Below are 122,955 nucleotides of genomic sequence, written 5' to 3' on the forward strand. Positions count from 1 at the left end.
CTTCTCTTGTCCAATCGGAATCTCCCCAAGAGCAACTTGTGTCCATTTCCCCTTGTCCTCTCCATGTGCCTCCTTGCAAAAAGGGAGTCTCCATCTTCTTTGTAGCTACCCCTTAAGTACTGGTACATGGTGATGAGATCCCCGCTGAGCCTCCTTTTCTCAGGGCTGAACAAACCCAGCTCTCCCAGCCTATCCTCACATGGCAGCTTCCCAGTCCTTTGGTCATCTTGGTGGCCCTTCTCTGCACCCCGTCCAGCCTGTCCACATCCTTTTTCTATAGTGGGGACCAGAACTGTACCCAGTACTCCAGGTGTAGCCTGACAAGCGCTGAGTAGAGAGGGATAAAGACTTTTTTTTCTCTGCTGGTGATGCCCTTTTTGATGCAACCCAGCATCCTGTCGGCCTTCTTGGCCACAGCAGCACACTGTTCGCTCATGTTGAGCTTCCTGTCCACCAGGACCCCCAGGTCCCTTTCCACAGAGCTGCTCTCCAGCCAGGTGGATCCCAGTCTGTGCTGTACTCCTGGATTCTGTTTTCCCAGGTGCGTGACCTTACACTTCTCCTTGTTGAACTTCATGAGGTTCTTGCTGGCCCACTCTTCCAGCCTATCCAGATCTCCCTGCAGAGCAGCTCTCCCTTCTGGAGTGTCTACTTCCCCACTCAACTTGGTGTCACCAGCAAACTTCATCAGGCTACACTTGATCCTGTTTTATCCAGATCACTTATAAAGATGTTGAATAACACTGGGCCCAATATTGATCCCTGGGGGACTCCACTAGTGACAGGTTGCCAGTTTGAGAAAGAGCTATTTACCACCACCCTTTGGGGGCAGCCTGTCAGCCAGTTCCCCACCCACTGCACAGACCACTTGTCTAGGCCGTAACGCATTAATTTCTCCAGGAGGAGACTGTGGGGGACCATATCAAAGGCCTCGGAGAAGTCTAGGCAGACAATGTCCAGTGCCCGCCCCTTGTCAACCAGGCAAGTCACTTTGTCATAGAAGGCCACCAGGTTTGTCAAGCACGATCTGCCTTTATGAAGCCATGTTGGCTTTTCCCAATCATGTGCTTCAATTGACTTGTGATGGCCCCCAGGAGGATTCGTTCCATAACTTTCCCAGGGATTGAAGTAAGGCTGATGGGCTTATAGTTACCTGGATCCTCTCTCAAGCCCTTCTTGTAGATAGGGGTAACATTTGCCTTCCTCCATTCCTCTGGGACACCCCCCGTTCTCCATGACTTCTCGAAGATTATGGAGAGTGGCCTTGCAATGACATCAGTCATCTCTCTCAACTCCCTCGGGTGGATGTTGTCAGGGCCCATTGATTTGTGGGGTCAAGCTCCTGTAGTAATTCGTATACTAACTCTTCCTTTACTGATGGTGGGTCGGTGTTTGGTTCAATTGGCAATTTTGTTCCCAAAGCCTGGGACCCTACAGTGCTGGTAAAGACAGAGGTGAAGAAGTTGTTGAGGACCTCTGCTTTTTCTGCATCATTGGTGATTGATTCTCTTTTTCCATTTAACAGTGGGCCTATGTTTTCCTTCTTTTTCTGTTTATGGTTGACATGTCTGAAGACCCCTTTCTTATTATTTTTTATGTCTACAGCCAGTTTCAATTCAAACTGGGCTTTCGCTTTTCTAACTGCGTCTCTGCACTCTCTGGCTATGCCCTTGTAGTTCTCGGCAGATAATCCTCCACTTCTCCGTTTCTGGTGTGCTTCCCTTTTGGATTTGAGTAGACCCAGAAGGTCATGGTTGAGCCATGGGGGCCTCTTGCTCCGCTTACTTCCCTTTCCTTTGTATGGGATAAATTGGCTTTGTGCTTCCGTCCTGGGGACAGCAGCTGGAATGAAGAGGTCCCGAGGCCAATGGGGTAGGAATGACACTTATGTCTCTGCAGGCATTTCTCAGCTCCATGGGCAAGCAAACAACCCTGAAACCTCTTTTGCTTGAGCTAAATCAATCTTGAAATTGTTGAAAGCCAGCTAAGGTATCAGTCCTCAAATAAAACCACAACCCTAGACTGCAGTAAAAATATATCCTTAACAGATGTATCCACCGTCCTTTTTGTCTCTTGCCCTTTCCATGCACCCCACATAGTTCTTTGTGCTTTCGTGCTTTGGTGTCAGAGGCAGTGACAGGGAGCACACAAGTAACACCCACTATTGCACGAGGAATTTATCAGAGAGGTCCCAAAGCAAAAAACTTTTTACATGCCTTAAAGTGACAGCAAGATAAATAATGACAATGTGATAAACAAAAGTATTCAGATTTTAAATATAATGCTAAAATGGAGAGCTCAGTGACAGAGCTTTATCCTAGAATAATATTGTCCACATTGTATAATACAGTTTCTCTATTTTCATGTAATCTGATAAACACAGTTTCTGTTATCCAAAGCACGAATGTTTGTCAATATCAACTTTAAGTAATAAGAGGCTGATTTGGTTGCAGGGATAAAAAATGACTCATCCGACTGCACATAAAACACTGCATTCTTGTAAATGTATCCTGTGTATCTGCATACTTAAACAAGCCTAAGATATGATGATGCTTTATTGTTTCCAAGTAGAAACAGTATCCAGATCTCTGTGTGGGTGGATAAGCAGTGGGTGGATATAATAAAAACCTCTATGATGTATTGTACATATCCCTCTGTTGTTTTCAAATATGGTTCTGAATTATTAATACCTAAAAATGGAATTGTCCAGTTCTGCCCTTATGCATCATTGTTTACTTCAATAAACCTAAATTTAGGAGGAAATGCTGAATATTTAATTGTGCAGTATAAGTAAAGAAGACTCCCAACCATTCTGGAAAGGCCCTGTTTCAGAGATGGCAACAGTCTTGGAGTGAAGTGCTTAATTTTATTTTTTATTGCTATAATCTGCTGCTAAAGTCTTCTGATTCATGACTCAGCCACTTGATATGATGTGATGAACACCTCACTTTCACAAACCAGGGGGAGAAAATAGAGGGGTCTCTGACTTCATCCTTCATATCTAGGGTATCATTTACCAAGCAGATGCGAACAAATACCCATCTGCATCAGGCATCCTAATTTAACTTTGGCTTACTTTTTCCTTTGGGAGCCACTAGTGGAAGATGCTGAGTCTTCTGTTCATTGTTTCCTTGGCTGGTTTTTGCAAACCAGGCCTCAGTGCCTGCCCCACCTGTGTTTTTCCGTTTGGGTGCTGCCTGGAAGGAAAGTGTGTCCCTGTCCATGGGGGGAGTCCCCATGCATTTTTGCCTGGCACCCTGGATGGTGGAGGCACGGCTGCCCGTGCTGGGGAGGCACTCTCAGAGCCAGCAATGAAGTGCCTGAGGTGGTTTGTGGAGCAGGATCTGCCCAGCTTGTATTGGCAGGTACTGATAGGAGATGCACTGACAGAGGCGATGTTGATCTACTTCAGTTTTTGTCTGTAATTCTTACACAAGCTTTTTCCCCTTTGTTTTAGCACTGGCACATATCTAGTGTCTCTCCATCACTGTCTTTGATCTACACCTGAGTGTTTTGCAGTTATGAAAAGTCTGTGGTTAAGGCATAATTGGGCTGTTTCCTTACCCTAGATCTCCAGGAAGTCCATGGCCTCTTCAAAATTCCAAGTGGAATTAATAAGACTAGATAACTCAAGGAAAACATACAAACAGGGCACATCTTCCTGTGGGCCAGCATGCAAATATACAGCTGTATGCAGCCAGGCTGTGCTGGGGGCAATCAGATTTGTTAAAATCACAGAAGCATCCTGGAAGAGTTGCTAAGCACCTCCATCAAGCTCAGCTCTCCCTGCCTCACGGTAGCCCTGCCCATCCCTAGTGCAAGGGTGTTCTGGGCTAGTGGGAGCCTGCACGGCCCCTGTCTGGCCCCACATGCACCCCTAAAAACATCAGGATCTCTCTCCACTTGCTCACACAGGAACCAGTGCCGTGCCTGCCCCTTCAGTGCACACAGCCTAAACCCACCTCTGCACACTCAGGGCCTCTCCCCCTGTACACACACATGCCTGCAGGGACAGTGGTGCCTGATCCCACACAATCATGGCCACCCATTTAAATAAAACAGGAAGCTGAAGTCGGCCTCAGACACCAGCATGTCACTGCCCAGTCTGGAATACTAAACAAAGTTCATATTTTGTGGGTTTGAGGAGATTCATGTAAGAAAGGGCTTCGCCGCTTGTCTGCTCCCTATTCTGTATACACCCTCATCTACCCCACTGACTTTAGCCCTTCTTTATTCACTACCATACAGCTTTTCTTCACTAGCAATGGAGAGGTAGAACCAGAGGAAACTGCACATTTATTAGGCTTTTTAAGAAACTACCTGTGTGTCACTGTATGAGTCAGCTGGCTGGCTCTGGCTGCAACCTCCCCTTCCCGAAATCCATCAGCCACGGGGCAGTGCGCAGTTTGGCAGCACGTTTGTGTGGGGCTTGTGAGCGTGGCTTGGGGTTTCAGGGAGGTAGTGTCAGAAAAAGGATTCTACAGAAGGATAGATAAGCAGATACAAAGGCATGCTGCATGTTTTTTACACACCAGATTGTATCTTAATTCTTATCAAGGCTGAGTATCCAGGCAATTGTGAAACTTCCCCAAGCTAACAGAGCTTTCTGCATATCACTTCTCTCCAGAACTTCAGAGATGTACAGATGCCACCTTTTGATTTTCATTCACTTGTTCAAAACACTGTATACAAAATGGCCTACCTAAAAGTAGAAGTATTTCTTAAGCATAAAGAAGGTTTTTTTCACCTATAGCATATTTCTCATTACACTTACACCCACTTTATATGTCCTTCCAGTGTAATGCAAATTATGAATCCTGTAATTTCACACTTCCATTTGTAGATAGCAATAAGAAATTTCAACATTATAGTTAGTGCACACTGTCTGGGTCATACCTGCAGCTTCATCTCCAGTGAAGATAAAAGTGCTGCACGTACATATTGTATCACAGAATCATATGCAGACAACATAACTTCCAGAGGGAGCGGATTGAAAGCAGTGCCCAAGTCAGGAGTTATGAAAAGGTCTCTGAGTGTGATCACAAAGCTAGAGATTGACAGAGAAAAAAACTGTAAATGAATAGGGAATGTTATTAATACCAGAAGATACGGAAACTACTATATGATTTGAAAGGCACTTTCTAGGACCTGTTCAATTCTTATTCTATAAAAAGGAAGGGAGCAGGGAGTGCTTACTAGCCTGGTAACAAGGCATATTATTGTGCTGAAGAAGTGTGAAGCAACAATAAATGAAACTTGTTTGAATTATTCTTTCAGAGCCCACTGAGGAACGAGCAGTCACAAGGGTGATACAAAGTATGGTAAAGATAATTGACAGCAGCATATAGCAATTACAGATCACACAACTATTGTTTAAAATGAAGGGCTTTAAAGTCTATACTTAGAGGTGCTGCACTTAGCGCTGCATGACTGCTTGTGAAGTAGATAAGTTGCCTAGTCTACAAATGGCTTGGATGCTCTCCACTCATTTATAATACACAGTTCTGGCCTCATACAGGTTAATTACAATGTCTGAGGGCAGTTAGGAAACACTTCTTTTAAAATATTAGTAATCTTTTCTCACTCTCATGTAGCTTACGCCTCAAATGCAAACCTGCCTTGTCCGTTAGGAACTCATTCAAACGATACTGAAGTCAAAAGTCTGCTTACCAGTGGAGCTAGCTGATAACTTTGTGACCACTGGCAGTATCCCAGCTGATGATGGTTGTCAAAGGCCTAGACTTTTCAACAATAATTCCAGGTTTTTTATTCTTCAAAAGCAGGTGGGAGGGATAGCATAGTCTCTCATGCATCTCTGTAAGACATAAAGGCTGCAGTTAACAGCTCCATTCCTGAGATAAAGGGACTATTTCCACTGTGAGGATAAAGCCCACCTGTTAATATCATTTTCAGGACAGAGCCTGAGGCTACAGAACGAACTCTTGCAGCCACCAAGAACCACCTCAAATACTACCATCCCCCACCTTTTAAAAAAGACATTCCTCTTAAGCCTTTCTCGGGGGTGGGGGGGAAGTACATTTACATAGATTTATACATACAAGCATATGTGTGTTTGGTTTTTTAATATATATATACACAAAAACGAGTCCCTATCAAAGGAAAAACAAAACCCTATTAAAACAAAGCATCACTCCAATTTTCCCTGAGAGAGTGATGAGGCTGAGCTGTTAGTGGCAAACAGCAGATCCATCATCTCAAGCTTGTGCTTGGATACTACTATGAATAAAGTAAAATTAAAAGCCACATCAAGCATAATGGAGCACTTGCTCTCCATGTGCCAGAACCACTGGCTGTGGAGAAGAGCACACCCTTGCAAGAATGAAGAGGTTGGTACATCTCTGAGCTAGACTTCCAGGCTGCCTGCAGGCTTCAGGTAACAACGCGCTGGGGTGATGATTATGAGGTGCTTAACTCTGTCCCAAACCTGCAGGTTTTTTGCAGCACCCCAACTGAGGAGGAAGCAAGAGGACCACAAGATATTACCCACTAATACAGAGCCCACTCATTTCCCTCATCTTCAGAGTACAGACAAGCAGCTTCTCTCTGTGTCTCTAATCAGGTCCTGCATCTGCCCTTCCCCCAGCAAGAACCTGATCGCTTTGTAAATGTCACATTCACATCCAGCCTTCAAACCCAGCTCTACTTTAACTCATGCCAACACAACTGTGCTGCCCAGGCAACAGTACCGCTGCCCCAGCTCTTGTAGTGTTTTGGCTGCCTGGAAGACAGGGTGGTTTTGTGTGGAAGTAGCACTAGGTGGCATCTCATAAAATCAGAGAATCATTACGGTTGGAAGACATCTAAGATCATCAAGGCCAACCATCAACTCAACAACACCATGCCTCCTAAAACATGTCCCAAAGTGCCGAAGTGCATTCTGGGGGATAATTAGCAGGTCTCCATGCTAAAGTTTGCTGGTGAGGCTGTGCATGTTTTCAGGGGGCTGTGCAGACTATGTGGTGCAGGCTAAGGGGCAGAGATGGGGTAACCTGTGTGGTGCAAATGGGTTGGTGCAAAATAATGAATTTGGGGCACAAAGACTCGTGGCCTGGCTAGCTGCTTCAGCCCCTCTCTTTCAGCTTGACTGAGCTGAGGATGGTCAGGCTTAACCGAAATCTTCTCAAGCACCTCACGACACCATGGCAAGTCTCACCCACATGCCATTCAGGAGAAGGGATGCAGAAAACCTTGGTCTCAATCTATAAGGTCTGTTAAGCAGATTGTGAGTGCCCCTCTCTACAGAGCAGACCAGGGTAAAAGTGCTGTGTTGTCCTTCCCCAGATGAATCACAAGGTTTATTTTAATAGAAGGCATCGCAAATTATCAAATGAAATTACTAAATTCTTACCACATTATTTTAATGAAATCAAAGCTCAGAAGGATGCAGGAACTTTTCCTAGCTAAACAAGAAGTAGTGCAACACCCCTGGAACCTTGGTGGAAAATGAGGCAAAAACCAGCCTTTTCAGGACATTGGTGAGTATGTTCATGTACTCCCTTACCTACAACTGTACTGTATATAATAAAGGCTTTACATTCAGAAAATCTCTCTCCTCTCTTTGCATAACCAAAATAAATCAAATCAGTTTAAAATAAAATAGAATTAAAGCCAGATTGCATTTAGCTGGGATAAAGCCATGGGCTTGGAGGGGGAGCAGAGTCACACAAGTATGGTGGTCTGGTTGGGAGAACTGGTCCCAATGTGCAGGGGAAGGCAGAGGAAAAGGGGTGCAAGGGCTCTGTCCTGTTGGAGAGATAAGGTGTGCAGCTAGGGAAGGGGAAAAGAGCACAACGATTGTTCAATATGCAGACTTGGGGTGTGAGGAATGCAACTTTATTTCTAGTTTAAATTAAAACTACATCTTGAAGTGCAGGGCCAGGCTATTGCAACTGATCAGGCTTTATTTACAGTGTCCTGATCTGAAACTGGGATATCATAGGGGAATAATTGCAACAGCTGCACTGAGGATTTCCTTCAGGATGTGAAAGGTACCCACTTAGAGAAAAAGTCATGCCATTGAATTGTTGAACGTGGAAGTTTTTTAAGCAGGTGCTTATTGTCTAGTAAGTGCAAAATCCTGTAACTGGAAAAAAATCAGAAATAAACAAAAACCCAATATGCTATTTCTCAAATTCTAAAGCTGAAGGATTGTGCGGGTGTTTACCTGGTGTCTCTGAGTTTGGAAAGGCAACCTGAATTAGCGTGGCTGGCTGGATGTTGAAAGGCTGGCTAGTTGGGCCGCTGCAGGGTGGCAGTTGGGCAATCTATTGCAAGGATTTGGCAGCTTTGTTACAGGAGGAAATTATACTGGATATTTATGCAGGCTATTGCTAAGCTGTTTAAAGTAATACACAGATTAATAAATAATTGAAATAGATTAAAGGAATAAAAGGATAAATTGATTGTAATCAAGTAACAAATTATGCCAAATATGGCAGGATCCCAAACTCCATTAAGAATAGGTGTGTGACTAAGTGGCATCTTGACCAAATGCAATAACAGCCTACAAATAGGTGTGTTATTTTCACTGAACAGCCTACAGATACTTAAGCAATACTCAAACACATAATACATCTGCCATTCCTTTCTGTGTCAGACCACTGGAGAGCCAAAGGACAAATACCCAGAACCTCATGGGAGGCCATGGTAGACCTAGGCATCATGGAGTCAAATACCAAATTTTAAAAACTCTTCACTTTGAGACAATATTCCATTTCAGGACATGCTGAATAGCAAGTAACACCAGTGAAATGATCCTCAGGCTTGAAATTTCAGCAACAGCTCATGAAGAGTGAGTAAGCAAGGCTGAAATGCCCTATTACTATCATAGCTGACAAAACACCAGTAAAGTCTTTCCCTCTTTGTCATGCACGCTGTAACTAAAACATGAACTGGCTAATGGTACATTTATTGAAAAAATATTACCTTAGTATATGGAGGATGCCCACTCATAAAAATGGTATTTCTACTAAGGAGAGGAGAGTTTTGCTGCAGGAGCTGGGAGAATCTTCTACAAAGAGTGGAAATTACCTTAATATATTTCACCTATTTTCTTCTTGAAAATAGGAGCTGAGTAACAGTTGTATAAATAAAATGTTATTATAATATAGCTAAAATACTTATATCACCATTAAGTTACATGATTCTCCTGCCCCCCTTTGCGGAGAAAAGAGAGAGCAAACACATTCTTGCCTCCTCTGGATTAAAAAAGTTGCTGGCAGAAATTAAATAGCTAAGGAATGAGAAGAGAGTTTTTTGGGTTTTTTTTTACAACATTAAAAAAAGCACATAAGCTTTACTGAGAGCTGCTCAAAGATACCATAAAACCCTATAGCACATACCATTATCACTTTAATCTACCACTCAAGTAAACTGTCAGTCCCACACACTGTCCAAACTTTCCATACCATCTGGCAGGAAGTTTACACAGAACCCGAGAAAATTCCTCTGATTCCAGTCTGGATGAACCTATCAGTGTGATTTGTGAGGTTGATCTAACTAAGCAATACATTTGGATACTTGTCTCACGCAGCCAAATTTCTTGGCCCTTGGAGAAGACACTCAGGTTTTACTGAGAGACTGGAAAACAAAAAATATGCATCCAAGTATTTCTTCATGTACTAGGAACCTGAACACTTGTAGACTATGTATCTGCAGAGAGCAAGAGGTTGAAGTGTGGCCCTGCTGGGAGAGATCCAGCAAGATCTCTTCTTCAAGACTTCCTTAGATTAGAAGAACAAATAAATTCAGTAGTCTTATCAAAATGAGCTATTGCACTGTATGCAGGCTTTGTAATCAAGCAATAATAATGTTCTACAATCAAGTAGCTCCATAATATCCTATAGCAACACCTCAGTAACTCTTCTGGATATGTCTGACTTCCAGGCAGGAATATGAGTTACCAGCCACACACATCTCACTCAGAGATCTAACTTACTAGACTGGTGATACGGCCTCAGGATTAGTCCTTTGGCTAATTAGTCCTGTAGCTGTCGGAGATGTAAAAATATGGCCAGGCTTTCAGCTCCAGAAGTGCCAAGCATATATGCACTACACAGTAACCTGACCATGCAGGGAAAGCCTTTTAAAATGGCTTCATGATACAAATCAAATACACGGTGATTGTGAATTGCACTGCTTCTAATCACAGTTTCCAAATTTCACATATAAATAACTTCTGTGCAATATTAGCAACAAGAAAACTTCCTGACTCAAAAGTATACTGCATAATGGACATAAACTGCGTTCATTCACAACCCCTTATACTGACTGAAGCACTATGTGGTTAAGCAGGAATATAGTAACATGATAAAATATATATACAAAAAGTCAGTATTGCTCAAGCCCAAGTGTTCCCTTTTTCTCTCTCTAAAAGAAACACAAGGGACAAACTGGTTTGGTCAAACCATGAACCTGCTGGAATCTTTACCTCCTGCCAGAACTGAGCTTCAAGTGAGTTGCTTCTGAAGGTCTGAAATAAATGATTTTTCACTGTTAGTTTCCAGATAAGTCCAGGTAAGAAGTGCAGAAACACCAGTAAAACAGTTGTTATCACGATATTTCCAGGCCACATTTGAATCAAGAAAATTGTAACTCTCATTTTAACAGTATTTTTCAAGAATATTACCAGCCAGTTCTGGAAATTCATAATATGCCATAGCTCAGATATGTACTCAAGCTGTGGATTCTCATTAAATAATAGTGCAGGTGAAAGTGGTGGGGAAAACTAGAAACTTACACTCCCTGAAAAAAGTCTATATCATACATAGGACCTTTTTGGTTAATGCAACCAGTGCATCTTCATTGCATGGTTCCTCTGGGCAATTTGTATCTGAAGCCTAACCAAAGTCCAGATATCCCCCCATTACAATTTATAGACTGTGGCAGTATTTACATTATAGGTGACTGAGACACATTAGCTGCGGGTTTTTATGGTGACCCCCTCTGTGGTATTTGCTTAGCCAAGTTTGTCTCCTGTGAGGAAACATATGCATCCTCCAAGACACATATGGGAAAACACCAGGAAGAACACTGGAGTATTATCTGCATTCAAGTCATTTTGCCTCAAGCTTCACTACAAAATGTGTGATTTGCAGCCCAATTTAAAGAAAATCCCACTCTCCTGTTTGTCTGAGTTAAGTTAACAGCCCTCCTGCTTTGAAGTCCAGAAAGACTTTTTAATGAGGATAGAAGTAAAATGCTTGGAATAAAACTCATCTAAGAGCTCCAGTTAACAGGTCAGTTACAACACACCTAAAACCCATTTCTCCACCATTAGCAAAGCAGGAACATCACTAAACCATACCACTGATTTCACCTGGAAAGATTTGTGTGTGTGACCTACAATGCAATAGCGACAGCATTTCTAACATGACAGTGGCCAGAAATACAAGGGAACTGCTAGAATTGTACAGTCAGAGTACTTGAAAAAAAAACCACAAATGCAAATACAGTAACCTAAGGCAAACACAGGCAGCTGAACATGCAAAAGAGGAATTGGATTGTACCAAGTGAATACAATAATATTTTTAATTGCATCATTTAATTATTCAATGCAATGACCTCAAAGTGTGTTATTAGGATGAATTAATTTTTCTATTGCAGCTCTCCTTTTGTAGATATCTATTAGTAATTCCAATTTGCAAATAAGATATCAGATTATGAATCTGACCCAAAGCCTACTAAAAAAGCGAGTCTCTTCTCAGAGCTGGGAGGGCAAGCTATCTGATCTGCTCTGCAAGACAGTGAGAGGATCTACTGATCTTGTTTGTACACCTTCAGACTGAGAAAAAAATTTAATTTTGTCCTTCCAGCTCTCATGGGTTCATTTTTTATGCCTACAACAGGAAAATACATCAGGTCCTACTTCTCTGACAAAATAATAGCTAGGCAAACCAATGTGGCAAGGCCATAAGCTATCATTTTTATTTTTAAAAATTACAGTAAGACCAAAGAACGGTCTTTGGCTATTTTTTAACATCGTGACCCAGAATTAAAACAATCCTTTACATGAATTTTATTGTCTTTCCACCTAATCATGGCTGCACTCACTTAGGACAGCAGAAGAGCATGAAAGCAGCAACTCAGGCTGCTGAACTGAACTGCACATTTTCACCATTCTAGCTGATTTATTAAACCAGCCAATGCATTCTCAGCATTAAGAGACAAAGCTTCATCCAAGAAATGGCTTTTGAAAAATCACTGGAAGTGCTATCAGCTGTAACACAATGGGTTAAAATTATCAATAATGGTTGCTAGACTGATTTCTACTGTTTAACAACCCCAGGGAAAAAAAAAGAAGAGAACAGAAGCATCTGGGAAGAAAATGGAAGCAGATTTGAGTTCCAAGTAAGTTTTGTATTTTGTAATGGAGGTTAAAAGGAAGCCTTAAAAAGAACAGAGTGAAGATGGCTGCTGTCTTCCACTGCAGATCAAGCTGTCTAGTCAGCTCATTACTTCTACTGTTGCCATTAAGTTAAACATTATCATCATTGTATTTCTGTTTTCCCATAGAATCAATAAAGATGCAAAGAGTCAGCTGCCCTTGCAAGCATTCCTCAAGCCCTCTGAAGTTTTGAAACTGCCAAAAAGAAATATGTGCTTAAAAGATCAAAACCATTCATTTAAGATCAGCGTGCTAAATTCAGAGTGTATAAAGGAAGAATTCAATATAAAACTCCTCCCAGTGAACAACTAATTGGCTTAATTTTGCCCTTTATATGAAAAATCAGAAGGAATCACTAACAGAAAAGGGAGTGTCAGTGGTCACATCCAGATGATTCACTAATTCAGCAGCATCTGCAGAGCCTGCTATTATTTTGTAACAAGTTACAAAATCTTAGTATCATAGAACCATAGAAAGTCCTCAGTTGGAAGGGACCCACAGGATCATCAAATCCAACTCCTGTCCCTGCACAGGACAGTCCCAGAATTCACACCATATCTCTGAGCGCACTGTCCAAGTGCTTCTTGAATATCATCAGGCTTGGTGCCATGACTGCCTCCCTGGGGAGCCTGTTCCAGTGCTCCACCACCCTCTGGGTGAAGAACTTTTCCCTAATACCCAGCCTAAACCTCCCCTGGCACATCTTCCTGCCATTCCCCCAGGTCCTGTCATTGGTCACCAGAGAGCAGAGATCAGCACCTGCCCCTCCTCCTCCCCTTGTGAGGATGCTGTAGACCACGATGAGGCCTCCCCTCAGTCTCCTCTTCTCCAGGCTGAACAAACCAAGTGACTTTAGCCGCTCCTCATATGGTTTCTGTTCTAAACCCTTTACCAACTTCGTGGCCCTTCTCTGGACCCTCTCTAGTAGCTTTATATCCTTAATGCCTTAATGTACTGTGGCGCCCAAAACTGCACACGGTACTCAAGGTGAGGCCACACCAGCACAGAGTAGAGCAGGGCAATCACCTCCCTCAAACTGCTGCAATGCAGTGCCTGATGCACCCCAGGGCACGGTTGGCCCTCTTGGCTGCCAGGGCACACTGTTGGCTCGCATTCAACTTGCCGTTGACCAGAACCCCCAGGTCCCTCTCTGCGGAGCTGCTCTCCAGCCTCTCATTCCCCAGTCTGCATGTATGCCCAGGATCGCCGTGCCCCAGGTGTAAAATCTGGCACTTGCCCTTGCTAAATTTCATACGATTGGTGATTGCCCAGCTCTCTACTTTAGATCTCTGGATCTCTCTGCAGGGCCTCTCTGCCCTTGAGAGTGTCAACAGCCCCTCCCAATTTCAAGTCATCAGCAAACTTAATTATTATTCCTTCAAGTCCTGCATCCAAATGATTTATAAAGATGTTAAAGAGTACTGGCCCCAAGATGGATCCCTGCGGAGCCCCACTAGTGACTGGCCGTCAGCCCGATGTAACCCCATTTACTACAAGCCTTTGAGCCCAACCATCAGCCAATTGTTCACCCACTGCATTATGTGTTTATCCAGCTGTGTGCTGGGCATTTTGTCCAGGAGGATACTGTGAGAGACGGTACCAAAACCTTTACTGAAACCCTCAAAGATCACATCGACTGGCTTCCCTTGGTCAACGAGGTAGGTAACCTTGTCATAGAAAGAAATTAAATCTGTTAATGTTTGACATTATTGATCAACATAAAGGCTGCCACCAGCTTCCACTGACTCGCTGTTCATGAGCTTATTACCCAACTGATTCTTATCAACATACCATACTGCAGAAGAACGCATGGCTGAAATAGCGACGAGTCAATTTTTCAGCTAGATATTTTCCTTCTGGGAAACGATCCTTTGTAGTTTTACACATAATATCAAAGCTTCATGTATTTCAAAAAAAATCCAGGTGTAAAGGATTTAGGCTGTCTGTTGTGTATTTTCAGTCAGTACATGAAATAGCTTTCTGCATTTTCAATATGCATTAGGAAATTTTTTTTGTTGACTGGTGGACGCACATTATACAAATCTTCTCTTAGCTAACACCTTGGAGCACAAGTTGTTCTGCTCCACTACAAATATAGGCAGAGACAGTGTCTTCAAAGGTTAAAATATGCTGACTGTAAAAAAAATGCATAATATTGACCTATCTTCATTCTCTCAACCATTCCCCTATCAATGGTGCTGTTTACCAGCAAAATGACTTTTTCTACTCCTAGCTTAACCTGGGGTCTGGCTGTTAAATTAGGTTTTTACTGTTTGTAAATCAGTGGTAACTTATGTCTACAGAACTGGCTGAAATTCCAAATACAAATCTACGTCTCTCCTATCGCCTTTCCCAGAGGAGTATTTGAATAATTTTTAAAAAAAATAAAATCACCTCTCAGGCTACAGTTTTACAGCCTTCATGCCCAAAGAAGCAGCTATTGCACTGACCGCAAGGATGCTGAAAGAGCATTTGGTGGATTCCAAGTTGAAAAGAAAGTGTTCTTCCAAGACCCAGCTAAGAAACATGGTAAGAGTGGTACTATTCTGTCAGCAGAATTAGGATATCTTTGCTTAGCTTTACCCTACCTCTGTTTTTTCCCTGCTCACATCCATTCATGATTTTGATTTTGATCACTCCAGCAGTGCCTATATCTTAGCAGCAGTGAGGACGATCATTATGCGACCTCTCCTCTCCCAGTGAATTTTACCTTATGCCAGGTAATAAACACAATTAATGAATTCACTTTACAGAAATGGCTCCCCCCTTCTCACCCCTGCCCGTCCTGGTTCTTTACAAAGATGTTTTTTTAAAAAAGATTTAACTCAGTACCAGATCCACAGTGCTTTTTCTATCAGAGTATCTGTGCTCATACCACGTGGTGCCTGGCTAATGCTGTGCAGTCAATTATGCAGTATCTGGGCAGAGAAGCAATCGCGACACGTATGAACGTAATGTAAAAGTAATCACTTGATGTCTCTTTCTTGGCCCGATCCTTACCACTGCTGCTAGTGGAAAAGGGTCTCTAAAAAAACAATCTCATGCCTTTTTTTCGTTCTCTCTCTCCTTCCCTGTTTTAGTAAAATACTTGTTTTGCATTAAGCTCAGTCAGGCATATAGAAAGGAAGGGGGGGTGTTAATATTTCACTTTATGAACTAGTAGAGCTCTCACTTTTTGTACACTGATATTTAATATAGCAGTAGAAAGACAAGCACAATTATACATGCTCACACACATTGCCAAGCCTGGGTTTGGCTATTTTTCTCTTCTTAAAGAGTGCAAGGAAAACTGTTTACCATACTTGGACTAAAACCATCTCAAGCTGTGAACGGTTGCACCTTTTTAACTTGAATCACCGTGGGATGTACATATAATCAATGCAATATGAAACATTTTCACGATTGCATTATAATTTTCATTTAGGAGTTTGAAAAATTATTCCTCCTGCTGTTTTCATAACACTGGTACCATAGCATTACACGGTTTTGCTTTGGAGGGATGGGAAATATTAGAAAATGACAAAACACAAAAGCAGAGTTATACACCTGTAATTCTTCCGCTCCCACTGCTAACATTTACCACCCTACCCTCCGTAATTTCTGCTGAATGCCTCGGCTTTTACTCTCACGGTCAGAAACCTGAATCTTCAAGCTGCAAAGAAAAGACAAGGTTATCACTTCAATTCATTCGTGGGCAAATTGCTCAAACTCAGCTGTCAATCAAAGGTCCACTCCAGCATCCGAGCTGATTTGTACCTATCATGGGCGTTTACTTGACAGAGCTCTCACAGGCAAGCTGGAGCAGAGAAAATGTGTTTAATGACAGCATCATGCCAATGACACATTTTCTGCAGATAACATTTGCATTGTGTGTTTACTGTTTGCAGAACATCTGGAAGACATCAAAGGGAAAGGAAGACATATTTCTTTCTCTTAGCAGATATTCCAATAAAAAAGAAAGCACGAGTCCATAGGAAAGCGCTTCAGATGGGGAAGCCTGTGTCTCACTTTGCTTTTTCTTCCTGCTCCCTTTCTACCTTCTCCATTTCTTTCCATCCTACTCCATTACGTTTCTGTCCCCTGCTTTTTTTATCCCTGTTCTCCTCTTACTTTGGAAGAAACATCTCTAAAGGAAGAGAAAAGCAGATGCACTCATATCTCACTCCCATAGTTTCAGTGGTTTATGAATTTTGAACACGAACAGAGATTGAAACTAATCAACAGATGGTTGGAAACATGAATATTCATGAATTCTGAATCCCCATGTTACTCTGCCAGGTATTGTTTAGATGTAAAGAATACGCGTGTTGTCTAATCACCACCTTTGGCAAAGAAAGCTGGCAGTCTCTTTAACTGTCCCATGTCTTTTGAAGCACACATTTTGGACAATAAACTGTAGTACATCTGTGTATCCTTTGAAAAGGGAAAAGAACTAAAACTTGACAAATATCTTTATGAATCTCTAATGCCCTCTGCTTGAAAATCAAACCGTCTCAAAATTTCACTTTGATGATAGGCAGGAATAAAATATCTTAAGTATTACTATAACTAAATATTAATTTTGATTTGCAACTCCACAACCTGAAGAAAATCTAAGGCACTCACAACAATAAGCCAGTAAAGAAATGTGAAATTATGTATTTATTTACATTTAGGCAGACATTAACATCTAGCAGCAACCTATTTTATATAAGTAATAAGCTGCTGCCACCTTCTGAAAAAAGCTCAGCATGACTACGAATGTCATCTTTCTCACAAGGCCAAAGTAACATGAGATACACGTTCTGAGCCAAGAAAATTAGGCAACAAAGCAAGTTCTGCTCCAGCATCAATACAAAATAATCTGTGGCACACACATGTTCTTGCTCAAGAAGCTACTCTCACAGTGCCCTCAACACTCCTAAGCACAAATGTAAGCATGTCATCCATATCCCAACTCGGGAAAACGCTTTGACATCTACTGACCATCAAACAGGCAAAAGTGCCACTGAAGCAAACCAACAGAGCAGTACCTTTCTTTAGCCATACCATTCTTTACCTCTTCAGTGCCCACCTGCTTGAGGAAGAGTCTACTCTCCTTGGGACACCTTCCAACCACAGCTTCCTTGTTATAAAGCAACAGAAAGCCAACATTTCTCTCAGTGGTTTCTGCAAGAACAACCTGCCACCACCGCCGACAACCAGGGGCCATCTCCCTGGGAGAACTGGATACACCAAGGGTGGTGGCACGAGCGACCCTCTATGCCCTGTAAATGGTCCCCACTAATCCACAGCAGCTGCGTGCTGATCCAGAGCTGGGCGCTTCTGCTCAAGCAGAGGAGCCCCAGATCTTTGGTGACTATGAGGAAGTGATGACCTGGTGCATTTGCTCCCTCTGCCAACTCCAGCCGCCACAGCGGTGGTATGAGCTTTATTTATGGCTTACGTCCTGGCAGCACAAGCAGTATCGGCAGGTACAACGGCAGAGCAGAAGCAAACCAGTATCACTGCTGGCAAATCAGTGCTTCACATACCTCTGTTATGAACAGATTGATCAACTCTCCAAATATTTCCTGAAAAATAAAATCATGGCATGTTAGCCTGATTCTCAAGGCAAATGAAGATGATATCATCTTGCTGTCTAGCTGCTCCGTATTTCTATAACCTTTGATTGGATTGACCAGCTTCAACTGAATTCGATAGGAAATTGAAAGTCTCAAAAATATAATTTCTAGAGATTTAGGGAACCCATAGAGCACATAGCCAGAGAAAAGCAACCTTCAAGCAGGCCAGCCTGCTTCAAAGAATCACTGGAGTCCTGTGATTTGGGGGAGGAGGAGGAAGAAAATCATAATCCGAATCGTAAGCTGCATGTGCATTTCCTGGGCAACACCTCGGTACCCATGACGGCAGAATATTAAAACAGACTTGTCTTAGAAGCAATTCTGAGTTATGCTGGGAACATGACCTAAAACAACCCCAAAATATGAAGGGTATTGAAAATACTGTGCCATAATGATCATTTTTTGATGCAGCTGTTACGACTTTTCCAGTAAAAAATGCATACACCACCCCTCTGCGCGCAGGGCAAAGCCCATCACCACCGCTATATATTTACTAGCATGTTTATGTTTCTTACTGCTGGCAGATAGTTCTCAGTGTGACACTCGAGTGCTTTGAGGGTCCATTCATCTGTCAAAAAACAAAAAAAAGCAGCTGTTTTGAGGGTTGCTGATTTTCATGGAGGACTTGCTGCTGTTAGCTTGTGTCACAGCATCAGCCAGGCCTTCATTTCCTAATAAAATTAAATCAAAAGTTATGACAGATCTAAAAGCGACGACTTTTAATTTGAAGTGCTTCTCTAACACTCACTTAGCTTTTACTTCAAAAACTTGCACGAGCAGCTCTTTACCACCATCTTGGGTGGCTAAGATCCCATCGGGGGTTTCTCCCTAAAGCTGAGTTAAGTCACAACTTTGCTCATCACATTGTTTAATATTGGGCTTTTTTTTTTTTTCTTTCCTTGATTTCTGAGCAGAAACGCGGCACCTGGGACGGAGCCCTCCGCAATTTTTTTTTTTGTTCTGTTTTCTTTCCTCGTGGTCCCGCCGCCACCAGCGGCCTCAGTGCCCGCCTACCCCAATCATTTGCAGGCGTTACCTCGCTGCGCGGAGCCCCTGCCAAATATTTACGCCGTGCGGTTGCGCAAGTGGCAAACGACGTGCACAGAAGCTTCCGTGACGCGTTTGCCCAGGGAGCAACGTGCGTTAAGGCACGTTTTTAGAGAAACCCGCGTCTTTAAGGCTCTGGGAAGAGCCGGCCCGGAGGCGGTGAGGTGGGGGGGGCAGGCGAGGCAGGCCGCCGGCTCACCACGCGCCCGGGGGCGGGGCCGGGGTGGGGCCGCGGGTGGGGCGGGGTGGCCCCGCCCGGCGGAGCTGTTCGCGGCGGCGGGTGCTGAGCGCCGCCGCGCCGCCTCGTGCAGCCGGGCGGGGCCGGCGCCTCCCCGCGCCGCGCTCGCGGGTGCCGGCGGGGGGAGCAGGTCCCGCCGCCGCTCCCGCCGCCACCTGGGGCCATGGCGGCGCTGGTGCTTGTGCTGGTGGCGGCGCTGGGCGGGCGGGCCGTGCTGCCGGGCGGGCGGTGCGCGGCGCCGCTGGCCGACCTGCGCTCGCAGATCTCGGGCGTCGAGTCGCTGCTGGAGGAATTTCGGCGGCAGTTGCAGCAGGAGGAGCCGGGACCGCCGCCGGCGGCGGCGGCTGCGACGGGCGGCGGCGGGGAGCGGTGCGGCGGCAGCGGCAGCTTCTCGGCCAGGCCCGACTCCATCATCCGCACCAAGGACTCCATCGCGGCCGGCGCCACCTTCCTGCGGGCCCCCGCCGCCGTGGCCGGCTGGCGGCAGTGCCTGGACGTCTGCTGCGCCGAGCCGCACTGCACGCTGGCCGTGGTGCAGGGGCCCGCCCGGCCGCGGGGGGCGGCGGCGGCGGCAGAGCTGGGCTGCTACCTCTTCAACTGCACGCACCGCGGCCGCCCCGTCTGCCGCTTCGCCCCGCACCGCGGCTACAGCACCTATAGCCGCCGGCCTGCCGGCCTCCCCGCCCCGCCGCCGGGTAAGGGCCGCCGGGGGCGGTGGGGCGCGAGGGCCTGGCCCAAGATGGCTTCGGGTGGGGGCCGGGCCCGGGGGGCGCCGGTCCCGCGGCGAGAGGGAAATGGCGGCGGGCGGCCCTCGGGGCCGGGGGGGGGGTCAGGCAGGGCGGGCGGCAGGGCCACGGCGCCGCCATTTGCCGCCCCGCGCCGCGGGGCGCTGGCGGGGAGGGCGAGCCGTGAGGCGCCTGCCGCGAGGCCACGGAGCGCCGGGCGGTGCCGTGCCTTTCGGCGGGCCCCGCGGAGACGGGAGGAGCGGCCCAGCCGTGCCCCACGGTGGGAGGGTACCTGTGCAGAAACCTCGGGAGCGACCGGGCTGGGAGGCCGGTGGCTGGGGTCCGGCCGGCGGGGTGAGCGCGGTGACGGGCCCCGCACCCCCGGGGGGACCGGGTGGGTCCCAGCCCCACGGCTCGGGCGCCCCGGGGAGCGGCGGGTGCTGGGCGCCTCGGAAGGTGTGAACCGGCGGTGCCGGCTGCGCCAGAACCGGGCGCCGTGGCTTGAGAGGGGTTTACGCAGCATCCCATCAGGAGCGTACCCTTTTTCTTGAGGGTGCTGTGGAAAAGTCATCACCTAAGGGGGCTTCTCATTCACTTAATTCAGAATTTTTCCTGCCTAAGAACTTCAGATCTGGGCTCAGGAAGAGAAGGATGTCTCACAGGTAGTCCAGAGGCAGCGCGGAGACTCCGTACAACCGCCTCTGGTGTCTGGGCCACACCAAAAGCAGCAGGTTGTTCAGCCCTGAAACGTATTTAAGAGCAACGTAATCCAGAGCAAGCAGCTGTAGATGAAAACAAGTCTGAATTTCTAAAATTGGAGTCTGTTTCCTAGCACCTGATCCAAAGAACTCACTTGCAGTCCCCCACCTCCTGTTGTTAATCGGTTCCATCTTGATTCATTTTGTCTTAATTTCATTACCTTCCATTGACAGTACTTTCCTAAATGTCCTCTTATTCATCTTCTTCAGCGGTACGTCTCAAGTAAATTAGTCACTGCGCAACACCGAAGAAAGCCCAGCGGTGGTGTGAATGAAAACTGTGTGCCCAGGTGGCGCCTGCTGTTACTTCTCCCTTGGCAGGGGAGACCTCAGGCTTGAGGTCTGCCCAGTCCTATCTGTTTCATGAGAATGCCAAGGGGAATCCCGTGGAGATAAGAGAGAGCAGGGGCTCAATTTTTAGAGGAGTTACATTGCCTAAATATTTTTTGCAAAGTGCATGGTCAGGTAAACTAGGGAGGAACTTGTGGCAGTAAAGATGATTTTAAGATGCCAGAAAAACCCAAGGTAAGATTTTGACCTTTTTATTGGGGGAAGTATTAGATCCACAGTACTATTTGTGTAGCAACTTTTGGATAATTATGTTTTACAACCCTGTATGCACTTGCAAGATAGAAGGCGTAAGACTAGGTTTTGCATCGAAGTCAAAGAGAATTGGGCTTCTTTGAAAACCTTTGAGAATACCTTCAAATGTCCTTCATCATTTTGAACTGCCTTAATTCCATTAAAACCTGGCCCTAATGTAGAGTGACTCAGTTATGGCATGATATAAATAATTCTACTGTTCAAATTATACTCTGCCTATTAGAAATCTTGAGTTCCTTGAATTCTTGAATGCCTTGCCTTTTAGGCAGCTTTCATGACTATCAGCTCTGGGCTTGCAAGGCAATTTCAGTTCCTAAACTGCAAATTGCTCTGTGTCCTGTTGGGTTAATTTAGAAGTCTGCCTTGTGGGTGATGGTGGTATCAGAAACGGGATTACAGCTTCTTAATGCAATTACACTGGAGCTGAAGCAGAGCCACAAAGGAGGATGAACTCTTATTCAAACGTCTGTCAGCCATGACATAGACCAGAAGGGAAAAATTAAGATTGAATTATTTTGCTCTCTGATGTTATGTTACCACTGCATTCTTCAATTATATTGAGAAATTAGTCTGGACAACAATGCATCACAGGGTGATGAAAATGCAACTCCTTTCCCTTATGTCACCCCATGACTGAATTTAGGAAATATAGGAAAGAGCTTTGCATTTCAAGGTTTTCAGTCACAAGGGGATCACGTTTTACCTGTTCTTTTTTGATTGTTTGTTTGTTTGTTTCAGAGTACTGTGGTGTTGAGTCTTCTACCAGTTTCTTTTTTATAATCCCAAACCAACATTTATCCATAACCATGGTGTATTCATAATTCCTGAATATTTCTGAGCATTAGTATACAGTGATCTCTAGGGTGTTGCGGTTTAATTTACGTTAAAAATCTTCAGTAAACCAAAACCAATTGCATATTTAATTCAGAGAGCAGTTAATGACAGATGCGTACGCTTCAGATCAAGCGTATCTCTGTGTACTCCCAGAACAGCCAGCAGTGGGATGAATTTCTGGACTGAACGTTCCAGTGTAAATACAAGCCCTTCACTTTACACCCAATTTGTGCTGGCTTAGCTGTGTATTTACCTTGAAATTCCAGACAGTTTGTGCTGGGTTAACAATGAAACCCCATATGCCTGTACTGAAAGAAGTTGTTAATCCTTTTTACCTTTGCTAGGTAAATGTTTAAATTTTTGACCTAGAAGGAAAGAGGACTTGAGTGCCTCACCAGAAATGTCTGACTTTCCTTCTGTAATACTCGCTACTGGTGAGCAATGGAGGATTCAACACAAAGGTAAACTGATATCAAAGAAATTCAGGAATCAGTAGTAAAAAAGCCTTTTATAACAAAGCCTTCATTCAGACAACTGGCTGGCAGCTTCATTATTGGCAGGCCAAGTCTGTATAAAGGATGGAGGAAGCAGAACAAATTAAATCTGCTGTGTTCCCCCCCCCAAGAAGAAAGATTTGCTTGTAAAGTTGCAGCCCCTTTTCTGAGCAGCAGCCAGCTCCAGCATCTCAGAGCATTCATCTGGCCCATATCAGTTTCACAGGGCTTATTTACGCTCAGTCTAAATAGTCTTTAGAAAAGGAAGTTAAAAGATGCCTTTTGAGCTTGATTTTTCTGCTAACCTGTGGGTAACAGTCATTTACTCCAATGAGCAGTGGTTGTAAGTGGCTCCTGATCATGCCTCTTTGCTTTTCTATGCTGACTTCTGAGAAGCATGTATTCCCCAGATTTGGAGGTATTTTACTCTCTAAGCATACTGCTGTGGAAAAGAGTCTTTAGCTCAATAGGCTGTCTCCTCCCATGCCAGATGTCTGTCTCTGGCCAGTTTTTTCTTCACTAGGGCAAGAGGCAAGCTGATTTTGCCACTGATTTACCTTTCTGAGCATGTTCCGGTGTCTTACAAGCAAAGGCATGGCGCCTCTGTCCTTTGGGACCAGAGGCCTGAGTGGGGTCCCTCACTCACCTCTAGCAAAGAGCTGACATGAATTTCTGTGACCTGCCCCAACGTGAAGTGGTCCTGCCATTGCAATCCAGGCTGCTGGAGTATAAAGTTAGTCTGGGAAGGGAAGATCCTTATTGCTTAGGGCCCAGGGAAAGTGGAGCTTGTCTCTGCTCCTACAGGGCATTGACTGAGTCAGTTAAACCAGACAGGTTACAGGAAACTACTTTCCAAGGTAGAAGTGGAAGAATGAGCTGTGCTGTTTCAGACCCAGGTCGGTCTCTTTTTGACAGTGATCAGTAAAGTAAATCATTGTGTGAAGACTACATAACTCATATATACCAAATAAAAGCTGCCCTGGCACCATAATGATGGTGTTTATTAACAATGAGGTTGGGGGTTTTTTTACACCTAAATGTTGCTTTTATACATAGTTGGTTTTGAGAACTGAGCGTATTCAAATTAGGCAAAGCTTCCTGTGCCAGCGGCATGAGTAAGAACTGCTTCACGCTTTCTATTACTAGACCCTCTTTTCAGTTATTTGTATGTTTTCCTAAATTAAGGCATTTGCCCTGAAATTTTCTATGCCTTACCTACTTCTGAGAAAAACAAGAAATAAAAGGTTTGCTGTTAAGTCAGCGATAAAAAATTGTCCCACTGCTCCAATGAGCTCTGTGTCTTCAAGCAAGTTCTTGAAACTGGAGAGGAGCATGTGCAGGGGAGAATCCCAATGCTGGTGGGGAAGCGCCTTTTCTTTCCTTGTGCAGCTCTGCCCACACTGAGTGAAGTTACAGACTTGTGTTCAGTAGATGCTTTTCTGAGCTTAACATCAATATCCTTTACAGGATATCATTTGCAGAGTCAAGAGCAGAAAGCACCTTGGCTCTTCAGAGTGCCGGGAACATCCCATGCCCAGAGAAGGCATGAAACTGGGGCAGGGAACTGCAGAAAGATACAATCTTATGACTAAAGTTGTCATGCTCAGTTGTAGAACCAGATTTTATCTGTCTGTCTTCCCTGCACTGCCTGAATGTTGCAGAGCAAATGACTTAAACTGCTTCTCACCAGCCATGTCACTTAACGTGCAGGAGTTTTGTTAGCCTAACCTGAAAAACTTATGGTCGGATTGGAAAAAGTACTTAGTACTCACAATTTCAATCAAAAGGAATTGGACTTTGAATATAGCAAAGTGCTACAAATCCTAAATAACCTGAAAATCAAGCTTTGAATGTCTTAAATTGGGCACTTCAAATTGGTGATCATTGATTAATCATTGTGTTATTGTGCACTGCTTCACCAGGATACCAGCTCAGGTTAAATGTCTTTCACTCCTGTAATGATGTATTATAAAAAAAAGAGACTAAAAGAGTATTAAGTTATGCAGAGTGCTATGAAAGGTGTGCAGTAACTTCCATCTGAACATGTATGTAATTCATATTTCAATCAATTTTCCTTAGTTCAGATTAAAAAACCACACTGATTCTAACAATCCTGTTGTATTAGTGGAACATCCATGTACATAGAGAGGTTTTCTATAGCATGTGCTTCTAATGTAGCTGTGATTTCCTGAAGACATCACTGAATATGGAACAGTTAGCTAAAATTTAAGTAGATACTACTCCGCCTAACAAAATGTGCCCTAATCAACATGTCCTGTCTTACAGGAAGTTGCACAGTGGTGAATCAATACCTTAACCAATAAAAAATATGCTTTATATAATTAATCACTAGCTTCCCCTGATAACTGAGCTTCTCTTTTTTTATTGAAGAAGAAGAAGAATACGATGAGCCTCCACAGTGCAAGGCAGGACAAGATATTGTCCTGCAGTCACCTGTCGACTGGGTGCTTTTGGATGGCCGAGAAAGCTCAGATGACCGTGGAATTGTTCAGTACGAGTGGACACTGCTGCAAGGTGACTCATCGGTTGAAATGAAGGTACACATGCAACCTTGCACATGGCCAGTCATTTGCAGATCGTTGTGTCCATTATAGCACAGGTTTAAATATAGAGCTAAAAATATTAAATGTATTCAAATGGATATGGCTACCAGGCACCAAAATTAGGATGACTGTACAACTTGAGCATTTATTTCATAGAACCATAGAGCAGCCCACATTGAAAGGGATCTCAGAAGATCATCTGGTCCAACCTTTTTTGGGTCAGGGAGCCTAGATGAGATTATCTAGTGCCCTGTCCAGTCATGTTTTGAAAACCTCATTGATGGGGACTCTACCATGTCCCTGGGGAGGTTGTTCTAATGATTATTTCTAGTGTTTTCTGCAGCTGATCTGTATCCAGGATGAGACAGTAACAAACAAGTAAATGCTAATACTCTACTGTATTTCAGCTGTGCTCTCTTTCACCATTGTTTGTGCTGACTGCACTTGGGTTTTGGCTTCTCTGATCCAGGTTAGAGACACCTTAGTAATTCAGTTACTAAAAATATTTTCACCAACAGTCAATGCAAAGAAATATGTGACGTAGACCTTGTAAAAAATCTTGAGATGCTGTTTTATTGCACCTGTACAATTTCTGTGCATCTGTGCAATTTGTTTTCAACTTAACTGTCAAGAGAGGGATTCTCCATCCTACCCTGCTTTGTGAATGCTCTAGGAGCCGCAGAAAAAGAAAGGAAAAACGTCTCAAACCCATAGAGTCTACTCACAATCTATTTACAGCCCACAATACTCAGGGCTCAGCAGAGACACCGCCTAGAGCAGGAGGGACATGTTAAAGGGGAGAATGTGTGGACCATAGACCTTGCTGTTGCTGAGATGCTGCCAATGAACAGGAAGAGTTTAAACAGGAGAGGATGAGCAAATAGAACAGTCCAAAACCCAGGAGGTCATGTGTACCAGTGCCACCATGAGCAGTACCTGACAGTTGCTGCTTATGTGTGCTCAGCTCAGTAACATCAAAGACAAGTTGGACAGACTACCAATATCAGCAGTTACTCAGGATTTGCAATGGTGGAGCAAATAGTTTTGCCTAACATAAAATGCTAGCTAAATGCATTGAAACCTAAAATCATCATCCATGGAAAAACTCAATGGAGAATAGGTTATTCCTTAGTCTCCTGGAAGCCAGTGTAGGTAACTGGAAATCACCATGGCATAGTTAGGAAACATGCTGCTGGATGAACCCTAAGAAGGCACTTGAGTTTCTCTGGTGAGTAGTTACTGAAATTCATGCACAAGTAATTTTTTATAATCATATTGCTTGCAGAAAACACAGCAGGGTTATTCAGAAGTATTAGTTAAGCCAGCGCTACATAATTCTGCAAGTTTTATCTTCTACTGCAAGATCCACATCTGTGGAAGGGCGACTGCAGTCAGGCTATATTGAGGCTGTATTGCAATTTGAAACTATGTCAAAGACCACTGTGAGTTTGTTTATCTTTATTTATTATTTAATTGGCTTGAAAATTAAAACGGCAAAAGGCATTCATAAGGAGTGCAAATAGCATAACACATAGAGAAGACCTGAATGAAGCTTTCAGAATAGTTGCTAGATATTATCTGGATAAAACAAACATTTTATTATCAAGAGTTGTTAATCTGTCCCTTTGCAGGATTATTTTTTGTAAATAGCAATCAAATACTCTTTGTATTTGTCTGTGATGCAGTAGTACAGAGTAACACGAAAATCAGAAGTTAAAAAATTTAAAGTTCATGTTTTTACTTTTACTCAGAGTCACTCCATAAAATAGAGACCAATCTTATATTTATTTAAAACTGCAAAATTAACATTAATCTTGGTGATTTCTTTATATTTGATAAACGAAAACAATATTGACACAGGTTTATGTTTAGATGCTTTTCTATTGTGTTCAGATGGGCAGGTTTTATCTCACAGATGAGTAGCCTGATGATTATCCATGATCATGTAACTTTTAGAGTTGAATTAATAATTGTGATTATTCGTGCAATCTTCAGTTGCTACTTTTAGTGCTTTAGTTGCTATCCTGAAATTACTGGATTTCATGTCATCTACTCCTAGAAACCTATATCTCAATCCATAGCTACGAGGGAGAATGGTGCTGTGTTTACATAAGATAAAAGGCAGCTGCTGCACTGCATTTATGTACCAAAGAATAAACAGAGGGCGCAGGAGGGGGAAGGACTGCTATAAAGAGATCGTATCATATTGAAGAAGCCAGTGGAAATTTTTTTCTATTGTGACTGATTATTGCTTCTTACATAATTTGCTTCTCAGATTGCTACTCACATGCTGTAGTTGCGCAGCTCTGTGACACTTGTGGGCAATTCTTGGGCTTTTAAAATGCTGATTATCTGGAAATTTCCTGTCTAGTTTGAGCCAAAGTCTGTAAGAAAGCAGGTTACAGTCGGGCATTCTTCAGGGCGGGACAGAGATAAAAAGGAAAGCACAGAGGTTTCCAGGAGGAGTGGCAGCATACTCACAAGTCAGCAGTGTTTCTCTGGCTCTGCACTGAGACAAGAGTTGTATTCCATGGCTCATGAGTTTTAAATACGGTATTTGCTCTCCCAGCAGCCAGGTGAAAAGCAGCAGGTGTTTTTAGAGCATATTTATTTCTGTAGTACAATAAAAGGCCTTTGATATGGTCCCCCACAGTCTCCTCCTGGAGAAATTAATGCGTTACGGCCTAGACAAGTGGTCTGTGCAGTGGGTGGGGAACTGGCTGACAGGCTGCCCCCAAAGGGTGGTGGTAAATAGCTCTTTCTCAAACTGGCAACCTGTCACTAGTGGAGTCCCCCAGGGATCAATATTGGGCCCAGTGTTATTCAACATCTTTATAAGTGATCTGGATAAAACAGGATCAAGTGTAGCCTGATGAAGTTTGCTGGTGACACCAAGTTGAGTGGGGAAGTAGACACTCCAGAAGGGAGAGCTGCTCTGCAGGGAGATCTGGATAGGCTGGAAGAGTGGGCCAGCAAGAACCTCATGAAGTTCAACAAGGAGAAGTGTAAGGTCACGCACCTGGGAAAACAGAATCCAGGAGTGCAGCACAGACTGGGATCCACCTGGCTGGAGAGCAGCTCTGTGGAAAGGGACCTGGGGGTCCTGGTGGACAGGAAGCTCAACATGAGCGAACAGTGTGCTGCTGTGGCCAAGAAGGCTGACAGGATGCTGGGTTGCATCAAAAAGGGCATCACCAGCAGAGAAAAAAAAGTCTTTATCCCTCTCTACTCAGCGCTTGTCAGGCTACACCTGGAGTACTGGGTACAGTTCTGGTCCCCACTATAGAAAAAGGATGTGGACAGGCTGGAAGGGGTGCAGAGAAGGGCCACCAAGATGACCAAAGGACTGGGAAGCTGCCATGTGAGGATAGGCTGGGAGAGCTGGGTTTGTTCAGCCCTGAGAAAAGGAGGCTCAGCGGGGATCTCATCACCATGTACCAGTACTTAAGGGGTAGCTACAAAGAAGATGGAGACTCCCTTTTTGCAAGGACGCACATGGAGAGGACAAGGGGAAATGGACACAAGTTGCTCTTGGGGAGATTCCGATTGGACAAGAGAAGGAAATTTTTCACACTGAGGACAGTCACCCATTGGAATAATCTCCCCAGGGAAGTGGTTGACTCAGGCACATTGGACACTTTCAGGAGTCATCTGGACAGGGTGCTGGGCCATCTTGTCTATGCTGCGCTCTTCCTAGAAGGGTTGGACTAGATGATCCCTGAGGTCCCTTCCAACCTGGGATTCTGTGATTCTCTGTAAGAATTCTAAGGTGTCATATACTCCATCAGGAGGTAATCAACAGTGAGATCAGAAAACTGAGTGCATTTGGATGAATAGAAGAGGGAAGAAATTTCAGTTAGGATTAGTTCAGATTCTGATTCAGTTAGTGCAGATGGGAAAAATGAATTTATCAATACACCCTGCTATAAAGCTAGGCCTAGGAGTCTACTATTTTATTTATCAAAAATTACTCTTCTCTTTTAGGCATGAAAACCAGCTTTAAATAAGCAAAAACAAAGGTCTATTTAATCTTGGTTTTAATATTAAAGATAGTAACAGAGGATGTTGATGTACCTTTGAAAAGCCCTGTGTGCTTCATTTGTAAAAATACACTACATGCCTAATAAACCCGCAGAGCTTCTTTGTAGTTACTGAAGTATGTGTTACTGAATTCTCAGACAGCTAGAGTTATTTGTGACTAGTAATTGTCACAAGGTTCAAAGAAGTTCAGCATTTGATACAAATACCATACCCATGTTATACAAACTTATTTTTAAATGACCATTGTACTGGTAATACCAGTTTGGCACCTGTTCTAAATTATGACAAAATAAGTTATTTTACTATTTTTTGAATTATCTAATCCAATTTAAATTGTTTTTATATATATGTGTCTCTCACATGACTTTCTGAACCCTAATGTTTAGGTCACTCACTATGGATGAACTTATTTGCAGTTCAGAGCGAGGCACGGAAATTCAGTGTGAGGCATGGAAAAATTCAGTCTGGCAATTTGTAAAAGTTGCAGATGACTACATTAAATGGCATAGTGGATGGAGGTGGGCAGTCTTATTAATAAAGCAATGCTATCCATCACCTTTTCATAAATCAATGTGTAGCAAAAGTAACTTCTGTGAACACATGTATGTTGTCTAAAGACTAACTCAATAGAGTGCAAAATATTTCACTGCCTACCCTCTAAAATTACATTTCTAACTACCAAAAAATTCAGCTAAATTTATGGTTCCGTTTATTCTCCAGTGCTAAGATCCACAGCTCCAGGTAATTGAGTGTACCATGAAAAACAGTACGTCAATAACAAGCATGTTTATTTTTACAAAGGAATGCAAAGAAAAGACCAAAACACTACAGGTCGATACACCCACTTGATTGGGCTGGCTAGACTTAAGAGAATTATTTAACCTGTGTGAAAACAGAAATGAGCTCCCTATTCCTAAAAGTTTATGGACAGATCTTATACTGCTGGTTTTTTTTTTCACTGTGTTTCTGTTTCTTTAATCAGGTACCACAGCCAGGAACACTGAAACTATCTCACGTCCAGGAAGGCGGGTATATTTTCCAGCTAACTGTGACAGACACTGCAGGTCAGCAGAGCTCTGACAACATCTCTGTGACCATTCTGCCCATGGTTCATTCTGCAGTAGGTGAGAAAATTACTGGAGCCGTTGTCTGTGTGAAACCAGTGGTATGATATTCAGAGCAAGGGACTTGATGGTGGCAGATATCTTATTCACCATTTCTAGTGTATTGTTTTGCCCTTATTCATTACGTAATGACACCTCTTTCAATTTTGAATTGCTGTTTCAAACTGAGGATGTAAGCAAGCACCGCTTCTTTGTTAAAGCAATGATATTTTCAAGCATTGAAACGTTCAGCCTTGTATTGCTAATAAGCATGCAAAAATGAAATACTGCTGTATGTATCAGGCACGTCGTAACAGTTCATTGTATAGTCTGACAGTGTGTGGAACACGACAAGGCTTGTGCTATAGTGAAGACACAGTTAAAAGCAGTTAATAGTAGGTGTGACACCCAAACCAGTAATGATAATATTGGCCTGCATCTGTAATCTAAATGATGGGATGGTTTCTTGTTTTCATGCATTTAAGCTTTTCTGTGTAATGGTTGTTACCGAAGGTTTATGTTACCGGGGAAACTGAAACTGGAATTGACCCATCATTTTAAAACTTTGAGCTCAAGAAATGTAAAAAGCATAGAAGGTAGAAAGTAAGTTAGATTTCAGAGGCTGTCAATTCTGCACCTTTTAGGATAATAATTTCTAATTACATTGTAATAAGAAAGTTGCTAACAGAGATCTGCTGCTCTGGCACAAAGTAAAGGTTAAACTAGCGTCATGACTATGTTCAGCTGAACCAGTAAAAACTTTGCCCTGCACCAGAGCAATATCTCTATGTGAGAGGGTAGTCCCAGTGACATAAAATAGTATTACAAAAAACCCATCAGGAGTCTGTTTAATAATGCCTGTATTCCAGTAATGGATGATAGAGCTGTATTCATTAACGTTTAGTTCAGCTAAAGCAGCCAGAGAGGTTTGCTGATTTATTTATTTGCTGCTGTGGGTATCTGTGGTACCTTTTGGGTGGAGCATGTAGAGGATTTGCTGCCTTCTTTCTTCTTCCAATACCCCAAGTCCATTTGCAGTTCAAGTGCTACTGCTATAGTTAAACCAGTCCATGGTGCTTTAACACATGCAAGATCGGTGCTATTATTAGTGCTGAAGTTTAGGAGATGCATTTTCTAAGTATGATTTTAGGGATTTTAAATAGGCGTCTGTGTTCCTGCCGTACTTTCCTTAGCATTGCACAGCTTTTGTGTGCATAGCAGGAAAACAGCTGAAGGCTATGACTTCCTTATGCAAATTGATTTGCTGTTACAACATTAATCAAACACTGAATTTGATAGTGCTTTACAAAGCAATGAACTACACTGCTGTTGGAAAGACAAAAGCACAGATGTAAACACTTGGTAATTACAAGGTCAGAATGGGTTTCAGAGAGGCTTTGAGTATGCAGAATGAAACATCCAGGGATTCTCTCCATTTCCAGGGGAATCGAAATATTAAAGCAGGCAGCAATCGGTTCTTTCTCGTGACGGTCACTCGTGAGACCTTGTGCTTAGTCCCATTCTAGTACGTGCTGTATTGGCTTTACATTGCTGATGTAAACAAATGACGAGCATTCTTTTAGTATTTTAATTAGGTTGCAGAAAACATGCCATAAAATACCCCTTATAGTCCATATGTGTGCCTGTAAAATACCATATTGTCAGAAATACGGAATGGGTATGTAGTGGGAATTACATGTTGGAGAGATGCAGTTACAGCCAGAGATTTCATTTATTTATTTTCAAGACTGTCGAGGGTCATTTAAGCCTGGGAAGATCTCCTTTCAGCTTAGGCCAGCAGAGTTTAAAGTGCTGTAGGGGTGCTGCACAAGGTGTAAGGTGCTAGAGCCTCCAGGTTGAGCATTCCTGTGGTAAAGAGATTGCTAGGGCAGTGATGAGGGTACCAGGAACAGCTATTAGCTATATTAGCTTCTGTGTCAGTATAACGTCATATAGCTGAGCCTGGCCTTTCTTGAACTTTATGCCTTGTTTGTGGTCCTTCTTGACATAGCATGGTTTTGCTTTTTCCTTGGTGCTGCAGATTTTAGTCATTGACTCAGTATTTACTGCTTGGATTTCTCTTTCGGTAATTTGGGAACTGTTTCTCAACAGCCTGTGTCGGGGTTTGTTCTCGCTACCAGTTTATCTGCGACGACGGCTGCTGCATTGACATCACATTTGCTTGTGATGGTGTGAGGCAGTGCCCTGATGGATCAGATGAAACTTTCTGCCAGAACTGTAAGTGCACCAGGCCACAGTGTAGACTGTGAAAGTAACCACAGCCTGAATGACCAAAGGGAAACGATGCCCCTTCTGTGGCCTCTCTCCCCATGAGCAGGCAGGGAGCCTTTCACTGGAAACTGCACACGGGAAGGTTTAATGCCTGCATTGAGCAGATGCTTAGAAATTAATTCCATTTTCTTCAAAGCATATCAAAACTCGGAGGTCCCCAAATAACAGATTTTGTGTTAAGAGTTCTCAACATCTGAAAGATCAGTTCTTTGCTTGCATGATGGTTCTGGAAGCAAGGATCCTGGTCTTGATCTGAAAGGGTGTCTCAGAGGTATGCTTCAGAGTGCAGTTACGTACATTGCAAGAATCTGAAACACTGGAAATACAAGTACTTAGGGGAACCAGTTGATTCACCATTGCTCTGGTAGCTTTCATTAGTCATCCTCAATATGTGCCCATGCTCAGCTAAGTGAACAAAAATCATCAGTGGGTGAATTGGCATGATGGCTAACCACTTTCATTGATATTCCAGTTGCTGGATTTCACTTCAGGGCTCATGTGTATACTCTTGCTTAAGGGCTGACTGTGGGCAATTGTTAACTTGCTATGTATCTGGAACTCACATTTCATCATATGTCCGAACCTGATGAACTTGTTCAGCCTGCCTCAAGGCCCATATCGCAGGGTCTTCCCTCAGACAACTCTAATTCCCTTCAATTGTATACAAAATTATGATTTTTGTTTCTGTTAACACAGTCAACCCCGGCCGGAAGGCAATCACTCACGCAGCTCTTGGCACTACCCAGCAAAGGACTGTAGGACTGACGGAAAACACAGAGGAAAACTTCTCTGCAGAAAACACCCTGAAAGCCACTGCCAGAAATCAACCGCTTCTTTCAGTGGATGCAGACATGTCTAACCAATCGCTTTCTCAGGGACTAAAGAAACAAATCAGTGGATTTGTGCCAGGTAAGAATTGAAATAAACCAGTTTCAGTAAATCTTTCTCTCTCGAGGAAGAAAATGTCTTGCACCTTAAATTTAATTAAATTGTCTTTTGGTGCCTGGCTAAGAATAAAAATTTGCAAATGTACAAAATGCAAAAGAAGCTTGTAATAATAAAGTTACAACTAGGTATTGCTTTATAAAGTCAAGCCTGGTTCTTACTAGGTGCAAAAAGAAAGTTAAAACGTAGAGATGCTAGGAGAAGAATACAGTCCTAAGGAACAAATAGTACAGTGAGCTAAATACAAATTCTGCCACAGGGTCAGCTGTGTAAGCTGATGTGTACAGCTCTTTAAATCTGTAGGGGAGTACCTTCAGGAGAATATACCAAAGCACTGTTCAACTTGGGTGAGAGTAATTGCATCTCTCCTGGTGCTAACTGATTACTTTTTTTTTCCCCTGAAGTAATATCTTGGTTATGATGGGCACTTTTTTTATTGAAGTGTGTCTCCAGGGCAGGAGAAATCTTTTATCACTATAGAGAAGGCTCAATCTTTGGTAACAAGCAACCCCAGGTCCCCAGTAGTATTCTCCGTAGTGGCTGCAAGCCTGTTGTGAGTCAGTGTGTAGTGATATTACAGGCAGAGTCACCAACCCTTGCCTTGATAAAACTCCAGAAGCTACAGTGAAACTGGTACATCTTTTAAGGCTCTTGCTGGTGAATTAAAATGATCTGAAATGGCAATTGAATGAAAGCAAAGCTGCGTGCACAGAGCCTAAAATGAGTGTGAGACATCCCGCTTTTATTTCTTCAGAGTTCAGTCTGATTCTTACTGCCCAAGATGCAGCTAGTTATAAATAGCTTTATTTTCTTGTTACAACAGAGCAGTGCTCGGTGCCCTCTGCTGCTGACCCTTGTAAAGGGCACTTCCCTGGCTGGTACTTTGATGTTTCTTCAGACGCTTGTGCTTCATCTGTGGTAACCACAAAGGGAGTGAAAACAACATTCTGCAAGAATTTGACTGGCTCAGTGAATGTGTAGGAACCGATAGCAAAATACTCTCTCAAATGTTTCCCTGTTTTCTGGCAGTAAAATGACCTTGGTGCTCCTTATTGGAATTACTTAAAATTCTGAAGTCTGCCCCAAACCTTTCTTGCTCACATAGTCCTGAGTGACACCTGATATGGGGCTACCCAAACTAAACATCAAATTGCTGAAGGGCATTGCAGGCTCCAGTGGAAAGTCAGCTACTAAGTAGGTCTCAAAAGCCATTGGGCTTCTGAATTCAGAAGCAAAACCAGAACTGAGGTCGCCAACTTTGGCAATCTATGATCAGAGGGTATAATTGGAAGCGCATATAAAAGCGTGGCACTTTTACGTAGTAATTTTCTGTTTCCATGTTGCAAAGTGACTTACTTGCACTGTTTTTGCTCTCGAGGTAGTCTGTTGCACAGCAGGACACGATAAAAGAAAAAAATCATTACAAAACTAAAAAAAATATGATGGGGCTTCAGTGATTAGTGTATTACCAGAATCTGTTGTAATCCTTTTAATTTTAAACAGGCAAGATTTGCAGCTGACCACGTCTCATTTTAATTCTTGTGGTTTTAGTGTTGCTCTTTTGACAAGCTCAGTCAGAATTTAATTTCAGTTAAATGATACTTAAGGATTTCCATGTAGAATAAAAGGACCCAGTCCTTACTGACCCAGGAGCCCAATACTTGTAAACAAAAAAGCAGCAAACAGCTCAGTGAGTTTTTTTTAATTGCCTATGGATCAGTTCCAAAGAGGGTGCATGTGGCAGGACATGAAGAAGTGCTAGGTACTTGGGTCCAAAGGGTTACTGCCAAAGTCTGCTGTGAGTCGCTGTCTTCTCATGCAGATGCTTAAACTCCATAGGAGTCATATGCTATATGTTAATGATTCCCAGAGGTCCAGAGAGGTTCAAGTCCTGCGCCACTGGCAAGCGCCCCAGTCTTTATGGAGTTGAGGAGACAGGCATCTAACCTAGTCCTAAAAATCCACCCAGATCTGTTAATTAGATTTCTCTCCATCACTGCCATCTCAAGGAGGTTACAGGCCAAATCTAATAATTAGGTGCTACAAAAATGACAGACACTGAAACACTGGAGCAGCTCCATGAAACCCATCTGGAAAAGTGTTCAGGAGGACAGTAATTGCTAGATGCATTTTTGAGGAGAGGTAAGCAGCACTGAACAGAAATCATACCAACGGCCTCAAAAGTTCAGCAATTCCACTGGCAGAAATCATGTTCTGGGATGGACTGTCTCCTGAGACAGTGCTGGTCCCGCTGCAGGTGCTGAGGCAGAACCTGTGCCTCCACCTCACACTGCAAAGGTCTCTGTTGAACAAAGACAATAATGTTTCTTGTTAGCCTAGAGTTGACTTTGCAAGCATCCAGGCTCCTGAGATACTATTATAAATAAATTTCAAAAATAAGCTTTAATGATTTTTAACATCAACATGGTGAAAAGCTGTCTACTTAAGCTACATATTAAGGGATATGGCTTTACAGTGGCAGCACAGGTTCCAGCTTTTCACTTGAGAGTAAGCCATTGTCGTGGTTTAGCCCCAGTCAGCAACTAAGCACCACACAGCTGCTTGCTCACTCCCCGCCGGTGGGATGGGGGGAGAATCAGAAGAGTAAAATGAGGAAACTCATGGGTTGAGATAAAGACAGTTTAAAAGGGAAAGCAAAAGCTGCACGCGGAAGCAAAGCAAAACGAGGAATTCATTCACTACTTCCCATCGGCAGGCAGGTGTTCAGCCATCTCCAGGAAAGCAGGGCTCCATCATGTATAACAGTTACTTGGGGAGACAAACACCATCACTCCAAATGTCCCCCCCTTCCTTCTCCTTCCCCCAGCTTTATATGCTGAGCATGATGTCATATGGTGTGGAATATCCTGTTGGTCAGTTGGGGTCAGCTGTCCCGGCTGTGCTCCCTCCCAGCTTCTTGTGCACCCGGCGGAGCATGGGGAGCTGAAAAAGTCCTTGACCAATGTTAAGTGCTACTTAGCAACAACTAAAACATCTCCACATTATCACCACTGTTTCCAGCACAAATCCAACACACAGCCCCATACTAGCTACTATGAAGAAATTTAACTCTATCCTAGCTGAAACCAGGACAGCCATTCAGGGCTACATTTGTCTTATTTCTTAGTTGGCATTTGCAGATCCCCATGGAAAAAAAAGCCAGGAAGGAAGATGTGATGGTCTTAGATCCAGTGACTGCAAGCAGAGCAAGAGAAGGTGTTAATATTAAGCGTAGTTTACCTACTGGAGATAGCATGTGGCACATTCTAGGTGGCTGCTAGACACGATGCTTGATGTAGGAGCTTTCAGCTGACTTTTAAAGAACAGTTGTTTTTCTCAAGAAGATGCAGGACTGGAGAGTAGCTTTGTTTTCTTTTTCACATTTGTTTTTATTACAGTGGTGGTCACAGTACCAATAGAGGCAGGTCCCTTCTGCTACTTACCTCCCCATAAGTAGCTTTCATCTCTGAGAATCCAATAAAGATGTCCGAAAAAGGGATCTCCTTGTCAAGGACCACCATATTTATCTTTTCTCCATTTTAAAAGAAGCTGGGCTAAGCTGTAATGTTTTGGGCTGTGGGATAGTTCCTCACAGCAGGAATATGAGCTTTCTGCCTATGAGGGTAATATTAGGGGAAGTTTGTCCCAGAATCCATTTTCTCCTCATAGTTTCTCTGTTCCCAATTTCCCTTAACCTGCTTTCTTTACTCTAGTAGCCCCTCATGTTTGGCTCTGACTTGATATAAGCTTTTTAAGGATTTACACTTAAGTATGAAAGTGTGAAAATACGCAAGTCCAAGGTAAGGACTGTTTAAAACTTCCACCTGACCTGGCAGGGGATCTATTCACAGTCAAGAAGGGAGAAGAAGGGAAAAAAAAAAAAAAAAACAAAACAAACCCAAAAGGCAGTCTTTGTTGACAATGGGTGAGTCTTGTTCTGCCCTCCTGCCTTTCCAGTGGGATTCCTCTACAGCAGGGCAACTCCAGGGGACACCAAGCCCAACTTAAAGACAACCTCCTCAGACACTCAAGGCATAGGGTCTTCTGCAACAGACTTATGGTTTACTTTCGCCCAAGCTGGAAGGATAAACATTTTCTTCTGTAGCTGGGAGTGGATGCAGGAAGAGGCATTTGATGTCAATAAAGGAGTTCTTTCCCTTTGCAGACATACCTCCATAGTGAAGTAACCCAGACTCATCTCCTTCCAAGGCCAGCGTAGCGTTTCTGCATGGCTGCCTCCAAAGTGCCCCAGCATTCTTTTCCAGAGAAGTGCTCAAGCCCAGCTGCATATTCTGGCACTGCTACACTTGTAAATCTATATAGTAAAAATACAGTTGCAGCAAAGCACACTGGAGTGAGCAGTGGGCTGGTTTCTAAACAGCCATAGCCAGTCCAGCAAACACGGTCATGCAGACAGGTTGAATTCACAAGCAGCCTGAAGATTTGCACTCCCCAGCATAGCCAACTCAAGTGTATAAATCACCATAACAGCTTTGCATTCCCCTGGCACGGGGTCTCTGCCTCTCCCCAGGCTGCCCGCACCAGCTGTCGTGCAGTACTGCTCAGGGCTGGGATTACAACATTTGACTGAGTGCCCAAGCCTTAGTCATGTTTTTGCTGCGGGGGCATCGACAGCAGTAGCCATAACCTAGATCTCTAATTAGGGTAACTGGAAAGGGCTATAAATTGCAGTTTCCTGGGCACAGGCTAGAAAAACAAAGAGAAAGTGAAAACAAAAAAAATCCGCATAACATGCTTTATGTCAGGCTCCTAAACATGTTTGGGGAAATCTGTTTTCTAGTTGATAACAGATAACATGTTGAGCAGTATTGACTCTGATAGCCCCTGCTGTAAGAACAGCCACAAGTCTTAGCAAAACCCTACAAGCTTTATTGAAGGATTCTGTTATTCTTCTACCCTTCCAAAATTTTCCCACTGAACTTCTCTCCTAAAATATTTGCCAAATGTCTTTACAAGAAGTTGACTTAAATACTCCCTTTACCCAAATGGCAGGGAAACAAATTTATAAACCAGGCGTTCAGATCTAGCTTTGCCATACAGGCTGGAGCAGCTCTAGGAAGAGCTGACGCCTTTTGGGTATTTCCAAAATAAAGACAAATACTCATATGATTTTATTTAGGGAAGACAGAAGCAGAAAACAGCTGCTGGTTTTGTTCTGTTACATTCAGGTTATTTTGCACAGCTCTGATGCTGTACAGACACCTTAAAGCCAGTACAGTTTACGCTTAGGATTTCCTTGAGTCCCCTTTACACACCAGCACAACTTAAAGTGCCTGAATGAGAAGGGGGGCTGCGGCTTGCTCCTAAGGAATTTCCCAGCAGCTAAAGTTAGTGTTTGGGCACCCCTACCCATAATGGCAGGGCAATGAAGTCAGAGCCTGGGAGGCTGTGTTGTGCCTCGGAGCAGGGACATTAGTACTAACCTCATGGCAACATGGATGAAACAATTTAGGCTTTAATTAATGGTTGTGTGTATTTGCTGCTGCCACTGACAGGGACATGTTCTGCAGTGCTTCGGAGCTGGTGGTGGTGGGAGGGAGCGGTGCATGTTCCAAGCTAATTGACTTAAACACTTCCTTAACGCCCACCACGATATGTAATTCCAACGTTTCACATGCATATTTTACTGATTTTGTAGCATAGTATGCTTCCACTGGCATCGTCACTGTTCCGAGGGCTGCCAGCAAATATATCACAGCACAGTCAAAGTGCCCTTCAATATTTATCAGCGGAAAACAAATACAGTCATTACATTTAAAAACATAGGCACATTTCTGATTTTTGCAAGGGCGTGTTGGTGGATTAAGCTGTTAATCTTGCACGAAAGGTCCCCATAGCTATTGGTGTAGGACTTCAGTGGCAGGGTAGGAGGAGGGGGACCCAACTGAGTTACGCTTTGCTCCTGTGAAGCAAAACTGCAGCCACCCGCAGTCCCAGGATGAACTCTCCTTGGCTGCAAACTACGTGTTCTCCCTTCTTGTGTAATTGCAGTGCTCTGCTCTATCTTCAGTACACAAAGCTGAAGTGACTCCAAGTCTTCCTCTTTGAAATGTTTTCTCCACGTATTTTTACGTCTTCCAGGTACATAAGTTGTGCATCTGTTTGTGTAACCAACCTATGCGTTTCCCGCTTTACAGGTTCCAAGGGTGGAGATCAACATAACTTGAAATGGCCTCGTTTTCACCTATATATCACTGCTTTAGTAGTGTTTTAGCTCAGATTGGCTTATACCCCTATTATGGAAGTTTGTAAAAGATAATTTATATCCATCTTTTTTTTCAGTGGAAAATGACCCACTTGGGTTTGGTTGAGATGCACTGTGGTTTGCAATGCAAAATTTAACTTACATTTTAGCTTTAGCTTCACATTATTTTAAAAATTCAGGTTAAACAATAGGATTCAGAAGCTCTTAAACTGTTTTTAATAAACTTAAGCACTTTCACATTATTTAGTTTTAGTGTCCTGTGGATAAGCCTTCTGGAGCCCCTGAACTGCAATATTCATTTATCTTGCTTCAATTTCTGCAGATAACAGTTCCTCAGGGAAAAGAACAGATGACAAAAATGGGAATGGCATAATTGTGCCCAAGACAGATCAGCTTGGAGGTGGTCGTCCAGTCCCAGAAACAGGTAAGACCAACCATGTTAATTCATTTTGAATTATGTTAGTTTTTCAGTCAGGTGTTATAGATCCAGATACTATAGTCAATAATTGAATAATGTACATCCATATCCTGAACTCTTCCTAACATGTATGATCATACAATTTAGTTTCTCAGCATAGGTTGCTCCAAATATTAGCACCTAAGTGATAGACTAGCTGTATTTTTAAAGAAAAATTTGAGGTTTTCTCTACCGATTTCTCACTGTATTAAATAAAGTAATTTCTCTAAACCTTGTTGTAGGTGCTGTGTTACCCCTAGCCTTAGGCTTGGCCATCACTGCTTTACTGCTGCTTATGGTTGCTTGCAGACTACGTTTAGTAAGACAGAAGCTTAAAAAAGCTCGACCCATTACATCTGAAGAGTCCGATTACCTCATCAATGGGATGTACCTCTGAAAATTGGATTTAGGTCGGTTGTTTTCTCCCCTTTCTCCTGTGTCCATGAACCTCTGCCTCTATAAAAGGACCAAAACCTTTAGTTAAGTTTCAAGCGTAGAGGAAGCCTACGAGATGAGGAACATGTTCTTCCCCTTTGGTGATAAAATAAAAAAGTGGGTAGACGCCTGTTCCCAGAAAATAAGAAGCATTCAGGCTCCAGAGAGTAGCTCCAGTTGGCTCCTGCACAGAAGACATGGGAGGTGGGAAAACCCCAAACTGGATGCAGGGTGCCCTTGCCCTCCCCGCAGCAGTCAGGGTCCCATCCATGGCAGAGTGTGCCGCGCCGGCCAAGGCATAGGGGGAAGCCTGTGCCACCCTGCTCTTCCCAGTGCTGCCAGCGCCGAGTTACACAATACAAGCTCTGGGGACGGGGATGCTCCAGACCAACGCGTTACTTCACTGTCCAGCAGAGACTGATTTGTGTACTTTCCACCTGATGCACTGGGAGTATTGTCATTAAAGAATTTGTCTTGCTTTGTTAATTGAAAGCAATCGCTATCTAAGCACCAGCTTTTGTAATGGAATTTGGGATTTAAGGAACAAAGCATCATTTTTTCATTCGTAGTTTAAACCTCTGTGCCGCTAACAGAGAGTCATGCTTACTAAATGCTAAAATGGAAAAATACCAGTCCTCAGCAGATGAGTTTGGACTACCAGTGCTCGACATCAGTGACGTGCAATCCCAGGGCTGTGACTCTCCCCAGAGCTCAGGGCTTGCTCAGCCGTTTCCACCCGTAGCTCGACACCCTCCACGGGGTGAGGGAGCAGCACGCAGCAGCTTTTACCTGGGATGCCGGAGTGTAGGATTCCTGCTGGTTATCCCGTAGCTCCCTGCAAAGCTTGAAAGCTTCGGCAACCTGCCCTCATCCCAGCAAAATTCTCATAGAATTAGAGCAAGTAATTGATACGTGTGAGTGAACTTCAGATGTGTTAACAGTAAAATGTGTACAGTACATGTTATATATACATATACACACACCGTGCTGTCTGTCTTGTTTGACTGTCCAAGGATGTCACGTTTGTCATGGGTCCCAGTAAAAAGAGGCAAACGAGGCATGCATCTTTTTGTATGTTGTCTTTTGTACTTCAGTAACTTCAAGTCAGCGGGAATATTGCCATGGTATACAAATAGTTCTTCAAGTTGCTCGGTCTTGATTACTTTATGTAAAATAGCTCTAATAAACCTATTTTATTCTTACATTTCTTGCATTGCCCTTATTTTCAGCTACCAGCTAAATTTTGTGCTACAAGAGCAGACAGAAGTACATTTCTCCTCTCTCTGAAACAGCCTAAAAAGAAGCTGGAACGTGTATGGCAGGGGGAGTTGTTGAGGTATTTTGTTGTAGGGAGACTGGTAAGAACAGGGTGTCTACCTCCACAACCGCTCTCAAGCAGTACGCGAGCTGAGCAGAACTGGTCGCAGAGCTGGTGGTGCCGACCGCTCGGGGAATCCGGTTGCCAGTGCTCCTTGCTCAGAGCCCTCCTGCCACGTCAGGCAAAGTCTGGCTGTTCGTACTTCAGCATTACATTGGGTCCGGGATACCATCTGCTGATGCTGCCCACTTCTAACTCGGGAAGGCAGCCTCTCTTCCGTCCCAGCCTACAGCAGGCATTGCAAACAGCGCAAGGCCCAGAAGACCACATTTTAAGTACAGCCTTCTAGGAAAGACACACTGCGGATCTGGTTGAGGTATTCATTTCGCATCGTTGAAATTTGTTAGGGGTTTTAGTTAAATATCTTATTCTCCTTCACCATCTTATCATAGCAGCAAGAAAAGCAGTCTTTTTCTCACTGAGCTCATAGTGCTCCTATTACTGAAACCCATTACTCCAGCACACAGCCAGCAGGAGAACGAAAGGTTTGTTTTTGTTCTTCCGGGCAGGACGACAGCGAGATCCCGCACGGAGCACAAGCCAGCCGGTACGGCCATGGCGTGAGAAGCTGCTCAGCTTTCCAACCACTTTACCCGACAGCAGGCTTTGTTGCTGTGCTGCTGTGAGCGGACCGAACCTTCATGGATTTTGCATATGACAGGCAAGAATAACCACCTCCAAGCAGAGCTGGAGTGCGAGCAGCAGGCAGCAAGCATAGCACAGCACAGGACTCTAGCTGTCATTATGCTGTAGTGGCCACCTTCTTCCCAGGGACTCTTCTTTCTCAGAGGGGAGGTGGTGACGGTTGCTGCTGCACAGACCACCAGCCTGAGGCCTGTTGCTTCTCAGGTAATGGCAAACTCCACAGCTGGGCTGAAATTAAAAAAAGTTTGCACCTTACCAGAAAGCCTGGGCACCTCAGCCAGATGAAGAACAAGACAAAGACAGCAAAATAAGATTGGCTTGGCAGCTCCTGCAATTAATACACACTGGTCTCAATAACATGTATTTTCATTTAATGGCTTTAATGCTATTTGACTTTAAATAAGCGATACTAAACTACTGAGCCAGAGCACATCTGAGCACTAGCAGAAGCTGTGGCAAGACACCCTTGTTGGCATGCTGGGGGTGCTGCCCCATCTCCCCAGGCTGCTCCCAGCCATCGCCTCCTGCTGATACCACCTCTGCTGCCCCTTCCCGCCGCTCCCAAGGCTGGGGCTCTCTCCCGTTGCAAAGGAGCGCTCAGAGTAGGCGCTGCGTCTACCCCATCTTCACGGTTGCATTGCTAACTGCCTTCGTGGCTTCTCATGCAAACTGCAGGGGCTACAGAGGTTTACACAGTGTTTATCCTGCAGCAGAAGTCAGATATTCTGTGTGAAAATCATGACTATTTGAGGTCCGTCAGATCCGTTTTTCCTGTGCTAAACACTGAGGCATCTATCCACACATCTGGGAATACGCTCAGTCCACCTATTTTTACCACCAGCATGCTTTAGACAGATAAGCAGAGAATAGTGATTGCTCTGATAGCATATACCTGTGTTTACTCTGTGTATTAGGAGAGGTCATTACAATTTGTTTCGTCAGTGTATTTTAACGTGGATCAAGATACTTATTTCAGTTAGATCACTTATATTTTCAATTGTTTTGCCCTTCAGACCAACCTATGTACACTTAAGGGTACAAATTATTTCAAAGTAACAAGCAATGCTTCCCTGAGTTTTCTCCATAATTAGAAGTCAGGTTTTTTCCATCACGTGGGTTGCTTGCTGCCCACTTTCGCAGGGGATCCTAGCCTGAACATCCCCCGCTGTAGTCTTTCCATAGCACTGCAGGATTATAGCAGGGGCAGTTCCAAAAGCACATTTGCAAAACAAAAAGGCTGAAATAGGTCAGCGTGATGCTCCATTTGCTTTTTGAATCCTAGATAAAGCATAAGAGTTTCAATCCCAAACTCCCCAGAGGGAGTGGGAGGCACGCGCCAATAGCAACACAAACACACCACCCCGAAACAAAGAGAGCGCCTTTCTAGTAAGCCCCAGCAGAATTCACCGTCATGCATCAATGACGTCTACCCTCGCTGCTTCATGAGCATCAGGAATTGGGGTTTTCCAGTTTCTAATGGCAAAAGCTGAAAGAGTAAAAGCAAAGGGAAAAGCTAGAAAAGATCCAGAGAGAGACAATGGACATAAAGACCAGACAGAGGCAATAAACACATGGTCATTAGTATGAAAGAAAAGAGCCCATGAAACAATCAGCTTGGCCTGAGGAAGAAAAGGGGAACAGGCTGTAAAAACAGGGAATATTTAGAGGAGAAAAAAAAAAGTGTAGAGGTAACTTTGCTATATATTTTTCAACAAATAGTTACTCAAAACAGGTCAAAGTATTGTAAGGCTACAAATATATTTGTACTACAACAAAAACACTTGCTGAATGCTGCACTCTGCACTAGAGCTCTGAAACACCAAGTCCAGAAGGACTGAATCAGCGCAAGAAGCCAGTTCAGAAACAAGTTTTTAAAGATACCTGCTAGAATTTTAACTTTTTCATTTGTACAGCTCCTGGCTGACAGTCATGAACCACTCATCAATGAAAAGTGTATTCTGAGCAGGCTGAGAAGAAACAGACAAGGCAGAAAGGTTCAGTGCTGTGAAGGACTAAGAGTCACAGCTTGCAAGGATGTCATCGGCTGCTCGGGCAACAGAAATGTTTAACCCTGTTTTAAAGAGGGAAGAGCAAGAAATTTTAACATAGTTCTTCACAACTTCCAGATCCTAATGCACAAGAGGGTTGCATTTAAGATACCTACATTCAACACAAATGACTGAACACCACCGATACAGAGGGAGCAGGAAACTTGAATGGGTGCAGGACTGGAAGGGGCTTGAAAGCAGGCAGCAATATGGAAACTTGGGACTGTGGGGAAAGCATCCCAAAGGCTAATTCCATGCCCAAGAGAAGACTTGCCCGAGGCTGCCTCTACACCCAGAGAAGATAAGCTTCTCCAGAGCCCTGATCAGAGCATTAGTCTAAGCAGATGCTCTGAATCACCCATTTCCCTGTGAGAACGTCCTCCTAGTCCGTAAGGCACCTGGAACAAAAGTTATTGATTAACCTCAGATGCCCTTTCTCCGTTATAGAAAAAAAAAAAAAAAAGGATTTGGCAGAACATGGTAAACAAGGTACTTAATCTGTTCATAATAAAGAGACATAAGATGCAAACATATGCCTAAACATGGCTGAAAATAGGACTTCAGCTTCTCAGCAGCTTCAGGGAATGTTTTCAATAATACATAGGACATCAGTTCCTCAGAAGCATATGATGAAAATGGCTGGACTACAAAGAAACATGAAAAGAAGTGAGATCTCAGAGAAAGTGCATCAATAATCTTTATTAAAATAATCTGTTGTTGCTAAAACAAGCTTTGTTAAAAAGGCATGGGATTAAGCCTCTCCGCTCTTCAAGTTTGGTGTGATGAGGCACAGCGTGAGTGCTTTCCACTTCTCCTTCCTGAAGCTTTCAGGGAATTTTCGATGGGCAGCTCCTCTGTACGTATTTCAGCAATAACTATGTCCATTCAATCCATAATTTAAAGCAATATGATTTTAGTTCCTGAGCACATTCTGCTGAGCATCTCATTAACACTCTGCCAAGACTGTGAGAGAACAGTAACAGCCTTTCACAGGAGAACTCAGAAGGCGCCAGCTGCGTTATGAATTTGTGCAGCGTATAAAACTACCACCTCGAGCAGAAAAGGATGAAACGGGCACGTATAGGGAAGTTTATAGCATCTCTGCCTGCATAAGGCGAGTTTTAGCACAAGCTGATTTTCTCGGACCTGGCTGAGGCATGGAAACCCAAACCTTGCCACTGGGTGCTCAGAGCACACAAGTGCATGTCAATTACCGTAAAGGCAAAAGGGTTTGTGATACCTTAAGAGTGTTTGTGCACTTCCCAGAACTGGTCTTCAACCTTTCACAATTATAAGCAGATGGACAAAAACTAAAGTAGAGCCAAAGGTAAACCATATGAACCCACAAAACCAACTTAAACCCCATGCTTGAATCCATCTATTGTATACCACAGTGTTTAATTTACACTTCCTCACGTGTAAAGTCTGGACATCACGAAATGTAAGAGACCAGTTTCAAACCTCATCACCTCCTGCATCCCCCTGCACACATGCTGCCTTTTGGGGATCACACTTCCCCTCTCTGTTTGTTTGGTGGTTGTTTTGTTCTGCACAACGTGCTTGCATCACTTCATCGTGCCTTTTTGCTGAGCCAGGACCGCTGCTCGTTTGCTTCAGCAGAATACCTCTTCACGTTGTTTGGGACAAAGGGTTCCATAAAGGTAATTAACATGATCCATCGTTCTAACTGCATTATAATGCGTTCCACCTCAAAGATCAGCTAAATGGAACTAGAGATACAAATCATGAGCTTGGTTTGCATTACTTGTCCTTCGCAGCCTATTAAAATCAAGAAGGCATTGCAATCATATCCTCTTTCTGTGAACTGTATTTATATCAATGCAGCCCATGCCAGGGCACAGTAATGAATAAAAGAAAGCACTCCTGGGCTAACAATGGGTTAACACCCTTCCTTCTGGCAGGAACAACAGTGTTAGTTCAGAGTCTTTCTCTGGGCATTCTAGTTTACCTCTTTGTGCTGATGGTTAATTCCAGTCTCTCCACACTCGAAAACACTGGAGCTTGTCACCCTGTCACAAAGACACTGCACACGCAGAGAGAACCGCTGCCAGCTGGACGCTCCAGCACCTACCCATAGAGGCCCCCTGCTCCAGGCGTTATTGCCCATTTCAGACTCGCTGACTACAAAGCATTTCGGGAATCATCCAGGTGGCCTCGACCAGCAGTGCTGGTGCACACCCTGTGTGCCAATTCCCCTAAAAAAAAAAAAAGTCTCTCTGCCCTCAAATTGGAATGGAAATAGTGAATAAACAGGTAATTCCTGCTACGTGAACAGAAAGCACCCACACGGCCCACTGAACTGCTCTTCTCTGCAGAGCATCCACAGCTGTTTGTGGGTTTTCAAGATACAGGTACGGGCTCTTGGCTCCTCTGCTCAGACGCTGGAGGTCCTCTACCATCTGATCCCTGGAAACAACCGGACCAGTGACTGTCACTGGTTCAGCCAACCTGTTCGCCCCTGTTGTTCTGGCTTAGAGGTGATCGTAACAATCCAGTGAAACGTCACTGCACCTCTCATACAAAGACAAACTTTAATCCTTGCCAGGAGCAGGTCATACACTCCTAGCTAGCTGGATTCGAGCACAGACAGCAGAATTCATACACTGCCCGCAGCCCGTCCCCCAGAACACACCGATGTGAACTAAAGGAAGTTCCAAACAGCCAAGTAAAACTCCACTTACATTCAGTACAGCGGTAGCAGGCTCGGTAACCGCTGCAGTATGCTGCAACACGTCAGTTAACTCAAAACACGCATAGCTCTGGTCACTTAGTACCAGCACTTTTATACATGCCTGCTTGCTTTTTGGGCATGTGAAGTCCTGTGAAGATTAGAAAAAAAAAAACACAAACACAAAACAAAACAGACACCTAGATACAGCTTCCTCTCAATTTGTTTTATTTGGCAAAGTAGCAATCCAGACAGTTCACACAGCATTTATTCAAGCTCTTCAAATCTTCTGCATTTCACCTTGTCCTCTCCTCCAAGAAGTTTACTTCAGAACCATTGCTCCATCACGGAGGGGTTTTCACTTTCCGATTCCTAAGTGCTACCCCTGGGCACTCCCTTCTGTCTGAGTACCTTGGCTACCACCAACCCCTGCAGTGGGATGGGCGCACTAATCCCAACAGCCTTGGTCCCTGAAGTCGTACACCTCCTGAAGTGGTTCTCCCAAAAAAGTTGTTGCCGGGTCTCAGCCTTATCACCTCTTCCAAGTTAGGCTAGCTTATTACACTGCGTCCAGAGACAAGAATTTGGAGACAGTTGAGCTCATATCTTTTGTTTAACTGATTAAATTAAGAAGATGTAAATAAAGCTGAACTCAAATTGAATGATACAGTGACCAAAAGGTTGAACATTAGCATGCATCATTTAAGATACTTCACTTCAACACCAAGAGCTAGATTCACAGTTGATTGTGGGTTAGTACAAATTTGTCAGACGCAAGTGGGTTTTTCTGAATTGTATTTTCTAGAATACACACTATATTAATTCCTTTATAAGATTAATCTTTGTGTATGTGCTCCCAGGCTGCGGTCAGAGCAGGAGGTGGTACATTAACTTCCAAACATCTAAATTAAGTGATACACATCTTCTACACAGGAATAGAATGGGGCTGACCTTCAAAAGGAAGGTTATTTAAAGTGTTCCTCCTCCATATTCAGAGGTCTTTGAATTCTAACCTTTATGCTTTCAGGGATTGATCTTATCAAAACTATTGTTGCCCCACCACAAAAAGTCAAATGCATTTTTTTTGGCAGCGATCGCTATGGGTTGTTTTATACAGGTTATTTTATTCTATATTCCTTTTTACCATAAAAAAAGAAAACGATAACATGTCGTTTTCTTCAATTCCTGATTGCTCAAATCTGAGCAAGATGACTCAAGACGCTCCTCCCCCCTTGCCCAAAGCAGCTCACCTTACTGTACTGCTTTGCAATTTGCTGTTGACATTTCACAGTACCAGATAAGAAAACCTCTCGGCAGAAAAAAAAAAGGTTCATAGAGCCTTCCATAGAAGAGCCTACTCTTCTATGTGAAAATTCAACTATTTTATCTCTATTTGTACTTTGGAATCCAGGATTCATTATTCCTTCTGTATGTATCATCTTTTCCTTCTAGAGCAATTAACAATTCACTTCCTAAAATGCCAGAACTTTTCCTGGGTGCCCAGTTAGAAAAATGAGAACGCTGATACAGCAAACGGCTTTGCCAAAAACAACATTCTTTCAGAACCAAACTGGATTTTTTTTTTTTTAACAGAGAATCTAGCAATCCATATCTCAGTAGGCTACTACATACCGATCCTCATCTTCCACACAAGCACACAACCCCCCTTTTGCTTTTAACTTTATTTGGCAAAGCAGCATCGCATAAACTGTTCAGTGACTGGGACGCAGCTTACGTCATATTTATGGCATTAAATCCATGTGCATCACATCAGTAGTGAGCTATAAACCAAAAGAGAATTTCAAGACTCAATTTTAGAAGGAAAGGGAAAACCACATCTGCTATATCCAACTTGAACAGCAATGTTTGGTAAGAGCGGCCACCCACCTCTGATGTCTTGAAGTTTAATATATACAAATGCCTGGTTTTAAGGTAATAAAGCAGCTGATTGTATCTACTACATGCTAGTCTATGACACCACGTCAAAAGCTTAAAAAGGAAGTTCATCTCCTTTTAGTAGCATCTAGCAGACATCGGAACACAGAAAACCTGGTATTACCTACGTAGTGTCGTAAGGTGCACAGAAGCAGTTTTACCAAGGGACACAGGAGCCGAGAGAAGTGAGTGTTCAAGTACCCCCATCAAAATTAGAGTTCACAAGCTATAGGTCTTTATCTGCCGTTTTGCAGAAATTCACTCTGAACAGATGGAAGTAAAATAAAGGCATGTTAAATAAAACAGTGCCCACATAAAACTTTCCACCATTCCTTTATCAGATTTGCCTTGAGCATCTAAAAAAATAAAACAAACACCACGCTTTTCCATGCTGATAACAACAGTATAACGAAGTCCAAAACAAGCTGCAATGCTGTTGGTTTTCAAAAAGCTTTTAGAACTGGAGATGAGCAGTCCACTGTAACACTATGTTTGGGTCAAGATGATGTAGCTTTTACAATTCATCCCTGTAGAAAGAAAACACATGCAGTTATGTTTCTCCTCCCCTCGGAAATCAGATTTGAAAAGTTTTGATACTGAATCAGATTACATCTAAATGCTCAAGCACATCAGCAAAACCTCAGAAGTCTCTTAAAGCAGTTAAGAAAAAACAAAAACAAAAAACCAACACCAAAGGAAAGGCAACAGCAATCCCATATCACCTCACACTATTATGTGATGCATTGTGAAATATGGGTCCCTCCATTTTACAGATCATTTGCTTTAACGAACATCCCCCACACCACACAGCTGGTTACGCAGCTACGTGTCATCCAAACCCTGTTGGCTACACACTGGCAAGAAACTGAGCCAACTTACTACACAGAGTAGTGGCAAAAAAACATTCTCTGTAGCTGCCAAAAAGGCAAGTTTAGCTTCAGCTGGAGTCTCTCAAGAAAGCTAGGCACACAATCTCACACCAACATCACTCAGTTTGTACCAGCTGTTTTATTTATTTCACAGAGAAGCTCGATTAGCTCCTGAGGGAACTCTGCTATAGCCGGACTAGGTCATGGAAGGGGTGGGGGCGAGGTGGGGCGCGTGTGCATGTTAAAAGGAGATTCAGGTAGGACAAAGGATGCATCCAGAAGTGTCTCTAAATCACTGCGAGGAATCTAGAAAATGCAGGCTTTTGTTCCTGCAGGACATTTAAAACACCTAGAAACCGGAAACCCATAGAACCCATATTCCAACAGTGACATTATAATTTATTAGTGATTTGTTTAAATACTTCTAAAGCATTAACTTTAATGCAAAATGTCCATCAAATCTGAAAGCTGTGCACCGTGCCATTACGAATGTTGGAAAATTCAGACAGAAGTGTCTGCTTCTTCCACACAACACACACACACACCCGCCACCAAGGCGCAAACGATCCATAAACTCACAATGAGTTTGCTGCAATTCTTCTTTTAGTAGGTGCATCACCCCCATTCGCCAAAGCAAACAGTGTCTGAATTAAGAAAAACTTCACTAGCGTGATTGCTGGCTCAATACACAGTAGCACTGCCAGCTATCGTGCAAACTAACCCGCAAAACCATAGTGCTACATGCACACAAGCAAAAGCTTCAAAGTCGCAAACGCGTTACCCTTCAGGAATCACATAACATGGAATGACAGCATGCAAAACGTTTTAAAAGCAAGTGAAAAGGCTGTTGCAACTAGTGCTTGCATGGCTAGCTTTGTACCCAGTGCAGCCGGTGTGCAAACCTGGTGATTTGTTAGTGATAAATATTCGCATTCTTTGCACTTTGCACTGCCTTCTAAAGGTGAGTTACTAATCCTACAGCTTCAGTGTTGCAGTAATTACAGAAAGCAGAAAAAAGCAGGAGGGAAACACCACACCTTGGCAGGGGTGAAGAAAAATCTCTTTATAGCCAAAGGTTTGGAAGTTCTCCGTATTTGCCTGTTTCACAGAACAGGTATTTGCTTACTTTAAACAGACAAAAATAAATGAACATCTGATACTTGGTTTAAAATGCAGCGTGGTAAATTTAAGACAAGTACTTCATTCATCCTTAATGCTTCCAGGAGCTGCATCATTAGTTAATATTTACAACTTCAGAAAGCATATGTAAGTAATGACTCCTGCTATTGCTGGTTTAGTCTCATATGCCTAATGGCTGACGTGATTTTCATCCTGATTCCTACCATATACTCTCACAGATTTGCAAAAGCCTGGCCTTTTACTGTGACAAATAATTCTTAATCCTTTAAACCCAAGCTAGCTCCCTAAGAAATTGTAAGCCTAAGAAAAATTCCGTATTTACTCTGAAACTATTAAACATGATAATTTTACCCAGCCACAGCCCTCGGCAAGGTTTTTGTGCAATGCTGCTAACACACTTAATGTATTGACATGTAGGGTGTTTTCTTTTACAAAATGGTATTTGTACTTAGAATTCAAATAAGTGATCTTAACATGTCAATGCTTTAATTGTTGGTATTTTGCATTGCTTTCAACTATTCCTGACCAAATAATAATGTTCTCATAAGTATACCCTAGATGTCACTTCCAAAACAAAGGTTTTAATATTAGAACATTTAGTGTATTAAAGGGATCAGCTTCCCTCAAGAGATTTTTTCACTCTTCACTACTCATTAATGTAACAACAGCATGCTAGCCCAAAACAATCCATGAGGTGTTAAAATTATGCAGCATTTATTTTCTACTGTTATGAGAAGCTGAGCGTATATGTAATCCAATAATGCACATATATTACAAAGTTACAGGAAAAACACTTCTCAGCTTTCCACCTAATGCGAACAGCTTGCAGGCTTAAATACACATCGCAAAACAGCATCAGTCAATCTGAACTTCAGTTGTATGGATCAGAAGCTACCAAGCTATGAAATCCACCAGGTTTAAACTACTCGTGAAAATCAGGGTAATTGCCTGTCCTCCCAGCAGCAGAGGATCAGTCCTGCTACAAAGCTTAAAAAGGAGATTCAAAGGACAACTGATATTTCCTTGTTAAAAACATCCTGTTGTCCTCTAGAGCCATAGGAAAGATCTACTAATTAATGTGTATTTTTCTTCTCTTTTCTGGCCAGGACTATTTGCTGTGATTCTTACAGCACTCCATAATTTCCCTCCACCTTCATATATGCACTCCTTCCAATCTGCTTACTGCCTCCTGCCCAGTAAGCAATATACATATTTAGGTTTTAAGTCATCACAATAGCCCTTCTCAGGCCCTTAGAATTCTAACAAGGGAATCACTCCTCTAGTATTGTCAATTGAGGCGTCAAAGCAACTTTATATGCTCAAGTTAAAGCAAATTTCAGAAGTCATTAGCTCCAAATTACTATTCTAAAAATAAACTTAAGTTTGAAACATTTTGGCTTATTATTTTGGCATTTTTTGCTCAGAAAGGGTATACAGTCATGATAATGCTGTATTTTATCAGCAAATATTAATTTAGCATGACATAATTTCTACTAATGCAGTATTTTAAGTTAATAACAGTAATTTGTTAACTTTTTACAACAGCTACCTGTTTGGAAATAAAATCTATGAGACTCGTTGCTAAGCATTCCTTACATAGTTATTCTCTTTGTCTCTCCATATAAGAAGTAAGTCAACTCTCACAGAGGAGTAAAACCAGAGAGATCCTAATTTAGACAAGAATTGCCATAAGGTAGCCAATAAGCTGTGTTCTCAACTGTGCAGCACAAAAGGTCTCTCTCCTGCCTACTTATGAGTAAGAAAAAACCCAATTAATAATTGGGAAGTTTTATGTGCAAGGATAAACATCCTTACAGCATAATCACAGAAGTGGGCGCCTACTGCTGGATCTCTGGTACACTAATGCATTTATTTAATTTTGTACCATCGATGGGGTTCCTGAGTATATTCTACTTCCAAATGTCTCATGGAGTCACATTTTAGAAGATTCCCACTGATGTTTGGAGCTTAAGAATACTACTGCAGCTGGACCCAAACTAGAACATTATGGACTAAATTTAAAGAAATCCAACAATATTCACAAAATAGGATCCTTTATTTAGCACCTCAACACCAATTTGTTGAAATCCAAAGAGTCTCTTCCTTCCAGCTAGGTCAGATTCTTTTGCTAGAAGTTCCAGTTTTACATAATGAAGAACGACACAAACCATCTGCAGGTAGGTTTGACCTCAACCACCACCAAGAGATGAAGTCACTGATGTGCTGCTTTGTAAAGAGCACCTTGCAGCACTAGTAAGGAACTGTACTAACTTCTCCAGCTAAGCAAAAATACAAGTGGTTTCTTCCTTGCCAACTGGAAGGTCTACTAGCCTAGGAAAATACTGCTGGTCAATCATTTGTATTTTGTGAAGGGACACCAGTTCTTAATGTGATGAAAAAGTTACCTCCACTAGTAATGAAATTGCATAACATAAACTAAGAATGACAAGCTGAACAAGACAGGATTCTTGAGCTACTCTAAAAAAAGATGATTGCTCCATGAATTTTAGATACAATAACTGGAGTCTCTCGTACACTACAGCCCTTTATTACAGAAAGACTTAAAGATGCTCTTTCACAGGAGTATCTTATTGATCTCTGCTCACAAGTCTTCAACAATGTAGGAAAGATAAATTGAAATCTAGGAAGTGCAGGAAAAAATACCTCTTTCATCTCTGATGCTAGCATAGATAAAAAGTGCTGATTTATAATCAGGAGTTCCCTTAGCAGCAGCTGGCTGACCGTGCACTTTGGACTCACCAATAAGGAAAAACAACAAAGCTGACAGATGGGACCTCGTGTAAGGTCAGCAGTGCAGTAGCAGTTATCCTTAAGAAGGGAATGGGAATTTCCTTCAGATCACAAAAAGGACAATTAAAGAAAAAAAAAAACGCATTACAATAAGTGGACTTCTGAGATTTACTTCAAGAGATTTCCAAGTCTGAACCAAATTTAGATGTACATTGCAAGAAAAAAGCCTCTACGCCACTGTAGCCGCCAAGATAGCCCTTTAGCCCTTCAGGCTAAGCACTTCCTTCGTCTGATAACCGATGTATATTCTTAACACTTAAATTTAAAAAAATAAATAAATAAAATCAAGGAGTATTTCAGAAGAGAACCTCACCATGCTCATGACTGAAGAAGGCCCAAAGACAATCTATTACTTCTTCCTGAGCTAGGAGAGAAACTGGAGTACAAAACTGCACAAGAGAGATGCAAAGACCTTGAAATTCTAGTCCTTAATACACTACACCACCTTCACCAGCAGCAAAGGACAACCATGTCATTCCAGAAACCCTTTAATAAACACTACTTATAAGAACACACAATGCTGCTATGAAAAAACCACAACTGCTACTATAATCAGATCAGGTGGAAATGCAGAAAAATCTGTAGCACTTCCCTGGATAAAGGAAGGCTTAAGAAGAATATTTCCCTTTTCTGAAGTAAGCAGAGCATGGACTCCAAACTTTATGAATAAAGCCCACCACATTTGCCAGAGGAGAAACCGACCACAAAGCAAGACTTCCGGAGCCTTACAACAGGCAGGAAACCCCGCCGAGTACCACTCTGAGGGAATACTGGCAATATTTGAGGACAAAGTATTACTTTGCATAACAAATAAAACATATCTGAATAGTGAGCATACTTCACAATCTTTGAACTAAGCAGTAACTCATTAAAGTTGTTCTAAGAGTAATTTCTACACAGTGGCTAGACAGTAATCCAAGAAGCACTGAAATGAGGTTTTAGTAAGCAGCAGTAATGCAAACTGCTTTATTTGTACTTTTTATGGCATTATGATAGCTTAAACTAAGTATTCACTTATCCAATCACTAGCTATACTTCAGAATATCAAGAGGAAAAACCCAAAAACCTAAATTTAGGAGTTATAAAGCTCAAAAGTTGTTTTCAGAACTCAACACATCTATGCACTTCATTAACACAGCTAATACATTCACAAGCATTTTCTGCCGGGAAGCAAAACAGGAGTGCTGCTTTGTTCATTTGCATACTAATGCCTAGTACAGTTTAAGCTGACAGCTGTGTTATGTCTATGTTACTGCCTGTTCAATTCAGCAAACTGGAAGGTTTACTACCTCTAGAAAGGCCTTTAGAGAGTGCTGTGTTGGCAAACACAAGTATGTCCCCATCAGAGGCAGATGACAAATTTTTAATAACATGTCTGAGAAAGTTTTCAGAACGCTACTCAACTACATTCATACTTTAGGGAAGAAGGGATTACCTCCTCCACCTTCTGCTACTTGGAGGCTGAGGGAAAGCACTCACAAGATTATCTGTATTTCCCACAAAGGATTTTACAAAGATTTTTCTTAATTTGTGACATTTCAGAAAAAATAAAAACACCCAACTACCACTAACTTACAGGTCAAAACAATATTTATTCTTAAGTAGTATTTTACACTTTACCCTAATTGCTGGGCAAGCTGGTTGTAAAGATGTTCATTAGGAGGGAAGTTTAAATTTAGAAAATACTGTGTTCAAAACAATAAATAAGAAACTTCGACACACCAAAGACTAAAGAAAACATGTCCAGAAGAGACAAAGTGCAACCCATGCAATATTTTTCTTCTGCTTTTAAATTAACTCAAACTCAGCATAACCTCCTTTTGGTGATGTAGTAATGCAGTTGAGTCACTTTTCACGGTATGGAGGAGCAGAAAGCAATGACAGCAGCAAAGGCAGGCCTTGCAGTCTATCTGCTTAAAATTCACACCCTTTCACCTTGCACGTGTGTGGAAGAAGTAAGTGGAACAGAAAATCACTTCCACCTGGACCACTGCTTCTCTTTATCTGTTAAAGGCACATATATCACTCCCATCAGAGGCTTCATTTTGACACTGCCATCTTCTAGTTTGTCATACTGTTCGAGCATCTGGTTTCCCCCTGCAGGACCAACTGGTAATATCAATCTTCCGCCAGGTTTTAACTGATCTATAAGCTAGAACACAACACAGAAATTAGAATGTAACCAGCCACCTGGATCCAAAGTTTGTTACATTAGATTAACAGCTTTGCCACAACTTATCTATCTACTATTATGCAGCAGATAACTACTTCAATTAGGAAAATAAAAAAATGCACTGAAAATCAGAGCATCACAACAACCGGTATTACAGAAACATTCACAACAATTATTCATAGAATCCCAAAAGAAGGTAAAATAGTAATTGGATTAACTGGGTTGGTTGCAGTTTTAGTTTCTACGTAAGAAGGGGGGGAAATACGTAAATCACTAATTATTTTTACAGTAGATTCAGTCTTTTTAAGCTGCTAGTTTTAACTGTTTGATACTTATTGTGCATCAATACAGGCCCGCTGTCTAACATTTTTGGGGTAACTGGTCTCTCCTTAAGCCCTCAGAATAAGATTTGAAATTTGTGACTTTTTTTTTTTCTTATTTATCTTCCTGGAATAATCTTAAGTTGTCTACAATACACTCACTACTCAACAGCTCCTCTTTCATTCTGTGAACAGAACAGCACTTCATGAAAGTAGGCTAAAATATATGAATATGAGAAGTGACAAGTAACAAAGTACATGACAGAAATGCTTGGGTGGTTTTTTTTCGCTTTCATAATTAAAGGAGGCGGCTAATCACAGTAGTCTCAAGGAAAATTCAGTAATTCCCAGATGCCATGAAAAAAAAAAAAATCTTAATCCCTGTTACTAACAAAAGGTTATAATTAAGAACAGTTTGATTCACTAATAAGCTTTAAACTACCTTTTAAATTGTCACCTGTCAACACTTTGCTGGGAACACTCCCCCCCACATCCACCCCAAAATAAAGCAAGCAAAAACCAGCCAGTGTCTAGAAATGTCTAACTTGTCTATAGCACCTCAAACCTCCAGTCCTTCACTATACCTCATTAAAATTCAGGTTTAAAAGAAACTTAACTGGTATCTAGCATATAAAAATCATGCTATATATTCCCATTCACCTGATTAAAGGAAGAGAAAAAAATCTTATCTGCAAGAATGGACTTCATGTATGCATACCCTAAAGACCCTCGTTACTCTTCAGCTTCTCGAATAAGAACTGCCCTGTATCCACTCTGAAAGCTACGAACACACGGCATAGTCTGTATTTCCAGCTAGGCACATTATTTTTCCAACAGGCTTAATGCCTTGAAACCTGGGAAACAAATACTTAAATTTTCTAATCATTGTTTGATAAAACCAAATTAATTTATTAAATAAAATGCTCTGGTTCTTGGTTGTAATAGAGGGTTGTGCACAAGTAATTTAAAAATATGTTTGTTTAGAGAAGAGTTATGAGAACATAAAGCTTTTGCAAACCAACAGGGAGCCCAATTGTAACAGAAACAAAAACCCACACCATACAGTAATATCACCCTGCCCACTGATACTCCCAGCAGTGCAAGTCTGCCAAGAATTTTACATATATATGTATGTAAAATGTTCTTTACAGCTAAGAGATTACTGAATCACACATATAAAACATAAAGGCTTACTGCTTGGGGTACAACTGGTGCTGCAGCTCCTACATGAATCGCATCATAGGGAGCTTCTTCTGCATATCCCATTCTTCCATCTCCCACTGCAAGAAAACACTTTTTTAATGTTTTCAAAAGGAGTTGAGAAAACAGCTGATCTGCCATATCTATGGGTAGATAAAGGCTATGCTCAGCTTTCAACTAAAATTCTGCTACGAGGTAATAACATGAAGCCAGTTTTAAAATATTAACACAATTGTAAAATAGACGGAACAAAACACCCTCCTATGTACATATACACACTTAAAGAAGATATGAAATATTACTGAAGCACCTGAAATTAGAACGCATGGATTTATAATGAAAGTTTTTGGAGACACGTGGTCCACCCAGAAAAGATACTTAAGTATTTATGTGCCCTACCATTCCAATGCAGGTGACTTTTCCCCTCATTTCCTTTGCCTTGCCTTCATGCACACCATTCCTAAATATAATACAAACCATAAGCCTAAAGCATTAAGTCTCAGAAGCACATATCAGAAGTCTCTGAACCTTTCCTCACCTTCCTCTGAAGGTAAGGAAAAGACAAAGCAAGTATTCCCATGGACTATACACCTGTAATTGCACTACCAGTTGGAATTAAAGTCCATACCTACATTCATACATCAATGCAGTACCACACTAACCCCCACGCATCCCCCTTTGCCAGCAGATGGGTCTCACTTATCCTTCCTGCAGACAGCTGCTGGACTAACACAGCACAGGTCAGACTTGTGGCTAAAGCTCCAGGTGGCAACTTGGAAGATGTTAGGAGTAATTAAGTTATTCAGAGGGCTACCAATGCAGCTTCAGTTTTGGTGCAGAACTCATGGAGAAGCACCCTATCACAGATGTCTCATGCCATCCCAGTTACACAGGATGAAAGAGGAACAGAGTGGGTTTTTAATGCCACTGAAATGTAGCAATTATACTAGGCCCCGAGTTAAGTTTTCAAAGAAGATGAAGTGAAAGTGGTATCCACGGAATTTACAGGAAACCAATAGGAAATTCAGAGCAAGTTAGGCAAGCTCTCTCTGGAGTTATTTAGGAACAAAAGAAGTAAATGAGGCCAAACCATCCATAAAATTACACTCAGTGAGTGTGGAAGTCCCAGTAATCAGTCGAGAAGAAAAAGCAAGGAGGCTAATGAACATAGTCCTCTGCTCAGCACAGGTAGTTATTTGGGGTTTCCTGTCTTCAGACTGAACCTCGACTTCTGTGCAATCACTATTATCAGAGGTCAATTAAAAGGCTGAATGAGTCAAAAGAAGTTCTAAGCCCCTGCTAGAGGCTGGAAATTTGTCAACTTTCTACCTTCCAACAACTCACAAGGCAGGAAAAACGCATCATGGCCAGGGCAGATTTCATTAAGACATCAGTGATAGGGAGGACTGCCTGGACAGTAACAGCACCCTTAAGTATCCAAGGGTGTACAGGAAGATCTGGACAGCTCCTTGAAACAATTAAAATTGGGGAATTTGTCATCTTTCATATTAGGTCCTGAAGCAAGACCCTGCAAGGACCTTCTACACCCAAAGCTTAAGGACTATAAAGACAAGTAGCTGGGAATCCCCTTAAAGCTCAGTGACTTATATTCTCATATAATCAATTCTGACCAGCACAAGCTCCAACCAAGGGCCACAGGCAGAAGCTGCCAAGCAAGAACTACCAATGCTTCAAGAGACCTCATGCCTATCGATCCCTAATTCCACTGAGTCAGCTTCTATTACTGTTGGCAGTAATAAAGATGAAAGTTCCAGTATTTCCAGGGTTTAAACTCTATGACTCTGCCAAAGTCGGTTCTACTGACAACCACTCCAATGCAATCAAGTATATCACTTATATTTGCTTAGTAGCATGGTACACCTCGTCTAAAGAGGAAGTAGTGATGTGTTACTGTATCAAGCCCCTGTTCTATCAGAGTATCATACTGGTACTGCTCTGAATGTTAGTTACACAGGGAGACAACCCGTCATTCCCCAAGATGCAGCAGTAAGCATTAGAAGCAGTAATCTCCAGTACTGCTGGCAAAAGAAGAGATCACTAAGTTGGAGAAACAGCTGTGAAAGAAACTGCTAGGTTGACTTCTGAAGAACGTGTGTATTCTGAGACTTAAATGCACCTTGTGTGCTGTCCAGAGAAGTCTGCATGTGACTTCTGCACATCTTATCACTTCAGTGACAGTGGTAAAGAGGACCCAAAATATCTATTTGCTCTTAGAATCAATACTCTAAACCAAACTACCACCTTCAGAATCAATGCGCACACAAAAAACGCCCCTATGCTCCTTTATATGCATCAAGGACAGCACAGACCTCTTCCCTTTTAACATCCTCAAAACTTCTCCTGGCTACAGCAGTCAGGTATATATCTACCCACAATTGGTACATGCTTTTAGATATCCAGAGGACTTGCAACAGCAGCCCAGATGTTGAGCTTGTGCTTACATCCTGAACATCACCCATCCTACCAAGAACTCCAGTTACATACAGCCTGTTAATGAAGTAATCACAGTGGTGGGTGGTGATGAGGGCGAAAGTAGTGTCAGGACCTTCTGAGATAAAAGGGCTTTGTAGCTTGTTTTTGAACCTAGACCTGATCTGCTGATGATGGTACTCAAGCTTTCGGTGCCTCTCTGCAGACCCATTTCACACATAGTTGTAGCATGAGCACAGAAACCGAAGAAAACTACTTCGCTGTGGTTAGAATACCCTCACCCCCAACAGCTACGTCTGCATCAGCAAATAGTGCAGTACAACAGAAGCAGATCTGTACAGCAAAACAGTTTTTGCTGAGAACCTGATGTCTGTGCAACATATGCATTTCAGAATGATCACTCTGGTCTAGTTCTAGTCTTATTGGCTTAACAGCCATTAACATATCAAACATATCTGGTTGTTTCTCAGAGCACATAATCCAGCCTAGTTTCCTTCAAATGGAATCAAAGTTTGTGCTTTCCAGAAGTAGTATTCTCATGTGAGCCAAAGTATGGTAAGTGGAAGCAGTTGAGATTTACCTCAAAGGCACTCTCCTGATTTTACAAAAAAACCAACAACAAACAAACAAAACACCAAAAACAAACCACACACCAAAAAAACAACCACCCACAAAACACCCTCCACGAACTAATACCTCCACGAAACATACCCTAGGTATACCTATTCCCAAGTTCTCAGTGCAGCTCTATTACTGAGACACCCCAAAATAATGTTGATGCTTCTGAAACACAGCCCTGGCATATCTCAGGGGTGACAAAGCAATAGAGACTGTTTGAAGAATCCTTGACAAAACCCAGCAACTTTACCTAGACTTAATTCATACAGTTCCCATCACCAATCAGCCCTGTGTTTTCTGGGGGATTTTTGTGTGTTTGGGGTACTATTGTTTTAAAAGACAGCTCTGTCTGGATTCTAGATGCACATCAAAGAACTCCCAGGAATCCAACACAGTTGAAACTTTCTTCTCCACCTAATTCACAGACGTGCTACTCATCCATCTGTATTTTTTTAAAGGTACCCACAACAGAACTATTGAGAAGTTTCTTAGTCATCCTGCTAAGCAGTCAAACACAATATAGATTATGAGGTTTACTTAGTATTCTAGACTCCCAAGAGCAGAGTTTGTTTCAGGTATAAGCAGAAGCATAAGTCCAAATTGCTCTTGTACAGCAACAATGTAAATTACCCCCCATTCCCCCTCTCCAGTCTCAACAGTCTTAGTACAACTTCTTTTCCAAGAAAGTTTAAGGCATAAGTGTTCTCAGTGATGGGCACTGCATTTTAACACAAGTACTTGTGTTGATTGGCTTATTTAAAAAAAGATTTGAAGAAAAGATTTAGAGTCCCTCTAAAAATAAACCAACAAAAACAAAAAACCCAACAAGAATCAAAATGGTAGTTAAGGTAAGAGCCAAATATCACATAATAATTTTTCCAAGTGCTCTTGTAAGAAGCCTCAAAATAATCCAGACCCTCAACTTCTTTAAGCTTTGAATAAAAAAAGCAGCTTCTTTTTAGTCAAATAAGTATAATTTAAAACTATTCACTGTCTTTGTATAACTTTAGCATTCTTTTCTCTAGTAACTCTGATTGAATTAAAGTGATTTGGTATCAATTAATCACTTCCCTAACATACAAATACTGTTAATTTTAAAAACAAGTGAAATAAACTTCATTGATACATACTGCCAATCTAGTACTTTTTCCACTTGAGTCTTTGCGTGCAGATTTCTCAATTACTCTATCAGAAATATGAAGGCTTTGTTAAAACGCTCAAATTTAGATGACAGTACATTTATTCAGGAAAAGTTGTGCATTCAAACCCAATTTTAAATAGCAAATTTAACACGACAGACCTTCAGCATGTAAAGTTTTTTCACTGAAAAACACTCCCCTGTTAAGCTTCTCTAATAGAACAATTACATATTATTTAAGATTACCAGAAGTCATATTCTCAGAACTGTATGAAAGATGATTTTTCAAAGGCCTAATAATGACTTGGATTTTTAAATTTTCATTTGGCTCTTCTTTCTTTGGTTTAACTGCTTAAATTAGAATTTTTAACCACATCCAATTCCAGTCAGTTTCAACCAGCTGCTAGAGAGAATATCAGTTTAATTAGTAAGTATATCAGTCTGATGCTCACCAATCAGTTTCACTCTTCCTGAAGACAGCAATGTGGGATCATCTTTTTTGACATTATTTATTGAGTCATCTACTAGTTCTTTGATATGATCAATTCCTACAACTTGTCCTTTGGGACCAACCTGGAATAAAAATATACAGTTGAATAATTTCTACTGATTCTGATTTCTTTATAGAATGAGTATTTCTATCTCCTGAGCCCATTTCTCTAAAATAAAAACAAAACTAGTAAAGTAGTAGTATATTTTCCCAGTGTTACTAAAACTATTGCTTAGAATGACACATCCTGACTGCTAGAAGCAACTGGTAATTAAAGTTTGTCAGTACAGTCATAAATGTTTGTTATAGTAATCTTTTTGATATGTGATTCAATTAAGTTATACTATTAGTGGAGATTTCTTCTCTGAATGTTTGGAAGTTAAATTTGATCATGAGTGTTTGCATTACCTGCAATAGAAAGTAACAACTTCAAGGACAAAGACTAGAACTAATCTCTTCTCATGTTGAATAAACTTACTTAAAGATTAAGGGTTTTGTAGAGGAGACCTTACTTCAAAGAAAATAGTATGTCATGCATTTTGTTCTAAGTTATCTCAAGAGCTCTATTCTTTCAGAAGCAAATGCAGCAATTAACAGTCAGGGACAAGCTACCTTCCACCTACCCTTGCATTCATGAATCTACTTTCAGATTTACAGCTCTCTTCCACAGGAAGAGTGGAACTTCTGAGAGCTCTTAACTCAAAAGATCACAAAAGATCTGTGTACTCTGAGGGGGAAAAAGGCCTACTAACAAAAATTTCTCCATTACAGGTATTTCTTCTGGAATTGTGTCTTTATTCCAGAGAAATTATTCCAGTTTTGGAGAGAGGAGAAAAAGAATCCAACTCTTAAAACCTGACCATTTTTAACAGGATCCAGCTCAACAAACACAATGGCAGAGTGGGCCCTAGCAGCCCGTGTTGTCATACAACTTAGTCTTTCAACAGATTGAATGTATTGGTTATGTTTCTGTTTCTTCCATTGCCAAGACATGGAAAATTAATAACTGGTTATAGATATAATGGGGATTTTTTTCTGCTTTATTATTGACAAGTCCATAATAAATCGGACATCTGGATGGATGGTTATTGTGGGCAAAAAATCCATAATAATCCAAGTTAAAAACATCCAAAGAGCAGTGTTATCGTTTCAAGTAGAAGACCACCAGCCTAGCCTTTGAAAGAGAGAAAGGCACATGGCAAGTTTTCACTATGACAACCACAGGTGACTACTTGGAGGAATGCCTGGCAGTTGGTTATACCAGAAGCTGGCAAAACATCCAGTGTAGTCCAAAGGGTAACATCACAAAATTAAAATTTAGCAAAATGCTCATAGCATGTAATAGCCTGATAAAAAAGCAAGAGAACCTCCTGCTGCATGTCAGTCCATTACACTACTTTTAAGTCCTCATCAATTACCTCTGTCTATTACCCTGGAACTTCGAAGTGCATGCTATCAAGACAACAGTAAAATGGCACAATTTTTGGGATCTCCATAGTCCCTTTGGAATAAAAATATACGCCACTTCTTAGAAATCCAGTACTTACAGGATGAAAACTACAATTAATTTAATTTGCCAGCAACGTTTAAAAGTGAATAAACATTGAAGTTTGTATGCCATGTAGATAACTATCACAGCAGTTGAACATGAAAACCCAAACAAAAATCTTAAAGATGCTTTACTAGTCTAAGTAAACATAAAGCTTTCCCAGAAGTACCACAAATTAGATCATCATCATAGGATTAAAGCTGTCACGACATCAATGTGCACTCAGGTACTCGTGCCACAAATGAGAGCTGTTCATTCTAGATCTCAAGCAGACTGAGAAGCAACATTCACATCACCCAGTAAGCACATCCCCAGTCGAATTTTGACAGCAAAACATTTTACCATCATTCACTATAATACACTTCTTTCAAGCTTTAATTACTGTTAAAAAGAACTTTACAGAGAAAGGAAGTCAGAGCAGTACATATTGTCTTATCTACGTTTATTCAAGTGGGTGAAGCAAGATCTGTATTGCACAGTAATAACGCTATCAAACAGAACAAAACCATTTGTCTCATGTTTCACAAAACACGTCTAAGGTATTCTGCAGCACACCACCAAGGAGGATTCAGAAGAGGAACGTGACATTCATATGGCAAGAAAAAGATTGCATGATTAACTTCAGCAAAATTGGAAAGAGATTTCCTTGCTGTAGTAATTCTTACTTCTCTGCAGAGGTTTTCAGCTATTCTTACATAGCTGTTTTAAAAGAAAAAAAGTGCACAACCACATCCTATTATGTCTTAAATAAAATGGCTATTCCTCTACACATTCGTATTTCTTGCTGAAAAGTTATATGTAACTGACAAGAATTTTAACACTTATAGGATTGGAGCTCCCATGCATGCTACTAACACTTGATTACTGACTACAAAATTAGACCAAAATTAATAGGTAGAAAGTTGAATAAATTATGTTTAAGATTTCCTCTCAATTGCAGTTTTGTTATTTCAACTACATTTTTTTTATTATGGCAGCTAGCACTTAAAAAACCTAAATACTTTTGCTAGTGCATTGTCCAGTCCTCAACATTCTTATCTAATTCTTAACACAGGAAACCAGAAGTGATTGCAGACTCTACAGATGAGTACCTGAAAACAGAAAACTAAGCAGCAAAAAAAACCCATATGAGAATTTATCATATGCATCACCATATTCCAAATTAACTTCTCAGAAAGACAAAAGAAAAATCTAGTTGGCAGTTTAATTAAGGTCTCTGCTAGTTATAAAACAACGATAAAGTCCTGGAATGGAGAAGGAAGAACTCATTATATTCTGCTACATAAATCAGTCTAACAGTACAGTAGTTACAGCCATCATAAAGCAAACTTTTTCATCTTTTTTCCCCTGATGTAAGATAGGGTGGAAACACAGAGAATTCCTTACATACAGGTTGAATAACCCAAAGATTAAGTTACTTGGAAAAGATGTAAAAAGAATATAAATCAATATCTAACTTAGAAAAGATTAAACAAATACTTAATACTCATGCAGTATAGTAACAGGAGAAAAAAGTAATTAAATTCAAAGACAGTTTATATACACAAAATACTTTCCGATAGAAATAGGATTCTTTTAGGTCTCACTAAGCTCTCATTAGATCAGGAAGAGATGAAAATCGGTCACAATGAAAACATTCATAGCCATACAAAATAATGTAAAAATTGAGCTGGACAAGACAAATATCTCCTTCCTTCAAGCTATAAAGTAAACACTAAAACGTAATCAAGAAAAAAAAACCAAACTTCCCCTCCAGACAGTTTCTTCACTACCACATGATTTACTGGATCCTTTAACTCAACCATCCAGTATCAGCTAGGGTAAGAAATAGGTACTAATCACACCCCAGAGAGTAAATTATTTTCTGTATAACCTATATCAGTCCACTGTAGGAAGGATGCTTTTTTGCCCTCCCCCTTTAGTTCAGAGTTATGCTGCAGTTCAAGCAGCTCTGCTGGTCAAGTGATTAAACTAAGTATCTCACCATTCGCGAAAAGCATGCTGTAAGGATTCCACTTCCAGATCCTACATCAAGTGCTTTGGCTCCTTCATGTAACTGGTCAGACAGAAGTTCAAGAGCATATGCATGCTAAGAGAAGAATACAGAGACAGAAAATTTTAAAATATTTAAAGTGTCTGTTTTACCCAACATATGTTCATTTCCTCAATGATTTTGGGCGATGCACTGAGCATTCATGTAAGAAAGTCCAGAATTATTTTATATTACAAAAAAAGGGGAGGAACTACAGGATATAGTCATTGCTATTTCACTGACTTCAACAAATTGTGTATATATACAGGGTTTTTTAGCAGAGATAAACTCATCTGACCATTCAAGCTTCTTGCACACACTCAATTTAGATACAGTTGTTGGGAGAGACACCATGAATCAATTTAATTCTCTTCAGGTCTGGTGATTCTTTCTGTTCCACAGCATGTGGCCCACAAAAAGTTTAGCTTCCCATAAAGACTATAGCTTATCATTACGCTATGTACATTGGAATATGCTAGGTCAGAAGCTAGTTAGGAGGAAGGCAGTTTTGGCGCATCAAGAAAAACGTCAATTAAAACCACATCTTGTATTACCTGCACACTTGCTGAATCAAAGAGTAGGAAAAAGAGGTTGTCTTTAACAAAGGCAGACAGCCAGGCTCACATATGAAGTGTGGTAATCTACAGACACACTTAACAAGCAGTTTTACTTTCCTACATGGTAGACCACAACAAAAAGTAAGCTTGGGCCACACACTAAAACACCAATTTGTTCTTTATTGTTTCAGAGATAGCCATTACCACGCTCTTATGGCTTAATTCATCACACCCAAAACCAGAAATAATTATAACATTTATTGTCAGAACATTTACTGTTAACATTTGCTTAGTAGATACACTTCCTTTTTGCTCTAACACTTCATATACTACTAGTGCTAAGCATAGAATAATTCAAGGATAATGACTTAGGTGAGTTAAAATTTTGAAAACATAACTAAAGCATACTTTCTCACTTAGCCACAGTACTTCTTCCTCTGCCTTTCCTTGACTAAAATAGTTAATATTTTTATATGAAATTCCTGATTTTTTAAAAATATTAATAACTAGGTAAATTCTAACCCAGCTAGGTAGTTTTTAGTCAAGAGAAAAAACTTACTATGTTTTGACACTTTCCAGACATTGCAAGGACAAAATATATGCTTCTATTCATCCTTCATTTCAAATAAAGAAACATGGAAAAATTATGTCTGTGCTAGATTTATGTACTGAAATCCCCTCAACACTCAGCCATGAATGCCCTGGTCTCAAACTACTTGGCAAAACACCTGCACGTCAGTACAATTTTTTTTCCTTGTCTGAAGAATTAAAGGCATTACAGCTATACCATACCATAGAAATCACTGCTATCCACTCCTGAATTCTTGTATTTTTATAAATTACAGAGTCAGAGTCATTTGGTTGGAAAAGATCTCTGGAAATCCTGTGGTCTAACCTTTCAATACTGGGGCAATTTAAACCAGGCTGCTCAGAGCCCCGTTTAGTCAGTCAAAGAACAAAATTTCCACAATCTGAGAAAGCTGTTCCAGTGCTTAACTACCCTCAACATGAAACTAATCAGAATTTCCCATGTTGCATTTTTTTATCCACTAGCCCTCATCCTGTCACTGTTTATCTCCAAGAAATTGGCTTCATCTTCTCTGTGCCCTCCTACTAGGCAGTTCCCAACAGCATTGCTGCCATCAACTGTTCATTAAATTTGCTAGGATAAATATTTTATTTCAGATGCATTTGGATGTTTATTTAGTCACCTATACTAATGACATAAGTTTAAAGCTTACCATATGTGGAGCACTGATTGTTGCTTGGAAACCTGTAAAACAAGAGAATTGAAGAACATGTTGACCGTTGTTTAGACGGCAACCTTACAATCTTTATTATTTTGACTGTAAAATGCAATATCTTAATCATTGCCCTCATTCAGGGCACTATATACACCCCCTCAACAGTTACATAGGTACTCTACTTCAGAAGTGAATTAAGGTATATCATCTGAAAGCTATGCCATGTCAACTCTGGACAGGAAAAAAAAAAGTTTTATTCTTAATCTCCATTTTGTCACTATATTGCCTTAGCTTGGTCAAGTACGTTGAATTCAGAAGAATAACGTCTCCCAGAATATCATAATGCCTTTTTCACATGGTCTTTACATAAAAACCTGGATTTGTTAGTTTGAGTTTGATGTAGTGGGGACCATAGATAAGGTTATTGTCTCCAGAAGTTCTATTTTGCAAACAGCACACACCTATGAGAAAAACATGGAGGAACACTCACCTATATTTGTTTCCGTGGAGATATAGAAGCTTTTGAGTATGTACCTTAAAAGATTTTTGTATTTTCCTATACAACTAATAAAATCCTAATACAATTCATAATTCTCACCACCTACTATTAAAGAAAAGATTCAGGGATTTTCCTACACAAATAATGAAATCCCATTACAATTTACAGTTCTCACCACCCATGGGGCGGGGGGAATAAATAAATCAGTACGTTCACATAATTCATTCTCCTGCCTTGGAAAGATAAAACTGGATCTGGATGGGAAACAACTGTCCGATCAGTCAATCTTCCCATTTAAAGCCTATTTTCATATTTTAAAAATCTCACACAACGGTTTAAGAAACTCCACATTTATCTCAACTGAATCATATCTGTAAAGAGAGAGACTGTTTCTGGTGTGAACTTGATACAAATGATTTTTAAGTATTTAAACATCAGCTGCGCCACCACAAATTTCTGCGGTTTAAAAAATAAACACATGTTTAGTCAATATTAATATGTGTAAATAACACCTATCTACTTGATGTATCCAAGTATGCCAATTGCATACCAGAACAAATTGAAACTTAGTTAAAAGGTATTCAATAAACTGATAAAGAACTAAACAAGCTTCCAAATTTAAAAAATTATGTTCACATTCTTAGCAAATATATGACAAAGGCAGTCACAGTTATGTAAACTATAACAATCTCAATCATTTTTACAATATGTTCTTACCTATAGACTGTGGAGAATCCATATAAGGGTTGTATTTTGCATAGTGGCAACGGTCTGTAGCCAGCATTACTTCGAATACCTTGTCTGATTTGATTATTCCATTTTCTATAAACAAACAAACAAAACTGAAGGTATTGTTTCTCTTCTGCAATGCAAGAGCATGTGAAATACATGAATATATTCTTAATATTGTGAGAAATCATACTATCTTACCCTCTTTAACACTCTAACCCTCATCATACTGGAATTTAACTTGTGGTCCCCTAGATCAAACAACACTTAAGCCACCGAACTTTGAACAAGACTCTCCCAGCAGTTACAGATCCTTTTCTGAAACAGTAGAGACCATTTGCAAAGATCCATCCCCCAGAAAAACGCAACATAATGCATGCCTTTGATAGTCCTGAAAACATAGTCAGTAAGAAACTGCTATTAGTTTACACACCAAACAAGATACACTTCATATTTCTAAGAAGCTATATAAGTAATTACAGAAAAATACACAAAAGGAGGTTAGAAATGTGAAGCTGCTGAATCCTCGCTCAGTATTTTATTTTCAAGATGTTTCTCTTTTGTGTTGGCAAAAGAAAAATATCATTTTATAAAGAAACTCCTACAGAATCAGAATTCTTATGCTGGGGCACACTGGGGCCAGAGAGTTTTTATATCAAAACACTTCAAATCTTTGTTCACTGTTCAAAATAAAATGTAAATGTACATGCATGTAAAACATCAGAAGCATTGTGCAGTACAGCCATTTTTCCTTGCAATTTTATAAGTTTTTAAATTTTTTTTATATTTTTTTGAAGTTCTGAAGAGACACTTATCAGTAACAGAAAACTTTAGAAAGCAAATCGAAGAAATTAATCACTTGCATTAAAAGGCAGTATAAGCAACAAATTGAAGTTTCAACAATGGATTCTTCATTGAACTACTTTAAACAAGGAAGATTTTTTTGGAAAATTATACTTAAAAGGAAAAAATAGATAGAATCATAGGATCATAAAGGTTGGAAAAGACCTCTAGGATCATCAAGTCCAGCTATCAAACCAACACCCCCATGCCTCCTAAACCACGTCCCGAAGTGCCACGTCTACATGTTTTTTTAACACCCCCAGGGATGGTGACTCCACCACCTCTCCAGGCAGCCTGTTCCAGTGCCTGACCACTCTTTCAGTAACGACATTTTTCCCAATATCCAATTTAAAACTCCCCTGACGCACCTTGAGGCCGTTTCCTCTTGTCCTATCGCTTGTTACTAGGGAGAACAGACTGACCCCTGCCTCGCTGCAACCTCCTTTCAGGTAGTTGTAGAGAGCCATAAGGTCTCCCCTCAGCCTCCTCTTCTCCAGACTAAACAACCCCAGCTCCCTCAGCCGCTCCTCGTCAGACCTGCTCTCCAGACCCTTCACTGGACACACTCCAGTAACTAAATGTCCTTCTTGTACTGAGGGGCCCAAAACTGAACATGGTATTTGAGGTGTGGCCTCACCAGTGCTGAGTACAGGGGCACGATCACTTCCCTCCTCCTGCTGGCCACACTATTCCTGACACAAGCCAGGATGTTGTGGGCCTTCTTGGCCACCCGGGCACTCTGCTGGCTCATGTTCTGCCGGCTGTCAACCAGCACCCCCAGGTCCTTCTCTGTCAGGCAGCTTTCCAGCCACTCTTCCCCAAGCCTGTAACGTCGTAGTAGTAGTAGTAGTAGTAATAATAATATTATTATTATTATTACTTTTTTTTTTTTGAGTGCCTTTAAAATCTAACCCAAAATGCAGTAGCATAAAAATCAGATTAAGGAGCTTTTATAAGATTGCCCTACCTGAAGTCACATCAGTTGTGGGGTTTTTTGTTTTGGTTTGGGTTTTATTGTTTTGGGGTTTTTTTTAATACTACTAACCCTAACACACCTGTACCCAGGCCTGGGCTAACTCCCACAGAGGCTTCCCTGACTGTTTACAGTGTGTTCCCTACTACCATTATCAACATGGGATTTGCTTTTGGTTTTTGTTATCTACTACCTGCGTCCAGGATTTAGTTATCCAATATAACAGAGGCTTGAATTCAGAGAGCAAAATAACCCCCCAAAACATTTTGCTTTTTGGTCTGAAGACAACGTATTAATAGAACTGCAATAGGAACATACTACCAAATTATTCATGAAAACAACTCTTAAAAAATATTCTCTTTTAGAATCATTTCTATAGCTGATAAATTCCAGAAAAAGCATCTACTCCCCTCACAGACCACACACATTACACATATCCTGTGCTTTGACCTCATTTAGAACTGTATACTGCAGTTCCAGTTAGAGGAAACTCCTCATTTCAATGCAAGTTTTTTAATCTGAGACAGCATGCATTTGCAGCGGATCATAAGTTACTTACTGAGCAAAACTGTACCCCAAAAGACAACAAACAAATCAATCTGTTAACATATTGGCACTGACAATATAAGATAGAAACCAAACAAAAAAATAATCTTCCCCTGACCACTTGAACCTAGTTGTATGTCAGTTCTGTGAACAAAGCATAGAAACAAACAAACAAAAACCCTGTAAGACTCTCATTAGGTATCACCAAGAAATTAATATCTCTAAAATAAACAGACTTTTAAAAAGGAGGCAGGAGAATAAGCAAAGCTGATTATAATAGGTGTGAAGAGATAAAGGGTTCTGGGGGGCAGAAGGGAGGTCAAAAAGCAGCAGCTGAGAAGCACTCAGAAAAGATCTAAAATAGCAATTTATTCCTTGTGACTGTGTACTGTGCAGACAGATGCATACATTCTAGAAGCTATAGGTAGCCATCTGCTCTTTCCTTTTGTGCCTTGGGGAAAAAAAAACGTGCAGAGAATAGATCAAGCTTCCAGCTTTGAAGAGCAACTGCACGGCCCTACGGTAAGGCTGAAAACCTCTAGTTTTCAGGGAACCTCCCCTGTACTGCTGTGACTGCAGGCTTCTTCCAACCTCTTCTTTCACACTACCCATAATCTGTTTCCCCGTTTTACAAAACTCCATGTCTGCCACCTCTCTCATCTACCCCTGACATCCTTTTACTTAGAGTATCAGTAAGTAAACTCACCTCTTAGCATTTACAAGTTTTATTCTGCCTCCATTCTATTACTTCTATATTTTATCCATTCTTCCCCGAATTTGTTTAATCAGAGTATAAGAGCTCTATGGCAGAGATTGTCTGTGGACGTCTGTGCAAAACAAAGCACAAAACTTTGTTTCAGCCAAAGTATGTATAACTTTATCAAGTGTGATGTTTACACCGACAGGCAAATGACCAAAAAAAGTTGGAAACAGTGCTACTAATATTCTGAGCATTCAGCATGCTCTCATTTGCTAACTGTTGGACTGTTGTTGATTAGTGTAATCTTCTTCATCAGTAAATAAGAATCACAGAATCACAGTTAAGCAAGTTACCCATACTCAAGGAGTCCCCAGCAGAACCAGGGGGAGAAGCTGGATCTTGTGTCTCAGCCACATACTTCAGTTACTGAATAATGCTCCCTCTTAATAAAAAAATACACCTCTCAGCTATGAATGTGGAATTACAGGGCATCACATTATCTCCCCACGTATTAAGTCTGCTGTTCAAATTTGCTTATTATACAATGGAGACAACAACCAATTTTAGGTGGGAATCAAGAAAAGCATTCAAGTCCTCAATAGTAAAGTCAATATTGACCTTGTAGGTTTTTTCCTGTGTTGATAACAAAAAGAATTTTCATCTCATGGTTGAATATAGAGAAACACAGCAACCGCAAGGTACTGAACTCCAATGCAAGTCCTTTCCTTACTGCAGCAGTCAGTCCCAAGATGGCCAACTGCCAGGATCTTAATTCTGTCTGGAACAAATATCTATTAAATTCTGAATGAAGTACAGAAAAGGAGTCTATCCCCTAAAAAAGCCAATAACAGAAGTTTATATTGCAAAATAGACAATTTAATTCCACATCCAACTCTACGTGACAAAGAAACAAGACAATCAACAGTAAGTTATTTATTAATAAAGCACCAATGCAAAACATTTTCTAAATCTTAAAAGGAAGCTATATGTTGCAGGAAAATATTTCACAATTTATACATAGGCTGATTATCCTTTCCAATGATAACATGCACAGAAGACTCTCCTTGAGGAGACTGCTGGGTTTCAAGACTGATAAACAGTACTGCACCAAATCAGATATTGAATTATGAAGTGTTTACAAGCATAGGCTAATACACAAACACACTAACTTATAGCTTAAAAACAAAAGTAAACTCTGTTTATTAGAGCTATATCAGCACAACTTCTAAGCTTCAAAGTAACCTCTTAGGAGTGGAGCACAGCCTGCAGAGTTCAAGAGTTACTCTGTGCAGAAGCTGCGGCAATAACAACTTGACATAATTGGAGCATGTTTTGAAAACTCACTCTGGTCTGCTTCTTTTCCACAAATAATACCATGAAAACAGAAAAAGAGCCCACACAGCAGTCCTTGAATTTGAAGGTGGAAATATACCACTGTTGAATGTAACCTGGGCAACTGGGCAGTCGGCTGTCAGAGTGCAAGGGAAAAAAGAGCTAAAGGCTGAAAAGACACCATGGACCTGCAACAAGGAAACAACCTATCTTTTTATTAGCAGCAACTGCATTACTGAAGGGCTTATCTTTCAAAGAACTCCGTACGTCACTGATGGTATCCTGACTGTTGATCAAACAAGTTTCCAACCAAACCATGAAATACCAGCAGTCCACATTTACACCAACACTAGCTTCTGCATCAGCAAAAGGATGTCTCATTGCCACATGATAAAATCCAGCACACAGGCTTACTACACAAGCTATAAACAGTTACTCAAACACCTCCTGCTGCTGGCTTTACATAAACAAAAATGCTCATGCAGATCCCAAAACCATTTACTGTGGGACTATTTCAGCATCCACATCACATCATAGAATGTCCTGAGCTGGAAAGGACCCACAAGGATTGAGTCCAACTCCAGTTGTTATTAGGATTCCTTTTTGATCAATAATCTAACCTGAAAAGCACTAATTGCTTAAAAAAATATTGTTCTAGTATTTTAAATCAGGTGCAAGAACATCAGACATCAAAGCACTATTCAAAGCATTATTTCAAACAAAGTGCCTTACATTTCCTGCACCTCACTTTTGGGTTACAAAGGTATTAATCACAGAGAGTCACAACCCTAACTTCACTGAAACCAGCAGGCAGAACCATTTAAAACTCCATAAAAAGTTCCTCTGATACTTCAGTAATAAATCTAGGATACTGGGTATATGAGAGACAAGATTTAACTATTTGAGAAAAATCATTGCTTCGTTCCCCATCTTAAGCCATTTTTCTCTCATACATCTGAAATCCCCTGTGAAGTTTCTCCCCAGATTACCTCCTCCATAACCACTGCAGAGTACTTCACTTATGAAGATGACTTTCCAGCAAAACACTGATATTTTTAAATCATACAGAGGTCTTAAAGCATGATGCAAAGCACATACAGCTCTATATTACAAAAGATGAAATCAAGTAGATTAAAACTACTGTAGTGACAAATAATGGTTTCCAGATGTCTGCCTCTGACCCATGCAAACCAGCTAGCAACTTTGAAGAGGAAAGTGGGCTGGAACAGACCCACATCTTGATTTTCAAGCAATGTGAATTTAGTTGGTTTTAAGCAGCTGATCAACTGATGTTTTTAAGGTCAGGGTCTTTTTACATCGGGAGAGGAAGAAAAAAAAAGATAGGAAAGAAAGCAATTCAGTTAATATAACTTTATTTCAATAACAAGCATAGGAAGATTTCCCTGTAAACCATGAACACAAAGAAAGCACTTTGAATAAGAAGTGATGGATCAGCATCCCAAGATCCAGTAAAGGACACTGACCCCAAAACATACAAAGCTCTTTGTGTTAAAGAAACTGAAAGTAGGTGTTTGCAAGCCAGTGTCATATGTACAAGCCTCTTGTGCTTTGCTGATAATTTAAGAGTATCTGCCCCAAACATACCAGAGTCCCTCTTTTTAAAAATGTCTACAAGTAAGGGACAGTTTGCAAAATTACTTCCATTTTACTATGGATTCTTAGGCAGCTTCAGACTACCAGAAAAGATAGGATTATGCCATTAAACCTAACCAGAGGGGAAAAAAAAAAGTGATGAATGTTTTAAAAGCTATCTTTCCTTTCTGTTAACATTTCTTATTTTCTGGGATGTTAAGTTGTCTTGATTTACATAAAGGCCCCCCTCTTAGAAGGTCAAGGGTGAAGAAATTCCTTCAAAATATTTCACTGACACGGTCAAATCACTAACAAATACTTATATCACTAATAAAAAAAAGTCTCATGGCAACTCTTTCAGGCAATTACTCAAATTACTCGCTAACATAACAAAAACCCTCAATGCTCCAAAAAATTAGCACCACAGATTTCAACTCTATGCCACCTGAGACTAAGTTTAAGAAATTTTAGATATTCCTCAACTAACGTATCAGTGGATGTGTTAATTTTTAATTTAAAAAAAGTTCAGTTTTCAACTGTTTCACTATCCAGCCATAAGTTATAATGCTTAGGCACTCAAGCCTCAATGAAACATAGATGTTGAAGGGAAGTATGTTCACTGAATGCACACAACAGGCAGCACAACTGCTTGTACAATACTAAATTTGCGTTAAGTGGTTTTTATTGGTGTAATTTTCTATTGCTATTTCCCTTCTTCATGTTCATCCAAGTTAACATTACTCTTCCTTGAACAAAAATAGCCAGATGTAGAAGACATTTGGATAAACCAAGGAAAATGACACAGCAGGGGAAATGAAAAAAAAAAAACCACCCAAAAAACCCCAAAAACCCCAAATGAAACCTCCAAAACGATGTTTAGTCCTTGCTGAACCTAACTTAGACTTAGCAATGCCATACTCAATGCCTTCACATTCATGGCAGTTCCCAGATATTTGTCCTCAGCAATCAGAAGCCTGCAACAAAGGTGCAGATTCATTGTAGACAAGCCTTCACTATGAGGAAACCTGCAGAGATGTCATTTTTAATTATTTATCTTCTAAATAATAAAATGCTCAGAGAAATATCTTTATCATGTCTAAGAACAAAATCCACATAGCCTGACAATATGTGAATATATACTGATTCAAAACTTCATTCGTACTGAAAAATTAGGAATCTGGTCTCAAAGGAGGCACAAAATTTTATGGAATTCATGGTATCTCATAAATTACAGTTGCTAATTTGTGTGATACAAGTTTATTAGATGAGGAAGAGAAAGAATGTAGCAGGAAACAAGCCCACAGATGGTTAACAACATTATGAAGCGTTTTTAGCCCCATTCAAGTTACTTCACCTTCACTTTCACCTGGAAATGTGGATTCAAAAGCATGTATATTTGGTTATTTGGCACAACATGACCAGAGAAACAAGCAAAGACAGACTGTCATGTGGCAGCATACCATATTGATTGAAGGAGGGGGGAGGGTGATAAACTTAATTAACTTTCATGGACTGTGAACTGGACAGGGACCAATTTTTCAGTTCTGCAGGTGGGTAAGAAAAGCTGATTTCTAAGATGTCGGCATGTGAAGTAACAGGACTTGGCAAGAGCCCAAGTATGAAAGACAAAGGGAGATCAAAATGACTCGATAGAGAGACAAGAGAACACTGGATAACTGAAGATAAAGATAAGGGGGCAATAAAAGAGATACAAATTTAGAATCCAAATATTTTCAACCAAGCAAGATAACAGTAAGTCAGCAATTACCCAGTCTTTTCCTGCTTTCTCAAGATCCCTATACAGTCGAGTTATAACAAAAAGAAACTCCAGTCAGTTATGTGTTTAAATACAGTAAATTATTTCTATGTTTCGCACGATTTCTAACCCTAGAGTAACCTGCATTTAGATACTTTCCTAGGCGTGTCATCTGCTAAAAGATCTTCATTTAAATATTTTTAGGGGGAAGTTTGCTCAAGTTTGAAGGCACGTGTTCAACTATTTTCCATTAGGAAGACGTGAAGATTGAAATAATTGCTCTGTAAAGGTGAAAAATATTTTTAATAGCTCTAATGCTGGAAGAATCAAACATCCAGAGAAAAAAGTATTTTTAAAAAATGAGAAGTAGTTTCGAGAATCACTGGAAAACAGCAGCTGAACACCTTGTGGAAACTGCACGTTCAAGGCCAGCATTTTTGTTGTGAAGAAAAGAGTGCATTTCAAGCGAGTTTATTTTATGTATGTCATAAATTGCACATCTACGATGCCTCAAATCAGCAGTCCAAGAATACGCTTACAGTGCAACAAGCAGCTAAAAATCAAAACAACAAAACAAGAAGTCACACATTCTTCAGTGACTCGTCTATACATATTCACTAAAAAATAAGCAGAGCTCCAGGGCCCTCTTCATTAGTTTGTCCCTTTTAAGACATGAGAGCGAAGGTAGGACTTGTAAAAAATACTTGCCTAAATCTGCATGCAGATACACAAAAGCACTTATCTCTGTTCTAACACGGTGATCATTACCTTCATGGAAAAGTTAATTCTATAGCTAACGCAACAGTGAAACGAGCAATCAGCATATGTTAATATAGTTTCATGAAATTAGAGCACTTTATTGCCACAAAATAGAAGTGTTAGTAACTGTCAATAACAACTTATAATGAAGAATACTCTTTAAAGGAAAAAAAGAGTATGTAGCCTACAGGAGTTTTCCACTGATGTTTTTATTTGGAAGCAAAACTAACTTACAAGGCTCCCATTCTCCCCAGCCCACTTATACCCATAACAAAGTTCACTGCTCCTCTAACCACAATAGTACAGCAGCTTACAGACACTGAGGAGTTTAAACCTCAACGTTCTGCAAGGGGAGTAATGAGAAATTGACCCGCTCTTACAACACAGCCTCCCTCACGAGCAGTTCTACAAGTGCAGTGAAGAGAAGACTTGTGGTGTGAGGGCAGAAGCAAGAACCTTTCAACCAGGCTCTGCGGCAGAAGAAAACATACTGTGTCACTACAACCTGCATTATTTCCTTTAAGTTATGTAAATTGCACACAAGATAAACACCCAGACAACATGAAACTAACCTCATCTGCCTTGTATTCTTACTTCTAGCATAAAAATGCTAGAAATGCTATGCTGCTTACCTGTTTTTAGAGGCGAAAAGTTAAATACATTGATCTACTACTCAAAAGGAATTCTCTAGGACATTTTAGTCTTTCTGTAACCAATTACTTAAGTTAGTTAAAAACATATCTGAGAAGATTATATATCATACAAAACAGTACTTTCTTCTAAACTTGTTCCCAACTTTAGCAACAAGGTATCATCTTACCTGGAAAGCTCTTATTTAAAAGTTACAGTCTCAACCCTGCAACTGCTCCACACCGATAAAGCCCTATGCCATCACTGGAGTCCCACTGAGGTCAACACCGCAATCTTGCTGCAAGATCAAAAGCCTCTGTGCCTCCACAACATTTTATTTCCAATCCACTATTTAACACCTCTCAAAATATTCTGGTATATATATGCAAAACTGGGGGTGGAGGGGTGGGGCGGTGGGGAATTACAGACTGTAATTTTTCAGGTAATTACCATCACTATGTATTTTGAGATTACAGTATTAAACACTTCGGGTTTACTTTCCTCTCCCTATACTACTATTGTCATGTGCTAACTATAACAGTTTTTAACTTTTTCATTATTATTATTATTTGCAAAGCCCTAACCAGTTTCCATGTGTTGAAAAAACACTGTCATTGTTTTCTTCGACAAAGAAATCAATTTTGCCTTCAGATTCTCAGAGCCATAGACAATTCTGGCAATAATAACCTTTTAGATATATTTTGGAGCTTGACATTAATTTTTACATCAGAAAGTTCTCCCCCCCTGTATAAGGGAAGAGAATTTCTCTAAAACAGTATTTCTAGCCCTTACAGTTGCAAAACAAAATGCACTGCAGCTCTCTAGTTATGAGAAAAGTTATTATCTATTTGTTAAACAGGCAGTTTTTACAGTGAAACTGAGAGTCACTTCATCATATATTGCTTTACTGGATGGAAGAGCTCCCAGAAGAGTGGCAAGAAAAAATACTGGAAAAGACCAGAGGATCAGAGGATCTAACATAAGCAGAACAGAGAAAACAATGATGATTCTCCAAAATAACAAGGAGGCCAAACAGGTGAAGTCGTCTGTAGTCTTACAGCATCGCTAAAAGAGGAGACAACTGCCATAATATAGGCTCCCAATTTACATCCTTTTATGTCAAGTACACGGACTTGAGGAGAGGATGGGAAAGACCATGAGTAAAGAAAAGCGACACTGCAGGTGTACCTGGATACAGGTTAAGCCGAGGCTAATATATAAAAGGGAAGCTCTGAATAGGGAAGGCGTGATCACCCTGTCCTCCCAGCCCGGGTGACAGGTAGGTGGCCCCGCCGGCTTGTACGGAGGCACATCAGCGGAGGGCACCTGCCCAACGCCTCCCACGCGCAGCACGGGGACGGCACAGACCCTCGGTACCGACAGGGAACGCCAAGACCCGGGCCGTCACCGCAAAGCTCGGCGATGACAGCTCCTCTCCTCTCCCCGCCCAGCGGTCCCAGCCCGCCTCTTCGAAAGGAGCGACTCGGGACCGGGGCCAAGCGCCGGCCGACCGGGCCCCGCGGGCGGGCTGCGCCACAAGCCCTTCTCACCAACACAAGCCACCCCGGTCCCTTCGGCGCGTTTCCCGCCGCCCCCACACCGCGCTTCGCCGGGGCCTGAGGGACAGACGCCACTGGTCCCCCCCTGCGAGGGGCTTCAGGGCGCCGCTGCCCGCCGCCCACCGCCAGCAGCGGCGGACGGGCCGAGGCGGCGGGGCGGCGAGCCCGGTGCGTGCGGAGGATCACGGGCCCTCGGGAGCCGCAGCCGCTGCCCCGCCTCGGCTCGCACAGGAGCGTTACGGGCAGGCGACGACGGGGAACCGGCGGGGGGCGGGGGGGGAAGAGGCGCGGGCTGACAACAGGCACAGCCGCCGCCCGGCGCTCCCCCTCCGGGCCCGCCGCCGGCGCCGCCCCTCCCTCCGCATCCCCTCCCGCAACGGCCGCCCGGGCCCGCCCTGCGCCAGCGGCCGCCGCTCGGCTGCGGGACAACGGCGGCGAGGCTCGCCGCGCCCGGCCGGGAGAGACCCGGACGAACACCCGGACTCCCCAGTACACACACAGGCACCCGCCGGCCGGGTGCCGCCTTCGCCTCCTCCCCCCGGCCGGCGCCGTTCCCTGACAGCTGGCGGGCGGCGGGAGCGCGGAGTGCGGGGCGGGCGCGGTGTCCCGGCGGCGGAGGCGAGCGGGGCCGGGCCCCGCCCCGGACTCACTGCGGAGGTTGTGGATGAGCTCGGAGTGGCTGGCGCCTCCCGACTTCCAGGCCATGGCCAGGCACGCTCTGCGGAGCAGGTACAGAGCCGCCTTCAGCGCCGCGACTGCGCACAGCAGCTTCCCCAGGAAGGACACAACCTCCAGCGCCGACACAGGCGCCGCCTCCTCGCCTCCTCCTCCCCCTCCCGCCGCTGCTGCCGCCGCGCGCCCGCCGGGGGGAGGGGCCACGCGCCCACCGCCCCGCGCGCCCGACATTCTCCGGCCGCCGCCGCCGCCCCGCGCCGGCCCCCGCGCCGGCCCCCGCGCATGCGCGCCCCCGGGGGCCCGCGCACGGGTGGAAGGGGGTGGGGTCGCTCTGCAGCCGCCCCTCGGGGGGCCGGGCCCCTCCCGCCGCACCGATGGCGGCGGGCGTGGACGGGTCTGCGGGCGCGGGTTTGCGACCTCAGGAGCTCCGTTAATGAATGAGCTAGAGAAACGGCACATCGGTACTCCTCCCCTCCCCCACCCCGGTTTGGGCCCCTGTGGTGAAATGAGTCGGCACGCGCCGTGTACCGAAGAGGGGAGCGGTAGGGGCGGGGTCCCCCGCCCGGTCCCGGCCTAACAGTCGCGGTGGCGGCGCCGCCGCCGAACCTCCCCCCCCCAGCCCGGCCCGTAGCGCGCCCCCCTGCCCTTGCGACGGAGCCAATTATCGCCATCCGGCGGCGCGGCGTTTTGCATGGGGCGCGCCTATTGGTCACGGCCAGCCCGCGCGGGCCAGGCCTACGTGTTCGAGGCTGCCATTGGTCATGGGGCTCGGGGGGCGCGGGCGGCACGGGAGCTGAGCGCGAGGCGGCGGTGGGCCGCGGGGGAAGGGAGGGGTGGGCGAACGCCTGGAAAGCAACCCAAAAAAATGGGATGGGATGGAGGGTTATGGGAGTTGGCATCTACGTGCGTAGCTAAACGCTGCCGGAGTGGCAACGGTCAGTAGCCAGTGCGGTGCTGTTGTAGGACAAAGGCACAAAATTCACTTTGAAAGGCGTCCAGAGCATAAAATCTGCGATTTAGAATTTAATGAACGCCAAGCTGATAACTGCCGATGTGGCCTGTGCCCTCTCCGGGCGCAGGCTCACGCTGAAGTAGTAATCTTAAGGGAAAAGCAGCACCTCCGGTTCCTCCCACAGCTTGTAGCGTAATGCAGAAACCCACAGAATTAATTCCCTACAGTCGTGGTGTTCCTGGGCACTCCTAAACCCATCAGTGATTGATTTTGCCGCCAATGTTCACTTGCCACCTATTATTTATATGCGTTTCTATTGTTTTTAAGGGAAAGCAAATTCCTTTATCGCAGACAATTTCGGGAAACCTACAGTCGGTGCTGTGACTGTTGCATTTCTGCCCCCTTCTGGTCCCTGTGAACGAGCTTCGACGCATCCAGGACTGCAATTTTACAGCGCTTCCTCTCTTAAGCAGGCACAGCAGTGCAAGTGTGTCATCTGCTTGGTACTAGACAGCACGGGTTTCAATTCTTTCCTTTTGAAACATGAGGATAGTGATACGTAAGTATGAATAGATAGGCCCTATCAACAGTACATTGTATAAACATTAGAGAAAACGAGGTATCATCCAGCAGATAAAAATTAAAATATTATGTTGTTTCCTAAAAGCATTCCTGATACAATGAAGCACACAGCCTGACATACCACCATGGGAGGAGACACAGATAACATCATCTTCTGCGTGAGGACCCATCCTGGGAGGAATGAGCCTCTTCCCATTCCACACAACATAGGTACTCCATCCCATCATTGCTGGTTCAGGTGAAGAAATGAGGTGAAGATGGGAATCAGCTTTTCTGGCTAGCAGTCAATCCAGGGCACATCTGGCAGTTGCCCAGTGCGTAAAGCAGGTCCCATCCATAGACTTCCCAGAGCTTTACCATCTGGTTCTTTTAATTCTGTATTCTCCATCTAACTTCTCCTAAGCATGTTCTGGCAACCGCTCTACAGTCCATGAGAGACTCCCGGCCTGCCCCAGAATATAAAAGGTCTCCCTGTTATATCCAGTTGGCTGGGAGAGAAGGAAAGAAGCCATGGTGTTAAAGGAATTCCCAAAGGGCACCAAATACAGAGAACAGACAGACATTGTAAAAACACACACATAAAAATACTTCATTGTTTTAAACCAAAAGACATATTCTGTTGTCAGACGCAAGCAAACTGCATTGCTTTCACATGGAGAGGTTGTTGGCAAGAAACTAACTGGCCTGTGTTTAAAAGCATTCCAGGGATACTTATGCCCTTGGGAGACCAGAAACACAAAGAGAAACCACCTACATACAACCTGACGCCACTTACCAGGACCAGCTGGATTTAGGGTTAAGCTTGTCACAGAGCACAGAGAAAGAGCCCACCTTTATCTCCTAAGAACTTGCAGACTTGCCCAAGAACTTTTGGACTGAACGTACCTACTATCTATCCCTTGGCTACGTTCTTGGAATGACTATTCAGAGAATGGCAATAACATAAGTGTGAGCCTTCCTAAGCAGTATCTGGGGTGTCTTGGATGGATACCAGGCATGTGTGAAGGAAACAGCATTTCACTCTGCAGTTTTCCAGGAGCTTTAAGACAAGCCAAATTGCCTCAAAGGGCCCTGAGTAACTTAACGTGCACCAACAGCGGCAGAATGCACCCATTTGTGCAGTAAAAAAACCATGAGGGTCCCTAGCTCTTTCTGCTTTATAATGCCAGGCCATGAGTCCATTTTTTAAAACATATTAAGAGCATATCCATTAAAATAAAACTAAAGGGAACATAGACATTCTACACTACAGTAAAAGACAAGCTAAAAAAAAAGTTTTCTGGCCATCAGCATTCATGTGGAACCTCTCCATCTGCTCTGACATCCAGCATTCCTGTATCTACTTACCCCTTGGTTGTCCAAACCAGTGTGAGCATCTTGGTCCCTGGATGCCCACGGCCAGTTGCAAGCACCTCCATCTTCCACAGGTACAACCATCTCCCTAGACTCTCCGGTGAGCTGGTGCATAGACAGAGGCACGGGAATGCCAGCAGCCAGTGGGCCATCACTTGATTGTTCTGACATGGAGATCCCACTAATTTTAAGCACATGTCGCATCTCTCTCCTTTTCCACACTTTCACCCATATCTCAATCCTCTAATGGTACTTACATGCATTTATATATAAACCCTTCCATGCTATTATTTCTGTTTCATCCCTTCCCTCCCACCTCATGAACCCATTAGATTTTAAAAATTCTTTGAATTTAAAAAGCATATGAAAAGTTGATCATCACTGTCTGATACCATCTGCTTCTGCATATACATACCACAAACAGAAATTGCCTTGTGAAATGTTCCTGCTGAACATTTCCGTCGTTATGTCCCAAACCCCTCACTAATTGGCTTCTACACCTACAGTCACTCCTCTCCCTGCCTCAGTTCTGTTTTTAACTTAATCACTCTCCTTCATGCAATTTCTTTTTCTGTCATCTCAAACCAGTTTGGTGTGTACCTTCGTTTCATACTTCCTTTTAAGAAATTCACATTATTTTGATCTCGACCCCTCTTTTCCCAGCCCTGCACTCAAAGAGGAGGTGAGAAGGACCCAGGCACATCAGTGACTCTCTGCGTTAGGGGGCAGAGCAGGACCGGGATCCCCCTGTAACAGAAGGTGAGCCTAGAGCCAGGGATGACAATGCCACTCAGCAGGACACCATCCCACGGTGTGAGCAAGGCAAGGCAGAGCAGGGCTGGGGATGGCAAAGGTTTCACCATCAAGCAAAAACAAAGTGAGGCCCCAGGTCAAGCCAGTCACCAAGTCAGGGACGTGGCTGGGCTCAGGCCCTCCTACAGCACAGCTCTGGCCAGGAGCGGGTGCCCCAGCGTGGGTGGGAGCCCCAGGTGAGGGCAGGTAAGGCTTATGAATTCACCTACGGCCCTGATGCTCTGGTCTTAAATCTGCCCTGCAGTGCCCTGCGTAGTGACTGTGCTGGTTCAAGAGATGGAACCAGGCACAACCCCAGGAGTTATGACCAGCAGTAAATATGGTGTCTCCAAATAACTTTCTTAAAATATCGTTGAATGATAATTGGAGGAAAACAGGTTATAAGCAAATAGGGTTCAGAATTAGCTTTATCCTGCCCTGGTACACCCACTGATCTAGTAAGTGCCTTCATTCCCAGGCCCCCTGACCTCTGGCAGAAAGAGGCATGCTTTCAGTTTTCTTCCCTTTTACTCACACTCCTGGCTTTAGCCACATTTAGGGATAATCCATAGACGCTCCTTGTTGTCTCACCTAATATGTTTGGATCCAACACCCAGAGTCTGCTTCATGCAGACTTAACATCTTTTTTGACAACCTCAGAAATATTTGATGAGGCCTATTTTTCCCCATGTTTGTTTCCTCCTTTTATTTGTTGATTTAAATCTGCTATTATACTGAAACAACATACTAATACAGTACACATCTTTCACAGTGATCAAACACAGAGAATGTATTTAAAGGTTTACAGACCAGTCCTAAATCCATCACCGCTCTTACCTCTATCACATAACATGCTGCCAACATTGTCTTAAAAAAAAGTGTAAGACAGGGAAGAAAAATTGTGATTGTCCTTTCCCTCTTAATGAAAATAAGCCTCTATGTCCAACCTAGTCCCTTTAATACTTCCCAAATGCTTCTGAACAAGCAATCCCAAGCAAAGAAAGAAACCATCCAAGAGCACAAGAGAAAAAAATACACACAGAAACAACAAAGTAACCAACAAAAATATTTGCATAATAAAACATTTCAATAATCCCAGAGTGTTATCTCTTACACTTTTAGCTCTCTGGCCTGCAGTTGTATTCTGAGGCTGCCCACTGACCTTTCTCACAAGTGTTATGAGAATTAGCTGAAAATACCCTTGGGGTTGACAGTGACTTGCAGGATTGCTGTTAGCAGCTTAATACAGGGCACCAGAGGTATTGGCTACTGTACAATAATGCTACTGCAGCATGCAACAAAGCTGTTTTAAGGCTTGCGGTACGGCAGACTACAATAGCTTCCAGCTTTTTGAAGAAGTTCAGTATTGGACTCTCCTGTAATTAATCATTAAAAGAAAATGTTCCTCACAATTGAAGTTCAAATGATGCATAAAGCATATAAATATCACTGATTTGGTATCACATCTGAAGGATTACAGAACAGCACAGCAGACTTGATGAGGAACTCAAGAACACTGTATAGTGAAAATCTGACAGATGGTTTTGGCAGGCAAACTGCAATAACACAGGTAAAAGTTTGACCAAGCCACTGCTGCTAATGCTGGTTAAGTCTTCCTGACACAACCTCGGAGGGCTGGCAGTGGCAGCTTTGAAATAAATGCAGCAGGAAATCAGGTTGAAAAAGTAGGAAGGTGCTTGTGAGAAAGACCCTTCCAGCACTGTGGCGACGGGACATAGTCCCATCCTCTGAAATGACAACGTAGCCATGTCAGCCTTTAGCCCGTTTTACAACTAACCTCTAAACTTCTTATTGCACGGTTGTTTAGGTCTCAAGTGAAATGTGATAAAGGAAGTACATGTATGCTTTTGTGGATTTAATGTGCTATTTGGGACAAAAAAAAAATATTGTTGTACTTCTGTTCAGGTAGGAATCTGACAAAGGGAGGAGAGAATCGCTTGCAAGTCTAGACCAGAAACAATTAGTTGCTGTAAAAGTCATGGGTTTTGAGAAAATAGAAGTTGGCAACCTTGCAAAGATGATACAAATGCATAACGTTCGGGGAAGTGGGGCTGGGGGGGGAGGAAGACAGCCTAGCTGTGCAGAGGGGTACGACGTGCACGGGGAAATTCAGTTCTTTTAGTTCTTCTTCTCCCGGACTCGATTTTGCAAATATCGCCCGGGAGGCAGCGCCGGCTTAGTGCCTCGTATCAGCCTTGGCGAGGCCCGAACTTGCAGCGGCAGCACCGGACAGGGCAATGCAGGGCAGGGCAGGGCAGGACCGGACCGGGCACACCCCCTGCGGCTGCTACATACGTTGGGTTCGTGGGGGCCGCCGCCCCGCTCCCCGCCACAGCCATGCTTGGCCTTGGCCCCGGCCCCGGCCCCGGCCCCGGCCCGAGCCCGCCCGGGCTCACTCGCGTTCGCCGCCGCACACCAATCCTGTCCCTCCGCGCTCGCCGTCGCGCCGCAGCCAATGAGCGGTGGCGGCGCGGGGCGGGCGGGAGCCGGCGCGCGGCGGGGGCGGCCATGGAGGAGGTGTTCGCCAAGTTCGTGTCGCAGAAGATCAGCAAGACGCGCTGGCGGCCCCTGCCCGCCGCCGCGCTACGGCACCCCGACGTCTTCGCCACCGGCTCCTGGGACAACGAGGTAGTGAGCCCGGAGCCGCCGCGCCTCCTGCCCGGCGGGGCGTGGGACCGGCGGCTTCCCCCGGCGCGGGGGCGGCCCACAGCCCGCTCCCTTCCCCGGCTGCAGCGGGAGGGCCGCGGTGCCGGGGCCGGCCTCTTGTTACGTGCTCTCGAGCGCGTGTTCGAGTAAAACTGGTGGTATCGTTTCCGTACAGGATAACAAGGTCTCCGTTTGGTCCGTCGGAGATCTCGGCAATGCGGGCCTCAGCGGTGAATACCAAGGAGAGCCTCAGCTGCTGTGTGACATCAAGCACAACGGTGACGTTATGGACATGCAGGTAAAACAGCTGTGCTGAGCAGATCCGTATTTTTTAAAGGCTTGTCACTGAGGTGGTTGTCAGTTAAGTGATAGCTGTTAAAATGCTGAGACTGACAAAAAAAGTTCTTATGAAGAAGGGCAAAACAAACTAGTATCAGTTTGTGGGTTTGGACTGTGGGTTTTTTTTGTTGTTGTTTTTTAACTATACCTACCAATAATTTAGGTTACTCTAAAATGAAAATTATCATCTTGGTACTGATATCCACTAACTGCATGCTTATTATCTCTCTTTAGTTTTTGGATCAAGAGAGAATTGTGGTTGCTTCATCAACAGGAACTGTAACTGTATTCCGTCATCATCAAAATAACCAGGTAAGTAGCTTGCACTGGCTGTAAGCTGCTGTTCCGTGTAACACTGGTCACTTTGGTCTTAGCATAGGATTTCTCAAAACTACTAGAGCAAGAAGCATCTGCATACCAAAATCAATCTTTTGAAGTCTGTTAGAAAAAAGCTTTGGCTTTATACATAAGAGGAAAGAAAAAAGTGTTTTGCACACATGAAACATAAATTAGATTCCAGAGCCAGATAGGCTGGGGTATCCATTAATATGTATCTGTAACCAAATAGTCCATTCACTGAAAACATACCTCAAGGGTTTAGATTGTTTCAGGGGAGTGGGTATTAATTGATTTGTACCTGCCTTTTGTGAGTTATTGTGTTCTTGAACTAAACTACTTATGTTGAATTTCTTCTCTCAAGTGTCTTAGGAGGGAAGATATGTAAACTCTCTAGTCTTTTGATTTGATTATAAATCGCCAAAAATAAATGTGCAATGACTTTTTTTATATATTCACAATGACACAGTAAAGACTAATATTTGTTAGTAGTTTGGTGTGGTACCCAAGATAAACTAAATTCCTTGCAATCAAAATCTAAATCTGACCTTATATTTTGTAAAGGCCTCAGCTCTTTTCCCTTGGCCTGGGGAAAGATTGAAGGGGTAAGCCTAGTGAAAGGCATTTCACAGTTCATAAATAGATTGTGCTTTTTCTGATTTCTAGCTCACGTGAAAAGGACGGTTCAGAGAAATAATGTTTCATTGAAGGGTTGTGTGCTCAAGACTTGAGGAAAATTTAGATCTCTTGATTCTTACTTGTATAGGAGATTCTCATTCCCGTGAAGTAGCATGGCTTTCTTGGAGCTTGTTTCTGGTTATGTGAGTATTCTGGAAGCTTTGGTCTATCAGGATGATTACTTACCAGCAGAATTTCATGTCTGGTTACTACTTAGACTTTATCTGCCAACCAGCGGTGGGAGAAAGCCCATTATCACGTGGATCAAGACACAGCTTGTGGTGGAGCAGCATGTACCGGAGTCATCTGCAACAACCCAGAAATTGTCACTGTTGGAGAAGATGGTAGAATAAATCTCTTCAGAGCTGACCAAAAGGATGCAGTAAGGACTATAGGTATGTCAAATAACTGTTCAAATTAGTTTAGTTTGGAGTGGTTTGTTTGGTTTTTAGCTTCTCAAATGAAAACAAAAAAAAAAAAAAAGGGAAGTTGGTTGAGAATTGAAATAAAAATGTGTTTGCTCCAGATTCTTCCCATATTCCTCCAGACTTCAGATACCTGAAATGTACTTCAGATGTATTTCTACATTCAGATATTTGCAAGTTAATGTTTTAACTGATGGAGAAGTTTCAAGCCTAACATTCTCTGTAGGCTTCTGTTTTATATAGAATTCTTAAATGCTGTGACAGCATACATGAAATATGGTTAGAGTTCAAGAACTATTGTGTTTCAAGTTCTTCGTAATTGGAGGTCTGTGAAATGGTCGTTTCAATTCACTATTTGAACTAAGATTAACCCTCGTAGTGTCCATATTCAAAACCGTGTATTCCTCTGTGTCTAAAGGAACACCAAGAACCAGAAACTGCTGTTTTTATCTGGCTCTTCTGCCAGATATCGTGGCTTACAGTGATCATTTCTCCCTTAGTGAAAAAGCTCCATATTTCCTAGAGCAGTAGATCATGTGATAGAGTAAGATGTTTGTGAAAGGTATCAAAACTTGGTTTTTCTCAACTCTTCTATCATGCTAGTCTCATGGAAATAGAATACAAGTTTGTAGCATCTGTTGGAAGTAAAACTTAAAAGCAGAAATTATTTGAAGGACACTAACACCATGTTTGATAGTGGCATTATTAAACCAGGACTTTCTCCCTGGAACTTCAGTTTGACACAGCACCTGTGTTTCTACTCAAGCAAAATCTTGCCTCTAACGGATGAAGGAATTTACACAGTGATAAGCCAATTAAGGAAGGAAGTGCTCTGGGATTTCTAGAGGGGGCACTTATGTGTGCAGGGCTGTATACACACACACAAGGTAAATCCTATTAATTGCATACAGCCTTTTAGTGAAGCTCCTTGAGAATTCCTGTAGGAAATGTTTCTATGCTTTAAAAAAGTAGCAGGGCATGAGGCATATTTTTATTAGCACGTGCCCCCAAAACACAATAACTTCCCCTTTGAGGGGCCAGAACATTAACTAGTTTAAAAGGATTATTTTATTTTTAAAATTTTACTTTTATAAAGATACTAACACAGAGTGTTCTGGTACAAGTTTAATATGAGTACAATGTTTTCCTGACTCACAGGAAGGAGATGTCCACAATGTGCTCAGATGCTTACATACAGATTTAATAACGTGCAAAATGCAAGTTGTTAGTTTTCTTAGTGCTTACTTGATAGTACTATGTAAAAATGTTTGCTTTGTAGTGGTAGCATCAGCTGCAGTAAGACTTTGCATTGAGGTTTGCTGGCACATAAACATTTAAGAAACCACACATGAATTAACTGAGGAATGTCCTTTTGGAAACGGGAAGGGAAATGTTAAAATAGGAATGGTCCATAAAGAAGTGAATCACACCTATGACCTGGTAATTGAAGCTTACCTGGAATTATGTGGAAGGGACTAGCACGAACTCATTGACACAGTAAAAGCTGGAGAGGGGGAGAGAATATCTTGGGAGATGCTTTCAAGTTGTTCAGGATGGAGTTCTATAGTGCAAGCAACCCTTTGTATGGGTTCCCAATTCAATGACATCTTGACGTTTCCCAGGCGCTGAGCTGAACCCTCAACATGTTTTAACGTGAAGACAGAACCCTTGTACCTCATGAAATATTTGTAAAGGAGTGCCTTGCTATTTTTGTTATTGTTTAATGGATTTAACAGTATAATACAAAGTTGATGTGTTTATAGTCAATCGTCGTAGGAAAAAAATCTCCAAAGGTAAGAGATGATGTGAAAAGCCTTTTGGAGTTGAAGATGTATCATTGATAAATCACTTACTGTTTTTCTGTCACAAAACTTTAAATAACTTAGAACTTTGGTGTTCAGTAATCTAACGTTTCTTTTTAAAGGTGTTTTGGTGTTTGTGGTTTTTTCCCTTCCCCTAGGCTTTATTTAAATAGTAAGCAGAAAAGAAACTCATTCAAATATCTGTAACTATGCATCAATGTAGCGTGTTTGTCTCAAAATCAGAAAAGGTTTGCATCTTAGGCAGCAAAAAATTCACCTATAGTTTCAGTGTGGACTTACAGAAATAATTTTAGAACACTTGAGGTGAAAGCAGACTTAACAATGTTATCCCATCATAATAGAGATGAAAAGTTTTATACATAATAACAATCAAAATATAAGAATATGGAGTCTATGTTATTCTCTCCTAAAGCCTCAAAAGTTTCACCTCAATGTGAAGTGTTTGACATTGTAAATTATTCTGACCAAAAGAAGCACTGGAGAAAAGGACCTGAAAAAAGAGCTTTGCCATTTAGTTATTAAGATGAACAAGCAAAGTATAATTCTGGCTTGGCTTTAGGGACAGGGATGGATACCCCATTGACAGTTCTTGGGAAAGGTCTAAAGAAAGCTGATTAAGTGCTTCCGTCTACAACTGCTTAATGTTCTCAGCCAGAGTTACTGTTTCTTGTGTTCTAAAGAACAACTGTGTTGTGAAAGGCTCTGTAGCTCACCTTGTGTCAGGAGATGCAGAGCATATAAAGAAAACTCTTATGAAAACCCTTATGAAAACCATGGAGCTGGCTAAATCGATTTCTCTTCTTAGGAACTATAGAAACAAATCTTACGGATAAACAAGTAGTTCTGTAAACACCGGAGCTAACTAAATACAGCTTCTTACAGATTTGCCTCAGTAGTGTTTGATATAGGAAGCAAGGGCTCCTTTTTCACAGGGTACCCTTGCAACACTTAACATTTCACATGACACTGGTCTGTCTCTGCCCCTGAAAATGCAGAGATTGTAACCATGTTTAAGCAGCTGTGTTCTGTTTTCTAAAGAGTTACTTTGTTGTAATTAAATAGAGACTAGCATTCCGTAGGTTTACCTGAATGCTTTTGTCATCTCTTGCAGACAATGCAGACAGCAGTACGCTCCATGCAGTGACTTTCCTTCGGACAGTTGAGATCTTGACAGTAAATTCAATTGGACAGTTAAAACTATGGGACTTCCGACAGCAACGAAATGAGCCGTCTCAAATATTGTCTTTGTAAGACCTTCCTTTTTTTACATATTTACTGAGAAGCACGTGCTACTTTATAAATCAGATCTACATCTTTCCTGGTATCTTCTTGGCAATGGGATGATAAATGATTTTCTTTTTTTTTTTTTGTAGAAGGTTTTTAACTTCTTTGGTATTTGAATAATCAAAAGCAGACTCTGCTTAATGGCTGAATTACCGTTGTGGCTGAGCATTGTATTAAGGTGGTCTGTTAACTCTTGAAGGGCAACTGTACCTGTACACTTGCTCTTTTTTAAGAAGAAAAATAGAAAATCAAACCAACCCTCAACCCAAAACTCTTTCTCTTTCCCTAATTAAATATATTTTACATCTGTGTTTCTCTACAGGCCTAATATAGAGCTTCTAGCATTTGAAATGTATTTGAATTATAATTTTGTGCCTTATACGGGATTGTGAGAAAACCAACTGAGATAGCTTCAAATCCCGTTGTTGTCTGTAGAATGATTTCCGTTGCTGTTAATAGGCTGTGGTTGAGGTACCTGATTTTCTTAGTGCTCAGTCTCCCTCTGTAACTTTTAGTGTATGTTGAAACTGTAATTATAATATGAATTTCAGAGTAGCCTTCTTATTATTGTAGGTATGCTTAGAGTATTATCTGTATGCAAGACTCGCTCACTCCTGTAAAGCTGTCAGATACCGTGTAGATGCTGTATACCAGAGGGCGCAGAACCTGATGCTTATCCAGTTGTAGCTTCACGTTGTTGCCATACCTCTGATTTCCAGTAGGTGTCATGCGGCTTCAGCCCGTAGTGACCAGATGCTGCAGGAACTAAAGCTGCAGTCTATACTGTTACCGTGTCCATCAACACTCCAGGGATTAAGAAGGAGGAAATAGAAGTTGAATAAAGAATTAATCTTTTGTTTGGTTGTGGGTTTCTTTTCCTTCTCCTTCGCAGGACAGGTGACAGAGTTCCACTGCACTGCGTGGACAGGCATCCCAATCAGCAGCATATTGTGGCCACAGGAGGCCAGGATGGGATGCTGAGTATATGGGACATCAGGCAGGGTACTATGCCAGTGTCCCTGCTCAATGCTCATGAAGCAGAAAGTAAGTATCTGAAATTGGGGGGGGGGGGGGGGGGAAGAAGGTGGCATTTTAGAAAAGTTTCTAATTTCTGTAGAAAAAAAAATTAGGTGTTGTAGCTACAATAGAAAACAATCACATAGTTGCTACTTAATATGTTTTCAACCAGTTGGCTTCAGTTTTTCTTCTCTGTATATGAGACTTCTTATCTGAAAGCCAACTGTAAACTAAAACTAGAATTTGTAAGCAGTTCTTTAATGCGTCATTAGATGCATTTAATCAGAATGGCTGTGTTTCTGGAAGGGTAGGTATATTAATAGTCATAGAAATTGATGCTGTGGTATGCAGGTATAGTAAAGCAAGAATGGAGTTACTAATGAACTTGAAAACATGAGGAAGGAGGTAAAACTGAAGATAGTAGAGATCCACTGGGTGCCTCCATAATGCTGAAACAACTTGCTTTCCTGGTAGCTTTATATGAACAAGACAGCAATTCATTTTGTACTGAAAATTTGACTTGATGACACAATTATATTTAAGGAGTAAAAAATACTTCTGGAGATGCGAAGTTTTACTGACTTAAGTATCTTTTCCACAGTTGCAGACACAAAATAATAATGTGTGTGCTGGGAAGGAATGCATGCTGTGTGCAGATTTAAACTTAATAGTAGGGAAGATGGCATGAGAAAGTATTCAAAATGCCTGAATTCAGATAAGATTTTAACAATTTGCACAGTATGGAAAATGCAACAAAATAGTGGGCCTCATATATATTTTTTTTTTTTCCTTCCCCTTTTCCAGGGGAGGGAAAACTACAGTCAATAACTAAGCGTGGGGTTTTGGTGGGGGCCTGGGTTCTCATAAGTGCACGTCCATACCATACTAGCCAAAGCACACTGAGCAAAGTACTTGATACTTGTTCTGAAGTGGTTTTGTTTTGGGTTTGGTTTCATATTTCCAGTGTGGGAAGTTCACTTCCATCCATCCAACCCCGATCACTTATTTACATGTTCTGAAGATGGATCTCTTTGGCACTGGGATACTTCCACAGAAGTATCTGAAAAACCATCTTTTCTTCATCAAGGTAAGGATGTTTGAAGTCAGTTAGCACTGAATTTGTCAGTTGGCAACGTAATTAAAGTCAATGTTCTCACACGACCCAATTAATAACACAATCCTAATATAGAAAATGACAAGCTGGTTTCCTTTCTTAGATAGAAAGCCCTGATAGGCACTTATACTACTACTTATAAGGCTACTTGTAAGGCTGTGAGTGTTTTGTGGTCTGTTTTTTCTGAGGTTGTTTGGGTTTTGTTTTGTTTTGTTTTTTAATCCTGGTGTACTCTGTCCCATGTGTGAAGAAGCATACCTAGTATTTCAAAGATAGGTAGTGTTCACTTAAAAATCGTCTGTATATAGAAAAGACATGAAGGCAGCTTAAATGACCCATCACTATCTGAGTTTCTGAGGGAGATATACAAAATGTTATAATACCAAAATAATTGCTACATAATAGGATAGTGGAATTACAAATTTACTGTTCAAGGTCATAACTGGAACTTTCAATGAATGAAACTGGATCCCTTTGTATGGTGGCAGGATTTTAATTAAAGATACTGACTTAATATAAACATTTTTCACATTCTGGTCACAACAGCTGCTTAATTGCTTGCCACTTCAGTGTGTGAACAGTGAGGAAGCTTTTAGATGTCCTGTGCTGCCTTGGCCTCAAAGTTGCCTTTCAAAGCTCAATTCCATATAGGGAAACAATAGGATAACCTGCAGGTTGCACTCTGCATATTTTCAGGTATATTAAATATAAACCCTTTAGCACCACTTCAGCTACTTGTTAATTTTATGCTGAATGATAGTTCTCAAACTGTGAGACTTCAGTTTGAATGTAAAATGTCATGTGGAAAAAATTCAAACTCAGATCCAGGTATATCCTTTGATGTAGACTAAGCAGGGAGAAGGGACAGTAGGGAATAACTGTTACTAAAGCAAAGCTGATGCCCCAAATATGGCAAGACACTGTATAAACTGACTTTTATTCTTAGATCTGTCCTTGCTTTAGTCTCTGGCTGGAAAAACTTTTAGATATTTACCACTGTTCAGCGAGATGAGTTCTTTGCTGTACTGACCTGTCTTAACTGAAGACAGAGCTGGTAGCAGGTTTCTGTAATCATTTCAAGTACTTGATTTTTTTTTTTTTCCCCCTAAGCTATTTTTTCCTTTGTTTACCAAAAAAGATGACAACATGTTAACTAATCTGAAAACTTAATGTAACTTAAATGTGAAATGATATTCCCATTATGTCTGTCCCATACCTACTATGTTTCTCCAAGTTCTGAGAATATATAAATTAAATTGAAACTTGTTTCCCTCTCTTCCCTCTTTCCTTCTCCTTCTTTCAGGAGGAAGAAGTACTACCTATTTTTCCCACAATACCATTAACCAGTCTGTAGTAAGTGCCTGGCTAAGCAACGATCCTACCAAAGACCGCATGGAAATCACCAACTTAATTCCAAATCAGACTTTGTCTGTGAATAGTTTAGATATTTTAGGACCATGCCTAGTATATGGTACTGATGCAGAGGCTATTTACGTGAACAGACAACTTTTTGCATGAAACAACTCCAGCATCCCCAGACTGAAGTACTGATCACCCTGAACTACTGGGAAGTGCCACGTTCATTCTTAATGATGCTCATTAGTCTATTATCAGCATGTGGGGCAGAAGCCTACAGCTTGGTCCTGGTACTGCAGAAGAAATGTAAGGTACCTCAGATTGACAGCTGTCACTCGTTATTGATGCTCCAGGATGGGTAAGTGAGCAAGCTTACATATCAGTTTGCTCCCATTTCTTCACCAATGCCCATTTGGTTTTGGTAGGCAGGAATGTAGTCATTAGAACAAGATACTACTGTAAAATTATGTCCATAATACACATGTGTGTACCCTGCGCCCCCCCCCAGTAAAAATATTTTTCAAGTATTAATTCTAAGGCCAGACTATGGGGTTCTTGGAAATTCTTTTTATGTCACCTGAGCGAGATTTTTTTTTTTAATCTGACTTTTTTTATATATTAAGGGGACATAGCTTTTTATGTTAGTTCATGAAAATTGGAAGGGGAAAACTGTTAAAGCTGTGAAGTGTGAAAGGTTCTATAAGAATCTTAGCATTTTAATAACTATTTTGGATTATTTACAGCTTCATCATGGACACTGCATGTTACAACTTGATCTTGATAATGCGCCGGTAACTCTCTCAACCAGTGAGGTTGAAGCGTTTTTTATAGTTGATGTGATAACTGACAGATGTGTTGGCTGTGTTTTCAAGTGCGAGAATAAGACTTTCTAAACCGGAGACAGTCTTTATCACAATTAAAATTTCATATCTGGTCTGTCATAATCTGTGAAAAGTTTTATGGTTAGTGTTGTACCTACCTTTTGTTGCAGAGGACCCTTTCTCTTTTTAATAAAAAGCTTTGCACAAGAATATTGGTCTGACTTACTAATTAGCTGGAATAGATATAGTCATTTGCAGGACGGTAAATCAGCACAAGTTACTTGGACCGATCCTGGGGACTCAGTCTGAAGGAGGGCAGGGAAACCTCAGGATTTGGGCAGCAGCAGATTAAGCTGTAAGGCTTTAAATGGCATTTTGCATCAAAACGCCTTTGAAGCATGCTTCCACCTCGGCGAAGAAGCCTTCTTGATGCCTTGTGATACGAGCAGCTTACCTGACCTGCGTTTCTTGCGTGCCTGGCCGGAGGAGCTGGCTGGTGCGCCGGGGACAGGGCTGTGCCTTCCTCGGGAGGAGCGTATGGAGGTGCCAAGGGGCTCCTTAGAGCGCCTGACGTTTTCCTTCCCCATTTGTTTGAACCACAACGCTCCGCCTGAAGAGAAGAGCGGTCGCGGCGCATCTCTGAGCGGTAACCGAGGGCTTTTCCTCCCTGGCGGTTCGCGCGTGTCGGTCCGCAGCGCGCCCTTCGCTCGGGCGTTAATTGGGTCATGGAGGCTCGGCAAAACCTCTTTTTTCCCCCGTTAGAAAACCAGCGTTTGTCCATCGAGCCCGGTGCTGCCACGGAGGGGAAAAAGCAGCGCCTGAAACCTGGCGGGGGGGTGGTGGTGTATGTGGGTGGGTGTCAGCTTGTACCGCCCCCCCGACCCCGCTCCCTGGGCAGGCCCCCTCAGGCCAGCGGCGGGGGGCAGCCGCTCTGCCCCGCTCCGCCACCCGGGCCGGGGCTGCGGGGGGGAGCGCCGGGCGCGCAAGGCAGGCCGGGAGCTGCCCATATCCGGGAAGCCCTCCGCGGCCGAGGCACCGACAAAATGGCGGCGCCGAACTGAGGGGCCCGTGGCGGCGGCGGCGGGCGCTGGCGGAGGGACTGAGGAGCCGCTTGCCGGCATCGCGGAGGGCCGCGGCGGTCGTCTTCGTCGCCGCGGCGGGCGGGGCCGAGCTCCGTGCGCCCACGCCCGGGCCTGGGGCGCTGCCGCCGCCGCCGCCTTCTCGCCGCAGGTAGGTCCGCGGTGGCCGGGGGGGGGGCGGCGGCGGCGGGCCCGGGGGCGAGAGGCCGAGCCGCGGCCGCAGCGCGGGGACAGTAACGAGTCCTCGTTTCGGCCGTCCGGGGGGTTCAGGGCCTTCCTCGCCCCGCCGGGAACGGGCGGGACCCGGCCGCGGGAGATGGTGCCGTCCCCGGTTCCCCCGCCGGGGTTGGCGGCTCCGAAGGCGGCTTCTCGCTCGCCGGGGAACGGCTCCTTGGGAGGGGAGAAGTGGCGGGCTCCCAGTATCGCCGGCCGCCCCGGCGCGGCCGGTTCGACCCCGGTGGTGCCGCGGCCGGGCGAGGGTCCCGCCGCCCCCCGCGGAGGATCTCGGCCGCGCTTGTCCCGCCGGGGGACCCGCCGCGGGTCCGGGCCCGGGCGTGGCTGTCGTACGGCCAGCGCTCATCCCGGCGGCGGAACCCGGGCAGTGCCGGGGGTCCCCAGGCTGGTCCTGCTGCCCCGCAGGAATTACCTTGGCACCTGTCTGTGCCAGCGCAGCTTACGCTTTGATCTTCGGCGGCTGTCCTGCTGGCAGCCGCAAAGGTCGCGCTTAGGTGCGCCCGAAGTAACTGCCAGTGCCACCGAGAGTAGCTAAGAGTACGTTTGTAAATACTTTTGTGTGTGTGGAGAGCTGTGTCCTGTTACAGGAGGTAGCGGAGTGCAAGAATGGAAAGAAGCAGAGCAAATGCGCAGTGTTCACCTAGCCTCTCGTTGTTGCCCGCTCAGCCTTTCCTGACCGTATGTAGTTGTGTTCAGTTACCAATTTCAGGGTCCAGTTTTCTTCTCGTCTTATGGAAACTTTTAGTATTGAAAACACATCTTTTAGCAAATTCCTTTATGGTTCAATGACCTGTTATCTGAAGAACAGCATCCTTTTGTTGCTTTGAACCAAGCTCCTACAAACTTAATTTCGTCTCCCAAATTCCTGAATGTGTTTTTTTCCTATCAATAAAGTGTTGTGATTATGTATAAAATAAGTTATTAGAATAGGTACATGAGAGATGTGACCAAAATAGATTACTATGTGGCATTCAGTGCTAATTGGAAATATGAGTATTTAAAAGTATGCGCTCAAAACTTTTGGAGACAAGAAATGTTGCAGATCCATTACAAAGCTGTGTGGTTTTTTTCCCCAGAAAAACTTGGAAGTCATTGACAGTTGCATGCAACCATCCCGTGTTTTCATTCAAATGCCTGTTTTTAAGTCCAATCTTTCATGATCATACGCAAAACCCAAAAGACAAGTTTGGGTTTTTTTTTTCCCTTACAGTTTGACCTGTAGAGGAAAACACTTTATCCCCATACTTTGAAAAAAATTAAATGAGGAATTATTTTTTTAACTTCTTTAGGGAAATGGAGAATTTCATCAGTGGAAACAGCTGTATTCATGAACAGATGTATCATTTGCATTTAATGGCACAAAACTGCCAGGGGGGATAGACCTTGGTTTCCTTGGATAGAGTTAGTGTTTGCTAACAAGAATTGAGTACAGAATTGAGATAGGTTTCTTACTGAGCAGTCAAAACTTTCTTGCTTTAAAATATGTGCAAATGTCTGTAAAAGGAGGTGACTTCAGAATTTTCAGGTTCATACGTAAAGCAAGGTGAACTGTAGTCAATGGTCATATTTATTTTCTTTTACTTATTTAAACTGGAGGACTAGTTTAATTGGGTTTTGGAGCAACTAAGACTGTAGTTTCACATACACATCAAACTGCTATTATCCAACACTACTGCCAAAAGAAACAACCCACCAAAATGTTACTATTTATCTGGGTAAGTTCTTCAGCTTGATTCACTCTGTGTGGCCTTACAATTATGCTGGCGCTAGTAAGTGGTGGGAGATAAATGGACAGGCTGGTTGTAAACCTCTACTTCTGCTAAAAATTTATGTGAAAGTGCAGCTTTTTTTTCCCCAAGACTGCTTAGTCTATACCCTGTTATGCTGCAGTTGATAGCTGTTACTTTGTTGGCAAATACTAACAGCATCTCTTGTCTTAATTCTCTAAGTGCTTCAAGAACTCTGTATTTCTTTCTAGTTTTGCACTTGAAGAAATTGGAGCACAAGCTGAATTTTTCCCCCTAGGTGGTGGACTCTAGGTTTCCTGATTTATGGTTCAAGTGTCCTGTTAATTTAACATTGATTTCTCTGAGAGGTGTTAAGTTTATCTCAGCTGCCTGTGATGTAGCCATAAAGGAATATGAAATATTGGATGAACGTATGGTAAAATACATAGGTGCAAAACAACTGTTTTTTCCTGAATTCCAGGCCTCTGGGGTTTCTTAAAAAGAATAACTCGTATATGGACATTTCTTTCTTCTCTCCTTGGTATTCGTGTGAGACAAGATCAATACCAACTGTTTTGTCTAGATTACCCTGCCAATGGTAAACTAGTCATTACGCCTAATTTTGACTGAATTTGAACAAGCAGTCTAGATCACTTAGCCTCTAAGATATTTAGCCTTGTCCTGTGGTTTGGGATGAGTTTATGGTACAGGTTTCACTTCTTCCAGAGGTGATGATTCTCTGAAGTGTTATTAGCATATATCCTTGCACTTGGGTATCCAACACCTATGTTTTTTGAAGCAGGTCTCTTGGCAAGAAGAGGAACGTTAACAAAACTAAATTCTAGTCAAATAGTCTGAATATAGTTACTCCCTTTCCTTTGGAAAAAGTGTTTTTGACAAAGTATGTTCAATGTGATCTTAAATATGGCATGTTTTAAAAATTATTATGAAAGTTCCCAAAATTAAATTACATTTTAATTGCTCTCATGATGTACTTTTTGCTGAATCTAGATTTCTTAATACTTTGAGCAAAACTTCACTGTTTATTATTAAAGTTCACTGACATGTCTGATGTTTTCCTTATTCAGTGAGCATTGAAGGGTTATATGCTACCAGACTGCAGGAAAAAGCTTTAATATAATTGCCAGATTACATTTATTTAATGTTTCAAACCTATCACAGGGAAAAGAAAGCTTGTGGGCGCAGTTATAGCAGCTAAGATGTAGATAGTTCCATTAGAGAAATTATATTATTTCTGAAGTGGTTCTCGAAGGAGAATGGGATTAGGTGGGTGTCCCTTGTTTCTTTCCACAGTCCTTATTTATGTATTACTTCAAGCTTTCAGGTTTTATTCATGTATGGGTAGTGTGTATATTTAATTAATATAATTTGCATGTGTATTAGAGGGTTCTTTTTCATATTAACTTCTTGTCATATTCTTCCTCAGTGACTGACTCATTGATTGGTTTGTGACAGTGCAGATATTTTGGAAGTGAAACCTGGATGAAGGTAGAGTGACTCTTATGTCGACTGTGTAAAACTTAGATACCTGTTTAATTTGTGTCTAATGTGAGAAACTCTTATCTGTACATTACTTCTTTAAGAAACAAAAGATGCTTGCAGACATCTAAATCCTCAAAAATAATCCTTCAGAAAATGAGGAATGCAAGTTTTTAGCACTGAGAAAAAGAAACAAGGAAATAAGAACACTTTGGTATTGCTGCTGTTAGACATTGCATTATAATGAAGGAACAGTGTGAGTGGAGCTTTATAATTCTTCTAGTTGCCTGTGAAGAAAAGACAGTGCTAAAATATGTAATTTTTATATCTTGCACTATCTTAGTAACTGGTCCTCCTCTGTGGAACAGTAGAGACTGCAAAAGGTCTGTATCATGATACTGTAAAGAGGCAAATACTCTGTAACTTCTTCAGTGTTTCTCCTTAGTTGGTCTATCCTTTGCCATGCCGTTACAGTAGTTACAGTACTAGCTAGTGCATAGCATGAATGCAGAGATTTGAGTTCTCTGCAGGCACAGGGTTCTTTCCCTGATGAGTCAGTGCCTTCAAAATGCAAACGTTATTTATTTGTTTTTGGCAGAAGGTTCTGTTTCCCTTACCAAATGTCACAGCTATGCTCTCAGTGAATTTGATGCTTGAGTTGTTAAACAATTTTGGAGTAAAAAAGTTTGATTACATTTTCTTTGTTTTCTTTCCTCCCCGCTCTCATCTTCCCTTACGTAAAACAAATAAAAATTACTTCACTATTGACAAAGACTGGTTCAAGCAGACTCAAGAGATTGTGACAGCCTTAGAAAACTGAACCCTTAAACAGGTTTAAATGGCAGATGGTACAAAAAACCATAAAGTTGCATGTGGTGAGCTAGGCAAGTGTTTACTTTTTACATATGTGACTGCTAAAGAATGGATAAAATCGTGGTAATTGTATACTGTCGCTGGTGTGCTTTGTACTTCTCGCTTCTATTTGTGGAGGTTGATGTCAGAATTGTTGAACAGCTAGGGTGTTTGGCCCATATCCTAGTTGACTGGGCAGTAGAGTTGGTACCTTCAGCTACAAAAGTGTTGACGGAAAGAACGTGGGTGATGAACAGAGACAGGGAAGGCGAAGGAGCAGTGATGGCATAGCACACACAGCAGTTCAGATATGCTCTTGAAAGCTTTGTTTGCCACACTGAGTTCCTCGTTGCGCTGTCCACATCCTTTGCAATTCAGGACAGTTTGGACTTAAGGCACCTGAAACATTTTTTTGTTGACGGACTGTTAGAAGCCTCACGCAGTTTGTAATTTAAATTGAGCAAAGACTGCCTGAAGAAGTTGCTTGCATGCTTTTAATAACTGCCACCAATGCTACACCACAAACTTTTTCACTGCTGTACGTATAACGGGATTTTTTTGTTTTGTTAACAGGATAGCAATTTTGGATTGCAACAAACTCCAGCACTACAGGAACCATGGTTTCACAGTGATGAGCCGCTGCTTTCACAAGTTCTGAAACTACCGGCCAGTCTTCCTTGAATTTTGGTGTGTGTGAGTCCTTGGTGGAGGTTGCATATATACATGTTTTCATGAAGAGAAGTGAGAAGCCAGAAGGTTATAGACAAATGAGGCCTAAGACTTTTCCTGCCAGTAACTATACTGGCAGCAGCCAGCAGATGCTACAGGAAATACGAGAGAGCCTCAGGAATTTACCTAAACCCTCAGATGCTGCTAAAGCTGATCACAGCATGAGTAAAATGTTACCTGAAGATCCTAGACAAGGCCGAAATCCCCCCAAATTTGTAACATATCATAAAGTTTTGCAGGAGATAAGAAACTCACTCCTGCCTTTTGCAAACGAAACAACCTCAGCTGTCAAAGGAACATCAGAAGTTAATCGACAAATGCTGCAAGACTTGCAAGCTGCTGGCTTTGATGAGGTGAAATGTTTTATTTTCAAGATTTGTTGTTCTGCTATCTATAAACTATTAGTATGTATCAGAAAGGGTGTTGATCATGGAATGTTTGAACAGCATATGATAGAGCAAAATAGCTTCTTCAAAATGTGGTAGGTTTCTAATTAGCATGCAGTGAAAGTGGTAACAATGGGGAATGAAGAAGAGGAATAGAAGGATTTAGAGAGGCTTGGATTCTGGGGTTTTCTTTTTAAGCATCTTGGTAGGGGTAGGTTGTTTTAATTGTTTTCATCAGTTTAGGCAGAGAGAACTGGACTCTCTAGACCATGGATTTTGTCTCTGATACTCAACAGAATTTCAGGTTGTCCTCAGTTAAAATATGTTGATAAAATATGGCAGTTATAAATTGAAAGGCAGTACCAAATATTTCAGAAAGTACTTTTAATGACCTTTTTACATCTGTGGCTTATAGAGACTCAAACTTTGTGGAGAAAGAAATTTGGCTATCCTTGCTTCATGCGCTTTGTCAGATACAGATAAAATACCAAGGTATACGGCACAACTAATCACAGTGTGTCTTCTATGTGGTATACTCTGAAGGCAAAAATGGCAAGTCTCTTGAAAATCTTGGGCATAAGTAAATATTCTGCTGTTCTTTTCATTATAAGAACAAGGAACTAAATTTTTCAATTTATTTATATTTTAAATTATTGATTAGGCTTATTTCCATCCATTCATTTTAATAAGCGAAAGGAGACTGAAAAGTGGTCTCCAGGAATAAAAAATTAATACACTTACAGCTCCTGTGTTTTTACTAGGATTTGCACATCGAGGTAAATGATACCTGTTTTCATGCCTTCTCTGTAAGCCTGAGTACAAAAGCACGTTTAAAAAAAAGGCTGGCAAACCACTCATCTTTCCAGTGGAAAAAGGCACAGTACCACAGTAGGGATTACCTTCACAGGAGTGCACCGCTTGTAACAGCGACCAGCTCACAAGTTCTATGGGCTGTGATGCTTCGGTATTTACAGAGATCTTCCTCTGCCAGGAGTGAGCTTCTCCAAAACTATCAGCTGGCGTTTCCTCAACAATGTCCCAGTGTCAGGTGCTGAGAGTGGTTTTTCACATTCCTTTTTTCCTCGCTCAGATACATACTTCAGGCTGTGTTTGCAGTAAGAATGGAAGGATTTTATAATGATAAAATATTTTGGTTTGGTTTGTTTTGAATTTTTGCTTGAATTTGCTCCTTCTCTGTGGTTTGCTGCTGAGGCTGGTTTTTCTGTTTGGTTGGTTTTTTTTTTAAAGTAGATCAGTTCTCAGGTCCATTTTTCCAGACTGAACCTGCAGTCGTTTTTGCGAATTGAAGACTGGTATGTGGCTGGATAATTAACTAGAAAGGTATCTTAAGTTGGCATTTTTGTTGGATCCTTTGTATCTTGAAGCCTTTTGCTCCTACCCTTCGTTCTTGGCTACAACTGAGAAGTCCTGGGACACCTGTGGTTATATGGACCTTTTTTCAGGCACAGTGCCAGTGTAAGCCGTTTCTGCTGTGTGTTAACCCACAGTTGTGTTGCCACAATTGTCCGTATAGCATTGGCCCCATAACGCTGCTGGGAAGAGATACAGCTGAAGTAGCTGAAGGTGCAGCATTTTTCTTGGCAGGCCTATTTGAGACAGCAAGTAGGAAATGAGAATGTATTTGGAGCTGGGATTGTTTTACGGACTGGATTGTACCTGGGGTGTGTTGGCCAGGTGTAGGCAGCTGATTGTACCTTTTTTTTTTTTTTTAATATATTGAATGTCACAAATGTTCTGGTTAGCCCCCCCCCCCCCCCCACCTCTCAAGTAGCAGGATTAAAGCTGAACAGGTAGATATCAGTATCAGGTTTGTGTGTGTGTATATATAGCGTGTATATCAACAGTAATATATATATCTATGTGTAAAGTAATTATGGGAGAACACAGTTTATTTTGTGTGTGTGTTTGGTTTTTTTTTTTTTTTTTTTTTAAACACCCTAAATAGTTTACAGGAAATCCCTCTTGCTTGTTAGGATTCAAGTGCAGTCCTCATATGTTCTGTGTAAGGTGATACCCTTCAAGACATTGAATACTTCATGTCACATAGGTGACCAAGGTTTTTGTTCCTCAGCTAGAGGGGGGAAGAGATCCTTTGGCTCTTACTCAAGCTCTCTGGTTAGTGGAGAGGAAACTAAATTTAATCTCTTAAAATATTGCTGGCTCTGTACTTTGGGATTCTGTATGTCTTTATGGCTTGGTTATGTGAACTTGTACATTTAGGTTTATATATTGTAGAATTACTTAACTAAAAAGACAGTAAATTTGGTTTTGAAACCAAAGAAGAAAATTAAAGTTGAGGTAGGAATGAATAATGGGTCCTATAAAAGTATATTAAAACTGGAAATCAAATACACTGGACAACTTAACCTCTGTTCACACAATAATGAAACAGCATCTTGGTGCTGAAAATGTGCTGCTTTGCAACAGATCAGTCTTGCCTATAATAGTAAAAGTGTTGCAGGCGAAACTGTCTGGTGCAGGAGCTATGAGATCAAAATTTGTATCTGCTTTTCCACCAGTGTCAGCTGGTCTTTGAACATTGCAGCAACCTTATATGTATTTTTTGATTTTAAAATCCTTTAAGGTTCTGCTTTGTTCATTGAATTTAATTATTGTTTCTGAAGTCTATATGTGGTTTTGTATGTTGGTAGTGTTAAAAATGTACATACATACAGTGAAAGTGTAAATGTGGGTTTGAATTTGAAATCGGTACTGACTGCTTCCCTTTTGAGCCCTCTTTGATTTCCCATTAATTTTAGTAGAGGTGAATGCTGTTGTGTGTAGGTAACCTGTTCAAACGTAATATGAACTGAAATTATTGCTTTGATATGACAAAGTATGGCCACAATAAATCACTAAAGACAATGTGTTTAATTATAGAGAGTTACACTGTGGATTTGTTTCAGACTTGTCGAGTCAGCTGCACAAATCCTGTGCAATGTAAGTGGGATAGCAGTGCCTGAATTTCAGCCATCTTTGAAATTCTGCCTCTGATGCTTGACCTTGATCTCATTCAAGTCAGTGGAAAAACCTCTGGTCTGTAATACATTTTCCATTGACAGAGCTGGGGTTGGCCATCAGATCAAAACTTGTGTTCTCAGAGATCCAAACACAGAGCCTAAATCAACTGCTAAAATAATGGAATTTCTGCCAATAATGTTGTCTACATCAGGAAGAATTCTCTGGGAGAAACTAATGGATATTTGTTGACAAAGTGTCAGCTGAGTTGAAGGAAAACATGCAAAACCCAGTGAGTTTCATGTTAGGGTATCTTTCATAGAGTAACTCAGGTTGGAAGGGCCCTCTGGTCATCACGTAACCAGCTGTTACCAGGGTAGAGCGTATCGGTGTGTGTAAGCAGAGTGTTTGTACGAATAGCAAAGTGACACGATTTACATCAGACTACAGTGCTTCAACAAGTTAACTTTAGTTCCTGAAGATCCAGGTTGTATTAGTGTTTTGGAGGATCTGTTGTGGAGAAAATGTTTTAAAATTAGTTTTAAATCGATGGAGAGAAATCAGTTATGTACTTTGGTAAAATTACTGGTGGATATTTGGCTAAATAATTACAGTTTTCTGTACTTTTGAAATTTTTGTGTAACTTATTTTTTGTATATAATTTTCTCTTTAGGATATGGTAGTACAAGCTCTTAGACAGACTAACAACCGTAGTATAGAAGCTGCTATCGAATTTATAAGTAAAATGAGCTACCAGGATCCTCGTCGGGAACAGATGGTTGCAGCAGCAGCAAGACCTGTAAACGCAGGTATGAAACCACCAGGTAGGTGTATCTGTGGCAACTCAGTAACTCGCTGAGTGTATTCTCATAGGTGAAAGATGTAAAATAGCAAATTCCTCCTTCATGTGCTCACAGTGGAACAGAGGAGATGTTGAGATATGGTTTGTTGTTTTTTTTTTTTTCCTTTTAGAAATAGCTTGTAAAGTATATAACGTAATTCTCCTGAAAGATAGGTGCATTTGACAAGAATTTCTTCAGTGTTTCTTTTTATAACTGCATGGTTGTACTATTGTGTGTAAATATTTTACAGAAGGAATGGCATTCAGGTCTCATTTTAGTAATTTTTGTCCATCGTTGGTGTGATACCCATATTTTGTTTTCAGTGTCAGGTGCCATTTAGAAGTCAGTAAATTCTTATTTTAATTTTTTGTCTCTCGTCACTCACACTCTCCCACACAGCAGCACTATGTATGTGTGTATATATATTATTTGTGTCTATACACATTTATATAACATGGCTACAATATTTGTATTTCAGGATGCTGTGTTTTAAGATCCTCTCTCTACTTAAATTTTCTGCTTGCTTTCAGATTTTGTGTGTGTGATTTTTAAGGCAGACTTCATGTTTTTGTGGAAGTTAAGGGATGGAGTATAGCTTTAGTAGCAACAGAGTCAGAATTTTGCTGCTTGCCATTATTACTCTCTTGAGACATGCAAGCATGTTTTTAATACGTCTTGATGTTTTCCTTTTTTAACCAGGTTTTAGTAGCATACATATAAACAAATTATAACTTTCAAATGCAGCAGAAATACTGAACTTGTGTGTGACTGAAGTTGAGTGCTGAGCTGCCAGCTCTGTAAAGTTAGGTTTTAAATTTACCATATAGGTATGAAGAAAAATTAGTCATGTAGAGTAGCAAAGTACAGCATTATTTTCATTTAGTCTGTGAAGTAGGGTTAATCGGTGCTTGTATGAAGCAGCTAGCTAAATGCCACCATTTAGCCATGATTTTTGTTGTTACTTGCAAAGATCTAGTAATTAGCATATTATTTTACTGAAGGTACAGTGACTTTTCAGCAGTTACGGTACTGCATTGTGTTTGCAAGTGTCACAGCAATAACATTGTAAAAAGCACAATAAGACTGCATGCTCTGTCAGTTCCTTGCATATTATTTTGATTTATGATGCAAAATAACATCGGTAAAGTAAATATATTGCAGAGTTCAGCTCTGGAAGTTTTATTTTCATACCACTTTAATTCTCGCCTCTTTACAAAGCTTTTACCCATGAAGACCTAACTTTTCATTTTGAAGTACGTAATCAAAATTTGCATGCAAGGAATATAACACTTTGGATGAACTGTACGCATACAAGGGTGTAAGCGGGCTATTTGATTTTACAGCATTCAGTTAAATTTTAGTTTAAGAACAGTTCATTTATTATAAGTGTTAAGCTGGAAGGAATAGCAACGTGACTAAACCTATTTTTCCATGCTATTGCTTTTTTGCTTTTGTACTGAACATGTCTTCTGAGAGTTGCTTCTATGCATGATTAAAAATACATAGAACACCTAATAATCTTGCATATTACCGTTTTTCCAATTAAAAATTGAATGTATCTGTGATTGAAGCAAGAAAACATATTCAGAAAAGTGATTTCTAAAAACTGATACTGTAGTATATTAGAGCATATTACCATAGCATGCTGTGTATTACTAGATAGAGATAAATTTTTCATGTGAAATACATTGGATTATGCTATCGGAGAATTCCCATCCTATTACTGTAGTAATTAATGCAGAATAATAAAATATTCAAAGCAGTAAATAGAAATAATTTCTAATAATATAAATGCTGTGTTTTCTTGTAAAAGCAGGGACTGTACAGCAATCAGTTAACCGCAAGCAGAGCTGGAAGGGTTCTAAGGAGTCCTTGGTTCCTCAGAGGCATGGCCCTTCCCTGGGAGATGGTGTAGTTTATCGCTCAGAAAGTCCCAGCTCTCAGCCTGATGTAGGAAGGCCACTGTCTGGATCTGGCATTGCAGCATTTGCTCAGGCTCATCCTGGCAATGGGCAAAGAGTGAATCCCCCGCCTCTACCACAGATAAGGAGCGTCACTCCTCCTCCTCCACCTCCTCGAGGACAGACACCCCCTCCAAGGGGAACTACTCCTCCACCTCCTTCCTGGGAACCGAACTCTCAAACAAAGCGTTACTCTGGAAACATGGAATATGTGATCTCCCGTATTTCTCCAGTGCCACCGGGAGCATGGCAGGATGGTTATCCACCTCCACCTATGAATCCTCCACCCATGAATTCTTCCACACAGGGTCAGAGAGGCATGAGTGCTGTCCCCATTGGCAGGCAACCAATAATCATGCAGAGTTCTGCCAACAGCAAATTTAGTTTTCCCTCAGGAAGAGCTGGAATGCAAAATGGCAATTGTCAGGCAGAATTCATAGTTCACCAGAGTGTGGTGTCTGGGAACTCTGTAAGTCGCCAGCCGCCCCCATACCCCATGAATCCAACTAACAGGCAGAGTCCCACAGCACTACAGATGCAGGCAGGAGGATCTGCTCCTCCTTCAGCATACACCAATGGGAACCTTCCTCAGGCAATGATGGTGCCAAACAGAAATAGTCACAACATGGAACTTTATAATACAAATGTAGCTGGGATACCTGCGTCCTGGTCACAGCCTTCCCCTGTGCAACCGCAGTCATCACCTGGCAACGGGCATGACATGCCTACATGGCAACCCAATGTTCCTGTGCGGTCAAATTCTTTCAACAACCATCATGGAAGTAGGCAGAGTCACTCTACCAGCTCTCAGCCTTCGGCTACAACAGTAACAGCTATAACGCCAGCTCCCATTCAGCAACCAGTAAAAAGTATGCGTGTGTTAAAACCAGAGCTGCAGACTGCCTTAGCGCCCACTCACCCTTCCTGGATGCCACAACCAGTGCAAACTGTTCAGACCATTCCCTTCTCTGAAACCCAACCTGCGAATATGGCGGTGATGTCTCCTGTTGCAGAAGCTCCAAATTACCAGGGTCCCCCCCCACCTTACCCAAAACACTTGTTACACCAGAATCCCTCTGTCAATCTGTATGAGACGGGACCCAAGCTCAACAAGGAGGAACTGCCTGTTTTATCCAAGGAGGATGAGAATGAAAAGAATTATGAATGTGGTGATTCAACAGACAAAGAAAAGAAACAAATTACAACATCACCTGTTCCTGTTAGAAAAAACAAGAAAGATGAAGAAAGAAGAGAGTCTCGCATTCAAAGCTACTCCCCTCAGGCCTTTAAATTCTTCATGGAGCAGCACGTGGAGAATATACTCAAGTCACATCAGCAGCGTTTGCATCGGAAGAAACAACTAGAGAATGAAATGATGCGGGTAAACTCTTCTGCCTTTCTAAATCTATGACTAGAGAGCTGTTCCTGTATTAATTTTAAGAAATATATCTTAATTTTAGAATCTTCAGATAAATAGAACATTGTGGTATATCGTGGTATTGAAGTCTATTTTTAGTTTTTGTGTTTGAGATGTGGCAAATTCTTCACTGGTTTGTCTACATACCTCATTGTCCTCTTAGAAATTATTTTTTTAAGTCAGATTTTTGCCTGTCTAAATGTATCTTACCTGGCTCATGTATGATAAGGCAGCAGAAGCAAAATCATTGTTGTGTGAACTGAGATTTAACTGTGTGGCTCATAGCTTTTTGTTATGGGCTATATTTAATCCTGATTTTTAAGTGAGTTATATGGAATATTTTAATGATTTTTAAAAGTTTGTGTTGGTGGGTTTTGTTTTGTTTGCCTGTTTTTTTAAAATAAAATCTGCAGGTACAAGTAGCAAAGCAGGTACAAGTGGTAGGCTGGCTAGTGCATTTATATAGTCACCAAAACAGTGATACCTTCTACATTCTGCAGTTTGTTTCCAGTAGCAGTAGGATTTTTTCAAGTTCAAATCCAAAAAATCAGTATTTAAAAGTTACATTTTTAGAATGAAAAAGAAATGGTACCTTTTGCCTAAGTATTTTATAATCCAGGCTGTAAGGGTATCTGTTTAAACAAGGGGTAATTGAATGGGGTAATAAAAAACAGATGTTAACAAAAACATGTAAAATCAACTTATTTGTGCCTACATGAAGTCAGTTATCTTTTTCTGGGATTTCAGTGTTTTACTAAACCAAATCAAAAGGGTAAAAACTGGAGCTGATGTATACATATGTCATTTCAAAAGAGAAAATAGTGAGAAGTAGTGAAATTAAGGTTTGCAGAAATGGAAAATTGAGCTGTATTACTTAAGAGTTGTAGGTGAAAATCTGACAATAAGTGTGATGTATCTCTTAATTTAGTCTATGAAAGAATGTGTTTGACTTATGCCACTTTCTTGAAGTGCTGCTTTTTAAATCCATGTTTTCTTACTCTTTGAAAATTCTTCCTGTAAGCTGTAGTGTTTTATAAGTTTTTGTGTAATCATGAATGTGTAAATGATAGCAAGATTTCTTCCTGGAACTCTTCGAGATCTTCATTCTTAGTGTTCTCTCTTTCCTTTTCACTTCCACTAACAGCTGATTTAAACTGTTAAGGTGTGGGAAGCTTTCCTGAACTCTGTAATCTCCATCCCTGTGTAGACAAGTAAGATTTTGGAGCAACAGTATTTATTAAGAATAGCATGATCCTCTTTTTAGAGGGCTTTGCATGCAATCCTGCATCAAAATTAAGCATGAATTTATTTTGACTATTTTGAGTACTTAAATGTAAGATTATAATTAATGTTGATTTGCAAACTTCACTTTCCCTTCTTACTGTGTTGTGTTCCATAGTAAGCATAAGCATTACGTATATGAAAACACTGATACAACTTTTTTGATATTTTTCGTGTGCATTTAAAGCACCCTAGTAAATCTCTTTTCTTACATGAAATGCAATTTATAATATTTATACTAGATTTAAAGCTGCGATCTTTAATTACAGGCTGAAGGGTGGAAAATGGGGTATTATGCTGTGGCAGACCTCTCCTTTTTCATCAGGGTATTGGAGAGGAATGCCACAATAGTGAAATATATTTTGGCCTTTATGAGAAAAAGGAAAACTAAGAAGCTTAAGAGGATTTTAAAAGTATTAAATGCCGCCTTTTCTCCACTTTGGTAGGAATTTAAAAAGGAAAAATCCCCAGAATGCATCCCTGCAGAAATGCCTACCTTCACAGGATGCTGTATTTCTAGCATAGGTGACATATTTCTATGCTGTTGGGTTTCCTAGGGAATACAGTGGAGCTATCTCAAAAATATTTAATTTAAATATGTGAATTTGCCCAAGAATTATGTTGATGTCTTTGCCACAAAAAAAAAACAACCCTTCAGTCATGATGTAAGACACAGCAAGATGAGAAGGAAGCAAAATGAGAGCGAATTGTGTGATATCATACAGCAATTCAGGAAGCTCTTGTGTCTGACATTGACTAGAACTAATTGGAGGTATATGTGCATGAGTGTGCAGCTGACAAAGTTGGTTAATTTTTGGTAAATGCTGTAGCTGAGGAGCCTTCTAAGGAAAATACAGCCATGCTGAGAGCAGTGGGTTTGTGAGGAACATTTGGTTTAGTGGATGGCATCGGAAAAAGTGAAGTTGGGCTGGGGAAGAGATGACGTATTGGGTTACTTGAGCTATATTTTGCAACAAAATTGTTAGGATGCAACAGCTAGAGAGGGAGTACTAGAAGGTAAAGCTACAAGGTTCTGGGATACTCTATGTCTTGTGGTGATTAATTAACTGTTTTGGGTCTCACTCCTTCTAGGGTTTTGTTGCCATCTAGATTATATTCTTTGCCAGTTTTCTAGCTCATCAGTGGGGTTTAATTTGTGTGCTGATGGGGCCATACTGAAGCAGACTCACGGCTCAGATGGGGTCCGAGAAGGTGACCCACTGTTCTCTGAACTTTAATGGGGTCAGTTCTTCAGATGTCGTCTTGACATTTGTAAGTCTTCAGAAATCCCTCCTTTTGCACTGAAGTGTGCCTTAAGCATGTCCATTCATGGAAAACTTGAGGTGTTTCTGTCTTGGAAGACAGTGCCTGGGTATTCCCGCAGTAATGTGTGGAGAAAGACAATTTCTTGATTAGGAGTAGGGAGTTGAACCTGTTTCCCCTATCCAGTCTCAAAACTACAGCTACCCAGTCCTAACTACTGCCTGTCTGGTGCTGACAAAAAAGTTTGTCTCAAATCTGAGACAGCCTTAAATCTTACTGAATTGATATTCCTTGTGAAGTTTGTTTGGCTAGACAAGTATTTTGTGTGCGTTTGCCTAATTGCATTTCCTTTGGATCTGTTTTTCTTATGATGCCTGAAAGAAACCTGCTGTGTTCTAACAGTATTTTCTTTAATAGGTGTTATATAGCATCCTGAAAAGCATTTTGAGATGCTGAATGATATGTAACTGATCTTTTATCTTGCCTTTTTCCTCAGTCACATCTATTATTTGTTTCAAGTTATGTGGCAAATTAGGCAAACTAGAAGTAATCTGTTGACGTGCAGTTTATACAGGCCTAGACTAGTGGTTACGAAGTCCTGATGGATGGTCCTGAGTACTGTTATGCATACAGTATCTTAAACATTTGAAACATTGAGGAGATGGAAGCAGCAAGGTTTGCTATCAAGAATCAATAAGATCTGACAATGAGAAATTGAAAACTTCTAGAATAGTGCTGAGTAACAGTTGTGATGTTTGCAGGGTTTCAATTTGGCCATGTTCCATTTTTTTATCAGAATGTTCAGGAAAAAATAAGGAAATATACGGTAGGTTGAACTTGGAAATCATTGCTGTAGGATGGTGATTTCAAGACAGGTAGGCAGATAAAGTAACTGAGATGCTAAGAAAAAGGGAACATAGAACACTTTGAACATGCTGACAGAAAACAAAAGAAGGAATGAACATAAAGCTATGTGGGGGTAACGTCACAGATAAAAGAATATAAAAAATTGGAGGAAGATTCTTGCTTACATTAAAACCAAAAAGAAAGGATATTCTGATTCTGGGGCCTGAAATTTGCCTAGAAAGATAGCATTGGAATTGAATAGCACTTTAAAGGAATTGAAGCCAGCAAAAACAAGATGAGAATGCTTAGCATGGTTCTTGTAGATAAGGGTTTCCATGCTTCAGGTGATGAGTTATGTGTGGCCTCTGAGTGTTGCAGCTGTCAATGTTAGTTGTGCTGGCCAGAACACCAGGGGTGTTAATTCAACAAAGGGATGTGTACACAGACAGGAGCCAGGAACTGATAGCATGGGGAGGAGTGAGGCAATTCAAAGAAATCACTCTGCTCAACTTCTTGGTGTGGAGAGCGGTAGAGAGAGCGTGACTGAAGTCCTGTTAGAAAGAGGTGGGTTATGTGGTAAGAGGGAAGATCAGGTCTTGGCTTGTGGCAAAGGCATCTGCTTGGTGTGGATGGACAGTAGGAAGCAGTGCCTGGTTTGTGTAGATACACAGGGAAGCATGAGAGTGAGTCACACTCTCCCTCCTGCGACTGAAATGCCACTGACATGGTCAGGAAGTTTAGTGACTTCTGCTGTAGCTAGTCTATAGACACTGGAAGTCTTTCCCACTGCAGCTCCTTAGTAAGCCCTCAGCGACTTACTGCTCCTAGGCACGTCTTGGCTACCTTTAGCTCTGCAAAGAGTATCAGGGAGGCAGCTGATGCACACTGTTACTCAGATAAGTATTATTTGCAGTGGTTTTTATCAGTAGTTTGTAAATTACCCTTTCTGTCCTTGAGAACATACTCCCTTTTCAAGAACCTTCTGGTGCATGGCACCTTGTGCATTTTGCTGTTGAAAGGGATCTCATCTTTTTTGTATCACTCTGATGTGTTTTCATAGAATCTTAATGTGTAAATTAAAAAAAAAAAAAGGAAAACATCAACCTTGAAGTATTTCCCATGCTGTATACATGTATTTGGTTTGCTTTGCCTAAGCCTCGTAATTATAAGAATATCGCCAAGAACCAAGAGTACTGTTCACTCTTCAGATTTAATTCTGTTTACACAGGTTGGATTGTCACCAGAAGCCCGAGATCAAATGAGGAAAATGTTGTGCCAGAAGGAGTCTAATTATATTCGACTAAGAAGAGCTAAAATGGACAAGTCGATGTTTGTAAAAATTAAAACCCTGGGAGTTGGTGCATTTGGAGAAGTTTGCCTAGCAAGAAAAGTGGATACTAATGCTTTATATGCAACAAAAACTCTGAGGAAAAAAGATGTATTGCTTAGAAATCAAGTTGCTCATGTTAAAGCTGAGCGGGATATCCTTGCAGAAGCTGATAATGAATGGGTTGTTCGCCTGTACTACTCATTCCAAGATAAGGACAATTTGTATTTTGTAATGGACTACATTCCAGGAGGTGATATGATGAGTCTCCTAATTAGAATGGGTGTCTTTCCAGAAAATCTGGCACGGTTCTATACAGCAGAACTGACCTGCGCAGTTGAAAGTGTTCATAAAATGGGCTTCATCCACAGAGATATTAAACCTGATAATATCTTGATAGACCGTGATGGTCATATTAAATTGACTGACTTTGGACTGTGTACGGGTTTTCGGTGGACCCACGATTCAAAATACTACCAGAGCGGTAAGAGAAATATAACAGGCTTCCTTGTTATTTTGTTGACATGTCATTCTTTGCAGGGAAATTAAATAATAAATTAGTAGAAAGATGATTGTGCTGTTTCCTTTCTGAAAAATAGCGCATCTAACAATGTCTGCACACCACTCAAATTATAGAAAGCAACGTTTAATTACGAAGAGTTTTTAAGTGTGAGCACTGATTCCTTAAGGGAGAAGGAATGAGCTGTGCTTCTCTAAGTTTGTCCCACTGGTGGCTTCTGAAATTTGGAAAGAGAAAATCACTGCGGTAGCAAGATAATTACATAGACAACAGCCCTAACTCTGTTTTGAAGATAGGACTGATGTTTTAAATTTAGCTGTTCTTGAAAACCTTACCCCAAGTTCCGAGTGTCTCATGTACTTGCTTTTAGTGTAACCTGTTCATTTCTGAGAAAGGTTTCAGTAGGCTTTTGAAAATCCAACTTGATTATTTAAAACAGCTGAAAAAAATTAGAGCAAAAGAATTTTCAGTTCTGAGTGATAAAATACAGATTTTGTAATAACCTGTTTTTAATTTTCAAAAATAAGAACATACCTTCAAAAACATTTTTAAAATTCCTTTTGACTTGCTTTTATCAAAATATCATGTATCTTAGGCCAGATACATCTTAGGCCAGACTGTTACACAGTCTCTAGAGAGAAGTTGAAGATTTAAATCTGATCTATCTTTTTTTTTAATGGTTTAAATATTGGGGTTTTTCTGTTTATGTCAGAGCAAGAACAATATACACCCTGTACTCTCAATGTAGTTAAGGGAAAAACTGAGAAGAGATCAAACTCAAGACTGTCTCATAATTATGTCAGAAATTAACTTTAAAATACCAACTTTTGAGGACATTGTTTTATATCATAAACAAAAAGTCAAAATCCTGGATGACCTTTTTAGCTCTCAGATTGTGTTGAAATTGAAACAACTTTTCTTATAAGCCAGAATCTAACAGATAAAGGAAACTAAATAACTAAAGCTTACTAAAGTAAGCTTCGTCAGTTTCGGCATCTTTCTCAATTACAGGTGACCATGCACGTCAAGACAGTATGGATTTCAGCAATGAATGGGGTGACCCAGCAAACTGCAGGTGTGGAGATCGGCTGAAGCCACTTGAACGTAGGGCAGCACGTCAGCATCAGCGCTGTCTGGCCCATTCCCTTGTTGGCACACCCAATTATATTGCGCCAGAAGTATTGTTACGAACAGGTAATGCATTTTTGTACTGTAATCTCGCTGCAAAGTAACTGATGCTCAGCTGTAGCTTGCTTCACTTTTCTTACACTGCCACTTTTCCCAAGTATATAATATTGTGATAAAAAATAAATAGTTGTTAATATGGAAATATTAAACAGGTACTGAACAGAATGCTTTTGTGAACCTTTTTTTATTCTTAGAATTACAAGATTAAAACTGTACTGAGGCTTTGACTACCTTGTTTTGACTTCATTTCAGGTTACACACAGTTGTGTGACTGGTGGAGTGTTGGAGTAATTCTCTTTGAAATGTTAGTGGGGCAGCCTCCGTTCCTGGCACAAACACCACTGGAAACACAAATGAAGGTAACATTAAAAGCCTAGTGTCAACAGTCTGAAAAAGCAGGCTTGAAATTTACATAGTCTTTGTAATTTGTAGTGGAATCAAAGGTGATTTTTGAGAGTGCTGCTCTATCCAAGCATGTTATAACCAAGATTTTAAACTCTACATTACTGTGGGGGTGCATTTAATTTGTAAAGAGACTTCAAGGATCAGGTTCATATCTTTTATCTGGTCATACAATAAACATACCACGTAAAAATCATATTTCAGATCTCAGCCATTCCCTTTCACGTCTTGCATCTGTCCCAGTTATTTTTTCCACTTCCTTTTCTCCTCTTCCAGCACCTGGGTTTCTTTTCCCACCACTCAGTTTCCATGCCTGCTCACCTGCAGAGGATTTCCTTTGGTGTGATGTATCTGCAGGTGCTCAGCATGCAAAGGTGGAGGAGCAGCACATGACTGTGGCTGCTCAGGGTTACTGGCAGCTTAGAGCCGTTGGTCCCTTCCTTCCTGAGCCCCAACTGTTTCAGGGAAACCACTAGGGCAATCTTCTGCAGGTGCCATTTTTGCAAAACGGCATTCAGCTTGCAAGACACTAGTTGGCTCAAATGTAGTGCAGTATATTTAAAAAAAACCAAACTTTAAAACTGTTAATCTTTCCAGTGCATCAGATAAATCAAAATCTGTTTGCCTCACCTTCTTACTAAGATTGTAAGCCATGTGCTTAATCTCAGGCTCCAGGTGCCGGATTTCATGTTATCTTCATCTCTTTATAGCAGGGGTATTCTGTGCCAGACTCTAGATTAGATTTGGAATGTGAATAAACTTTACCTGGATTTTGCCAGATTTCAAGACAAAATATTCCTTGTGTTTCTGAAGGAACAGTTTCATGGTTCTGTGCTCCAATGCAAAAACACTTACACATGTTGAATTATTGCTTTGTGGCTATTTGGGGTTTTTTTTGTTTTGCTGTTCTGATTTTCACTGTTTTTTCCTTTTTATGAAATTGTAAATAGAATAACACTTCTTTTTGCTTGAAAGGTTATCAACTGGCAAACTGCACTTCATATTCCGCCTCAAGCTAAATTGACTCCAGAGGCCTCGGACCTTATTATTAAACTCTGCCGAGGGCCAGAAGATCGTTTAGGCAAAAACGGTGCAGATGAAATAAAAGCTCATCCCTTCTTCAAAACAATTGATTTTTCAAGCGACCTACGGCGGCAGTCTGCTTTCTACATTCCCAAAATTGCCCATCCGACAGACACATCAAACTTTGATCCAGTTGATCCAGATAAATTGTGGAGTGATGATGATAAGGAAGGGAACAGAAATGATACACTTAATGGGTGGTACAAAAATGGAAAACATCCTGAACATGCTTTTTATGAGTTCACCTTCCGAAGGTTTTTTGATGACAATGGTTACCCATACAACAATCCAAAGCCCATTGAGTATGAGTATGGTAGTTCCCGAAACTCGGAACAGCAGTCAGATGATGATGATGATGATGGTGAAGATCAGGCAGGTAGAGGAGTTCAAAATCGTGACCTGGTTTATGTTTAGTAGAGGGATAAAGGTTAAGAAACTAAATAAACTTACTTTGCAGCTGCAGTTCTTGAAAGGTCTGTTAAGAGAACTGAGGGAAGATTGCTAGGGTAAATGCATGCTTTTTTTTTTTTTTTGTAAACACTAAGAAAATTGTCGTCTTTCCCTTTGTACATTTTCTTTACCCTGAATACAGGGAAACCCTTCTCAAATATTAATTTATTCCAGCATTGTTAATTGTTTAATTTAGAAGAGATTTGATGTTAGGTGAAAAAAAATATCACTTGAATTTTATTCTTGATTCTCTGTACTCTAAGTACTCAAAATAGGAAATAGTGATGATTTCCACCCCCCCAAGATACTGCCTGGTATCTGTGTATATATATTGAATAATTTTAGAAAACAAATCTCTGCCTCAGAATTTTTAATGACAGTTTTTTCCTTGCATTGACCAAATATAAAACCTGCTTTACACTAATAAAGCTGATACGTTTCTGAAGAGAACAGGAGAAAAAAAAAAAAGGCTGCTTTACCCTCACTTCTCACTGTATTTAGCCTAGTTATTCACAGTGTTGGAAAAACTGAGCCATCTATCTGGTGAAATGTTTCCAGCTGCTGTGGTAGTGGCATAGTTCTCAGCTTTAGAACAAGACAGCGTCATTCTTGGCTACAGTATGCTTGTAAAGTGATAAAGCATTAGAACTAGTATTTTATTAAATAGTAATTGAATTTGACATTAGTAACGCTGTAGCATGTGACTGGTACTCTCGAAGCAGGAGGACTGCTTACTCAGAAACAACTTGGTTGTCTCCTGTCATCAGTTCTCCTATAGTTGTGAGAGGAAAAGAGCTTTAGGAAAAACACTTTCTGAAATCTAGTTTCATTTTCTGACTACAACCAAACTGTAAAGTGTGTACAGTTCTGCTTTAGTTGGAATTTTTAGTTTGAAAAATAGATTTTAGAATAGTTCCGTTGTTATATGTTTGACATAGTAATGGGAAAAGGTTATAAATTATTGCTTTTGAGACTGTCGTTGTGGAGACCAGTTTTGCTTGGCTTTAACAGTTCTCCTAGTTACACAGACAGCGAGGAGCAATGTCGTGCACCAGTCCATCTGAGCCGTCAGTACAGTTTCAGTGGTCCGTCTTTCACAGCCTAATTCAGAACAGAATTAGGAACTTGGGGCTGTGTCTGCTGCCTTCTGCATGACTCTTTCCATGATTTCCTGCAGCAGGTGAGCAGGCGTCCCCTTGGGTCTCATGGTGGGAGGGCACTGAGCCTGTTGAGGTTACTGGGAGCAGGGAGCGGGGCAGCCCTCTAAGAAGCCACCCTGAGACAAGACCAGGAGTTACAGGTGGGAGGCAGAAGGAATTTTGCGTCTTAGCTAGCTATCTCCTTCTCCCCTCCTTTCTCCTGAAGCTAAAACAATGGTAAAAAAAATGCACTACTTTTAGTAAACTTCATGTCTTTTAAAACACTTCCTCCTTCTTGGAATTTAATTCCAGTGGATAATCTAATAATGTGCCTGTAAGCATTACTGCTTTCTTAAGTTATTATTATTTGTGCCATTGCACTGGCAGTGTGACTATCTAAACATCGTGAAATTGGTGTTCTTGGCTGTTCTCGCAGCAAACGCCAGTGACTAGTTTACTCTTCTCACCAAGCTGGCTTAAGAAATTCTTGTGTCCTTCCGGCCACACATTCCCTTTCTGTGCTCCAGTTCAGCGTCAATCTCTGCCAGTGGAACTGTCTGTAGTGCTGTGCTAAGTACTGCAACCGTGCAAAAACTGCTTGGGGTTTAGTGTTTGGAGGTTTCTTTCTTGTAAGCATGTTCATGTGAGTGATCCAGTTTCTGTTGTGGTCCAAGAAATGATGTGTATTGGCATAACTGAGGAAGGGGTGAACTGCAGTAAAGAGGGTTGTTGGCAGCGTGGAAGCTTTTTAAATAGACTTTGTCATGAGGCAAAACATTTGTGGAAGTCCACCCCTTTACTGTGTGCTTATCACGGTTAGATGACGGTTATGAAAAATTGTTTTCTTTTTCTCAAGCAGGTAGGTAGTTACTTTCTATAATGAAAATGGGTTTTGTAGCTTAATAAAACAATTCATGTTCTGTCTGCCTGTTCCACAGCTGTTGAAATAGAATAGTTTTTAAGATTCATTTCATTTAGCTTAAATATTATAAAATGGCTGCAGCGTATAACTCCTCAATTTTATATATTATGTAAAAAATATTGTTTCCCATGTAAATAAACCTTTAAAGATTATCCTCCTTCATAGTAAGTATCCCAGTAAAACTGGTCTACTTGTCTTGGAGTAAAGTATAATATATTACTGGTTAAAGGTAATTTAATCAAGCCTGCCTTACCATTGTGAAGTGTGCAGAGAAAATAATGTCAGTCCTTCATTAAACTGACTGTTAAAATTGCCTTTTTATTTGAGTGTGTTTCTCCTCTGCCTGCATTGTATAATGTTATAGTCCTGTTCAACACTATAACTGGTCTTCAGCCAGTATGTTTAAAAAAAAAAAAAGTCTGTAAAGGCACCATGGTTCTATACAAGCAAACCCAATTGCTTTTATTAAAGGAAATTGAGTCTTCTGAGGACTTGCTCAAGTACTGAAATATTAAATATCATTTTGCCATCTTAATCAAGTATAGGAAGAGCTCACATCTTTAGAATTTGGTAGATGCTTCTGGTATTTTCTATTATCCTGTGTTAGAAGTTGTAATGTACCTTGTTTGAATTTTGCCACCTGTATGCTGCAGTATTATACATTTCCTTGCAAAAAATGCAGTGTTTTGCAGTCCAGGTTCTCTGAGAAAGTTCTACATAAATGTTGTCACAATGCTCCAACACACTGCGCCTTACCCATGTTTTGAAACGTCACGTTTCATATGTAGATTCAGTCTCTATTGAGATTCTTTGTAGCTGCTGCTTAAAACATGGGTATGTCACTGGTGACCTCTGGGGATTGGTTTGTACAGGCAGTTGAGAAGAGAAGCTCCTAACCAGCAGCTGTGGAATTCTGCAGTAAGTTTTAGTTCAGGTTACTTTTGCTTTGTAAAGCATGAAAATAAATTTCACTTATGTGCCCTTGTACACTTATTAATTATATTTATAAAATGTTCTATAATCCCATAACTGTGCTGTAAATACTATTTGATATTCAGTGGCATTCTATCCTAGGGCAGGCCCTCTTGCTGTACCTTTTCTGTCCTCAATTTGTAATAGAACCTATAGAATATATGGCTAGAAAGTCTCTTTGAGACTGACATATCTTCTGTTGCAAAGCTGTGAGTGGGAATGATTTATTTAGACTCCTTTTAATATTATTCAGCTAATAGGCAGTGCAGTGGGTGGGTTCTTAGACGCTGCTGCTGCACCCAAGATACTATTAGGCTTTGGTTTCAGATGTCATTGATGTTTCAGATCAGACCTTTAATCTGTTTGCTTTAATTCAGCCAAAGCAAAAAGATAATAAATTGGGTCAATGTCTTAGTAAAAATGTTTGAATGCCTTAAGATGCTCTTGGTAAAGGCACTATTCAAGTTTACTGATATATAGATATATATCTATATAGATATATATAGATATATTGCATTGTGTATATGTATATATAATGCCTTTTTTGTACTATAAATATCCTTCTGACTGTCATTTCTTTTGGATCCTCCAATTAAATACATAGACCACTGCACAATTCCGCTTAAGCAAATTATTCATTTATTATGCGCCTAGTTAGTAAACTTGAGACAATGTAAGATTGTTACAGCCACAGTAATTTACTCACTGGTGGTCTGAGTATTGTGTACTTGTCTCTGTCCTGACACGGGCATCCCTTGTGCCAGGTCTTTGCATACCTGTAGCCCAGCTCCATGTGTGGTGGTGTGTGATCTGCGAGTGCTTCCTGGTGTGTTTGAGTTTCATGGGATTACGTGGTGGTGGCTGGGACCGTACTCCCCCAGTTCCCTGATGTTCATACAAAAAGCGCGTGCATCTTTTAGGCCAACTTTCCCAGTTGGTACCCCAGCACGTCTGTCCCCTTTGTGCAGGAGTGCTAGATTTCCTGTTTGTCTGTGTCCAACAGTCGAGGAGCTGAGGCTTCCTTGGCCCTGCTGACTGAACCGTTAGTACAGTGTGCGCATCTGACCTGAGGGGGTGTGAGTGGGTGGTTGCATTGATGCTTACTTAAAAGTTACTTCAGAATAAGAAAAAGAATTCTAGCACTTGTGAACAGCCTAACTGAATTATCAGCTGCTGGTAATCAGTGACATTCCTTCGGGGTTTTAGAAATTGTTTCTGTTTTCTCAGAATTGGTTTCTGTAGTGTAACACCTGCTGGGGTAATAAAAAGTACGAGTCTATGAGAGAAGTGCAAATCAGATTCTTGTTTTGGCTAATCAAATATAAAACGTAAACATTAGTTGCACAATTGCATTTATTTTTCTTTCCTTCTCCTTCACCTCCCTCTCCCAAGTTGCCTCTGTGCTTCAACAGCTCTACTGATAAACAAAACATTTGCGTATGTTTAACAGCAGAAATGTTACTGTACTTAGCTGTCATCTCATGTTTGTAGCCTGTTCACAAAAGTATACATTTTGATGTTCAAGAGTGCAATTTATTGGTGCTCTTTCCCTGTTCTCTGTTGCCTCTTTCATCAAAATAATTAAATCGTAGTTATTTACTGTGTGTACGTTATGTATCCTGAAGCTATTCCTTAAGAGAGGTATGAGAACTTGTCACAGCTTTT

The 122,955-nt window shown here is 41.6% G+C and overlaps 4 protein-coding genes across 13 annotated transcripts; 3 read left to right on the forward strand and 1 right to left on the reverse strand.

The window, feature by feature from the left end:
* The first annotated feature begins 19,321 nt into the window (after positions 1 to 19,321).
* Positions 19,322 to 41,973, forward strand: LRP11 (LDL receptor related protein 11). 2 transcript variants are annotated; one of them, XM_075087950.1, is made up of 7 exons: positions 19,322 to 19,989; positions 25,103 to 25,266; positions 30,296 to 30,437; positions 32,529 to 32,654; positions 33,405 to 33,617; positions 40,202 to 40,303; positions 40,579 to 41,973. In XM_075087950.1, exons 1-7 carry the CDS (start codon positions 19,458 to 19,460, stop codon positions 40,731 to 40,733), a joined length of 1,434 nt encoding a protein of 477 aa, XP_074944051.1. In that variant the 5' UTR covers positions 19,322 to 19,457; the 3' UTR covers positions 40,734 to 41,973. The 2 variants fall into 2 exon arrangements, with proteins under 2 accessions (XP_074944051.1, XP_074944050.1); XM_075087949.1 differs by having other exon boundaries at positions 19,323 to 19,989; positions 25,100 to 25,266.
* Positions 41,974 to 47,736: 5,763 nt separating this feature from the next.
* Positions 47,737 to 80,911, reverse strand: PCMT1 (protein-L-isoaspartate (D-aspartate) O-methyltransferase). Of its 2 annotated transcripts, none has more exons than XM_075087960.1 (8): positions 80,628 to 80,911; positions 69,275 to 69,379; positions 68,056 to 68,087; positions 66,210 to 66,314; positions 62,639 to 62,759; positions 57,974 to 58,059; positions 56,222 to 56,438; positions 47,737 to 49,993 (listed from the first exon to the last, which is right to left on the reverse strand). In XM_075087960.1, exons 1-7 carry the CDS (start codon positions 80,881 to 80,883, stop codon positions 56,259 to 56,261), a joined length of 885 nt encoding a protein of 294 aa, XP_074944061.1. In that variant the 5' UTR covers positions 80,884 to 80,911; the 3' UTR covers positions 47,737 to 49,993; positions 56,222 to 56,258. The 2 variants fall into 2 exon arrangements, with proteins under 2 accessions (XP_074944061.1, XP_074944062.1); XM_075087961.1 differs by having other exon boundaries at positions 56,269 to 56,438; positions 80,628 to 80,908.
* Positions 80,912 to 85,021: 4,110 nt separating this feature from the next.
* Positions 85,022 to 96,401, forward strand: NUP43 (nucleoporin 43). Its single transcript, XM_075087959.1, has 8 exons — positions 85,022 to 86,980; positions 87,174 to 87,296; positions 87,572 to 87,649; positions 88,569 to 88,746; positions 91,711 to 91,846; positions 92,776 to 92,927; positions 93,865 to 93,987; positions 95,318 to 96,401. Exons 1-8 carry the CDS (start codon positions 86,690 to 86,692, stop codon positions 95,530 to 95,532), a joined length of 1,296 nt encoding a protein of 431 aa, XP_074944060.1. The 5' UTR covers positions 85,022 to 86,689; the 3' UTR covers positions 95,533 to 96,401.
* Positions 96,402 to 97,196: 795 nt separating this feature from the next.
* LATS1 (large tumor suppressor kinase 1) lies at positions 97,197 to 120,628 on the forward strand. Of its 8 annotated transcripts, none has more exons than XM_075087958.1 (9): positions 97,197 to 97,421; positions 100,679 to 100,740; positions 102,157 to 102,665; positions 106,351 to 106,486; positions 108,336 to 109,861; positions 114,516 to 115,098; positions 116,146 to 116,328; positions 116,575 to 116,681; positions 117,700 to 120,628. In XM_075087958.1, exons 3-9 carry the CDS (start codon positions 102,315 to 102,317, stop codon positions 118,219 to 118,221), a joined length of 3,408 nt encoding a protein of 1,135 aa, XP_074944059.1. In that variant the 5' UTR covers positions 97,197 to 97,421; positions 100,679 to 100,740; positions 102,157 to 102,314; the 3' UTR covers positions 118,222 to 120,628. The 8 variants fall into 8 exon arrangements, with proteins under 8 accessions (XP_074944059.1, XP_074944055.1, XP_074944053.1 ...); XM_075087954.1 differs by having other exon boundaries at positions 97,211 to 97,421; positions 106,351 to 106,501; XM_075087952.1 differs by having other exon boundaries at positions 97,215 to 97,421; positions 106,351 to 106,501; positions 108,333 to 109,861.
* The last annotated feature ends 2,327 nt before the right edge of the window (positions 120,629 to 122,955 follow it).

This window comes from Phalacrocorax aristotelis, chromosome 3, assembly GCF_949628215.1.
Source record: "Phalacrocorax aristotelis chromosome 3, bGulAri2.1, whole genome shotgun sequence".
In the NCBI taxonomy this organism is placed as follows: Eukaryota; Metazoa; Chordata; class Aves; order Suliformes; family Phalacrocoracidae; genus Phalacrocorax; species Phalacrocorax aristotelis.

Excerpts from the sequence above, each read along its gene's own strand:
- NUP43 (XM_075087959.1), top strand. The coding sequence starts at position 86,690 with ATGCTTGGCCTTGGCCCCGGCCCCGGCCCCGGCCCCGGCCCGAGCCCG. Across the intron at positions 86,981-87,173 it reads CCGGCTCCTGGGACAACGAG|GATAACAAGGTCTCCGTTTG; the intron begins GTAGTGAGCCCG and ends GTTTCCGTACAG. Across the intron at positions 92,928-93,864 it reads CAATGCTCATGAAGCAGAAA|TGTGGGAAGTTCACTTCCAT; the intron begins GTAAGTATCTGA and ends TCATATTTCCAG.
- LRP11 (XM_075087949.1), top strand. The coding sequence starts at position 19,458 with ATGGCGGCGCTGGTGCTTGTGCTGGTGGCGGCGCTGGGCGGGCGGGCC. Across the intron at positions 19,990-25,099 it reads CCTCCCCGCCCCGCCGCCGG|AAGAAGAAGAATACGATGAG; the intron begins GTAAGGGCCGCC and ends TTTTTATTGAAG. Across the intron at positions 25,267-30,295 it reads ACTCATCGGTTGAAATGAAG|GTACCACAGCCAGGAACACT; the intron begins GTACACATGCAA and ends TTCTTTAATCAG.
- LATS1 (XM_075087952.1), top strand. The coding sequence starts at position 102,315 with ATGAAGAGAAGTGAGAAGCCAGAAGGTTATAGACAAATGAGGCCTAAG. Across the intron at positions 116,329-116,574 it reads AGAAGTATTGTTACGAACAG|GTTACACACAGTTGTGTGAC; the intron begins GTAATGCATTTT and ends ACTTCATTTCAG. Across the intron at positions 116,682-117,699 it reads CACTGGAAACACAAATGAAG|GTTATCAACTGGCAAACTGC; the intron begins GTAACATTAAAA and ends TTTGCTTGAAAG.
- PCMT1 (XM_075087961.1), bottom strand. The coding sequence starts at position 80,883 with ATGTCGGGCGCGCGGGGCGGTGGGCGCGTGGCCCCTCCCCCCGGCGGG. Across the intron at positions 68,088-69,274 it reads GGATTCTCCACAGTCTATAG|GTTTCCAAGCAACAATCAGT; the intron begins GTAAGAACATAT and ends CTTGTTTTACAG. Across the intron at positions 66,315-68,055 it reads CAATCAGTGCTCCACATATG|CATGCATATGCTCTTGAACT; the intron begins GTAAGCTTTAAA and ends TTCTTCTCTTAG.